Below are 137,306 nucleotides of genomic sequence, written 5' to 3' on the forward strand. Positions count from 1 at the left end.
TGAAATCCCCTTGTAAAACTAGCCTTTTGATTCCACACTGGTCAAATTTTGTGTTTCTAGGTTGGGGAGTGAGAGTTCCAATGCAGTCCTGTATAGTGTTTGCTGGGTCCTTAGTCTGGCATAGTATTTTGCTAAGCCTCTTTCCACTGGAGTCTGGGCCATAGCCTGAGGTCATTGAACAGTTTATGGCCCTTGTTCTGAAAATTGGAGATAACTGCTTCTAACACCTGTGTGGGCCTTGATTCAACAGTTAATATTTGTCTCCCTTAATTTTTTAAGAAACTAGACTTCCAAGCCAGTACTTACTGGGTGAGTCACCATAGTGGTTAAGTGCTATATTGTGCACCAGACAAGTGCCACCAGTGTAGCAAAGTGTCTTTTCCACACTCCTATGAGGTTTCCTGAGTTAACCGTTAGTGGCTTTATTCTGTGTTTATGCACACGAAGAAATGTAAACCTTTGCATTGTATAAATGAGGTGTCACTGTTAGAGTGAAATAATCACTGCAGGCAGTGGAAAATAAATCTGAGAACATCACAATCCTCAGGGACTTACTGGTCCTTCCTTTATCCTTCCTTTCCCTGGAAGGAAATAATAGCATCCAACACTCTCTCTGGGTACAAGGTCCTCTGTATACGTTGTGACAGAAATTGCTGAAGTCCAAAGTCTGTGCTGTTTTTCTACTGAGTGCTGACTTTAAGGATACTTCTCCTAAGAAGTTTGGGTGCAGTTACACGCCCCAGTAACCTAAGTGGCATGGATCTCTTTTCCATTGCCCTGAATTTGTAGAAGGAATTTCAAAGTACCTTCCGTTAATGGGCTGTGAAATCACCGCGTTGGCTCGCAGCTTTTTGGTTCATTCCTTAATGTTGTGCCACATGCTGGCTCTGCTGTGTGATTTGCTCTGATTATCTCCCTGTGCAGAATGGAAGCTTCCCACCATGAAATACTCTACTCCCTCAAAACGGCATAAGGTATTCTTCTTTAACTAGAGCGTGCCTGTCTCACTCGCAGAGAAGAGCTGCGTTATTCATCAAAATGTTCTGCCATTTCTTGGGCATGAGTTGAATCTCAGGGTCAACAACACAGTATAAGAATACAAGCCATGAAGTCAAGAATTTAGAAAAAGGAAGTGTTTTCCCCCTGGCTTTTCCTAGTAAGGAGTTCTGCCTAATGTGCCCTGGGGTGGACCTGTTTCTTGTGTTCATAGTCAATCTGTCCAGCCTCTCCGTTATTCATGTCATGTAGCAGAGCAATTTGCTGGCTGAATGCAAAGGAGTCATGAAGTGAGACCTCTCTTCATGGAAGTATCTTTTTCTCCTATGTTGGCAGACCGTAATTCTGCCTTTCTTCTCTCTGGAACAGTCATTTAATGAGCAGTCCGTGAGTCAATCCTTACAAGATATTCAGACCAAGATGTTCAAATGCAAGTACCTAAACTGTGTGGGAGACACTGGCATAAAAGTTCAGAGACCTTTTCCATAGTGCCAACTATCAATCTCTCACTTCCTTATCTCCAGGGAAAGTCACACCATGAATTTAAATTCATTATTTTGGCCTAGGTACCGTTCTCAGTGAGACACTGGCTGTCAGAAGTGACTTTGTAAATGAGTTTGCAGGAGAATGGAAAATCTGTCATCTAAGAATAGATGAGAGCAGGGAGACATCTTGAAGTGAGAACCAGGAAATTGTCAGTGGAATGGTGGATGGTGAGGCTCGTCCACTACCAGTCAGGGTCCCCCTGTCCTGAGTCCAGCTTTGATTAATGAACTAAGCAAAGAATGGAATTAACAGGCATGAAAAAAATGTAAAATGTCAGTATAGCATTACTTTATCACCTTGGGCCTAAGACAGAGAATACTCTGTGTCTTTGTGAGAATGACATGCAGAAGAGCCTACGAGAAGCTAGTAGAAGAGTGATGGTGGCATCTTAAAAGAATTTAGCTGACAAACTTGGAAGAGTTACAAATGGCACAAACATTTGTCAGAAATTTACACTTTGGCCTAGGTTGGATGGTTTTCCACAGGGATGCTGAAACGGACCCAAGCCTGGAGGCTTCCTTCTTTCTAAGCTCTGATTGCATGACATTTTTAGTGTCCTCTACCAACATGAGAAGGTGTGCAGGCTTCTTAACCAGGTGACTAGCTAGCAGAATTTATTCTTTTCATGAGTAAATAGTTTTCCCTGTCTCATTATTTGAAATGTGTGGACTATGTTACCTGTGGGGTTTTTGTTCAGTTCAGAGTGTCTTTTTAAACCAGCCTGATGGATATGCCTAAGATGGGCAGCTCAAGTAATTCCAGTTTGGCAAACCTGCAAGCAACCAAAAACATGATCTTGCTTATGGAATGATCAAGCTTATGGAAATCTCATGTGTGGGTGCCTCTTAGAAATAGCATCTGAGTAGATTGAGCTGTGGTACGAATGAAGAGATGAACAGCCATACGACCACATCTGGTACCGAACATGCTTGGGGAGTGCTAGGAAGGGAGTAAGGCTGTACGGGTTCTTCCCATTAAACCATCTCTCAGTGATGACTGACAATAGATAATAGGTAACTGCTCCTCTAGTGTGTGCTGTGAAGCTACCATGTGTTAAACGTCTTTTGTCATCTCCAAAGGCGTTCATCTCCCCTGACTTGTAGATAGGTACAAGGTACACCAGAACCCCAGACTGCCCTTGTGTGTTATGTGAAGTTGACATCAAAAAAGACAGGCTTGGCTGCCTTGGTGGGAGAGAATGAGGGGAACTTTACAGATGCGTAGCATCTTCTCTGGCATGGTTTGCGGGAAGCCGTACAGTCTGACAACTGCAACCATGAAGGCAAGAGGTAGTGTGAGGAATAAAAAGTACTGTAGTGAAATGCTGTCAGTCACAGTGCATCAGTACATAGATTGAGAGACTATCCCTAGCCTGAGCAGGGACTGTCAGGAAGCCTGGAGGTTCTCAGGAGGAAAAGAAAAAAAAAAAATTAAGCTGTAGGGGCAATGTCATTTTTTTCATCAACTTCACCCTGAAGTTATCTTTCATCCAGGCATGGTTATTTTCATTAAAAGAAAGTAACTCAGGAAAGGTTTTATCAGCACAGTTGGATCATCTTATGTGATGGTTTGACCAGTCCCCAGAAATCCTGCAATCAGTGTCCAGTTTGGAGGATGTGTGGAGATGTCTCCATGCTTCTTGAATACATCCTGCGCTCCCCTTCTTCATGGGGTCTGGCTTTGCCCTGCACTAATGATCTGGATAGTACATGTTCTTTTCTCACATGAGCCTAAATATTTTAAAAAGACAAAGACCTTTGCTCTGTAAAGGTGGCTTTGCCTGTGTGCCTCTCCCAAACTATTTCTTTCCCATCTCCCCACCTAACCTGACCTGACAAGGAAGAGCAAGGTATCTGTAGGCTCACAGGGAGTGTGGTAGTGGCACATTTCCTACAGGCATGTGGGATAGTGGGTATGTGAAAGCCAGTGAAAAGAGACTGTCTCCAACCTGTGCTGAAAGTCAGCTTAGATGCTGCAGCAGCCGTGGCGGCAGTTGAAACATAGAAAAATACCAGCATTAATGATATTAGTGCAAAGTTGCAGGGAGATGACTGGCCCTGGCCTCAGGTTAAATGGAAGGGTGACTGCCAGGCACTGCAGAGAGTGGAGAGGCTAATGAGTGGCCAGCCCTCACCCGGGGCTAAGCAAACAGAGCAAGAAACAACCAGACAAAGGGGTAAGAGGCAGTGGCAGACCTGCCCTGGATGGAGAGTGCCTAAGGGCAGTGCTGCCTGACTGGAATCACTTACCAAGGCTGTAATTACTGAACAAGGGTGCAAAATCAGCAAAACTTGAGCCTGCAGGGGAGCAAGTGGAGGGGGGAAGAACTGGGGTAGGTTGTTCATATGGCAGGGGGAAGTGGGGGCAAAATAGAGGGCAAAGCAAAGCATGTGGTTGGGGCTGTTCGGGGCCAGGATGGGCATCAGATCAGATGCAGTCAGGAGCAGGACAGCAAATCTGCTGTGACCATACAGGTGGGTTTGCCTTGCTTCTGCAGCCAGGGGGATGGGATGCTGGCCCCAGGGTCACTGAACAACTTCCCTGATGATATCTGCAGTAAGTGTGGCTCAAATTAGCATCTCAGTTCATCTGAATCTCAGAAAAGACCTTCTAAGGAATCTCATTTGTCCACAACCGTCTGCAGAGTCCTCCATACAAAAGGACTGGAGGAAGGAGGAATGTCGTCAAGTGCCCCTTCTTCCCACCTGCTGGGGAGAGATGCCCACAGGCCCTTCCCCAGGCTGCTGCTGGCAGTGTCTTTTTGAATTCAAGGCAGTATGTCTCCTCACAGACCCCACCACAGACTCCACAGCAAACCCAGGCATGTGGCTCAAACTGGGAAATGACCCTTGCCTGGAGGAGCTCCACCATTTCCAGGCAGCAGGGATGCGTGCCACCACACCTGTCAGTGTACCTCAGTGCCACCAGAAGCCATCCTGACTCCAAACCCTACAAGGGGAAGCTGCCTGAAAAATGAGGGAAAACTTTTGCATCAGGAATGACTCAGGGCTTTGGTATATTGCGTTCTCAAATATTTATTTCAGTGTTCTTATAAATGTTTTATTTGAAGAAAAATATTGTAATTGGCCAATATTCCACAGAATCTAAATATTTTGCTCTAAGACAGTACTTCCTTCCCCCACTTGCAGAGATTTAATTCTTTGCTGATTACGCGGTTCAAGCTCTGGGCACAATGAGGGCTTTCCCCCACTCTGCCATCTGTTTACATGTGACTGAGGCCTTAATCCAACCTCTGTCCTAGCAAGAGGACAAGAAAAGACAATTTATCCTTGGTTAATCCTGAAAAATAGCTTTTCATCTGACAGACTTTTCCACTGAGAACGAGGAAGATGGGAAGAGTGCACAGGGGAAGAGTGCACATGGAGCAATTGGGGAGCAAAAGCCAAACCTCCCTATCCCACCTGCGCCGGCTGTGCAGGGAAGGGGGCACTTGCCAGGAACGAGGTGCCCTTGCAAGAGAGACTACGTGATCTCAGAGCTCATGCAACACAAGGAGCACACAAAGTGGTGAGGAGCAGGCGGCATGGACTGTGTGCGATGCCTGGTGCTTGTCTGTGCAAGCTCCCTGAGGCTCTCCAAAGCTGAACAGCATGTGGAGGGGCTTGCCTTCTCTGTGGTTTGGCAAAGGTGTTGCCAGTTTTACAGTGCTGGAAAGGTTTCAGGCACACTGCATGGTTCCTACTGTGGAGAAATGTTCTACCCTACACACAGGGCTCTGCTGTGTGCTGGTTTCATGGTCCAGAGATCCACCAGACAGAGAGGGGTGCAAGCCTGTGCTGAGGATGCTGAGGGCCCCACCTTTGCAGGACTCCCATCAGAGCACGCAAGGGGCTGGCCCTGCTCTCCCCTCTCCTAAGCCGGTGGCAGAGCTGAGGTCAGGCTGCCAGGCTGTGGCTGTTGGAATGAGCATGCACCAGCTCCCAGGCATGCAGACAGGTTGGTTTTAGGAGTGCCAATAACTGATAGGAGCTGGACATCTTTTGAGCAAGTGCTTCCCTGAAACAAGGAGAAAGATGCAGGGACTGGAGGCCAGAAGATTCAAGGATAGGAGCAACAGTGTGCAGCGTGTTGGTGCAACCTCTGCCCAGCACGGAGAAGCACACTCAGCTGAGGGTCCACCACCCCTGCCTGCTGTTGAGCTGTAGCTAATGAGTTTTGGATCAGCTGGAGGTCCCTGCTGCCACTGAGAGGTCTTGTCCTTCATAGGGCCACCAGGCTAGGCATGGTGTGTGGTTGGTAAGGGGACCTTGAGTGATGGTGTCCTTAATCGCATGTGGTAGTTGGTGGGACTAGCTGCTTACTTTTTTTGCTTCCAGCAGGACCCAAAGTATAGGGCAGTATTTGTTCTGTGGTGCCTCCTAAGTGACCAGTCTGAAAGTACCTACTGTATTTACATGAGGTGGGTAGGAAAGTCCATAGCATGAGCATCTTAAGAATTGTGAGGGTTTTTTTATAACATCAGCTGGAGACTTTGATTCATTGTATGGTCTCACTCAATGTTGCTGATATCCTTCATCATTCTGCTACGTTCACTTTACCATGTGTACCTGGGGCCAGGAAACGTCTTAACAGGTACTGAGAGAAGAGAAGGAAGCTTGTAACAACAGCCTGCTGATTTGCAGAATGGCAAAGGCATGTACGTGTGTAAGAATGAAAGGTTAACACTGCGAGTGGATCAGGAGAAGCTTCACTTTGTGACAGCTGCTTTTTGTGTCCTGCATCACAGCTGCTAGAGTGGGGACAGGAATGGGGCACATTTTGGGTGGCTGGCAGAGCAGCTTCCAGACACAGCATGTGGGGCCTCCAAATGTGGGCACAACTTTTGAGAAATGTCAGAGTTTTTGAGAAAGGTTATTGTAAGATTTCTGCATGTGCCATTGTACCAATGAGCAGAGAGAAGAAATTCTGTAGTGGCAGGCGATAGCTGTCGGTCACATATTTCTAGCTGGGTTATACAGTGTGTTTTGCTGTGAAACATGGCTGTTGTTCAAGAGGTGTCAGTGGGGATTTCAAGATAGCAAAACTCCTCAAGAGAAAGCAAACTGTAGCATTTAAAACTATGAACGTAAAATCCCCAGTGGCTTTTACAAGTAGAACTGGAAATATGCCTAGGAAAAGTCCATCAGCCTTGCAGGGTGCTGTGAGGCATCTGTTGCTGGGATGGCTGGTGTTCCTGCAGTGAGGCTTGTAGCTCCTCTGCCCAGTGCCAGAGAAACCCTTCTCACTCCTTTGCTTTGGGTGGAAGATAAATTTAAAAATTATTTCAAAGTCACCTCCAGTAACTTCTTTAAAGGAGGTCTACTGTAGTCTTTGTTGCAGGTAACAGTCTCTCCCCTCACTAAGGCTCTCTACTGGATTTTTGGAAGGTGCTGGTGGCAGAGGCAGGAAGCCAGAGAGACTGCAGAGTAGTACAAACAGGAGGCAGCTGCTCTTCTCTCCCCATGGTATGGTGAAAAAGGGTGGCGAAATGGTACCCTTCTGGGCAGAACCTTTATGCTGAAAGAGAGTGAATAGCCTGTGAGACACAGCAAATATTAGCTCAAGAGCAGGAAGGCCAGTGGGTCTGGCCAGGATGGGGTCCAAGCCCCCGCAGCATGGCCAGGCTCAGGGCTGCTGGATGCACTCTGCAGCCAATGTCCATGTCACTGGCTCAGCCGGAGGGCACACAGCTGGGTGCAGCCACACTTGGTGTAGTGGCAGTGAAGAACTCGGTTGCTCATCTATCTCAGTAGCAGCCCAGGTAACTGAAGCAGGAGCTCAGCAATCACTGAAGCACAGGATCTCCTGTTGGATTGGGGTGCAACGGTCAGCTGTAACTGCGTCACAAGGAGTACAGCGCTGGTTTGTGACCTCCACGTGCACTGGAGCTGCAGATGACCCCAATTTAGGGACAGAAGTTGGGACTTACAAGAATGACCTCCAGAAAAAGAAAGAGTAGGAAAGCAAATCATAGGGAGCCAGGGAGCCAGCAGAGCAACATGGATGCTGGTGGGAGCATTTGCTGTGGGATAAGGACCTGTTCGTACTGGCTTTGCAGTGGATAAATTAATCTTCCATCTCCAAAGTGAATTTGAGACCACATATGAAATGCTGAATGGTGTGCTACCAATCTTTGTGTGTGTGGACAGGTCATTTTAATGCAACATAGCTCAGCCTGCCTGCAGCAGACTAGACATACTGACCAGGATTAAGAGTCCAGTGCAAGACTTGGCAGAGTCAAAGCTGTGCAGGGAAGTCTCCTGACCAGGCAGCTGTTCAGTTCTTTCTTATATAAGCTGTCTAGACCAGACAAGAAGAAACGAAGCCAACCCTGGAGTAAGACTATTGCTCCCTGCACAGATGGTCTCCGACCTACAGCTTTCATATTTGAACTTGTGCAAAGCAAAGTGGGGAACAGAAGGATATTAGTAGTCAAGCCAGCTAAGCATGGGAGAAAAGTCTATGAACAACTATAAAAATAATGGAAAAGAACAGTAACTAGTGAGATTTATTACAACTAGGAAAACATTTGATATTTTGCACACAGAAGGTACAGCGTTGCCAAGAAATGTCTCCTCACAGTGAGCCCACAAGACTCAGTGCAAGAGGACACAGCACTGAGCTGCGGGAGAGAGGAAGGTTGGTCCTGGGGAGGAGCAGCCCCGAAGAGCATGCGCACACTCAGAAATACTTCACCAAGTTTTCTTAATTCCTTGTGACTGTCCCAGTGGAGAATCAAGTGAATACGAGGAGAAAATATGATCAGAAAAGAGCCTGGTCTTGAAATAGTTCACATGGCAAATAAAAGGGTCTGTGGCTGGGACAGGTGCTGAAGCAACCAGAGCTGTCACCAGAGAGCAGCAGAGCAAGGCTCATCCTCTTGGTCTGTAAGGACATGGTAGTCCTGCAGCGTGGGTCAGCCATCACCAGCCAGCAGGCTGAGGGAAGCCTGGAGATGTGACACACAGCCAAGCCTTGCAGTGAGTGGCAGGACATGACCCACTGAGTGCAGCACACCCAATAGCCCTTTTTCAGTGCATGATCTGGCTCATTAGCAAATACCAGGACTGGTCTCTTACAGGTTTTCCATAACATTACAGCTTCCAGATTTCTTGGAGCAATGTGGCACTGGTGTCTGTGATGCTGTTTCCACACTGCCAGGGGCCCACAAGAGAGTGGCCACTGAGTGACAAGGCACAAGGGACCCTGCTTGGGCTTTGCACATGCCTGCAGCCCCTCTGGGGCTGTTCGCAGGAGCAGGTTTGTCCTCAACTCCCCAGTCCTGGAGGAGAAGCTGTGACCCTCGCTGGGGCAGCCTTGCAGCCTGCCTGCAAGAGTGGGTTGTGCAGGACTTCGGGGGTAGCCCTGGGCTTGGTGCTGTGTCTTCCTCCACACAGGCAGTTCTGCTGCTCTGGGACAAGCGGTCTGTTTGCCTTGGCACAAGGCTGCAGAGAGGACTTGGGGAGTCCAGGTGGTTTGGCCACCTCTTCCCAGGACTGTTTGGCCTTGTTTGTGGCACAGTGGTGCCACTTTTGTGTCTCTCCTCTAGTCCCAGTGACCCTGACAACCTTCCCCGAACCCATTCCTGCAAGAAGAGTCATCCTGTTCTCAACACACAGCTTGTGAATGAAGCCAGTCTTCTGGGCAGTCTGAAAAACTGATTCCTTGGCTCCCCCTCAGCATCCCGATGGCCAAAAACCCTAACTGACAGGCAAAGTCCTCAGAGATGCAGGTGGCTGCTGTGAGGTCTTCTGGGAAGCCCCTGGAAGGGCTGGCATGTTTGGGCATGCCTGGAGCCTGGGTTTTAGGGATAAGTTACTAGGAGTGGCATCTTTCCTGAACCCCCATCCTTTTTCCAAACCCTTCCTTTCTTGGCCACAGCAGATCTCAGCATTGTGATTTATGGGCTCTAGAGGTGTCCCAAAAAGGGAAAAAATAACTGTGTTCACTCAGTGTGACAAAGAAATTGGAAAGGCAGCGGGGGAGGGGTGCTGAGGGGGGACGGGTCACCTCTTAGGAATGTCCTGCCTGTGGAAATACTGAAGCAGCCTCCCTCTCTGTCACATACAGCCAGGACCTCATACTAGCTCCCAGAGCTGAGGCTGAGCTGGAGCCTCCCTCTGGTGTGAAAGCACCGAGGTCTTTCTCTCCAGCTCTAAGTGGGGCTTTTGAGATGGCCAGGAGCTATGGACTCCCTGGGCCCTGGTTCCCACAGCCATTCCAGGAGCAAAGCACAGCAGAGTGAGACCCTGTGGGTCACTGCCCCCATGCTTTGGAAGGGTTACAACCCCTCAGAGGAAGGAGGAAAGGCAGAGAAGTGACATTTGGGGGTCTGGGCAGGCTGGAGGGGGAAGCTCTGCAGCCCAGCACCACTGGGTGTGCAGGGTCACAGCTCCACGGCAAGCTCAGATGCCAGCGCTGCAGGGAATGAGGCCACAGAGTGCCTCTGTGAGCACCTAGCAGCAGCAGCTGTGCAGCCAGAACAGGGGCAATGTGCTCGGCCTGGGCAGGCATGTTTCCATGGGCAGATCCATCTGGAAATGCCAACGTACAGCAGGGAAAGGAGGTACCCACTCCTTCTCACAGGCTGGCAGCCCTGTCGGTTCTGGACATGCTGACACCAAAGCCCTGACTGTTCTCAAGCACTCCAGTCCCCTGGGCCCCCTGCCAGGGAGTAGGTTGCAAACTCGGGGACTATGTCCTGAGCAGATGCCACCTCTGCTCCAGCCTCTTGTCTCCAAGCTCCCTCTGCTCCCAGCAGACACGGGTTCCTGCCTGCGGCTGTGTCCTGTGCTGCGGGGTGTTGTGGAGTGCCGTGGTCCATCCCTGGGTTGCTAGGCTTCTGCAGTGCTGGGGACTGATGGTGTTTCCCTCTCCTCTCCTTCCTGGGGGCATAGGAAAGGTAGATTCATGGCCAAGAGGTCCCCAGGGAGGAGCAGGCAGTGTCAGAGGCACTGCAGCAGGAGCAGATCCAGGCTCCCATGGTAGATGTGGTGCTGCAGGACAGACCCTGGCAGAGGGGTCCACACAGTCCTGTTGGGCCCTTTGCTGGCTCTTCTGGCAGGGCAAGGAGCAGGACAGGCTGTGCTTGCTTCACAGAATCCCTGGGGGACTCCCCGCAGGACAAGGGCCAAAGGTGAGCAGAGGGAAAAATCCAGGCAATGGATTCACTGATCTGGGGTTTAACTCCTGCTAGCCAAGGCTGTGGCAGGGCAGGAGTGCAGTGCCTTAGCGCTGCAGCCCCCACAGCAGGATATGAGCTGGACCAGGGTGGGCATGGTGCGGGCAGAGAGGGCGTGCTGGCTGACCCAGTGCGTGCATGTGTAACACAGGATCCTCCCTCTGCAAGAGGCTTCCGCCAAGGAGTGCAGGTGCATGCTCTGTGCACGCTGAGCCCCCAGACACTCGCCAGCAATTGGACCTGTTTGCAGCGTGGTACCAATGCAGAGTCAGGCCCCTGGCACAGCAAGATGTGCAATGTGCACTGATGCTCAGCATGCCCTCACTCTGCAGCACACCGCAGCCACCTGACACACACACCCGGCTTTAGGATGGGGCATCTGCACCTCTGTGGGCAGCATGAGCAGAGAGACCAGAGCCTGGAGACAGATGGACAAACCTGCCCATTCTCTTCCTTGTGTGCAGGTACAGAGACACAACAGAGATCCAGCCCTGGAGTTCCACACTTGGGGCAAATTGCTTCTAGCTCATAGAGAAGCAGTGCACACTTTCTGCATGCTGGTTCCCCTATGTGCCAGCCAGGCATGACAAATGGAGTCCTCAGTGCCTGCAACATCATTGCTCCTCCTTGGACAGTGTGGCACCCCAGAAGTGGGACCCTCATTGTCATGCAGCTCCTTCCCATCCCGGGTGGTGCAACACCCCAGGGCAGGCACGAGGCTGCCCTGTGCCTGTGCCAGCAGCAGGATGTGAGGAATCCATCACATCTGATCCTGCCCTGGCTCCCAGCAGGACATGAGTCACACCTGAGAAATGGGGACATGCACTTAGGCACGAGTGTCCTGTCCTAAGCAAGTGGTACCAGTTCACCAGTTCTTTGCAGGTGGATGGTCCCTTTGGCTGGTCTGGCCACAGCAAAGCTGCTGTGCTTCTACCCTCTCCTACCCCCAGCTGCACTGCTTGTTCCACCGCTTCACAGACACTCTCCCATGCGTTCCCACCAGCCACCCACCTGGCCCTGCCCAGCCTCCATCAAACCACAGGGGGAGAGCTTAAGGGCAGCCCTTCACCCATCCCTTGTCCTGCCACATCTCTGTGGGGTGCACCCACCCCCAGGTCCTGCCACCTCTCCATGGAGGGACAGCCCTATATCCAGCCCCAGGTCCTGCTGCTCTGGCCTGTCTTCATGCCAGTCTCAGCACCAACCCAGTTACGTGGTGCCCAGGCACCTGCTATCTGGGAAGATCTTGGCACATCCTCACACCCAAGGGTGCAATCCCCAGGAGGGAGAGGAGGAGAAGGAGGCACAGAGAGCCCTGCTGCTCCCACAGCCCCAGGGAGTTGGAGGAGCTTCTCCCCTGACCAGGAGCTGGGCACCACCAGGGCCCATGGGGTGCCCTGGGAAGCAGACCTGAGAGCCCCAAAATTCAGCCAGCATGATGTCACTGTTTATAATAGCACAGTGCTCCACGGGAGCTGCCCTGGTGTCGGCACATAGAGGAGTGGCAGTGTCAGGCTACATGTGTGCTTGCCATGGTCAAACAGCAGGGTGCAGTGAAGGCAAGAGCTAGCCTCCTCCTCCTCCTCCTGTTCCCCCTCCTTCCTGAGCACGTCCAGCTGCTTTTGTCAGCTAGGGGTGGGTGCCTGGTCCAAGCATCCCCCTGGTGTGGCAGGTCTCCCCTCCCTGGCTTCCTCAGAGACATGGGACCAGCCAGGTCCAGCCTATTTGTGACCTTGGGAGTGGTCACAAAATGTTGGGTGTGGGGAGAGCGGGAGTGACACAGGTCTGTGTGTGTCAGGTCTTCCCAGGGGAGGAGGGACAAGCTGGAAAAGATCCCACGTGATGCTGAAGCAGGTGGAAGGAGGGAGGAAAGAGGGGTCCTGGGACCCTCCTCGCCCCACTGCCAGGGCTCCAGCAGCCTGTGCAGCCCTGCGCTTGCCGGCGGGTCTGTGCTGCCGGAGCGGCACTGGCAGGACAGCAGGGTAGTGTCTGCCCCTGTACTCTTCTCTGCTGCCATGCCCAGGGGAAAGGCCTTGGGCTCAAAAGAGACTGAATTCTCCTTGCCTGGCACTGCAGCCAGGTCCCTACCCTGGCCTGCATTGTCGCACCCTTGAGTCAGGCAGGTGTCCATGGCCCCTGGGCCAGACCAGTCCCAGACACATGCTGGTGCAATAAAATTCCATCACTGGTAATGTCTAGCATCTACAAAGGGAACCCAGAGGACTCCTGACCCTCTTCCCCTTGCTTCACTTGGCCCCTAGCTGGAGGAGCCCCCAGGGACCAGCCCCCCTGCACCCGCCCAGGTGCTGTTCCCTGGCACAGGTTTGTCCCATCTGCTGGGCAATCTGCCTGCCTGCGGTGGTGCACGACAGCCGCCCTGTGATTTCTGCAAGCAGGTGAGATCACACCCTCACCTGTCTGGTGCCCACGCACTGGGCAGCAGCCTGCAGTCCTCCCTGCTCTGCCCAGAGCCAGGCCTGGAGCTGGAGCCCCTGTGCTGCCGGAGGGGTTTGTAAATCACTCCTTGCTCCACTTTCACAGGAATAAGGAAGTCTGCTTCTCCGAGGCTGTGCTTGGCAGGATACACACACACCTCACCGCCCTGCAGACCCCTGGGAAGATGCTGCATAAAGTGGAGCAGGGCTGTGGGCTCCCTGCTGCTCTGGCCCTTTGTGGTGGGTCTGTGAGGATGTGACTGGGTCATTACCTGGGGTGAATGAAATCAGGAGAGGTGTAGACCTGTAGGACTAGAGGGAGGATAAATACCGCTGCACATGCTGAGAGCTGTGCATCCAAGGCTGCTTTATTAGCATAGCTCAGCGTGCTTCTGCAGCTGGGTGCTCTGTGCAGAAAGCCCAGCATCAACACTGCCAGCCATGCACTAGTATCCAGTGCTGCTGCCCCAGTGCTGCTGCTGGCAGAGGGGCTGGGGAACAAACCAGTTACACCCACACCAGCTCAAAGTTGCCAGCTGGGTCCTCCACACACCCTGAAGGCAGGAGAGCTGCTGCCAGCTGTGCTGCCTGACGGCTCAGAGCTGGGTATGCACCCGCTGCCTGCTCCCCAGGCGCAACCTCAGCCAAGGGGCTGTGTAATGACCAGAGCTGCAGGCGGTGGAGACCCCTGGGTGGCACATGTGGCAGCCCAGCAGCACAGGGCTCATCCAGCAAGTGAAGATCATGTTCGCTTCTGAGGCTGGCAGAGGGATAGGAAGGACCTCTTGGGTGGCACAGTGCTTAGAGGGGCTGGCTTTAGCATAGCTGCTTGGGAAGGGGCCATTGTGCTCCAGGGGAGCCTCATGCTGCTCCAGGCCAGAGAGCAGAGAGCTGCCAGGGAGCTGAAGGGAGCAGGGAGCAGAGGGCTCTGGGATGCCAGCCTGGCTGGACACCCACACTGTCAAATAGTCCCAGAGTGGGACGTCTGAAACAATGACACTCGCAGTATGGAAACTGCTGAACCCTCTACGCACCTCCACCACACCCCATTTTTCTGGCCTGCAGTGCTGGGTCTTCCCCTGTGCCAGAGGAGGCTGTGGTCCTGCTCCATCTCACGCATCTCCCCAGAGAGCTGTAAACTCCCAGGGGAGCAGTGAACTGGATCTCATTGACCTGCTCTGGGGAAGCCCTTTGGTCTCTGGGCCTGCCAGACAGGGCAGGGGCACAGCACCTCTCCCCCTTTCCCAGGAGCTGGAAGCAGCTGGCAACTGCCGGCTCTGCAGAGCCCACAGCATCTCCATGTGATCGCAGGAGCAGGCCAGGCTTGGTCCTCCCCAGGGAGTACTTCTGGCCTTTGCCCAGAAACACGATTGAGCCCCACCAAGTCTGTCATCTGCTGAGCACGGCTGCAGCCTCTCAGTTGGGGAGGTTGGGGTCTCCATGGCATCCTCCCTCCACCGGGGCTTGGCCATCCTTCTGGCACTGCCATCTGGGGTGGGACGGGAGCCTGGAGGAATGAATATATACCTCCCTAAACTCCTATATCCCCCATTGCTCCCACCCATGGCTGGGTGAGGGGATCCACTGTGAGTGGCCCAGGAGTATTTATACCCTGTCCTGGGGCAGCAGAAGTTGGATTGAGAGAGGTACAGGCCAAACCAGAGTCCTGTGGGATGGTGTAGGGCCAGGAAGGGATGAGGACACCACAAACAGCACCTGAGTGTGAGCCAGCACTGGGACCATGTGGGGCAACACACCTCAGGAAGACCTTCTGGGGCAGGGGCTCTGGCGGTGCCCTGGGAATTAATCTTGCGGAGTTGTCAGGAAGTGGCTAAAACGAGCCCCACAGAATGTGCAGGTGTGCCCCCGATGGTGTGACCTCCCCCCAGTCACGGTGGGGAGAGGGCCCCGTGCAGAAGGTGCTGGGCAACTCTCCACCCTGCACCCTGAGAGCCTGTCTGGGCAGGGACAGGCTGCAGGGTCCCTGGATGGAGCCGGCCTGGGCTGCAGCCTCTGCTGCGCCGACCGAGGGCAGGGATCGCCCTCTCCCACCCCCACACCTCTGTGTCAGCGGGAAGGGTTGGGGGCGCAGGGCCGCTCTGCAGGCAGCGCTACACCCACGTTTGGGGGTTTGCTAAAAGCTGTCGCGAAAGGCTTGCGCCGGAACTCCTCCACAGGAAAGCGGCCGGGTACACCGTGACTGCTCGGCGCGGGCAGGCGGGACACCCGGGGCAGCACCCCGGGGCTCCATGTGGGGCGGGAGGGACCCCGGACCCCTGGGACACTACGCGGGGGCTCAGCTATGCTCCACAGGGCCGGGGCCGGGGCAGACAGCGGGACCCGCCCCCCCCGCCCCCCCTCGGCTCCGGCGGCAGGGCGGAGCCAGGCGGGGAGGGGCGGGTCCGGACCGTCCCGCCCGGAGCGAAGAGCCAATGGCGGCGCCGGGCGCGTGCGTGGGCGGGGCCTGCGGGGCGGGGCGGGGCGGTGGGTATTGGCGCGCGGCCGCGGCGGTGCTCGCAGTGCTGGCAGTGCGGGGAGGCGCGGGCGGGCAGGGCCGGAGTGGAGTGGAGTGGAGTGGAGTGGAGTGGAGTGGGGCCGAGCCCAGCGCAGCACAGCACAGCACGGGGCCGCGTCGCGCCGCGCCGCGCTCCGGCTGCCCTTTGTTGTCCCAGCCACCGCCGAGCCCCCGGCCAGCAGCAGCAGCAGCAGCAGCGGCGGCGGGCCCCGGCGGCGGGGCGGGCGGGCAGGCAGGCAGGCAGGATGTCCCAGGAGAACCTCCTCGGCATGGACGAGGGAGCGCTGCGGAAGCTGGTGAGTCCCCGCGGCGGGCAGGGCCCGGGACACGGCGCGCATCTACCCGCAGCCTTTGCTCGCTTGTGGCGGCTCCCGGGGCGACTGGTCGGTGTGTGCCCGGCGGTGACCCGGCTACTTGTGCCCCGCTAAGGGAGGGGAAGTGGTGGCCGAGGCGCGGGCAGCCGGGCTGGCTCCAGGGGCTGAGCGATAGCATGGGCCCGTCTGCGCCTCTGCAGATGGTGGAGCTGCCGCTGCCCCCCAGCTTGGAGGGTGAGTGGGGCAGCTGGCAAGGAGCTGCAGCACTGCTTGGGGGGGTCCCGGGCAGCGGCACCTGGAGGGGCCTGAGCTGGCCTGGGTCAGAGCTCTGGGTATGGGTGAGTTCTAGCACAAGTCCTCGTCCTGCCCCAGTGACTCCAGAGACTCTAGCCCTTTGCTCGCACCTGCGCTCAGGCTGTAATGTCTGTCTGTTGGCTCCATCTCCTTGGCCAGTGGCTCCCACCTGGGATGTTTCCTGCTGCTGGCTCAGTTACCTGCTCACTGCTCTCCCAGTGCCAGCTGCCATCTGGCCTGGGTCTCTGCTCCTGTGCTGCCCAGGGCTGGTGTGGTGCCAGGCACTGCTCCCCAGGCTCTGTGCCTGCATGGCTGGGCATCCCCTCCTACAGCAGCTGGTGGAGCAATGTCTGAGTTGCATCCCTGCTCCATTTGTTCTCCCTGGAGAAAGAGCCGGAGCGGAGCCCTGGCCTTGAGGCTGCCAGGGCCAGGTGGGCTTATGGGGGATGAGTGCCTGTGTGTCCTAAAGGTGGGACTCTGGGTGCTGGGCTCTGAGCTGCTCAGCCAGAGCTGTTGTGCCAGGAAGCCCTACAAAGTGCTGCCCAGCTTTGGGTAGCCCTGCCACCTCCCCTGCAGTTCTGGGGCACTGCACGCTCAGGGCTGGGGATTTGCTCTGTGCCCCAGGGGCTGAGTGCAGGGTGGCCCGGGTCGGCACTGGGGAATAGTTACAGCAGGAAACTGAGTCAGCTGTGAAGGCACGTCTGCAGGAACAGGAAAGAGTCAGGGTGCCATAGCACCAGCGGGAAGTAGGATCTGTGCCGTGTCATAGGCAGGGGTTTGGCACAGGGGCTGCACTGCCCTGCCAGAGCCTCCTGACATGCCATCCTCAGCCTGCTCTGGGTAACAAAGTGCAGACCTACCCGTTGTCCATGGGTTGAGGAGCCCGCCGCCCTCTGTGGGGTGACATCAGGGCCAATGGGGGGCCCTGGAGGTGTGGGGATGTGTGGTCTGGGTTTCTCCCTGTCCTGTCAGTGCTCTGTCTCTGCCATGTCCTGGCTGAGGTCTCTGGGCTGAGCCCTAGGAGTGGTGTGGCAGGGTCTCCAGCCAGCCTGGGGAGGTGGATCTTACCCATGCAACAAGTGCTGCTTCTCCCTGGGGCTTGGTCTTTGACCTGCTGGGGCCTTGCATTCCCAGAGCACCCTGCTTGTGGTTCAGGTCTCCCTGTGTCTGTATGGTGTGCGTTGGGAAACGCCTGCTCCAAGCTGACGTGAGGCAGGGAAGGAATTATTTTTCTTTCTGGTTAGGTTTTGGCTCTGCTCAGCTGGAAGAGGATTAGCCCATATAAGGGAAAACTGCCTGTCCCACTACTTCCTCCCTGCTCCTCTGCTTTCCCCAGCCCTCAGCTCTGGGCTGCTTCTGTTCTTCCTTTCTCCCAGCAAGTGAGACCTTGGCAGCAGCGTGTGATGTCCCTTGGGGTCCTGGACAAAGGAGGCTGGGGGATGTGAGCAGGTCCCTGCAGCCCCCTCACTGGGGCTGTTGCTGTGCTGGCTGGGCTGGGAGCTGTTAGGGAGCCTCTGCCTGCCATCTCCCTCCCACAGGCAGCTACGTGGCTCCCTCCTCTGCTGCCTGCTGGTACCCCAGACCCAGAGAGGCCAGCTGGGATGAACCTGTGGTGTGGCATGAAGGTGACCGAGGGCTTGGAGGAGCCCGGGGAGGGAGCTGCGGGAAACAGGGTGGGTGCTGCTGCAGGGTGGCCCTCAGCTGGGTGCCTGGAAGCAGGGGTTTATTTGAGCACTCAGGGCTGTGCTGAGCTTCAGGCTGTGGTCTGCTGGCCCTGGGCTGGGGAATGCTCCCCTCTCCCAGCCCCTTGAGATCTCAGCCTTGTTAATTAGAGAGGCAGGATGCAAATCCCGTTGCAGGCAGAGGCAGGGCAGGCTTGAGCTAGGAAAGTCATGGCCATGAGGTCCCCTTCTTGCCTCTGGTGGCCTCTGGGAAAGGTTTCTGTGGCCCTGAGGACCATTGCATCCCTGCCATGTCCTAATCACCCAGCTGTCCTTCCTGCTTTCCTCTGCCTCAGAGTCAGACATGTTCTCCGTGGCTCCTTCCAAAGGTGACAGCGAAGCTTGGGGCTGCAGGAGGTGCTTGATGCACCTGGCTCCTGTGGCTGGGCTGCAGCCTCCCAAATGCTCTGTGCTCAGCTGCTCCGGGGAGCTGGATGGATGCAGGGCTAATTATGGCCCTCCTGGAGGAGCTGCCAGCCATGCTGGGTCTCTGAACGCCACTGTACTTGGGCATCATCAAGAAAACAGCCCATGGGTGCCTTGCCAGCACTCTTCACAAAGCCACTTTGTGTGTGTGCAGAGGCAGGCGTTTGCTTGTAACCTTTAATTTGCTGCTGGCTGGGCAGGGCTGGTGGGGCCCTGGCATGTGCTGATCCCTAGGCCTGCCTGTGCAGGCACGCTTGGGCCCCTTTCCCACCCCCTGGCTCCAGCTGTGGTTTCCAGCATGCTCCCCCTTGCCACTGGCTATGGAGCCTCCAAAGCCACTCATTTGCCTCACCCTGGCTCCCTGCTGACGTGGGCTTAGGACAAGGCTCCTTCTCCTGCCCTACTGCTGTTTCTCCGACCAGGAGAAGCCTTCCAGGACCCAGGTGCAGGTCAGGTCCCAGCTGGAGCCTGCTGGGCAGGGCAGACCCTGGAGCTGGTGGGTGGGTGTCACGCAGCACGCAGGTGCTGGGGTGTCCCCTGCTCTGGGGTGCGTGGGTCTGGTGTCCCATTGTGTCATGGCACTTCTGTCCCGCTTCCTGGCACTGCAGCCTCCTGCGACTGCTGCCCCTCCATCATCCTGTCAGGGCTAAGCCATGCACGACCAGCAGCTTATTTTCCCTAAATAACCCAGTGTGTGGCAGAGGAGTATTTTTTCTGTCCTCAAGGCCTTTGCATGGCTGCAGGGAGGGCCATGCTTGCCACGGGGCCTCTGACTCCAGCCTCTCATTTTGGGCTGGATCAGGCTCCATTGCTCCCCCACCCCCTTGCTGCCACCCCATGCGCAGTGCAGCTGGGCTTCTCAGCCTGCCAGGGTGGCCTCTGTCTCTGCTGTATCAGCAGAGGGAAAGGTTCCATCTTGGTGCCTTTGTCCTGGCAGCCAGCGTCCCCACCTGTGGCAACATCCCCAGGGTGCAGGCAGCTGCCTGGGGCAGGCAGGCCTAGCACACGCAGAAAATGGGAGGCCCCTGTGGACAGAGGGGCTGGTTTCCTCCCCGACATCCCCCTGCCCTGGCGGCACAGTGGCTCCTACTCTTCCCAGCTACTTCCCTGCCCTTGTGCCAGTGGAGGTGCCAGCTCCAGATAAGCCCAGGGGGGCTGCAGGCCCCAGCTCTAGCCAAGAGGCCGGTGCTCGCACTGCTGTGGCATGCAATAACCAGCTGCAGCGTGCTGGGAGGGATGGCACTGCTAGCTGGTGTGGTAAGGGCTGCCAGTGTGAGAGGGAGTACCCCAGGTTCAAGCACCTGCCCCTGAGGTTTTGTGCGTTTTTAGTGCTGGCTTGGCCAGGGTAGCTGCACTGGGGATTGGTGGTCTTGGCTGCTGAGCATTCTGCCAGAGTCTTCCCAGCTGGGGAAGGATGCTGCTCCTGGCTGGGCCTTGAGGCTGGCAGGGACTGGAGGACCACAATTTTGACTGCCACTGGGGTGGCACGTGGCAGCTCTGTGCCTGCTGGCTTCACTGGGATGGAAATATCCCCCCCCGGTCCCCAAACCCTGAGCAGGGAGTGTGAAGGGCAATGGCTTTGCTAGGGGGTCTGTGCAGAGGGGTTTCTGTGTGCAGGTGGCGGTTTAGGGTCTTGAGTCCTGCTCAGCCTGGGTCCAGCTGAGGGACCAACCAGGATTCCTGGTGCAGCGGAATCTGAAGAGCCTGGATGGGTGGCCTGGCAGTAGCCCATGGGACTGGAAGGGAGGGGACTGATGCTCTTGTCCTGTTGCGCAGCCGCAGCTGCTCCCAGTGTGCTGGGGCTTGACACGGACAGCAGCTGCTGTGGGTTGTGGGGTTTATTTTTAACAAGCTCCATGGGAAATTGCCTCCTGGGTTCCCAGTGCTGGGTTGGTCCTGATGTCCCACAGCGGGACAGTGGGGCTGTGCCTGCCCTGGCTGGCCTTTCCCTGTGGATCCAGTTGCCTTCTGCTCCCCCTTCAGCATGGGGGGCTGGGGGGGGCTCTGCATGGCTCCCTCGAAGCACTTGGCCCAGTGGCAGAGCTGGGGCTGTGGACCTGATCTGGAAGAGGGGAAGCAGCTCTGGGTGCCAATGCCAGGTCCTGGCACTGAGTGGGCTGAGGAGCAACCATGAGGAGGGGCTGGGGGGGGTGAGTCATGGCCATGCTGCCAACATACAGAGGGTTGGACTTTCATTTAGGACAGATCCTGCTCTGATTTGGCTATGAGAGCTGCCTGCCATCACCTGGTGCTGGGTGAGGGTGAGGGAGGCTGAGGGGTGGACCCCTCCTCAGTGGGGTGCTGGGACCCTCCCAGCCAGCACCTCCTGGGGGCCACGGGGGTGGGAGGGGAACCAGATCCTCTGCTGCCCCCCCCCTGCTGCTGGAGGGGCTGGTGTTGGTGGGAGGGTTTGTCCCTGTGCTGGTGGCATGGGGGAACAGGGCTGCAGAGAACTGACCCTTGGTGACTGCACAGACCACTGATGGGCATTTGTGCCATGTGCCCCTGTATCCTTGCCCCTCACATGCCTGGAGGTCTCGGTGCCATGGTGGCAGCACCTCCTCGCCATGGCTGGTCCCAGCATCCTGCCCCTGTGGAGGCGGTGCCCGCTTGGCCAGGCAGTGCCAGGCAGCCTGCACCCCACCAGACAGTCAGTCCCATTGTATAGCATGTGGGCAGCCCATGGCAGCCTGGCAGAGGGCAGCACAGGGGCTGAGCCAGGGGGCCACAGTGGCCAGAGCCAGTGCTGAGCCCTGCCCTGTCACACCCAGCTGGAGGCAACACTGGACCTGGCCGAGCGGCGCCGCATCCGCTCGGCCATTAGGGAGCTGCAGCGGCAGGAGCTGGAGCGGGATGAGGAGGCGCTGGCATCCAAGCGCTTCCGCCCAGAACGTGGCAGCCACCGGCAGGATGACAAGGAGAACTGGCCACGGTGAGTCCAGTGTGGGGCCAGGGTCCTGCTCACCCCCTGCCTCTGCACCAGGAGTCAGTGGCTTCGATGGCTGGCCCCACTGTGGCTTGGACAGATTTGGGTGGGTGCAAGGGTGGGAGCAGCCTGGTGCCAAGCAGCTTGGCACATGGTGGGGGGCCGTTGCCTGAATTTGTCAGCTGCCTACAAGGGGACTTTGCTCCCGAGCACCCACAGCAGCTCCTGGCTGGCTGCTCTCGCCCCTGTGTAGGTCCCGGTGTCTGGAGGAGGAGCAGCAGACGGCCCTGGCTGCCTTGTCCCGGCAGCTCGAAGCCATCACTGACGTGGAGGAGCTGACAAAACTGGTGAGTGACTGTGTGCTGGGGCTGACTGTGTGCTGGGGCTGACTGTGTGCTGGGGCTGACTGTGTGCCGGGGCTGACTGTGTGCCGGTGTGACCCTGCCTCTCTCCTGGGTCTCTCCCTCTTGCAGCTGCGGGCAGCAGGTGAGTACGAGGAGCGCAAGCTGATCCGAGCTGCCATCCGCAAGTTGCGGGCCGAGGAGATCGAAGGTGAGGCACCGTCCCCGTGTCCCAGGGTGGCTACTCCAGAGAGCCTGGGATGTGGGCAGCTCCTTCCTAAACACTGCCTTTGCTCCCATTTAGCCGCAACGCTGGCTGGGAACACGCAGAGCAGCAAGAAGGACAGCAGCGAGCCCCGTGCTTTGCCTGGGGATGCGAAAAGCAGCCAGAGGGATGATGCTGAAACACCAGCTAGGAGCAGGAAGAGCAGCCAGAGGGGAGATACCAAGCTGCCAGCCCTGGCTGGGAGTAGGGAGAACCATGGCAAGGGCAGCACTGAGCCCCTGGCTGCAGCCACGAGTCAGGAGAGCAGCCAGCAGGATGATGCAGAGCAGCCACCGCTAGCTGGGCCGGAGGACAGTGGCTGTGGGGGGGCTGCAGAGCAGCCCCCTGCCCGGGAGCCTGAAGGCTCAGTGGTGAGTGCACAGGGTGATGCTGGTGGGACAGGACCACCAAAGACCTCACCCTTCCCTTGGGCTCCTGTGCCAGCCTGCCTGGGGTACAAACCCCTGGACATGCCAAGCTTGCCCACCTGAGGGGACCGGGGCAGGTGGAGCTGAGGTCTCTGGAGACATGGGGTACCTGGCTGGGCTGTGCCAGCATGCTCCCAGCAGTGGTGAGCTAAGGCTGGGGGCTCAGGCCTGGGTGCCCCTGGGCTTCTCCCTGAGGATGCAGTCTGGGCATGAGTGCTGCAGGCGAGGGGTCTGCAGGACCCCTCAGTGTGCTTGGTGCACCCCTCCCCACTGTGGCTCTGCAGGGACGGTGCTCTTTGGAGGCGACAGCTGCTTGTCCTGCCTGTGGCAGCTGCCTGCATCAGTCTCCTTGCACAGGCAGAAACCTTAATCCTCCTGTCTTCTTCCCCATACGCTGGTCGTTCCTGCTGGCCCTCGAGGGTCTGGGGCTCACTCTGGAGTGAGGCTGGTGCTCACCAGCTATGGTGGGGTCTGTCTGTCTGGGGAACAGATGGGCTGGTGGGCAGGAAGGAATTGGTGCAAGCCTGGGTTTCCTGCCCAGCAGTGGTGACCCTGCAGGGGACTATGGCTCTCATGGCGGTAGGAGGTCCCTGCAGAGACACCATGTGGAGTTGCCCTTTGAGGTAGAGGGTGGGGAAAGGAGAAGTGGTGCTTATAACCACAGCTGAGTGGGAAGGCTGGGATCCCTGCATCTGCCTCTGTTCAGCCCAGCTTTCCCCTCTACCTGCCCTGAGGCTGTGGCAAGAGGTTGTGGTCCTGTGCCACCTTTCAGCACTCTCTGCCTTCCCCATCTGGATGTGCTGGCACACTGCCCCCTGTCCTGGCCATGGTGGGACATCTCCTGAGCAGCTGGCAGGGCTGTCCCACTCTGTCCAGCTGATTACTCCAAACCTGAGGCCATTTCCCTTAAATGTCAGCTGCAGTGGCACCTGGGTTTGGGTCCTGGTTCCCCTGTGCCCCCTTGGAGTGTGGGCCCCTCTCCACCTCCCCCCACCCTTGAGTCATGTCAGCACCTGGAGCCCACGGTGCTTCTAGAGGCACTGGCACAGCTAGGACTCTGCCCTGGCTGGTGACACCAGGACACGCTGGCCCAGCTTAGGTGTGTGTCAGGTATGCACCTGTCACCTGCGTGTCCTTGCCGCTCCGATGCGAGTGTGTGGTCCTGCACCCAGAGTATCCTATCATTTGCTGAACAGAGCTGCTGGTGCTATGGACAGGGGCAGGGTGATGCAAAACTGGGGGCTCCCTGCCTCATGGAGCCCTAGGGTGCCTGGGCTGCATGGCAAGAGGGGACAGGGGTGCTGGGCAGGGGCTGTCCTTCCACCTCCTGGCATCCATGCTGGACAAGGCTGGTGTACTCATGGCAGAGGCCACAGAGGGACCCAAGAGCCAGCTCCTTGCTCTGTGCCCTGGTACTTACCAGCCCCATGCAGAGGAGTGCCAGGGGTATGCAGGGTTTGGACCCCCCCTTCTGTAGACACAGGGTCCCCTTCCCTGCCTGGTGGAGGCAGCAGGGTGTGGGGACTCTTGTCCACCTGCCAGCCCCCTGTTGCTTGTCCATCCCCGGCAGCGTGCAGGCAGGGACCTGGGTGGCATGGGAAGAGGTCATAGCCTGCGGCATGTCCTTGGATGGGTAGCAGGGATGGGACAGGGTGACCCAGTCAGAGACCGGAGGAGGGCTGGCCCTGCTTTCACCCCCTGCTCTCCCCAGGCCCATGAGCAAGATGACACGGTGGAGCAGGAGCATGTCCCAGCTGGGATGCAGGAGCTATGCAGCCGGCAGGCGGGAGACCCTCAGAAACCCAGTGCCCAGGGTGAGTCCCTGCGAATGCTGGTAGCAAAGCCCTGTCCAGGTGTGTGCCTGGGGCCAGAGCAGCACCAGGGCCAGCTGCAGGCATGGGCGGGCAGATGGAGAGGGCAGTATGGCATCTCTCAAAGGTACAAACAGGGGAGCTGGGCACCTGGTGGGGCTGTGGGAGCAGGCTTCCCCCATGCAGAGCCTCTTTTCTCTCCCATAGCTGTGGTCTCGGGGACCCTCGTGCTCCTGGACCTGCAACCGGCCCCAGAGCCCAGTCCAGAGCCTGAATATGGTGACGAGGAGCCGGAGCGGGAAGAGCCGTGTGCCCTGGGTGGTGCCCAGCCCAAGGGGAAGGAAGGGAGCCCAGGGAGCCCTGCTGCCGCCCAGGAGCCTGGTGGGGGCCAAAGTCACCAGGTGGAGCAGCCCCCTCTGGGCCAGCCTAGTGCTGGCAGCCGAGGCAGCAAGGTACAGAATTGGCGACATGGGCTGGGGCCACTGCTGCTCTCTTTGCCAGGGTATGGTGGTCCCGTGGGTGAAGGCAGTTTGATGGTGTGGGGGTGTGCATGTGGCTCCGCCAGCTTTGCCCCTTTCCCTTCCTGCAGCTTGGTGTCAGGGTGCATGGCCATGTGTTGGGGCCAGCCAGGAGGCATGGAGAACTGCCAGTGGGTAAGTGCAGCCCCGTGGTGAGGGAGCCCTGGGGGTGTGGACCCCCCACTGACCCCTGCCCTGGCAGCACACGCATCCCAGCTGTGCAGGGAAGGGCATCAGCCCTGGGGATGTGACTTAAATCCATGCAGGCTGGGGCAGGAATGTGAGGGCAGGATGTGGCCAGGCCAAGGGCCATCCCCAGCTGATGACCATTTGCTGCCTGGCTGTGTGGTGGCGGTGCCTGCCCCAGCTGGGTGCTGGGGGAGCAGGGTGCCAGGCAGGCTGTTTACCAGTCCCTCAGCTCCAGGCTGGGCAGCAGCAGGGCCATGAAAGGGAATCGTGCCGGCAGCAAACTCCGGCCTTTTGCATTCTTTGTCCCAATAAGGCCAGGAGCCATGTGCTGGCTGGCCCTGACCCGCCCCCCCAGGGCCACGCTTGCTGGCCCAGCTGGGTCCCAAACCTGGGTGCGGGGGAAAGGCACTCACTTGGGCATCAGCAACTCCAGCCCCAGGCCAGAGCACTGCCTATTTGGTGCCTGCCTGCACCCTGGGTGCTCCCTGGGTGGGGCTGAGCCACTGGGCCCCCTTGTCCTCCACTCTAGACGTGATGCTGGGCTGGCCCTGCTATGCCAGGGCCTAGCGAGTGCAGGGGTGATCCCAATCTCCTGGCACAGACCCCAGGTACCACTCACTGCCCTGCCAGGGCACAGGTACCCAGTCTCTGCCTTGCCTTCCTCTGTGGTGTGGTTTGGGGCTGCAGGGCAGAGCCAGTTGCTTCGGGCACAGGGCAGCCTGTGAGTGCTGGTGGATTTTGGCACTATGCTCTGGGGAGTGGGGGGTGACAGGGAGGGAGACCCCAGTGTGCTGTACTTGGGGGGGCGGGTTGGGGGTGGAGCAGGGATGGCAACAGCACCCTGTGCCGTGCTCACCCTCTACTCCCCTTGTCCTGTTCCTTGCATATCTGGCCTGTCCCTTCTCAAGTGGCAGTACCCACCCAGGATGTAGCAGGGGCCCTGGCCAGCCTGAACACTCACCGGTGGGAGCAAGTGCCCTCCTCGCTGCGCCCAGCTGGCCGCATGGGTAAGGTCCCAGTGGTGGCTGCCTCCTCTCTGCTTCCCAGTGGCAGGAGGTCCACGGCGGAATCTGGGCAGGCATGGAGCTCTGGTGGCAGGATGCTGCAGGATGCTCCAGGCTGGCTGCTGGCTGCCCACCTGCTTTCTTGCCCCCCTGCCCAGCATCCATCCCTCCCCACCCATGTGCATGAACAGCCAGGCCTCAGCAGAAGTAGTGGGGCAGAAGCTTTGAAGGGCTGCAGGCAATGCCGGGGCGGGGGGGAGGGGGTGTCGGGCAGGGAGGGAAGGCAGCATGTGTGGCAGGGCATCCAGAGGGATTTTATGTGTGGTGGGCACCCTGGGGGGCAGCATGCATCGTGTGGGCACCCTGAGGGGCAGCATGCAAGGTGGGGCACCCCGGGGTGGGGGACCTGCATGCATGCGTGGCAGGGCATCCCGGGGGGCTGCATGCATCATGCGGGGCCAGGGAGGGAGGTGCAGCATGCATGGCGGGGACACCCGTGGGTCGTTGCAGCCCCGGTGACCCCACTGCGCCTGTCCCCTGCAGAGCCGAGCCCCGCCGGGCCGCCGTCGCGGGCCGCCTCGGTGCGGGAGCGTGCCCAGCGCTTCACCCCGGCGGGCCCGGGCCCGGCCCCCAGCGCGGCAGCGGGCGGCCCGGCGGGGGCGGGAGGCGCGGGGGGGCGGGCCGGGCCCGGCCAATGGCAGCGGGGGCCCCGCACGGCCCCGCCGGGGCCCGCTCAAAACGCGCGGGGCGGTGGCGTAGGAGGCACAGAGCAGCGCCCGGCCCCAGTCCCTGCCGGCTCCAGCCTCAGCCTCGACGGCATGAAGACCTACTTCACCATCGAGATCAAGGATGGGCGTGTGCGGCCCCTCGCGCCCCGTGTCGTGGCGGCCCCCGGCAGCCAACGGGCAGGTGGGCACCGGGCAGGGGCACCCGTTGGGGGGATGGGGAAGATGCAGGCAGGTGGTGTCAGTGGGGAGACTGGGTGGGGAAGATGGACAACATGGACAGAGGGCACCTATTGTGAAGATAGGATGGGGAAGATGGGCAGTGTGGCAGCTCGGTGCCGTAGGGATGATGGGCATGAGTGGGCATCTTTCAGGGAGGTGGGACTGGAAATGGTGGGCACCTGTCAGGGAGGTGGGCACCATGGGGGCCATATGGGTGCCAGCAGGTAGGTAGGTGCTGGCAGGGCCGTAAGCACTGTGGGACAGTGCTCCTGGTGGGGTGATATGTGCAGTCGGGCAGTGGAGCAAATGGGTGCCAGTGGGCTGTTGGGCACTGACAGGGTGGTGGGCACCAGTGAGCAGGTGGAAACCAGCAGGCTGGTGGGCAGCAATGGGCAGGTGGGTAGTGGTAGGCCAGGCAGGCACTGATGGGACACGTCAGCAGCAGCAGTGGCATTTTGCTGCTGGCGGCCCAGAGGCTGAGCGTGGGCTCTGCCAGAAGAGCAGAGGCAATGGGCAGGACTGTGCCTGTCAGCCCTCACCCTTTGGCCGGGATGCTCAGCCTGCTATGGGCATCTCGGGACTGGGAGGCCATCTGGCCCCGCAACCTGTCCCCATCCCCACCGTCCTGCCACATTCGTGCCCCAAGTCCTTCCCCAACCCCCCTGCCCCATCCTTTGCCCCATGTTCATGATCTGACCCCACTGACCTGTTGGTCCATGCTGTTCTGCTCCGTCCCATCCCCATTGCTGTGGGGTGTCTGATCTGATCCAGCCCTGCCTGCTCACAGACGTGGCTGGCTTGGGATGCCTATGGGGCTGTCCCTTGTGCCAGGGTGTCTTGGCTCCAGCTGGAGCACTGCAGAAAGTGCCCTTCCTTGGGGAGGAGGGCCTGGCTTCCCTGTTCCTTGGCTGTTGCCACAGCCCTTCTCCTGTCCCAGAGCTCAGTGCCTACTGCTGAGGCAGGATGCATGTGACAGCCAGGCAGCCTGGTCAGAGCCATTCCCCAGGTATGGGGCTGAGCTTGCTGGGCTGGGGCAAACCCGGTGTGCCTCTCCCTCCCCTTGCAGAGGTGACCCTGGGGCTACGGAGCACCCCCATCCGCATCACCGCTGTCCCCAGCAGTGGCAGCAGCATCTGCAGCATCAGCAGCGTCAACAGCAATGTCACCAAGGTGAGTGCCCATAGGGTCTTGGGTGCAATGGGGCTGTGCCCCACTTGGGCATGGCCTAGGGGTCCTGGGCTTGGGGTGGGGACCAGTGACCAGAGCAGACGGTTTGGTGCTGGCAGCACAGTCCAGAAGCTCTGGCTGTTTTTGTTTTGTTTTTTTTCCCCACAAAGAGACCCTGGGGTCTGCATGTGGACCCACAGCCCCAGCCACATGAGCCCCCTGCACCCTGGACTGTGCCACTGTGTACACAGACACTTGGTGGCGTTGGGGGGAGGTGGGCTGGGAGCCTTTCTTGGGTGTCTCTGTTTTAAACACCTTTTAGGGTGGCAGCACCTCAGGGAAAAACCCATCGTCACCCACTCCTCTGTCTGCCTTCCTGGGAATGGACCTTGGCCATGGCGCTGGGGAGGCTTCCTGGGGGGCGTTCCCTGAGGGTCTCTGACCCAGCCTGGAGCTGTGGGCTGGGGTCCTGCCTCCTCCTGCTTTGCAATCCGAAGCCAACAGTAGAGCAGCAGCCCCAACCTGCTTGGCACAGAAGGGATTCTTGAGTGCCACTGGGGGGGAAAAAAAAAAAAAAAAAGCACTTCTCTGCTCTGTTTTGAGGGGGTGAGCAGGACACAGTCCCCGTGGGCGCTGGGGGCGGTAGGGGTGAGTGCGCACAGGACGCAGCCCCACATGCACAGCCCTCTGAGTGCTTTTATCTGCTCCTGGCCATTTAGGGTAATGTGAGGCGCACGCAGCCTTGGCAGGAGCCATGATGTTAAGTGCGGCGCTGCCTCGCTCATGGTCCTGTGCTTGCCCGGCTGCTTCTGTGAGCACAGTACTGCTGCTGGCCATGGCACCACTGGCTGGCTCACTCCTTGGCTCAGCCCTCACCAGCATGAAGCAGGCAGTGCCCACAGCCTGGCAGGACTGCCCTCAAGTGTTGCCTGCACTAGCCTGTGGGCAGCTTGCTGCCTGCAGAGGCAGCCACTGAGCTTGGGCAGGCTTGGTCCGCGCACCCTGTCAGCTCTCATTAAGGTATTAGCAGCGCTGCCTAGCGGGGTGGGGGGCTCGGGACCCATTGGCTGCCTGGCGGGAGACATGGCCTCCAGGTGTGCTCCCAGCTGGCAGGGAGGAGGAGGAGGAGGAGGCAGCAGCAGTGCTGGCAGCCCTGCCAGGTAGGGCTCGGTCAGAGGGACCAGTGGGGTGTGGGGATCTGGGGACAAGTAGACACTACGGTGTGTCCTCTCACTGGTGGGGTGCCACCTGTGCCCATTGTGCAGGGACCTGCTCCCCCTCGGGCATTTTTCAGGCAGCAATGGGGGACAGGGGCCCCCAAAAATCACAGCTGGTTGCTGAAGCTCTCACACCAGTACCAGCCTGGGACTGAAGATATCGCTGGCCAGGAACAAGAGGGCACTGGGGTGAAAGGGCGTGTGGGCAGTCCCCAGCCATGGAGCACACCCAGCATGTCAATGGTCTAGGGCTGATCCTGCATGGGGGCTCTACCTTACCGCCTCTGCCCCATAGTCCCCCAGCCTGGTGTCGAGGGCACTGGCAGCCACCCAGGGTGGGGGGGCCACTCGGCAGTGCTCCCCCTTGCAGAGCCACCTGGTCCCGGGGCTGGAAATGCTGTCAAGTGTCAGCACCTGCCTTGGCACGCCTGCCTCGGCACCCCTGTGCAGGACCCCCGGCTGCTGCGACAAGAATAGCCCAGCAGACACAGAGCTGTGCTGGGCTGGTCTCCAGCCGGGGGCGGTGCCCCTGGCGCCCCTATAAAGGGCAGAGGACAGCTGAGCGGGGCTTGCCACAGTGCCTGCTTGCACTAGCACTGCTGCTATGCCAGGAGTCAGCCTGGAGGGGCTGGCGCAGGCCGGGGTGGCCGAGCTGGCAGAGCTGCGGAGGGAGCTGGGGGCTTTCCGGGGGGCTGTGGAGGGGCAGCTGGAGCGGGCGCTGCGGCAGGTGCAGCCCCTGGCGCGGGCACTGCAGGTGCTGGAGGAGGAGCACCTGGAGCTGCGGGCAGAGCTGGCGCGCCTAGGCCACCGCCTTGACCTGCTGATGCTGCAGCTGGGGTCGCAGGAGCCCCCCAGGAAGGACCTCAGCACCCTCTTTCTGGAAGCACAGGACCCTTGTGCCCACTTTGAGGGCACCAAGGAGCCCAGCAGCCCCGTGGCCCATCCACCTGCTTTCTCCAGCATGTGCCAGCAATCGGCCCTGCACCTCTCCTGGAGCAACAGCGGCGTGAGTGCGGGCAGCCCTGCCCCACGGCAGCCTGGCGGGGGGGCAGGAGGGTGGCACCCGCTTGCAGGGCTCCTGGCAGCCCTGGGGTTTTTTGGAGTCAAGGTGAAGCCCCTGGCATGAGGTAGGACCATGGCTGCAGTGCACAGGTGATGCAGCGTCACTGGGATCTGCCACCATTCAGGCTTGCTGCTGTGGGGGGCAAACAGCACCTGCCTGCTCTGCATTACTGGCATGCCGGCCAGGTGGGCAGGCTGCAGGCAGCTGACCTGCCCCTGCCCACACACAGCAGTGGCAAGGCACAGGTGGTAGCATGAGCATACACAGCCAGCGTCACCTCCCACTGGTGGCTTTGCCATGGGCCAGGTGCTGGGCTGGGGCAGTGGGACACAGGATGGGGCCAGGTGTGCAGTGGGGCTGTTCCAGCCCCATGCTGGTACTTCCTTTCTACTGCCTCCCTGCCCTATTCTGGGCCTGGCCCACAGCCTGCTGCGCATTGCTGGGGGGTCGTGCTGAAAAGGACTTGGTGTCCTGGCTTTTCTCTGGCAGGGGCCAGGCTGGCCTAGATCCTGAGCAGGGATGCAAGGGAGGCTCTTGATCTCCTACACAAGCTCTTCTCTCCGCTAAGTCCCTTAATTCCCTGGAAATCCCTTGTGCTGCTAAGGGCATGCGCTGGCCTTGCCAGCACCTTGTCCACTGCTGGGCACCAGGCACTGCCCAGCCTGGAGTACCCAGGCAGCCCCTGCCTGCTGGAGGCTCCCAGTAGCCTGTGGTGATGGGGAGTGGGGAACATTTAGGGACATTTTGGCAGCCAGACCGGGAGCAGGTCAGAGACTGCCAGGCCCTCCTGGGGCAGGGTGTGCCACAGCAGGGGCATGTTGCACTCCCCTGCCTGCCTTGGTCACTGTGGATACCTGCGGCGTCCCACTAGCTGTGAGCTCTTACACCACACATGGCATGTCTTCTCCAGGGTCCCCGCTGCCCATGGCACTGGACAAGTGGGGCGATGAGCAGCAGAGGTGTGGAGGTGGCTGAGCTGGTGGGGGCTCAGTCATGGTGCTGTCATTGTAGATGGAGCCGGAAGCGGTGGAGGAGCCCCAGGCACTGAGGCTGGAGCAAGAGCTGCGCAACGGCATGGAGAAGGTCCAAGTGAGGGAGCTGGAGACAAGGAGCAAGCTGAATGTCGAGGAGCTGAACAGGATTGAGGATGAGGATGTTCTGGACAAGATGGTACCTCCTCTGCCACCAGGCTCCTGGGGAAAGGCGAAGGGACCCTGAGCTGGTGGCAGAGGGGTGATGCTGACCTCCACCTCCTGCAGCTGGATCAGACGACGGACTTTGAGGAGCGGCGACTAATCCGAAACGCTATGCGGGAGCTGCGCCAGCGCAAGCGAGGTACTTGAGGACAGTGGCCCCCGCAGGTGCTGGGGCTCTGGCAGTGGCATTGCAGGTGGAGCCGGCAGGGGGCTGGAATGGGGCCATCCGGTGAAGCAGGAGGGCACATTGGGTCTTCTGTTGCACCCCTGGCTGTGCCAGGCTGAGGACATTGTCCTTCCCATGAGCCGGTTCTGGACTGGCAGTAGGTGGCAGGACCCCTGGTGTGGCGGGGACCATGCCCACCACCTCTGTGTCTTGCTGCTGACGCTGTCTCCCACATGCATTTGCAGACCAGCGGGAGAAGGAGAGGGACCAGCGGCTACAGGAGACCAGGAGCCAGGCTACGGCAGGGAGGGCCGGCCATGCCACGGAGACCACCACCACACAGAGCACCCAGTCGGCTGATGGCTCGGCACGCAGCACCGTCACCAAGACTGAGCGTCTCGTCCAGTCTAGTATGGGCTGGGCTGGCAGGGTGCAGGGCTTGCTTGCCCAGCACAGTCGGTGTGCCGGCCCTTCAGGAGGCCGTGCAGAGTCTTTCCTGGTGCTGTGCCATTGCAGCTTCTCGCTGCCACTCTCGACACTTGTCCTGGGTCTGGCTTGACCATGCTGGGAGCAGGATCGTGGTTCAGGGCTGAGTTTTGCTGCATCTCCTCTGGCTTGCCGAGAGCCTTGCTGGGGATCTTTAAGGGATCTGCTCTGGTGACTTCCCACCTGATCCTCCACCCTGTCAGGGTGGCAGAGGACTTGTGTGCACCTTGGGCCTGTCTCCTATCCACTATAGTTCTGCTGTCCCAGTCCCTGGGTGGCTCAAGCCAAGAGTCGCTGCAGGGGGCTGAGGAATGCTCCAGCTCCCTGCTCCTTCACACTGGCCTCTTTGCTCTGCCTGGGAGGCACGTGCCGTCTGTCCCCCTTCTGCCTGTCCTGGCCATGGCTCTGCCACCTGGGACTTCTCCCTGTTGCACTACAGGGCTGCAAGGGTGCTTCGCAGTAGTGGGTGTCTGTGGGTGCCACTGCCCCTGGCCCCAGCTGATCCCCTGTTGCCTTGCTCCCTGCAGGTGATGGCACCAAGACCTCCTGTACCACAACCATGGAGTCGAGTTATGTGAAGAGATCAGACAGTAAGAGCTTTTGCTGCCCTTTCCCTGCAGCATTCTCTGGGCATAACCCCAGGGGCATTTCCACTGCCAAGCTATCCCTGCCTGTGGAGTGGGCAGAGCACCCCACCTGCCTGGCACTGCTTCCCTCAGCTCCTGCCCAAGGCCTCCCTCTTCCTCTCTGCAGATGGCAACAGCACATTCGTTCAAACCAAATCATCCTACAGCTCCTCTTCCAAGAAGATGGGCAGGTGAGAGGTGGTGTCTCCCTGGGGCCAGCCCCAAGCAGTCCCTGTCAGCTGTCTGCTTGCACAAACCCTTTCTGCCCAGTGGTGTTCCTGTGCAGGGATGTCCCCAAAGCCTCCTGGTCCTTGGGGCATGCTCACTTTCTCCAGTGGTCCCCATGGGTCCCTCCGTGGGCATGGAGATGTGTCTGCCAGCCAGGGACCTTAAGCCAGCTCTCTAATGTCCCAGTGACGTGGAGGTCTCTAAAGCTCCAGGGCTGGCAATGGGCTGAGGCCACCACGTGCCCTTCCTTGGGCTGCCCATGGCCCCTTTAGCTTCATCTGTCTCTCTCCCAGCATCTTCGACCGTGAAGACGAGAGTGCCTCCAGGCAGAGCAGCCTGGCCACGCTGGAGCGGCGCCAGGCTGAGAAGAAGAAGGAGTTGATGAAAGCTCAGAGCCTGCCCAAGACATCGGCCTTGCAGGCTCGCAAGGCTATGATGGAGAAGCTGCAGAAGGAGGGCGGGAGGTGAGGTTGGGCCAGGGGCAGGCTGGCTGGGTGGCAAGTGCCATGTGGATAACACCCCACATCTGTGTAGCTCACTGAACCCCACGACGGCACGCACCACTGTGCAGCGCTCCTCCAGCTTCGGCGTGCCCAATGCCAACAGCATCAAGCAGATGTTGCTGGACTGGTGCAGAGCCAAGACCCGGGGCTACGAGGTGAGTGCCACCTCCTCTGTCCGCCCCAGGGCCGGTCGCTCGGCCCCTTGGTAACTCTCCTGCCCTTGCAGCATGTGGACATCCAGAACTTCTCGTCCAGCTGGAGCGATGGCATGGCCTTCTGCGCCTTGGTCCACAACTTCTTCCCTGAGGCGTTTGACTACAGCCAGCTGACTCCCCAGAACCGCCGCCACAACTTTGAGGTGGCCTTCTCCTCTGCAGAGTACGTAGCTCTCGTGCCATCACATGGGCTTGGGGTGGCTTGGGGCAGCTCTCCCACTCACTGCCTGGGGCAGGGAGGGACACAGGCAGGGCCAATGGTGCTGGAGGTGGGTGCCTGTCAGCATCGCTCCCCCCATATTATGCAACAAGGTTTGGACACTGGTGGGGAAAGCAGTGTCTGTGTGGACAGAGCCACGAGAGGCCAGCGCAGCCCAGTCTGGCGTGGCAAGGGTGGGCATGGGGGTCTGTGCTTCTTGGGTGTGGGGCAGAGGACCCAAAGGCAGGGCAGCTGCGCCCCAAGCCCACCCAGCCGTAGGCAGTACATCTCATCCTGGGGTGCCAGCTGTGGGACCGCAGCCCCTGGGGAGCAGGATTTGTCTGTGCCAGGTGCCTCCTTTCACGGTTGTAGGGGCTAAACCACCATCGCAGCTTCTCCAGTCTTTTCCCTTCCCCTTTTGCTTCTGATTTTCCTGGGTGCTGAGAGACGGGAGCGTGTCCAGCAGCCAGCCCCTCTCTCCTTCCTTCTGTCTCTCTCCCACCCACTCCTCCTCCCCTCCAGTACCCTGCCCAAGGGCAGGGCCAGGTGGGTAGGGGTCCCATCCCAGCTGGTGCCCAGGGCGGTGGCGTGAGCTGGGAGCTCCTGTGAGTTCCCTGGGTGCCACAGTGCTGTTCAGTAGAGCGAGAAGGGGGCCGCGTGCCTGGCTCTTGGCGCTCATGTTAATGGACTTTTTGCCTTAATTGGGGAACCGGTGCGTGGACTTGAGAGAGCCATCAATCTCTCCAGCCTGGAAGCCAGGTGGCCTCTCGTCCTTCCTCCTCCTCCAGCTCTTGTGAGCGTCTTCTCCCGAGCTTCCTGCACCAGGGCTGTGCCGTGCAGTTCCAAGCGGAGCTGGGCAGGAGGGCTGGGCTCGCCTCCCTGCATCCTCCTGGCTGGTCTATATAGGGCCTATATAGAGCGCTGCTCCGCTCTGGAACCTGCTCCCCGAGCACCCAGCGTGCCAGAACACCTCACTCCTCCTCCTCTGCCTCCGTCTGTCCTTCCCTCTGGACCTCACGCCTCTCCACGCTGCTCACCCACCCTCCCCCTCCCTTGCTTGTGCCCCTCCAAATCTCACTGAATGGCCTTGACGCAGCGGTGCCCGGAGCCCTCCTGCCCCTGCATCGTGCATCCCCAGAGCATGTGAGAGCAGAGCAGCATCTGCCTGCGGGGGTGGGATGGGAACTGCATTGATCTGTGTCTCTTGTTTTCTCTCTTCCTCCCCTCCCTGACTGGGCTGCGGTCACTGGCTTGCCCCTCTCTCTCCCTGCCCCCAGGAAGCACGCGGACTGTCCGCAGTTGCTGGACGTGGAGGACATGGTCCGGATGCGCGAGCCAGATTGGAAGTGTGTGTACACATACATTCAGGAATTCTATCGCTGCCTGGTCCAGAAGGGGCTGGTAAAAACCAAAAAGTCGTAGCCCATTTTCACCCCCCCGGGAGCGATGGTGAGAACCTTCCCCTCCAAATTCCTGCCCGTGCTCCACTGCCACCACTTGGCTGAGGGGCCAGGGAGCGGCCGCTGTGGCTGGGGAAGAGGCTGGGGGATGCTGGTGGGTGAGGGGCAAGTCCTGGTAGTGTTGGCCCGCAGGGCCAAGCTGTGGTCAGGAGAGGGGTGGAGGCAGCTGGCTGGCCTCTGGCCTTCCAGAATAGCACCCCTGGGGACTTGGGGAGGGGGGAACTCTGTCACCCTGGGGGGCTATTGGCTTTCCAGCCACAGGGATGGTGCTAGCGGGAATGGAGCTGCCGCAGCTCTTCCCTCCCTGCTGGCTGAGCCTGACCCAGGGGATTAGCTGCTGGGGACACCGCTCTGGATGCTCTGTAGCAGCACAAGCCCAAGCAGTGCTTCCTGGGTGTGGGTGAACCCCCCCCCCCGGGATGCCCTAGCATCACTGCTTGCACTTGCTGCCTCCTTCCACCCACCCTGGGGTGCGTGGGGGCTGCTGGCGCTGGCTGGGGGGGAGCTGCAGCTGCTGCAGGGCCAGTCATGGGCAATGGTGCCCTGCCTGCGAGGTGTTGCCTGCTCATATATGGGCAAGAGTGGGGAGTCTGGAAAATGTGAGTCAAGGCTTGGGTCCTGCCTCGTCTTGCAGTGTTTGTGCCTGTCTTCAGGGGCATCCCAGCTCGTGCTGGAGCCGCTGCTCCCCCAGGCTTTGCACAGCACCAGCACACCAAGGCCTAAACAATGGCTTTATAAGGGCAGAGCTGGTCTCCTGCACTGGTGTTGCTTTGCCATCACCCCCTGAGCCAGGGCTGGCAGTAGCAGGGGGCCTCTGGAGCTCAGGCAGGGGCTTTCCCAAGGCCCTGATTGTGCCTCCCCACCTCCCCAGGGTGGCCGAATCACAAGGTGAGGCCAGTGTTGGCCAGGCTGTGGGGTTGGAGCCCATTGCCTCCATGGCTGCATTGACTCCAGCACAGCAGAGGCCCCATGGGAGAGCTAGGGGCTGTGGGGTGCAGGAGCAGGGTCCCAGCAAAGCCCTGGGCTGGGTGGCTCTCCTTGGCCCTGCTGCTCCCCAGGGGGCCTGCACCAGCTGGGTGTCCTTCCTTGGCTGTGATGGTGCCAGCCCAGGGGGTTGGGCTGGGCTGTGCTGGGGGGCTGAGGCATGCAGGGGGGTTACTGCAGCCTGGGGAGAGGGCTTGGGGGTGTTGTGCTGGTGGGTGGCAGCTTGGGGTTCAGATGCTCCTTGTCCACAGAGCTACCCAGTGCACCATGTCATTGGGGCAGAGCCCCTGCTGGAGGGTGGCACTGGCGCCAGAGCAGCTAGGCTGGCCCTGGTATCAGTGGGGTCTGCCAGCTCGTACCAAACGGCCCCCCAGGTGCCAGCGCAGCCCTGCCCTGGGCGCTCATGACTATGTTGGCCGTTACTGGCAGCAGCAGGCTGGGGTGTTCTGGCACTGTCAGTCCCCTGGTGGGTGTTGGCACCTGCTGTACTGCCTGGCAGGGGTGCAGGGACACGGGCAGGGTGGGGTGGTGGCAGCAGTGGCTCCAGCCTAGCCTCCAGCAGAAAGGGGAGAGGACAGAGGTGGCCAGTTCCCCTCTGTGCCCTGCTTGGCTGTTGCAGTGACTACCCCAACTGTGCTAGGCAGCACTAGCCTGGGGAGAGAGATGGCCCAGGCCAGGTGGGTTGTGCGGGCAGAGTGAGGGCAGGGCTGCCACCCCAGTGAAGGGGCAGTGGCAGAGCCCAGAGGCTGTGGGGGTTGGGGGACAGCTATGGCTGCTCTGCTAGGACCACCCCAAGGCTGGCAGCTGCTGGAGCAGCACAGCACTGGGGCCTGGGCTAGGACGTGGTAGGCATGGGCCAGCACTGAGCTCTAAGCTCCTGCACCAGGCTCCAGTTCAGAATGAGAGCAGGAACTGGGCTGGCAGAGCTGACAGGAGGCCGAAGAGCAGGGCCAGGAGTGATGGGCAATATGTGACCAGGAGCCCCCTACCTTTCCCTGGACCAGCCAGTGGCATTTGGGGTAGGGGCACAGCACAGACACCTGTGGGCAGGCAGGTCTCTTCCCTACAATGCCCCAGCATCAGCTGGAGGAGGAGGAGGGTGGGCACAGCCTGAGCAGGGGGTGACTGCCAGCACCAAAAGCTGGAACAGAGAGCAACAGGGCGCCAAGGTGGGGCCGGCAGCTCCTGTTGCAGGCAGCACACTCTTCCCAGTGCCAGGAGCAGCCGGACTGTGGGTACAGAGGGGCAGGCAGGAGCTGAGGGCAGCAGTGCCCAGTGCTGGCAGGCCCTGGGCGGCATGGGTCCTCCATCCCAGCCCCCACAGCAGGGCAGCCCGCCCAGGGCCATGCTGAGGGCTGCATCTCTGCAGGACGCTGGTGGACTGTGTGCCCCTGGTGGAGGTAGAAGACATGATGATCATGGGGAAGAAGCCGGACTCCAAGTGCGTCTTCACCTATGTGCAGTCCCTCTACAACCACCTGCGTCGCCACGAGTTGCGCATGCGACAGAAAGAGTGCTAGAGCCTGCCCTGCCTGCCACCCTGCTGCCCCCTGCCCTCAAGGGCTGCTGGCAGGTATGGGAGCTGCCTGCCCCAGGAAGGTCCAGGGGGGCCACAGGACCAGTGCTGGGGACAGGGGCCTCTGCCACTGGGACAACTCCACACCTCTGCCTTGCTGGAGCTCCCTCTGTCCCCGCTAGCTGCAGGCTGACCCAGTGGGCAGGGCCAGGCAGGCACTGCCAGGGATGCTCCCCAGCTTGGCTCACCTCCTGCACTCCAGCATATTAAGTTATTTATTCTCCAGGAGTTGCTTGTCCTGCGGGCAGCACCCCTGTGTCCCCAAGGAGGCCAGGCATGGCTGCACCCTCTGGCCCAGGGCTGGCGAGTGTTGGCGGCCAAGCAGGGTTGTGCAGGCCAGTCCACGTTGCAGTGCATTCCACAGGCAGCACACCTGCAAGTGGTTCTCCTTGGCCCCCTGCAAGGAAGCCCCTGTGCCCACTGCAGGCCCTGCTTGGTGCCACCTCCCTGGGGATGGCTCCACAGGCCCATGCTGACACCCTGCTTCCCACTGCACATGTGCACCCTGGGGTGCTTCCACGCTGGGGAGCTGCAGCACCCGTGTGCTGGGGAGCGGGTGGGGAGGCAAGGGGTCCTGGGGGAGTGAGGGGCTCAAAGAGTGAGCCGGGATGGCAGCCCCTACTCTCCTGCCCAGCTCAGCTTGGGGCACCATGTGCTCAGTGCAGCTCACCCCTCCATCACCATCTCTACACCCACACTGACACGTGTACCGACACCAGCGAGACAATAAAGGTTTATTCTATAGGGTGATGCCTCCGCTTCCGGTCCTTCTCCCGAGCCACACCACCACTTTGTGCCACCAGTGCAGCGCATGGGGGAGTGCTGTGGCAGCCCTGCCCACTCCTGGGACCCCCTCTGCCTGCAGGCCCACTACTCACCCAGCCTCGGGGGAGATGCAGGGCACATGCTGCTTCTCCCACCCAGGGACGATGCCCAGAGCCCAGGGGTACCATCAGCATCCTACCCTGACCAAGGGATGTTGGTTCACTGTCCCCTGCCACCCCCAGGCCGGGTATGGGGGGAAGACCCCATGCTGCCACCAAGGCTGTGTGGAGCCAGGTCTGCAGATAGTGCAGCTGTGCCCTGCTCCCTTCCCTGACCAAGGACCAGATGTCCCTGCCAGGCCAGCACAGCCATCAGACTTCTGCTCAGCACTGCAGGACCCACTTGTGGGCTTGCACCCACCCCCATGTACCCCATGACAGCAGCTCATCCCAAGCTGTGGTGCCCCATCCATCCATTGCACCAGGGGAAGGGTTTGCACAGGAACAGCATGGTTGGTCTGTGGGACAGTTTGTTGGCCTGGCAGCAGTGACTGTGACCCTGCCATCCCCTCCCACTTCTGTGAGGGGCTCTGGGGCACCCAGCTCCTCCCAGCCTCCAGTACAGAGCAGTGTGGGATGTGCTCCACCAAGCTCTCTCTGGAAAGATGACACAATGCAGCCGATTGTATGCAAGGACTTTACTGGGGGCTCAATACGAGACAACCCTGCTGGTGTGTAAAGCCATACCCGCCACGCACTGGGGGCAGCTCTGTCACCTCTGGGACTCAGCACATCTACCCTCAGCACCTGGGGCTTTCTGCTGAGGGTTTCATCCTGTCCCACGCAGGTAGGATACCGCTGCCCAGTGCCAGGAGTCAGCTAAACCTCAGGGCACCACAAGGGAACACAAAGAACACTGCTCCTCCTGACCAGCAAGGGATGCCAGGCTGCAGGGGAGGGAGGGCAACAACACGTACACAGGACCCCCACGATGTCTGCAATGCCCAGGAAGCCCCCGCTCAAGGCTGAAACTACTCAGGACATCCTCAGGGCAGAGGCTACAAAACACCAAGCAACAGTGGGGGCACCTTCGCCACCCCATGGCACCGCTCCCAGCTGCTGTAATGCTGTCATCCCTGCATGCCGGGGACTGGCTGCAGGGCCCTCTCCTGAGCGCAGCACCCCTCGCTAGAGGTCTGGGTGTTCTCCCTTGTCAAGTTTGGGTGGGGTCTTGCTATCAGCATCGGGAGCTTGGCAGGGCGGCAGGTTGGGCAGAGGCCTGGCAGGGGCAAACTGGAACTCCTCAGGCACAGGGGCATCAGGTGTCTCCTTGCGGTAGAAGCCCAGCTCCTGCACCAGCTGGTTGATCTCCTCCCGGGTCATGTCACTCAGGGGGATTCTCTGCATGCAGACAGGGATTGCAGCCTGGCACCTGTGGGGCACCAATCACCCCAGACCCTGCTGTGGCAGCACGTGCCACACTGCCGACTCACCTCCAGTTCCTCGTATCGGTGGCTGAGGAGCACGAGCTCGGGGTCAGCACCAGGCAGGTGCTTCATCTCCAGGTTATGGCTGGGCAGTGTGTTAAGGAGCAGACAGTACTGGGCAGGCCCATGCAGCCCCTCATCCTATCCCATCCTCTGTCACATCCCATTCCCTCCCATCCTGTCCTCCATCCCATCCCATTCTGTCCTCCTTCCCAATCCATCTCATCCTCCATTGCATCCCATCCCATCCTGTCCCATTCCATCTCATCCTGCATGTCATCCTCCATTGCATCCCATCCTGCCCTGTCCCATCCTGTCCTTCATCCCTCATCCAATCCCATCCTCCATCTCATTTTATCCCTCAGCCCATCCCATCCCTCATCCTGTACCATCCTCCATCCCAACCCTCAGCCCATCCTGTCCTATATCCCATCCCCTCCCATTGTCCATCCTCTCCCATCCTATATCCTGTCTCGCCCTGTCCTCCACTGCATCCTGTCCCATCGTCCATCCCATCCTGCCCAGTCCCGTCCTGTCCTGTCCCGTCCCGCCCCCACCCCGTCCCATCCCATCCTGCCCACATCCCATCCAGTCCTTGTGCCCTGTCCCGTCTCGCCCCGTCCCCCGCTGACCATCCCAGCAGGGGCAGGCACCCGGGGCGCGGCAGCACCGAGCACTGCCCGCCGAGCAGGGCTGCCGCGGCCGGCCGGCGGGTACTAGAGGGGGATGTCCTGAGTGACGAAGGCCTTCACCTGCAGGTAGAGCGGGCGGCCAGGCCTGGCTCAGCGGCGCGGTGGCCCCGGCCCCCGCCCGGCCTCGGCCCCCACCCGGCCTCGGCCCCCACCCGGCGGCACCTACCTCCCTCAGGCGGTTCAGCCGTCACCCGCCGCAGGTCTGCGGGAGGAGACACCCCGTCACCCCCGGCGAACGCCCCCGGTGTCCCCGCACCACGCCGCCCGCCCCGCGCTCACCTCCACCTTGCCCCGGACCAGGTCCCGGAGCTCGGCCCCGCGGAGCCGGGGGGGTCCCGGGCCGCCCCCCGCCGCCAGCGCCGCCACCAGCAGCAACAGCAACAGCGGCAGCGCCCGCAGCATCCCGCCGCCGCCACGTCACGGCCCGCGCGCGCGCGCGGGGTGCCCCGCCCCGGCGGGCACGGGCACGCGCACGGACACGGCGAGCAGCCCCAGCACGAGCACGAGCACACTGCACGCACAGAGCAAACGCGCATGCGCAGCGCGAACTCTCTCTCTCTCTCTCTCCCCCCCCCCCCCGCTCCTTCACCCCCCCCCACCCCCCCCCCCACCCCCGCCCCCGACACACAGACAAGCACGCGTGCTGTGAGCACACAGGCCGTAAATACACCATGCGCACACACGGCTACACATGCACAAAACAGCGTGCACCCCTGCATGCACACACACAAACCACACACACAGCTGCACACAAACACCTGCACACATGCACATCCCCCTGGTCACAGAATGACAGGATCTCAGACTGGTTGAGGTTGGAGGCAGCTCTGGAGTCCATCTGGTCCAAGCCCCTGTTCCAGCAGTGCTACCCAGAGCCAGCTGCCCAGGACCATGTCCAGTCAGGTGTTGAGTATCTCCAATGATAGGGACTGCACAACCTCCCTGGGCAACCTGTGCCAGTGCTCGGTCGCTCTCACAGGAAAAAAGTGTTTCCTGATGTTCCCTGGGCAACCTGTGCCAGTGCTCGGTCGCTCTCACAGGAAAAAAGTGTTTCCTGACGTGCAGAGACCAGTCCATCCTCTTTGTGGCTCTTCCTTGGACTCCCTCCAGTATGTCCATGTCTATCAGACTTGCTCTTGGGAGCCCAGCACTGGACACAGCACTCCAGGGGTGGCCTCAGCGGTGCCTCCTCAACATCCCTTGACCTGCTGACAACACTCCTGATGCAGCCCAGTACACCATTCATCTTCTTTGCCCCAAGGACACACAACTCATAGTCAATATGGTGTCCATGAGGACCCCCAGGGCCTTTTCTGCAGAGCTGCTTTCCAGCCAGGTGGCCCCCAGCATGTCCTGGTGCCTGGGGTTGCTCCTCCCCAGGGGCAGGACTGCACTTACCCTGGTTGAACTTCATAAGGTTCCTGCCAGCTCATTTCTCCAGCCTGTCCAGGTCCCTCTAGATTATCAGCACGACACCCTGGTTTATCAGCCAATCTTCCCAGTTTGGTGCCATCTGCAAACTTGCTGAGGGTGCACTCTGTCCCATCATCCAGGTTGGTAACGAAGATGGATGTTAAACAGGACTGGATCCAGTATTGACCCCTGGGGCACACTGCTAGTTACTGGCCTCCAACTAGACCTTGTGCCACTGACCACCACCCTCTGGATCCAGCTGTTCAGCCAATTTTCAATCCACCTCAACATCTGCTCGTCCAGCCTGTACATCAACAGCTCCTCTAGGAGGATCTGATGGGAGACAGTGTCAAAGGCCTTCCTGAAGTCCAGGTAGTTAACATCCACTGCTTTCCCTTCATCTGCCAAGCCAGTCATTTCATCACAGAAGGTGGGCAAGCAGAACTTCCCCTTGGTGAAGCTGTGCTGACCCCTCCCAATGACTTTCTTGTTGTTCATGTGCCTGGCAATGGTTCCCACGACCAGCTGCTCCATCACCTTTCCAGTGATGGAGATGAGGCTGACAAGCCTCTAGTTCCCTGGGTCCTCCTTCATGTCCTTCCTGAAGACAGGAGTGACATTTGCTCTCCTCCAGTCCTCTCCCAGTTGCTATGATTGATCACAGATTATTGAGAGTGGTCTCTTGATGACAGGAGCCAGCTCCCTCAGCACTTGTGGGTCCATCCCATCAGGGCCCAGGGACCTGGTCCTCTTCCACCAAGATCTTCTTCCACATTGTGCTCCAGCCTTCCCCATGCCCTGTGTCACTAGGTCCCCCGTCTCCTTCAGGCACACACAAGTGTGTGTATGCACCCAAAGTACATCTCCGCATGCTTTCACACCTGCCTGTACAAACAGCTCCACATGACCACACCAGCACTGCTGTACACAGGCATGACACTATGCACAGGTATACATGTAATACGGCTGCACAAGCAGCCCCACAAACAGCTGCACATGCAGCACCTCACACAGCTGCCCCAAGCGTGCATGTGGACCAACAACTACAAACACACCCACAACAGTGCACATACACACGCAGGTGCACAATGACACAACAGTAACGGTCGCACACACAAAAATGCACACATGCTCACATGCACACGGGCGGGCGTGTCCACACAAGGGAAGATGTGCACATGCAAGGGTAGATGTGCACGCGCAGGGGTGGCCCCGCCCACCCCCCGAGGGCTGCCCAGTCCCAGTGCCCGTTGCGGGCGCGCGCTCCGCTCCTCGCGCCAGCGGGTGGTGGTAGGGCAGTGGGGGTACAGAAGAGGAGGCGGGGCACAAGCTGTGACGTAAGCGGGGCGGTGGCAGGTGCGCGCGGGGCGGGGCAGGGTGGGGAGGCGTCGCTCCTGCGCCTTTAAGGCACCGCGCAGGTGACGGGGGGCACTGACATCACGGGGTGCGCTGAGCGCTGGCCGGGAGGGGAGGGGAGCGGAGCGGAGCGGTGGGGCCGGGGCGCGCGCGCGCGCGCTCGCTCGCGTCTCCCGCCGATGGAGCCGGCACGGCGCGGCAGCGCGGACCAGGGCTCGGCCGCCTCCTCGGGCCCCCGCCTTGGCCCCCCGCGAGGCTCCGCGCCCGCCACCTCCCCCGCGCGGCCGATGCCCTTCGGCTCCGGGGGCTCGGCCCGGACCCAGCCCGACGGCGGGGCACCGGCGGCGCCTTTCCTCGGGGACGGTGGCGGCGTCCCGGGTGCCCACAGGAGCTCCCGGCCGGACGCCGCCTGCGACCCCTTTCCCTACGGCTGCCCGCGGCCCGGGGGGGCGCAGCGCGGCGAGACCGACGAGCGGGCCCCGGGCCGTGCTGCCCAGCCCCTCCCGCTGGAGGTCGGCAGGACCCAGCCTGAGGGGGCCGGCGGGTCCCACGCATTCCCGCTGCCGACCCTGCTGCCCCCCAGCCCGGGCGCCCCCCCGGCCCGACCTGCCGTGCCGTCCCCAGTGGCGCCCGGCCCTGCGCCGGGCCGTCCCGCCTTCCCTGAGCTCGGTTCCCTGGAGCATGCTGCCCCCGGGAAGTCGCTGCCCGCCGAACGGAGGGAGATGCTCCCCAAGGCGGAGTCCAGCGACCACATCTCTGCCTGGGCGGGCTCCTCACCCAGGGCCGCCGGCCTACCCAAAGCCGTCTCCAGCGAGTTCATCGCCGGCGGGCGGGTGGGCCTGTCCAAGCCTGCCGCACTCTCCAAACCGGAGCCAGATGAGCTGTCCCTCTTCGGGAGGTCTCTTGGCCTGCCAAGCTCCAGCGGCTCCTGCAATGCGCTCCTCAGCGGCTCGGGAAGGGTCCCAGAGGATGGCTCATTCCGGTGAGCGGGTGTTGCTGCAGGGGGAGAGTAGGGGGGAGCAATGCCACGCTGCAGCTACCCTTGCTGTGAAGCAGTGAGCAAAGCCTCTTCTGGGGGTGGAGTTGCCCCTTTCTTCCTGTTGTGGATGGTGTTCAGCTGGAGGACATTTGGGGTGAGGGGCTATGGAAATGATGTGCTGCTACCCTCCCTTGCTGTTGAATTGAAACGTGCTCCCTGTGACTGAGGCTCATCCTAGTGCTGCCAAAAGAGCCTGTGGGCTGCTGGTGCATGCTGCATAATAGCATTAATGTGTTGTGACTGATGGTGGCTTTGCACTGGTGAAGGACACTGCTGTGAGGCTTACAGCACTGCTGTCACATGCAATGCCCTGGTCTTTGGGGCTGGCCGTGCTCTGGGGTCTGAGATTTGTGTCCTTTTCCCTAGGAGCCTGAGGCATGTGTGATTCCTGGAGAAGGGAGGGGAAGCAGTTTTCTGGGGACACCCTGTCTTGCAGGCTGCCTGCTGTGCCAGCCTGCCTGTGTCAGTTGGTGGTGATGAAGCCAGAACAAAGAGCCCTCATTTTCTAGAATTTCGCCAGGGCTTGGATTACAGGAGTGTTTGCCATGCGCTGAGGTGCAGACCCTGCTGAATTTAGAAGCAAGGACCTGTCTCCCTCAAATGGGAGTTGAGGACCTGGTGTACATGCCCTGGCTAAGCTTCAGCTGTGGCCACTTCTGTTGCAACAGAGAGCTTCCTTGGTGGAGCTGGGGGCTGAATGGGGGGGGACAGGGAACACCTCTGAGCCCCAGAGTTAGCCTGTTCTTCCTTTGTCCTCCCAAGCATCACAGTGGTCACCTGGAATGTGGGCACAGCCATGCCGCCGAATGATGTGACATCCCTGCTGCACCTCAACACGGGCGAGACAAATGATGTGGACATGATTGCCATTGGGTAAGAGGGTGAGGTGCAGGGCCCCAAGTCCCACCATGTCCCTTTTTGGGGGGGATCCCCATAGCCCTGGAGGGTGGGGAATGGAAGAACTGCAGCCTCAGCCTCCCTGGGGCATGGTGAGCAGAGAGGGGTGTGCATTGCAAGTGGTAAAATATCAGAAAAGGTGATGCAGCTGGGCCTCTGTGAGTGCTACTCTTGCCGTGAACCCTGGCAGTCCTGGGGTCAGGTCTGTAGAGGCATCTAACTTGCCTGCCAGAGTCCTCTGGGAGCATTTGCCTCATCTTGGCTTTTGCCTATGGTATGAGAGGCCTTAAGGGCACAAATCTGCCGTTCTCTCACAGCTGGATTGGCTCTGTGCCCCTGGCAATACTTAACTGCTGGCAAGGCAACGCTGTGTTGGTGTGGTAGGGCTTTATTGATGAGGCTGGCAAGGCAAGCTCTGCCAGAGTCTAAAGGAAAACTGGTCCCTTGAGGTTTGCTGTGGTGTGGATTCCTGCGAAGACAAGGGACATGCTGCCTTTGCACAGGGAGCGAGAAGCAGCCTCTGTGTGTGAGGTGGAAGAGCTGGATCTGCCTCCAGGAGGCTTCCAGGGATTCCCACAGTGCTCCTTGCCCCAGGGAGGGCTGAGGCTGCTGGAGCTACGGTGCTGTGTTGGAGCCAGTCTCCTGGTCCCCTCAGCCTTGTGGACCAGCAGGATGGGGCTGTGTGGGGCTGTGGAGGTAGACCCAATCCTGGATGGATGGAGCAGGGGGTGTAGCTGACAGCTGGGACTGTGTCTTGGCTGGGGCAAGGTATCCTGCTGTTCCCCATCTCCAGGGTATCTCTGCCTGGCTACGTCCTTCCTTTGACCCATGTCTTTGTGCCCCAAGAACTCAATATTTTGGGGCAAGACATTTCCTGATTCTGCCGTTCTCTGCGGACATTCTCCCTCCCTCTCTTCACTAATTGCTGAGCTGGGAGGAGCACTATTAACCTTCTGTTTGCTGCTGCTCTGAGTCTGGGGGTTAGGATGCATCTGGACACCCTGCGCTGAAGTACCCGTGAGACTTGGCTTCTCTGTAGAGACCAATGCATCTGAAATGTCCTGTAAACCCCTCTTGTACGTAGAGACAGGCTTTAGACTGCTGCCCAGCCCTGTGCAGCTGAACTGCTCCTGTTCTAAAAAGGTCCCAAGATCTTGTGGGTTCAGGGCCACTTGTGCCTTCTGCTAGCACATGGCCCAGCATTGCTGGAGCAAGGATATGGCTGGTTTGTGTGCTAAACCCAGGGTTCTCCCTTGAACTGCCTTTCTGTCCTGGCCCCACTCTCTAGCACTGTGCTGTGGCACTTCTCTCAAGGAGCTCTTACTAGCTGGGACACAGACACCTTCCTGTTGTGGCTGAGGGACCTGTCCCTTTCCTCCCAGGCTGCAAGAGGTGAACTCCAAGATAAACAAGCGCCTGAAGGATGCCCTCTTCACAGATCAGTGGAGTGAGCTCTTCATGGATGTGCTGAGCCCCTTCCACTTCATCCTGGTAAGAAGTTCCTAAAGGGGCTGGGCAGCTGGTGTTCCCTCTCTGCCTGCCAGGCAGGTAGACCATGGGGAGGGAGAGTTGGACTGCAGGGACAGAGAGGGGAGGTGCCATGGGAGAGCTGGCTGGAGGGACAAACTGCTGGAGGGACAGCCTGCAGCCATCCAAGCAGTATGTGGGGGGTGACTTGAGGGCTAGTGGTGCATCTTGCCAGTGTGCTGTCTAGCCTGTGCCACCCTGCTCCCTTTCCTGTGCCTTAGGTTTCCCCTGTGGTACTTTGGGGACCCTTCTTGTTGCCTGCTGCATTGCACCAGGGTGAGGAGGTGAATGTGGGAACAAGCCTGTGCTTCTGGCGGCAGCCTGCAGGTCCCAGGACAGGTTCAGGTCCCCAGCGCACTGGCCCCAGAGCATACATTGCTAGGCTTAGCTGTCAGTATTCAGGAGGGTGTGCATAGATCTCTGAACTAAGTGTGCTGTTAGTCATCTGCAAGATGGGGGGCATGCAGAGGATAGAGGTGCTGCCCCTATGGCCTAGAGGTGGGGGAAGCCTGCCCTTGTCCCTGTGGGCTCTGCTGTGACTACCATCCTGCCTCAGCCCCTGCTCCCATTCCAGGTCAGCACGGTGCGGATGCAAGGTGTGATCCTACTGGTATTTGCCAAGTACTATCACCTCCCCTTCCTGCAGGACATCCAGACAGACTGCACAAGGACGGGGCTGGGAGGCTACTGGGTGAGTGTGGCCCTGGGGAAGGTGGTGAAGGACTGACTTCCCAAGGAGTCACGGGATCCTCTTGGTGCAGGGCAACAAGGGTGGGGTGAGTGTTCGTCTCTCCATCTTCGGCCACATGGTCTGCTTCCTGAACTGCCACCTGCCAGCGCACCTGGAGAAGGCGGAGCAGCGCAAGGAGGACTTTGCCACCATACTGCATGTGCAGCAGTTTGAGGGGCATGTGGCCAGCGGCATCCTGGACCATGAGTACGTATCCCACTACTTTGCTCCCCAATCTGGACAAGGGCTCTAGTGTCAGCCCCTGTCCTTGACCGCCTCCAAATAGGGTTTGGGGTCTGTCCCCTGAATTCCCAGCACAGCTTGGAGATGGTGTCTTGCCTGCAGAGCTGCAGAATTGTCCTGTGGCCCAGTGGGGACCCAGCATGGTGGGGTAGGTGTTAGGGAGGGGTCCTTGGTCTCCCCTGGGGCACATCCAGGCCTGGTGCAGCTCCTGCCATACTGGCACTGATGGGGTTTGGGACTGGCTCTGTCCCAGTGTCTCGGCTGTGCAGTATGACTCCTCTAAGTTCCTCACAGTGGAAATTTCAACCCTCAGTTTCTTCCCTGGGAAGTCAGACCTGTTTGGTTAATGGTGCTTGGTCCTACCTGAATCCTGGCAGGGCTGTTAGCTGGCCAAGCTGTCAGCTGAGTGCTGACCTGCACTGGTGCTCCTGAGAGTGCCTGTGCTGCAGTCTGAGGCTGCCCACAGGCTGAGTATGTTTTCCCGCTGCTGTGCTGCCTGGCTCCGGTAGCCTTGGCTCTTCTAGTCCATTGCCTTCCCTCCCACCCACAGCCTCGTGTTCTGGTTTGGGGACCTCAATTTCCGCATTGAGAGCCTTGACATCCGCTTTGTGAAGTATGCCATCGACAGCAACATCCTGAGCCAGCTCTGGGAGAAGGACCAGGTAAGAGGAATGGGCATGCTGCTGAGCCTCAGCTGGGCCATGAGTGGCATTTGGCTCTTGCCAAAACTGTCTTTGCAGCTGGGGGACAGGGAAGGTCCCCTTGCTGCCCATGGGGCACAAAGGGCATTGGCTCTGTGGGGAAGGGGCAGCACAGTCCCAGAATGGTCTTTATGGGAGCTAGGCATATGGTTTCTTTATCAGTGTGTTAGGAAGAGCTGAGGGTATTTGGTCTATGACTTGCTGCTTGATTGGCATGGGCAAACCCCAAGAGCTGTGTGGGGCTGGCAGGGATTGACTGTGTGCTGGGGTGGAGAGGTCTTGGGGTCTTGCAGAGGGGTCTGGTGTGCTCCCTGACCTGCTCCCTTTCCCACAGCTGAACATTGCCAAGAGCACCTGGCCTGTCCTCAGTGGCTTTCAGGAGGGACCCCTGAACTTCCCACCCACCTTCAAGTTTGACGTGGGCACCAACAAGTATGACAGCAGGTAGGAGAGCAGAGCTCAAGCATGTGCTGGGCCTGGGAGCAGGTGGCATGGCTGAGGGATGCAGGAGTGGTGGGGCTCAGAGCCAGGGTGGGTGTGGGTGCTGGTGCTGCTGGGGCAGGGGCTGATACTGGGACAGATGTATGGGGGGCATGGGCTGGACCGGGGGTGGCAGGCTGGGACACAACTGTCATGCTGGTGCCAGCACAGGTCTGTCCCTGCAGCTGCACTGAGCTATGTGCCAAGGCAAGCCACATCCCCTGCCTGTATGTGCTGTAGTGCCAGGGGGAGGCAGTTTGGGGTGCAGCCCACTGCCCCCTGCCAGGCAAGAGATGCCCCTCTGTGCCCTGCAGTGCCAAGAAGCGAAAACCTGCCTGGACTGACCGCATCCTCTGGAAGATCAAATCTCCCAGTGTCAGGCTTGGTGTGGGTGGGTGCCAGCCCAGCCAGGGCATTGTGTCGGTGAGCCAGCTCTGCTACTGCAGCCACATGGAGTACACTGTCAGTGACCACAAGCCAGTAGCTGCCATCTTTGCAGTGCAGGTGAGCACTGTCCAGGGCCACTGGGCACACAGGCAGGAGCTATGGGGGTGAGATGCCTAGCTATTGTGTGTAGCATATGATGGGGTGTGTGGGGCTTATTTTGTTTGGCAAGCTCATCTGTCTTGCCACTGTTGCTGGGAGCTGCTGTTGGTGTGAGGGCCCAGCCCTCAACAGCAGGGGCAGCTCTCTTTGGCACGTCCTTGTTCACCATGTATGTGTGTCTGACAGTTTGCTTCCAAGGTAGACAAGCCCCTGGTTGAGATTTATGTGGCTGATGAATGGAGTAGGCCTGAGCAAGCAGTTGTCAGGTACAAGATGGCTGCTGGCTTCCACCGGAGCTCCTGGGACTGGATAGGACTATACCGGGTAGGGGCTTGGAGGCTGCTGGAGCTGCTGAGGGAGTGGGGAGCACTACACAGCACTGTGGGGTCCCTTCTGAGCTACCCCCATCAGCAGACATGGGTGCATGGATGGACCTGTGCTCTGCGCTCTCTCTTCCCCAGGAGACCCTGGTAGTTAACAGCAGCATTTGGCCCTGCTTCAGGAGGCTCAGATCCAGCAGTTCCCTCTTCCTCCTGCTCTGTGGGCCCCACAGGGTCCAAAGCCTGGCACTCCCGGAGGGCTGGGGGCCAGGGCACTGCTGTGTGGGTGCAAGGCAGCTCTTCATGCCATTGTGCAAGGAGAGGGGGCTGAGTGAAAGGAGAGTCAAAGCAGGGCTGATGTTTCCTCAGTCACCTGTGTTCTCCTATGTACATGCACACAGGTGGGCTTTCGGCATCCTAAAGACTATGTGTCCTATGTCTGGGCCAGGAGTGATGATGGAGAGCGCTGCCTAGAGAAACAGCTGTGTGCACAGGTGAGCCGAGGGCCAGCCCTGCTGTCTCACTGGACATGTGTGCCCCATGGTGCAGGGGACAATGGCCCCTTTGTTCCCCTGATGGGGCAGGAGGGCACTTCCTTATTGCTTTGTGCTGAGCCTTGGGCAGGCCCACTGTGCTGTCATCGGGGATCTTTGCTCTCAGCTGGGGCTGGAGGTGGGATGGGTACCCCTGTGCCTAGCCATGGTGCCCATCAGCTGTCTCTGGGCTGCAGGTGATGTTCTCAGAGGAGGCGCTGCCCAAGGGGAAGGGCGAGTACATCCTTGGATACTACAGCAACACCTCCAGCAGCATTGCTGGTGTGACAGAACCCTTCCAGGTCAGCATGGCCAAGAGGCGAGGGTGAGGGGCTGAGGGAGGCAAGGGGGATGTGTGTAGGGGTGCTTGGCTGGAGGAGGCCAGCTGCTGTGGTGCCCCGCAGCCCCCCTGTGAGGGTCAGCCAGCAGTGCTGATGCAGGGGTGCAGATCTCCCTGCCCAGATCGGAGGAGGGCAGCAGCCCTACGGACAGCTCGGGCAGCAGCTCAGAAGAGGAGGATGACAGCACGCTTGTTCTGCTTGCCCCCAAATCCCGTAGCCCCAGCCCAGGCAAGATGAAACGGCACCGGAGCCGAAGCCCCAGCCTGGCCAAGTTCCAGGGCCTCATCCTGCGGCCATCAAGCTGGGACAGGGGTACAAGCCGCAGCCCTTCACCCCAGAGCCGCCGAGGCCTCCCTGGGGACATCCCTACCATTCACCTACCCCAGGAAGAGCTGGGGTGCTGTGGAGCCAAAGCCAAGGAGCCAGGGTGGGCAGCTGACAGCCAGGAGGGCAGCTCCTTTTACCAGACTGTGCAGGAGCAGGGTGGCCCCCTGCGCATCTCTACTGACAACCCTGTGGCCAGGGCAGACCCCAGGAACCTGGGCCTGCTGCCTGCGCTCCGCCTGGAGATGATTGACCAGGCCATGGGCCGGCGGAGGGAAAGTATGGACCAGGGCTACCCCTGCTGGAGGGTGAGCCCCACCAGCCCCCCAGGCTGTAGCACCTCCCCAAAGGAGGGGAGCAGCCCCCAGGAGCTGGACAACCATAGTTGTGCCATGGGCCGCTGATGCAGTGGCCCCCTCTGTGTGGCGTGCTTGCTGTGTGCTTTCCTCTGCCGCTTTCCTGCTGAGACACCCCACTCCCTTATTTATTGCAGTGACTCCTCACCCCTGTTGTGTGCTTGGCAGGTAGGGGCCTCCCTGCAGCCTAAAGCGGGGGGCCTGGTAGGTGGCACAGGGGAGGGCAAGGCTGGTCTAGTGCAGTGAGGGGGAGCCCCTTCTGAAATTCAAAGTGCAAGACCCTTCAGTCCTATGGGAGGAGTGCTGGCCTCACACTTATGGTGGGACAGGGGTCTGGTGGCAGGCACAGAGGAAGGACCATCCCAGAGTACCCCAGTGATTGAAGCTTGTGCCTTCCCTGCTGCTACCACTGTCCCTCAGTCTTGGACGTAGTGTAAGCAACAAAATAAACCATCCTGCCCACCCCAGCTGCACTGTGCTTACTGCGGGGGGTGGGGGGGCGGGCAGGATCAGCCCCTGGTACCACACACCACACTCAGACCACCCTTTATCTTGTGCTGCACACAGGGACTGACCCCTACCCAGGGCAGAGCACAGCCAGGCCTGGCTGCTGCTCCCCAACCTCGCTCGAGGGCTGGGAGCCAGCACAGACCTCAGCCCCTGCTGCCCTCTGCACCCCCTCCCACCCTGCCTGGGGAAGGGGGCCAGGATCACTCCCACCCACCCCCACTGAAGGGGCACAACAGGGAAGGAAGAAGATGGGTTTCCCCTTTCCCAAACCCTCCTATTCCTTTCCCCTTGCTTTGATGGTCAGATGGTAGCCACAGCTCCTTGAGAGGCTTCTCAGTCCCTCTGCCTGCCCCTGTTCCAGCTGTGGCCCTGCCCCCAGCTCCATGCAGCCATGCTCACTGCCAGCCTTTGTTTCAAGGACCAGAAATCAAGCAGCTCCACTCTGGCTGCTGCATAGCACATCATCCTCCCCACACGAGGCAGCGATTCTCAGGCATCATCGGCGCACAGCATGGTGCCAAGCGCCTGGCTTCTGCTCCAAGGTCAGCTGCAGGCATTGCTCATAGAGGGTGCCACCACTGTCCTGTCTTCCAGTCTGGACGCTCAGCCTTGGAGATCACACGTGGAGGACCCCAGCGCCTCAGGGTCTTCTTGAGATGCTGTGCAGGTATGAGCACAGTCTGGGTCGCTGCCGGAGAAGCAAAGCTGTGAGCATCAGTGTAACACTGCAGCACTGACATCCATTGCTTTCCACCCCAGTCCTGCTCATGGCACAGCAGAATCAGGGGATAATGCTTGCAATGCTAGCTTCATGCCAAAGCTGCAAGTACAGCACCCAGCCCTACCAGGGCAACCCTCCTGCCCATGCAGGGTAGGAAGCCTCATGCAGGCCATATTCCCTTGACCCTCTGCACTTATTTATGCTGTGGCCCCTTGCCCAGGCTGCAGTCAGCGGGTGGCTCCAGAACAAAGCAGTCTGTGGCAACGTGGTTGGCCAGGACAGCCACCTCCATGTCACTGAGGTCCTTTGCCCTGCGTAGGAACCACACCAGCCTGTGGACACAGGAGGGCAGCAGTCAGCAGCTGCTGGCCAGGGTGGGCATCCCACTGGGTCCCACCTGTCTGACCCCAAACTATCTGCACACAGTGCCCTGTAATAGTGGGAAAAGCCCTGAGTTTTCCTCCTGGACACAGACCTCCGAGTGCAGTTGCAGTGGAAGAGTGTCTGGGTATCCACGTTGTGCAGCTGGTACTTCACCTCACAGGGTGCGATCTGGTGCTCACACTTATCCAGGTGCTTGTAGCACCTGCATGCCCTGCCCAGGCCTGAGGACAGAGGGGCAATGAGGGGCACCCCCGGCCCACATCCCCAACGGGCTGAGGCCTCGGGACACCCCAGCTGTGGCACATGCTCTGCCCCCAGCACCGACTCACCCTGCTGCCTGCACCCCTCCACGGCAGGCCCTGGGGTGGCTCCGTACTGCTCCGCAGGAGGGCTGGATCCGATGCTGCCATCTTCAGGGCAGGCTGTGCAGACAGGGTGTGCTGAGCCCCCAGCCCCTTGCTGTGCTCCTCCCCATGCTTGCCCTCCTCCAGCAAGGTCCTGTATCAACATGGTCATTGCTGTTGGGTGCCCAGGCTCCAGTCCCCACTGCGCTGCTGGATGCCTGGTTGTGGGCTCAGCCTTATCCCTGGCAGACACAGGGCACAAGGTACCTGGGCCTCATGGCTGCTGGGCTGTCGCAGGTCTCCATGCCTGGCAGAGCACCGGGTTTTGCCCAATTCCCTGTCGGAGCTGCTTGCACCCTGCTCTAGAGGGCTTCCTTCCCTTGCCTGGGGGCTGCACAGCAGGGCTGCTTGTCTTCTCTGCAGGCAGGCTGAAGTGGTACTGACTCTGCTGCACCATCCTGGCCAGGGGTACTACACCATAATGCTTGCACCTGGGGACACCATGTGCCAATGAGGCCCCATGCATCAGCCCTGCCACGGCCATGCTAGGTCCCCCTGCAGCCGGTGAGGCAGCCAGGCAGTACACGCTCGGGGCCGCAGCAGCAGATGCACCCAGCCGTGGGCTGAGGCATAGGGCACCTCCCAGGGCACTCACCTTCCCCACCAGTGCCACCGGACACACTCCTCGCTCTTCTCCAGCACAAAGCACAGCACCTCCAGCAGGCTGAAGAAGGTGACGCCGATGATATTGGAGATGGTGTCGTTGATGGCCAGCAGGCACTGCCGGAACCTGCGGGGCAGAGCGGATCAGTGAGCGGCCCAGCGGCCCCCTAGTGCGTCCCCCTGATACAAAAACTCGCAGATACTATTCTTCAAAGTCCGAACCTCTCCTCAAGAGGAAACGGAGTCTTCAGAAAGTTCCCGAAATAAAACTCAATAGCAACAAAGTTACTATTAAGCAGGCATTCTTTATTACAGCGCTGGGCAGCACTGGGGATCGTTGCACCATGAGTGCTCCAACGATTTGGCAAACTTCCAGAGATTTTATACTATCAAGTTATCCATATTCATATGATTTCTGGGAATTCATCTACATAAACATGAGATTTCTTGGAACTCATTAACATATGCAAATGTCTAATCCGCAGGCGTAGTCATCCTCTTTGGTGGTCTTCAGGGGTCCTCTGGTGGTCTCCAATAGTCTTCTTCACTTGTCCGCTAGTTGAACTTTTGGGCTTCCTTTGTCCATTTATGGTCATTCGAATTAGCTCATCAGTCCTTTGGCCTTGGAAAGCTACGAGACCAGCTCCTTGAGTGCTTATCTCAGCACGGGGGTCCTGAGTCTATGTTATCAGTGTTTTATGCAGGAAGCCTAACAAGCTTGCTCAGGGTCTGTTTTAATCGTGCCAGACAAGGAGTCACATTCAGCAGATAACTAAAACTATCTGAGTCAGGTATTGTCAGAGGTTTAGCCCTTTCATTCCCCCCTTTTCTTTAAACTTTGTATATTCCTTTACAAAGTTTCTAAATTTTCATATTTCATTATCTTAGGCAGAGCCCAAACTCTTATGGCCAGTTTCTTTAGCTTATACCACAAAAGGCAATTGACAATTGTTAGTATTATAACAAACACTAACAATATCAAAAGCAGATGAACTAAAATATTCAAAGTTTTCTCTGCAGAGGGTGAGTATCCTGAAAAGATATCCCACCAGTGATGGGCGGTATCAGATTCAATTTGACTAGACAGTCCAACAAGTTTGTCTTTAGTTATTACCGTTTTAATGACAGATTCTGCTAGTGTAAGTTCTTGAGATTGGTTTAAGATCTCATTTAGTTTTCTCAGAGATAAACTTGCATGGCTTAATTTTAGGCTCTCATAATGCCAAAACATTGCTACTTGTTCTTCTGTATATGCAAAGAACGAATATGCTTGGCCATGCCAAGTTAGATGGGTTATATTCTTAAGGCATCCTATGAATGGGGTGGTCACGTTGTATTCTTCAACTACTGATCGATTGTTAGTCACTAAACACACATATCTAGCATTAACTTCTACAAACATTTCAAACACATTAGGAGACAGGATCGTCCATTTACAATTGTTAACAGAATGTTATTGTTGTAGATTAATTTATCTAGTTTGAAATGGTCTCCCAAATAGAATTTCAAATGGACTCAATTCTTGGTTTGACTCGGAGCCTTAGTAATGCAATAGGGAGGGCTTGGTCCCATCTTAAATTGGTTTCCTGACAAATTTTACTCAATTGTGTCTTTATTAAATGATTCATCTTTTCTACTTGCCCACTCGCTTGCGGACGATAAGCTGTGTGTAATTTCCAATTAATTTCTAAAAATTTACTAACTTGTTGAACTACTTGTGACACAAAGTGTGGTCCCCTATCAGAGGAGATCACTTCTGGCACTCCAAATCTAGGAATAATTTCTTTCAGTAGAATTTTTGTTACTTCTCGGGCTTTATTTGTTCTGCAAGGGAAAGCTTCAGGCCACCCAGAAAAGGTATCAGTTAATACTAATAGATACCTATACCCCCCTTTTCTAGGGAGTTCTGAAAAATCTATTTGCCAATTTTGACCTGGAGCATTCCTTTTATCAATACTTCCAAATTTTACACGATTCTCTACCTTGGGATTATTCTTCAAGCATATTTCACATCTATTAACCACAGTTTTTACAGTTTGAAGCAGATTTCTGGCTACTCTTTGCTTAGTGAGGGAATTACACAAAGCTTCAGTTCCCCAATGAGTTTTGTCATGTTCTGTTTTTACTAATTTCCATAATATTCTAAAGGGAACTATTATTCTGTTATCTTTCAACCTTGCCCACCTTGATGGGCAAATTTCAGCCTTTAAATCAGTAATTAATTTCTGATCCTTTTCATCATATTCAACTACCTCAGGTAGTGGCAAAGATTTTTCAGGAATTAGACTTAATATCTCACCTTGTTCGGCAGCTTGCCTTGCCTTATGATCAGCCAATTTATTTCCCACTTCCCTGTCAGTGTTACCTCTCTGATGTCCTTTGCAGTGCATAATCGCTACAGCTGACGGAAGCCGTACAGCATCTAAAAGTCGCAAAATTATATCAGCGTGTTTTATGACTTTTCCTTGAGCAGTTAAAAGTCCTCGCTCCTTCCAAATTGCCCCATGGGCATGAACTACACCAAAGGCATATTTTGAATCTGTCCAGATATTCACTCGCAATCCTTCAGCAAGCTCTAACGCCCTTACTAGAGCAACTATTTCAGCTCGTTGTGCAGATGTGCCCTTAGGGAGTGACTTCGCTTCCACCACTTGGTCTGTGGTGGTCACAGCATATCCTGCCATTCGAACTCCATTCTTTACAAAACTGCTCCCATCGGTATACCAGGTGTGGTCAGCTTCTTCTAGCGGCTCCTCCTTCAAGTCAGGCCTACTCGCATACACAGTCTCAATGGTTTCTATGCAATCATGCGCGACAGCCTCCATTTCCTGTTTATTGGTTAAAAAGGAAGCAGGATTGATAACAGTAGATGTGACAATTTCTACATCATCTTGTTCTATCAAAACTGCTTGATATTTCAAGAATCTTGATGGCGAGAGCCAGTGTCCCCCCTTTTGTTCTAAAACGGAGGTTACAGTGTGGGAAGTGTGCACAATCATCTTCTGCCCCAAGGTAAATTTTCGGGCTTCCTGGATGACGGCAGCCACTGCCCGAAGACATCCTGGCCATCCTTTGCTTACTTCATCCAATTGTTTGGAGAAGTACGCTACAGCTCGTTTATAAGGACCCATCTTCTGGGCCAGAATTCCCAAAGCCACTCCTTGCCTTTCATAAGAGAACAGCCAGAAGGGCTTCATTACGTCGGGCAGGCCCAAAGCTGGAGCTCTCATTAATTCCAATTTTAGTTCTTTGAATGCCCTCTTGGCCTCATCAGTCCATATTAATTGTATCTGGCTGTTTTTCAGCAGTTCATATAGAGGTTTAACCAAAAGTCCATAGTTATATATCCATAATCTGCACCAACCTGTCATTCCCAGAAATGTTCGAAGTTCTTTTACCGTAGTCAGTTCTGGAGTCCTGCAAATGGCTTCTTTTCGGTCATTCCCGAGCTGTCTCTGTCCCTTAGAAATCATGAATCCCAGGTATATTACTTCCTTCTTCAGGATCTGGGCTTTCTGTAATGAGACTCGATAACTCCTTAGTCCAAGAAAATTTAACAAACTCACAGTCCATTCTTTCATCCACATGCTGTAAAAGGATACCATTTCTTGGAGGTCTTTCCCAGGCCTCTAATTGCTTTTCAAAGATCATGGGGCTATTTTTAAATCCTTGAGGTAACACTGTCCAGGTTAGTTGGGTTTTTCGTCCTGAATCAGGGTTTTCCCATTCAAAGGCAAATAAATTGCGGCTTTCAGAGGCCAAGGTGAGGCAAAAGAATGCATCTTTCAGATCTAGTACTGTGAAACATTCATAGGTTTCTTTTAAACTAGTTAATAAAGTGTATGGGTTTGCCACTACTGGGTGTAAATCTTCAACTATCTTATTTATTGCCCGCAGGCCTTGTATCAATTAATATGTTTTGCCATCATGCTTTTTGATAGGCAAAATAGAAGTGTTATACTCTGAAGAGCATTCAATCAATAATCCGAATCTTATAAATTCTTCTATAACGCTTTTCACTCCTTGCCTGTCTTCCAATTTCAAGGGATATTGTTTTACTTTAATAGGTCGTGCTCCCTCTCTGAGTTTAACAACAATTAATTCTGCATTTTTAGCCTTTCCCGGTATTCCCGAGGCCCATACTCCTGGGTATACCTGGTCTTTTATTTCTTGTATAATTTCTTCTGGTATTTTAAAAACAATTTCTCCATTGTTAAATTTTGTTTCAGCTAATAAGTCTCTTCCCAAAAGTGGTCTAGGAGCTTCAGGCAGGTAGAGAAATTTGTGAATCTCTACACTCTTCCCAATTCTGAATTTTAAGGGTTTCAAAAAGAAAGCCTTCTCGACCTGTCCAGTTGCTCCCACAATATTAACATTTTGCCTACTTACGGGCAATAAATTTTGATTTAATACTGAAAACATGGCACCTGTATCTACTAGAAATTCTACAGGTTTTTCCTCTTTCCCCAGCTGTACTCTTACCAAAGGCTCTGCTAGGGAAGATTCCCCTGGTCCCCGTCAATTTTCTTCCATGTTGGCAACTTTCACCAATTTGCCCAATCTTGGGCAATCCTTTTTCCAACGCCCCATTTGTTTACAATAAGCACACTGGTTTCTTTAAGAGGGGCTGATTTTCTTTGGGTGGGGCACTTACACCCCTTCTCATGGCTCCTCCTCCCTTAGTATTGTTTCCTGAGGAGTTCCAAGAGGGTGGTGTCTGACCCCCTGTGGTGCGCAAGGCAGCCACTGTAGCATTAGCAATTGTTTTACCCATTATTCTCTCTTTCTGACTATCTCTGTTCCGATACACTTGCCAAGCAATCTCCAACAATTTCTCTAAATCTCTCGCGTCCGTTCTTTGCACCTTCTGTAACTTTCTCCTAATATCATAAGCAATCCATTCTCTGTACCAAAACCAGAGCCTGTACTTCACTAAACACCACATCCAACATTGCATCCACATCCTCCCAATCAGGGTCCTGAGTTTTCACCAATCGATTCAAATCCTTTAGCAACCTTTTTGGGATCATCTCGATAATTAATTCACCAGCAGTCCAAGTCTGCTAAAGTAAAAGCCACTTTAATTCTAACAAGTCCTCCCACTGCCTGCCTTAGTGGAGCCTGTATAATAGGTCCCACTTTACTCCGAGTTCTGGCAGTGATGGGAGAAAATCTGATATTAGTTTCTTCCCTGACTCGTGCCTCCGATTCTTCACCCCCGACAGCACCAGCATCTCCCTCCCAATCACCTTCTCTCTCTAGCGGAGGCAAATAATCCTCCAGCCTTTCATTCTGTGGGCCAACTTCTAAACACCTCTGTCCAATGCTACACGCCGAGCAATACCTCTTTAATTCTTTCCCCTGCCTATTTTTCTCTCCTTCTATCGCCAGAACCATAGGGTCCTGGGGCGCTAGACTAATTCCACATTCTTTCTGCCATTCAGGGTGATTTCGCAAAGTGAAAAACATATCTGCATAAACCACTTCATCCCATTTTCTCTCTCGTCTTAGAAATAAGATAAGTTGCAACAAAGTATTATACTCTAAAGTTCCGTTAAAAGGCCATTTTCGCTATCATCCAACTTATATAAAGGCCACCACTGATTACAATATTTTATCAAGGTTTTACGATTCACATTCCCTCCAGATGGCCCCCCAATATCTTTCCAGTGAGCTAAAATGCAGCCCAAAGGGCTCTTTTTCAGAACTCCGCCTTGTTGGTTCACCATTCTAAAGTTTATAAAACACAAGGACAAGGACAGAGACTGGGACACAAACAACACACACAACTAACAATTACTATCACAGATACAATAACAAATGTCGACATAGGATGATCAGAGATTTTCAAATATGTGCGCACCAAACTTAGAACTACATGACCCATGCGTATATAAACCGAAATCAAATACAAATGCACAAACAGACGACGGTACTAACCAGATGATCAATACAACCATGCAACATAGTAATCAGGTGATTAATACAAATCGTATATGCAATTGTATGCCAGAAAAACAAACACACGCGTATGTAAACCAAAATCAAATACAAATGCACAAACAGACGACCATACCAATCAAATGGTCAATACAACCATGCAACGTAGTAACCAAGTGATCAATACAAATCGTATATGCAATTGTATGCCAGAAAAAGACACACGCGTATGTAAAGCAAAATCAAATACAAATGCACAAACAGATGACCGTACTAATCAAACGGTCAATACAACCATGCAACGTAGTAACCAGGTGACTAATACAAATCATATATGCAATTGTATGCCACCCTGCGGGGTTCTCACGAACCGCGACTTACAAGTAGCTCCAAATGACCGGTCAAAACAGAAAAACAAAACAAAAAAAGAATGCCTTATTCTTACCAGAGGTCCTTGTCTGCCCCTGCACGGATCCGCCGAATCAGGGAGTCCCTCCAGAGAATTCTCTGGGGCCGGCCAAGGGAGTCTCCGACTCAGGGGTCCTACAGCCGGACAGAGATGGTCCCTTCGTGGTCGCCAAAACTGATACAAAAACTCACAGATACTATTCTTCAAAGTCCGAACCTCTCCTCAAGAGGAAACGGAGTCTTCAGAAAGTTCCCGAAATAAAACTCAATAGCAACAAAGTTACTATTAAGCAGGCATTCTTTATTACAGCGCTGGGCAGCACTGGGGATCGTTGCACCATGAGTGCTCCAACGATTTGGCAAACTTCCAGAGATTTTATACTATCAAGTTATCCATATTCATATGATTTCTGGGAATTCATCTACATAAACATGAGATTTCTTGGAACTCATTAACATATGCAAATGTCTAATCCGCAGGCGTAGTCATCCTCTTTGGTGGTCTTCAGGGGTCCTCTGGTGGTCTCCAATAGTCTTCTTCACTTGTCCGCTAGTTGAACTTTTGGGCTTCCTTTGTCCATTTATGGTCATTCGAATTAGCTCATCAGTCCTTTGGCCTTGGAAAGCTACGAGACCAGCTCCTTGAGTGCTTATCTCAGCACGGGGGTCCTGAGTCTATGTTATCAGTGTTTTATGCAGGAAGCCTAACAAGCTTGCTCAGGGTCTGTTTTAATCGTGCCAGACAAGGAGTCACATTCAGCAGATAACTAAAACTATCTGAGTCAGGTATTGTCAGAGGTTTAGCCCTTTCACCCCCACCCAGCCCGGTCCCCCGGCGCACCTGGCGTCACAGTTGCAGTGGGAGACGGTATGCAGGCGGTAGTTGCGGATGCCGTAGTTGAACTGCAGTGCCGTGATCTGCGCCGAGCACTGGTCATGCTCCCGGCAGCACAGGCCGGAGCCGCGGAAGAGACCTGCGGGCAGCGCCGGTGAGCACGGCCTCGCTGGGAGGATGGCGTGTGCCCGCCCCCGCACCCAGCTTGCTGACATTCTCCGCCGAGTCACCGGCTCCGCACCACAGCGTGCCCGGCAGCGTCCAGCCCCGCCGGCTGCGGCAGCGCCCTCCCGGCGGCGCGGGGTTGGCCCAGGCGGCGCGGCGCCGCCAGGGCGCGGCCAGGTCCCGCCGCACCGCGGCACTGGGAGGGGCGGGCGCGGAAGGCGCGGGCCAGGCCGGGGACGCCACTCAGGAAGGCCACATAGCGCGCGCCGCCCGCGCCCGGCGCCTGCACACGGCACCGCCGGGCCAGGCGCGCGCGCGCACACCACCACGCAGGCCAGCACCGCACGTGCCCACATCCCGCGGCGCTGCGCGCCCACCACCCCGCGCCCGGCTTTAAGCCCGCGCCCGGCGGAGGACCCAGCGCTGATTGGGCTGCGCCGCGCCAGCTCCCCCTCCCCCCGCCCCCCCCCCTCCCCCCCGTCCGGGGGAAGGCGAGTGGGGGCGGTGGGATGCAGCCGGTGCCCCCCGCCCGGGCGCCCCCCTGCTGTGCACCCCTCGCCCCAGCAACTCTGCCCGTGCAACCCCCCCGCCCGTGTACCTCCCCTGCCCGGGCACCCCCCGTCCCGTGCACCCCGCGTCCCTGGCACCCCCTATCCCGGGCACCCCTTCCCTGTTCACCTACCATGCACCCTCTGCCCATGCACTGCCTCCCTCGGCACCCCCTGCCTAGGCACCCCCTGCCAGGAGCAGCTCTGTGGGGCAGCCCCAGCCCTGTGCTGGTGCAGAACCCCCAAGAGGGCACAGGGGTACGTGCGTGTGTCTGGGTAGGGGTGAGTATGTAGGTGTGTGCAGGTGTCTGCACACCCGCCTTGTGCATGTGTGTACCCCTCTGTGCGTGTGTGCATGTGCATGCCCAACTATGTGCATGCATCTGCACAGCGTGTAGGCATATGCGGGCACATGGATGCTCTGTATGGTACAGGTCATGGAGCCATCATCCTGTCCAGCCCCTGCTGAAGCTGCCTTATGGTCCAGAACTGTGTTTGGTCAGGTGTTGACTATCTCCAAGGATGGAGACTCTACAGCCTCCCTGGGCACCCTGTGCTGGTGTTTGACATTCACAGTACAAAGGTGTTTCCTGATGTTCAAAGGGAACCTCCTGTGTTCCAGTTTGTGCCCATTGGACCTTGTCCTGTCACTGGGCACCACTGGGAGGAGCCAGGCTCTGTCCTCTTTGCATCCTCCCTGCAGGTATTTCTATACGTTAATAGGACCCCCCTAAACTTCCTCTGCTCCAGGCTGACCAGACCCAGCTCTTGCAGCCTCTCCTCAAAGAACAGATGCTCCTGTCCCTTCAGCACTATCTTGGCCCTTTGCTAGACTAACCCCAGCAAGTCCATGCCTTGCCCAGGTGAGGCCAGACTGGACAGGACACAGCAACACAGCCCCACTGGTGTTCCCCTCCCCTGCTCTGCTGGCAGCACTCTGCCAGGTGCAGCTGGGGCCACTGGTGGCCTCTGCTGTGAGGGCACATCCCTGGCTCCTGCTCAGCCAGTGCCCAGCAGGATCCCAAAGTCTGTCCCTGCAGGGCTGCTTTGCAGCTGGTGGCCTAGCCTGTGCTGGTACATTTCCCACCTGGGAACCAGGATGTCTCTCCCCTGGAAATAATACTCCAGGAGCATGGCTGGGCTGTGGGGCAATGCTCACCCCCCCACCCCACATTAGGGCACCAGTGCCCCCAGGGAACATTGCTCAGGGTGGCCAGTGGGTCTGGGAAGCCTCATCCCACTGCATCGCTGCTGCATCCCAGAGGGATGCTGGCCCTGCCCCAGAGAACTGGCCCACCTTGGCCAAGATTCATGTCTCTCCACCAAGGGGCAGCCAGGAAGGGGCTGGAAAGGGAAGGAAGGAAGGAAGCAGAAAGAGCCACCATGATTCCTCTAGTGCAGCTTGTGCTTCCAGAGACAGCCTGGGGTTTATTTACTTGCCCAGGATAATGCTCTGCCCTGCTGGGGTTCTGCATGCCAGGGGGTCAGCGGGACAGTTTGCGGAGCCCCATATGCCCGGGAGTGCTGCATGGCAGCCAGGGGCTGGCAGACAGGGTTCTGCAGTGGAGCCTTATCTCACATTATCAGGATTTCCCTAAGAGCGTGGACAGAGGCCAATGCCACAGACAGTGCAGGGTCCACTCTGCAGCTGTGATATGGCTGCCATGCACCACCCATGACACCACCTGAGGTGTCGCAAAGGTCTCCCAGCTGCTGAGTCATCTGGCAGGGCCACCTCTAGGCTCACATGGCCCCTGTCCCATGGAAAGACATTTCCACCCTGGAGGCTGTGTTCACTAAGTGGGATGCGGTCTGGTGTGCCTGCACTGGGGAAGGGCTCTGCTAGGGGATACCCTGGCCCTGGGGGAACCAGCCTTCAGCCACCCCACTGGGAACCACAGAACCCTCCTGTTGCAGGCTCTGCCACACTGCACTGTGCTCCTGTCCCCGGCAACCCCAGTGCACCTGGGGCTGCCCCATGCCAGGGCTGTGCTTGCAGCCCCACAGGGGCCCCATGGGGAGAGGCACACGCTGGCAGCATGGTGCAGCCTTGGCTGCTAAGTGTGTGAGCATGTCAGGGACACAGGACCCAGTTTCGGTTTGTCTGGGTGATAACAGGGTATAAAGAGGGATGCCCAGTGCTCCGGCCTTCACCCCCAAGCAGCCGGTGGGGGGGGAAATAGCTGGCCCCACACCACAGAGCACGCCGCTGTCTAACCAGGCGACTCCTGCCCTGCTGCCGCCGGCTGCTGGGGTGAGGCTGGGGTCTAGCCAGCCAGGATGCCCTGGGCTCCCCTGCCTGGATGAGGGGCGCCGCCCAGCCCTGCACTGTGCTGATGTGGCTCAAGGTCGCAGGCAAGGCTGGCGCAGGGCTGAGAGGCCAAGGGTTTGCTCTGCCTGTGCTGCTGCAGTGCTCAGGGCACTATGGAGACTGCAGCGGGGGAGCACTGGGCTCTGGCAAGAGATGCCAGCAGCTGCAGTCCTGTACATTGAGGGTGGCCAGTGTGTCCTGGGCTGGGTTGGCAGGAGTGCAGGGATGGGCTGGTGAAGCAATTCACCCTGCCTACTCTGCACGTCACATCCCATTCAAGGGCTCCCCAATACAAGAAAGTCATCACATACTGGAGTGAGGCTGGTGGAGGCTACTGAGCTGGTCAGGGCTGGAGGTGGGCTTCCTTGGCCTGGAGGAGGGGAGAAGGAGAACCTTATCTGCCCTGATCTTCAGGTCACAGCAGGGCTCATTCCTTCTCCCTTTGCACCCTCAGGCCAGCACGGGCATCAGGGTGATGCCTCATATGGGGATGTCCTGCAGGGATGGACTGGATGTCCAGTCTGGGCGTGTGACTGCTGGACCTGGGGGCCTTGTCCATGTCCCAGAGTTGACACATCCCCAGCTACCCCCATGTCCAGCCTTGCCCTTTGCTACAGCCAGCTGGCAGTGCTGGCTCCCTGTGGGTGTGCAGGCATGCAAGTGTGTGTACCATGCTGTGCTGCTGGCTGCGTCCTGCTTGTGTCCCCATGGGAGATGCACCAGTGGATGGGGAGCATGGCTCTCCCCTCTCCGGAGAAGGGGCTGTTACCCTGCCCGGGGCAGAGCCAGAGGAGCCTGAGCTTTTCACAGTACAAGCAGGGAGGGGAGCTGGCTCTGCAGAGCCCCAGGCGACCCCAGCTGGGTCCTGCATGTAAACACTGAGCGGCTCAAGGACTGCCATGGGACACTGCCCTTTGTGTGGAGCATCCACAGTGGTTTTGCATAAGGAATTGCTGCAGTACTGGATACAAGCCTTTCTGCTTTCCACTGCTCTAAGCTCGAACTTACAACTTTGTGGAGAAAAAAAGAAGAAAGGATGAACACATGTCCATCCTGTTCAATAGGGTATCCAGGGCATCCATGGCTCTGGACACAGAAGGCAGAGCAGAAGAAAAACCTTCTTTATGTGAGCAAATCTCTTGCAAAGGTTGGAAGCCAAAACAACAGCTGGAGCAAGTGAAGGGATGATGCAGTTATTTCACACCTGAGCTGAGGTTATATATTCAACCAGCTTGCAGACCCAGGGGAGACTCTTGAGGGCTATTGTGGACTCTGCCATGCACCCATAAGTTCTTCCATCCCCTCCCAGGACATGGTGAGTTGGCACTCCCTGGCCGGTAGCTGACACAGCCTCTGCCTAGGTGCCACCACATCTATCACCCGCCCCTGCCTAGGAGAGCCTGGGTCAAGCCGTGGCTGCATGTCACATCTTTGTCCCACCTGGGTCCCCTCCTTTGGCACCAAGACCCCACACTGGGGCCACTCTGTCATGCTTCTGTGGGCACCCTCAGCACACAGCAGCCAGGAGTGCCCCCAGCGCCTCTGCCCCAGTCCACTATATTGGGGTGACTGGACTGGCAGGAGCAGAGCTCAGTTTTTCCATCAGTCAGTGGCACTGGGATGTGGTGGGAGTCAGGCTCTTCTGCTGTTTTGTGGCATCTGTCTGCTCCCTGGCTGCCACCTGGGACCAGAGGCCAGCTCACAGGAGTCCTTCCCTGCCCTGGGTCCCCAGCCAGCAGTGCAGCCTCCTCAAGGTCAAGGAGCATCTTGAAGGTCCTGGGCAGCCTGGTCAAAGTGACCCTGCCTGAGCTGGGGACTAGATGATCTCCACTCTCAGCAAGGCAGTGTGCCGGGCTTCTGGAGTGGCTTCCAGCAATAACCAACCATGATCTCTGTTAAACAGCCATGCCTATGAGAAAATACAGAAAGTCCCAAGATGTAAGAAAAATGAAGATGAAAATGACCCCAAAACCTCCCAAGATACACAGGTTCCTTGTAAGAGATCAGATCCTGATGCTAGGAGGAAATTCCCACCATTTCCTGCTTTCTCTTAGCCCCTAGGCAATTCTCAGTGCCATTGTGTACTTGGGAGGTGCCTGATTTTACTGCCCTGGTGAACATCTTCCTTTAAATTATGGGAACTACCTAGAAGGAAGCAGCTCTGTAAGGAGGAGCTGGTACCTGGCCAATACATATCACTGCACTTCCAGGTGAAGGTCGGGTAAGTGATGAGTCAGCAGGACCTGGGTTGGTCAACAGCATGAGGAGCAGCAGCTCAGAAGCAGGGACCCACTTGTCAGCAGCATGTGTCGAGGTTTGGCAGAAATCATGTGGGCTGGCAAGCTGGAGAGCAGAAAAGGTCATTGGGTTGGGGCATTTCTGGAAAGCAGTCTCCTTCCTTTTGGTGTCCAAGGTAAACCATGCACTGGTATTTTCATCTCTTTGGAAATGAGATGAAGGGACCAAAGCAGCTTGGCAAGAGAAAAGAATTCCCACATGCTTCAGGTTTGCTTAACATTGTGTATGTTGGATCTGACTGTGAACTTCCACAATTGATGGGGATGTTTGTGTGCCTACAGCAGAAAGTGTTTTATTGTGCTAGGTGAATCATTAAACTGCAGAATAAGGCTACAGGTCACAGCATGTATGTCTGCATTACTCCCAGTGTGGGCAGAGTCAGGGCCAGCTATGCAGCCAGCTCCACCTGGAGCTCAGCAGCCCCATGGGGTCCTTCTGCTGCCAGGGCTGCAGCCTGTCTGCCCTGGACCACAGCCATCCATGTCATGTCAACATCATCATATGGCTCAGCAAAGGGTTAGCAAGTGCAGAACAAGCCTAAAATCTTGAGATTTCCTCCTTGAACCCCACACATCTCCCAATAAAGCCAGTTTCCCCAGTTTTGGTAAAGGAAGTAGCCAAATTCAGTTGGCCTTGGGCCCCAGGGGATTTCTCCTTCCTGCTAGAGCTGAGTCTGGTGCAGCAAGACCCTGGGCTTCTCCTGGCTCAGTCCAATGAAATGGTTGTTGCGGTTCCCATTTGTAGGTCCAGCTTAGAAACAAGGCAGGTATACAGGGGCACTCTATTTCTACAGAGGCCAAGCCTGAGGAACAGCCACACCACAGAGCTTCCAGAGAAGAAGCTGCAGATGTTTACCAGTAGCAGGATGAGGCCAGCTGTGTCCAAGGGTGTTAAAGGGTGTCAGTAGTGACAGAGCAGGGCAGTAACACAGAGCAGCAATTCATGCAGTGAGCCCCAGGGCCTGGAGACAAGGCAACGTTGCCAACACAAGGGATGGCGTGAAGGGGACCAGGACTTGGGAGCTTCCTCGTCCCAGGCCAAAGATGGTGTTCTGTGCCTGTGCTGCCACCAGGGATGGTGAGTCTGCAGTAGCACCAAAGGTTTGTGAGCAGCAGAGGGACCCCATGGATGGGGAGTGAACCTGACCTAGAAAACCACTGAGTTAATGCTCTTCCAGAAATCTCCTATTGGAGTACCCCTGAAGAAAGGACAACTGCTGTCCAGAAGGTGTCTTGTTTTTATTTTGGATACTCACAGCACCTCCAATGTTGCTTTAATTCATCCTGGTGTTCATATCAGTCAACTTGGAGGGCCAGGGCAGCTTCACAAGTTCTCAAGCCTTGGGACTGCCTTTACCACTGTGGCCACACCACATGCACAGCACTCTGTAACCTGCCACCCTCTGGGGCCAACAATCACCTCTTCTGCACTCTGTGCCAGAGGTTCTCTGGCCAGGCAGGGACAAGGTCTGATATTCATCAATCTCTTTTGGATTTACACCATGGTCAAAGTGGAGCTGGCTATTTTTCTTGGAAAGCACAAATAAAAACCCAGGAGGAGCCCCATGAGCATTGCAGCACACTTCCATCCTGTAGAGATGTAAGTCAGGGTCATGTACTGGTGTGGTCTTCCTAATTTCTATCACACTAACACCACCCTGATTACTAAAAGATGGAGAAGTTGTGAGAAGGCATAGTTTGTATTTCACGCGTGTTTCAATCAGTGACGATGCACTACCTGTGAGAGGCCAAGTCCTCAGCTGAGGGTGGTGACTGAGAGCAGAAGCGACAACTCTAGCAGAGACCAACGCTCCACTTTTATTGCATGCAAGGCTGGGCAGCAAATGGCAGCTCTTTCCTGATGGCACAGCCTTTCCAAGTAGGCCATGTATTGCACAGGGCAGAAGACCTCCAGGTGACCTAATGCGTGGAGGTCCTTGATGTTACCCAGCCAACCTGGCACAGGGAAGAGAGGAGAAGGGATGGAGGGCACAGCTGGACTCCTGGTCTTGCAACAGCAAGGAATTGCTGGCCGGAAATGGCCTGGAGGAGCCCTGGGAAGGGTCCATGCTCAATGCTGCAGAGGAAGGCAAAAACCCCTGGGGACCTGTGCTGATCTGCCCAGGGGAAAAAACTCCTTCCTGACCCCAGAACTGTTGATTGGCTGTTCACTGAGGAGGGTCTGGGGAGCTCCTGCGGGGAAGCATGTCTGGGATCAGCAGCCAGGTACCTTTCCCACCCTGTTTGGTGCAGATGCGTGGGACATCAGTCCTGGGACAGCCGTTGCTGACTCCTCTTTCCCGGGAAAGACAGGTCGTTATCGCCATGTCTCTGTCTCTGTCCTGCGCCCATCAGGGTTTCTTTGTCCTGCCAGCTGCTGCCCAGCAAGGAGGTTTTGGCTGAGCTTGGCAGGGATGTCCCAGGCCCCACCTAAGGAGACGTCCTGCTTGGTCAGCATCTTGACCGGTTTGCCTTGGCAGGGGCTCCAGCGCTGTGCTGAGCTGAGCCGAACCAAGCTTAGCTGAGCTGATCCGAGCCCAGCCTTGCCCAGCCGGCCAGGGCACAGCAGCATGGACGGGCAGGGCGGGCAGCGCTGTCTGCGGGCACGGTGCAGCTCCTCCAGCCACAGGTGATGGTGGGCAGGACCCCATTCCTTGGCACTGCGCACCGGGCGCTGCAGCTCCTCATCCTGCTGCACTCCGGCGGGGGAGCTCAGGCTCGGAGACCTCCTGCCCATGGCAGGGGTAGGTGGGCAGATGGAGAGGGACACTGCCAGGGGTCTAGGGAGCAACCCAGGGGTCCCTGCGTCTCTGGCAGCGATTGCCCTGATGACAAGGACACCGATGCAAAGGGACTGAGCTGGTTCTCGTGATGCCGATGCTCGCCAGAGGCATAAAGTGCCCGCTTAGGACTAAGCCTGCGCCAGCCCTTGGCTGCCCCTTTGCTACTCCAGACTAAATGCACCCAGCTCCCCCCGCCTCTCCTCAAGCACCCTATACTCCCAGCCCCTGGTCATCTTGGTGACCTCCACTTGATTTGTTTCTCTGTGTCAGTGACTTTTTTTTTTATGTATTTATCTGGGAGCCCCAAACTGGACACGCTCCTGCCGATGGGGTCTCACCACGGCGCAGCAGTTTTTGTCAGGCTCCACGTTAACTTTGTCTCCCAACTCTGCTTACACTCTACTGGTTTTTTGGATAATAAAATGCAAATTGTTACTCCAGAAGCTTCAGACCTTCTCATTCCCTGTAGATCGACATGAACACCATCAGTTTTTTTGTTTGTTTTTTTTCCCCCACAAGAACGCTGTTTGGGATCTATAGACATTTCCTGACAGGCAGGAGGAGTCCAGATGCTCCCTAGAAGCACCAAAGCGGTGCAAGCGCTTGTCTGAGCCAGGTTGCCCAGGCTCGGCTGCCATCAGAAGCCAGTGAGCACCGAGTGCCTCATGGTTCAACAAGGAGGAGCTCCTCCTTTTAACGGAAGGCATGTCCTTCACAGAGCACAGGGACATTCTGACAGTCCTGCCCCAATTAGGCAGATCAGTGTCTGCTTTCATTTGTGGATTTCATTTAGTTAATTAGAAGCCTCTTTCACACCAAAATCTGTTTTTGTGGTTGGCCCAAGAGAACTAATTGGGACATTGTTTTTCCTACAAGAGTCACTGTTAGACTTTCATGGGATAAGAAGTGGCTTTTTTTCTGATCATCGCTCAGCTGATCATCAGAGCTTTTCAGTTGTGTCTGTTTTAGAAGTACAACGTGGCTACCAGAAAGGCTCAAGACAGCTATCTAAGAGGGTGTTTCCTCTCAAAAACCCCAGATGAGACTAGCGCTCCTGGTGTTGCACTTCTGTGGCCCTCCAGGAATCACATGCTCTGTGTGTAGCAGGGAAATGAAAGAATCTCTGGGAATCTTTGCATGAAAGGTGCCTAAACCAAGCAAAGGCAAAGCTGACATCACCGCAGTTTGGGAGAGGAAGGGATGAGCTACCAGGGCCACTGTCAAGGGACTGTCATTAGGCACCAGAGTTAATGTTGACTTGAGAGGCCTGGTGTCATGACCCTAACTGGACTGTCCAGAGAGGATCGTGGAGGTTCTGTGATTCCCTTGGGCTAAATTAAGGTGAAACAACACCAAATGATCAGTTAAACGCTTTATTGACAGTAAACACCAGCCTGAACTTGGAAAGCACCACGATAGGCAGGGAATAAGGGGGACCCTCCCATTGAGTCATGAGGTTCAGAATAGACCCCCTTGCTTTCTAAACTCCTTTCCAGAGAGGAGTCTAGGTGCGGCTAGGTCTAATCTTTGTCTCAGACTTGGTCAAAGGTTTATGTGAATAAGGAGGCAACCCGAACCAGGAAAGCACCACTCTAAGCAATGTGGATTCTAATCCAAATACTTATAAAAGGAAAGGAAAAGGGAAAAAGAGGAGAGAGAGGGATATCATCACCTTTGGATCCTGTGATGTTGACGATAAACGCAGCAGTCCTCCGGTGGTGGGCACACTGCTCTCAGAGCACAGGGCCTCCGGCTGTGCCGGCAGCGGGTGGGGGAGGCCGGTCCAGAGCAGGGGTGGCAGCAGCACAGGGTCCTCCAGTGGTAGGGGTGCACCACGTGGCTCCTTGAAGTTGTGTCTTTTATAGGCCAGTCCCCGCCTCTAGTCTCACCCGCCTTGAGGCTTGTTCCAGAATGTTCTCCATTTTCTGCGCAGGCGCCACTGGGGGGGGGGGGGGGGGGGGGGGGATGGTCACGAGGGGTCTTTCGGGTGGTCGTGAGCCCCTTCCTCAAATGAACTCTGCATAACCTTTGGCCATCAGAGGGCGGAACTGCGAATTCTCCGACACCCCTGCCGGCTTTGGCTCCATGCCAATCAGCTTCTCACCTGTGGTGCTACATGCAGACCCCAATTTATCACTGCGGAGACCTTAACTTCTCTCTTTGCAGACCTTAACTTGCCTCACCCCAACGTTTGAGATGTTAATTCTTTCAGTCCCTGACACCTGGGCAGAGCCCAAGACCCCTTTGAAAGCAGTTGCAAGACCTGCTGCAAGGTCAAGGCCAACTCCTCTGATGCTTTGGGCTCACACCAGAACCCAAAGCACTCCAAGCCTCAAAATGCAGCTGCCTCTGAAGTGCAGCAGCAGCAGCTGCCAGTGCAGAGCAGCACGTGGCCGTGGCGAGCTGGAGCAGAGGGAGGTGGCCGCCCCAGAGCAGAGGTGCAGCAGGGAGCTCCGTGAGGCAGAAAGGGAAGAAAAGGAGCTGTTGTAGAGGCCGAGGATCGACCCCCAGCCTCCCTGGCGGCAGGCCAGACATCTCCTGGAGCCTCCCCACACCTCTGATGCCACCTCTGCAGCACAGCCCCGGCCACTTCCAGCACCCACCACCAGCACATCCTGCCCCTCTGCCCCCTCCCACGCCTGCACCAGGGCTGGAAAGGGGTTGCCATGCTGGGGCACACGGGGCACTTTGTGCCGTGTCCCACCATGTCACGCCATGCCGTGTCCCTCTGCAGCTAGGGCCAGTCCCCAGCATCCCCAAGGACTTGCCCAGAGTCTTGCTGTGCGAGCGATGCAGCGATGTGCTGCTGAGCGAGCATCGCCACGGTCCTGAAACAGGGTCCCCCTTGACCAGAAAGCTCACCAACAAGCTGTCTCGTCCCTGCCTGAGGTGTGCTGGTCGGGGTCCCCTCCACAGGCATCCTCATGGAGGCATCTCTGGCTGGACCAGGAGACCCCCCCAGCATCCCCACGGGCCAGCTTTCATCAGAGACACCGCAGAGGCCATTCCCTGTCCCCGCTGGTCAGAGTTTGGCCATGTGCCGGTGCACACAGCAGGAGTCGGTTGTGCTCCAGCTCCCCCGATCAGCTCAAGGTTTTCCCCGAAAACAGCGGCAGGGCTGTGCCCAGTGGAAGCACGCGGGTACGCAGGGGTGCAAACCCACCCCCGGGCAGCACAGTCCTGCCCGCCAGCCCCTCGTCACCGCCAGCACCCCGAGGAGAGCCCGGCCTCGCCTGCAGCCGCTCTGACACCGCCGCCTGGACCCCCCGCACCAGGCGGGCACCGGCCCCTCGCCCAGCGGCGGGGCGGGGCGCGGCCCTCCGCGCCGCTGGGGGGCGCGGCCCTCTGCCGGCGCCGCTCGTGCCGCTCGGCTCGGCTCGGCTCGGCTGGGCTCCGCTCTGGCCGCAGCCCCGGCCCGGCACCGCCTGGGGTAAGGGCGGGAGGCGGGGCCGGTGGTCGTGGCGGGGGCTCCTCCCCTTCAGTGGAGCCGTGGGCTGCCCGGTGGTCGCCAGCGCCGGGACTGCCCGGGGGCCTCGCAGGCCGGCGGCGGGGCTGAGGAGGAGGCGGCGGCCGCGGCGACATCTCCCCTGTCGGCAGGCCGGGCCGCTGGGCCGGCGTCCGCGGCGGGTCCCGGCCTTCCCCCAGCAGGCCCGGCCAGTGTCGGCCCCTCCCTCCCGCCCCCGGGGCTGCGGGAGCAGCAGGGGACTGCCTCCCGCTGGTGGCTGTCCGGCGGAGGCCGGGGGGCAGCGGGGAGACGTGCGGGTGTGGAGAGAACGGTATTTCTGCTGGCTGTACCCGCAGGGGCTGCAGGGACCCGCAGCAGCCGGGGGTGTCCCTCACAGCCTGGGGTCGGTCAGGGGCTGCGACACCGTCCTGCCCGGTCTTTCTTGCCAGCCCTCGGGGTAAGAGGCCCGTAAAGCTTCAGGGACGTTGGTAGTGACATTTCCAGAGCAGTGCAGCTGAAGGCGGGGTAGCCATCAGCGCAAAAGCCTGTCCTCTAATCCTGCTCAAAAATACCCTGCTTTATTGGAACGGACACTTGAATCAGCGATTTTCTGACTTGTAGGAGACCGTGGTAGGAAATCTGTTCTCTCTGCAAATGCCCTCTAGAAGGAACATTGCATGTAATCTTTTGTTCTCGTATGACAGAATGAGATCTGGTGAAGGGTTTTAGTACTTTACCTTTGTCTCTCCTGCTTCCCTAGGCTGGCATTCAGGGAGAAAGAAAGATGTCGTTGAAACCATTTGCCTATCCGTTGCCTGAAACAAGGTTTCTTCATGCAGGCAGGCTTGTGTACAAATTTAAAATCTGGTATGGCAACTTCAACAGGTAAGCATGTTAAAGCTGCAAGGTCAACCTGCAGTTTGATGACTGCGTGTAGCAGTAGTTAATATGAGACCCTAAATTCAGGTCTTGGGGGCTCCTCGTTTCCTGCCTTCTTTCACTGACCGTGAAGGTGGTCACTTAGTGGCTACTGCACTTGCACAGGCTGAACGTTGGCCTGAGAGAGTAATTTGTGCTGTAAAAAGCGCTCCCGTTTCACTGGTGTGTGTGGGTTTTGTGCTTCAGTGGAAAAAGCAGCTGGTTTAGCTGATGGTATTTTGAAATTTTCTAAGTGTCTAACTGAGATGCTCTAGAGCCTTTGTAGTGGTTTAACCCTAGCTGGCAACTAAGCCCCACGTGGCCGCTCACTCACTGCCCCACAGTGAGGTGCGGGAGAGAATCGGAAGGGTGAAAGTAAGAAAACTCATGGGTTGAGATAAAGGCAGTTTTAATAAATAAAGCAAAAGCCGTGTGGGCAAGCAAAGCGAAATAAAGAATTCATTCACTACTTCCCATTGGCAGGCAGGTGTTCAGCCATCTCCAGGAAAGCAGGGCTCCATCACGCCTAATGGTTACTTGGGAAGACAAACGCCATAATGCCGAGCATCCCCCCTTCCTTCCTCCCCTGGTTTTATTGCTGAGCATGACGTCATATGGTATGGGATATGCCTTTGGTCAGTTGGGGTCAGCCGTCCTGGCTTTGTGCCCTCCTAACTTCTTGTGCATCCCCAGCCTACTTGCTGGTGGGGCGGTGTGAGGAGCAGGAAAGGCCTTGATGTCGTGTAAGCACCGTTCAGCAGTAACTAAAACAGCTCTGTGTTATCAAGACTGTTTCCAGTACACCTCCAAAATACAGCTCCACAGTAGCTACTGTGGAGAAGATTAACTCTATCCCAGTCAGAACCAGCATCGCCTGGGAGCTCTGTACTCAAAGTGTGTACTTATCTCTTGGGCTCTCTGCCACTAGCAATGTGCCTTTTGCTGGCCTTGCAATCTGGTGCTCAGGCACGGATGTAGAAAGTCTTTGGAAATTCTCACTGGCTGCTGGCAGTAGATGTTTGTCGTGTGCTCAGGATTTTTTCTCTCAAGGTTCCCTTTCCACTGCCACTCCTCTTTCAAATGTGTTTGTGACAAACCTGTCTTGTTCTGAAACAAGTGTGCCTCTCCTGCAGGCAGAGGGGCTGAGCAGGAGTTTTAGGATAACTGCTTCTCTCAGTTTCTAGAAGGGAGCGTATTTTAGTCTGTGGTACTGCTGGCATGGAAGGAAGACAGCCTTTGTGTGTGGGGGGGACAATGAACCGGAGTGTTGTGGGAGGTAGCAGTTGTGTGGTAAGCCTCAAATAGGAAGTTCTGGTTAGTAGCCAGCAAAGTAGCTAAAGCACAGGTTGCTGAGTAATCTGGTCAAGTGGGGAAGATACCAGACAAGTAAAGAGGATAATCTTTTGAGGTGAAAAGATGACTTTCCCTGAGGGTATTGCCCTGGTCAGACACACAGAGGTGATGGGCAAGTGCTTTTGCGAGTGGGCAAAACCTTGGCCAGCTCAGTCAAGGAGCTCTGGAGCTTTTAGTTTGAGAGGGGACTCAGGATCCTGGAGGCTGTGATCTATAATAATCACAGAAGTTTGAGCTACTCTGGAAAAGGAGCTGGAGCTGCTCAGGTTTAAGGGTAGTATTCCAAACCAGATGCTTATATGCATCCTGCTGAAGGAGGAGTGTTCTGTAGTGCTCAAACTTGGTCTGAAACTTTATGATTTGTTGCTGTCTCAGCCTCTGATAAATAATTAATAATGATCGTATTCATAAATATTAGTAAACCCCTCCCCAAGCAGTGACTCAGTATAATCTGGCTCCCTGTGTACGTCCTTCAAGGCTGTGATCATCAACAGACAGCAGTTCAAGGTTGATGCCCTCACAGGCTTTTAGAATGTCTTGCAAACTGTTGGGGTTAAATCTCTTTTCAGATGGTGGCAATCATGCAGAAACTAGGACTGAGATCCTTTTGAGTCAGCAAGTATCCCTGCATCAGAGAAACAGAACAGCATTGTGCCCTCCTGAAAACCCTGTTTTCATGCCAGTGAGGTTGCAGCAGAGCTAAAATGCCATAGGCAATGACTCAAGCATCTGCCTGTAGAGTGTGAGTGAATTTCCTTTTGCAGTCAGATGTGAACAGACATTGCCAGAGCCTGGGTTTACTCTGAAGTGACTGTTGTTAGCTGCAGAAGAATGGTTAAGAATGTGCTATGAACATCATGCCAATTAGGCTGTCTCTGGACCTGAAGCTCCATTAAATCTCATGCCGCAGTTGTCTTCTTTTTCCTTTGTAGGCTGTCTCTTTGAAATTCTGTTGTATGACTTTATTTTGGGATGAACTGAAACACGATTGTTTCTTTAGTTTTGCTTATTAGTATTTTGCTGGAATAGTGTCAGATCCAGGAGGATTAACCTTCCTCCTTGTTTTGTTCTGTGTTGATTTTGGAGAGGAAGATGTCTTGTGGTGTCCTATAGATCCTTGAAATGTTGCTCTTGTCCATGAGTAAGCTCTTTCCCCCAGCGTAATCCCTTTGGAAGGCACTGCCAGTAGTGTGCGTATGTTTCTGAACAGCCTGCAGGTGTTTGATCTCCTGATAGCACTACATTTGTTTGAGTTTGGCAGTCTGTCATTGCCCCTGCACGTCTCACAGTTTGTGTGCATTGCAACATCAGTTCTTGTAATTCATTGTTATACTTGAGGGAAGAGGACACGAGACTTTTGCAGCAGCTTTTTTGTTTCATGGTAACTTCTAGAACTGGTAGTGAGCTCATCAAGTTGGTCTTCACATCAACATGGTCAACCATAGCAAAAGCAACTCCTTTTACAGCGAAACTCATGAAACTCTTCTCCATCATGTCATCATTGTGGTGAATAGGGGGTATTTACTCAATGCATGTGGATTCACTCCCAATTCATAAGAGAGAGTAAAGGAGTAAGTCCAAAGTGCATATGTAGCCTCATGCCCCAAGCAGTGCTATCAGTCAGCCTGTAGAGCTGGGAAGGCAACCTCCTTTTCCCCACAGTAAGGTGGTGACCGATCTGAGGACAGGTTCCCAAAGAACACTGAAAAAGTTGCAAGAGCTGATCCCAGCTGATCACAGAGCTGATTATCTACACATGTGTGCAGGCTTTTGCTAGTGAGGTGATCTTCATTGAAGGTCTTCTGAATCCCCAGGGAAAACCAGGTAAGAATGAAAGTTCTTCCCGTCTTCAACGATTCAGATGTCTGTTTTTGCATCTCTACACTCCAGGCTTAAAAGAAAGCCTCCTCCCCAAGCCCTGCCCCCCCAACCCAGCCAGTGAGTCCCTCGCAGTCAGGTAGCAGGTCTGACATCCTTGTCATGAGACCTTGGATGGTGCCTTGCTTTATTCCATTCTTTCCACCCTCCTTTCCTCATCACCATGGGAACGTCCCTTCCTGAATTGAACTGTTGTTTCCCTGCTGATTCATGAAGACTTCATGACCAGCACATGAGTCTTGGGTGGGTGATACCTGTCCTTCTGCTATGGCGCACTGTGTAATTCCTTTCATTAACTTGTTCTGTATCGAGCAAGGAGAGAGCCTTTCTGAAGAGGAAGGAAAGTTCTCATCTCTGACCAAGTTCTGGCTGGGGACCTGGAATGTGTAGGTTATGAGAATGGCTGCCTACCAAACCATATAGCAGAGACTACTTGCATGCTGTAATTCCTTACGCTCCACTGTATTTACTTATTTCCAAGTAACAGTTATGTGATTTGTTTACTTTTTAATGCGTGTGGATTTTCTTTAAGACCTTCTCTCTCCCTGTGCATTTTATTGTTGGCCGGTTCCTAGGAGCAAGCAACTTTTGAGAATCTGGCTTACAACAGGTGTAGTTAATATTTGGGAGCACAGTTTGATGCAGGCAGTACACAACTCCGAGTATCACAGGGCATAGGCTCCAATGCTGTGAAGGCGTATTACCTTGCAGGTTTGCACCGTAGAGGGGATTAAGAGACGTGTCCTGTCAGTTCCTTCTTTTAGTCCCTCGAGTAGAATGGCATCATGATAGGCTGGAAGACAGAGGTGCTGGTTTGAGGGCACCTTGTCAAAAAAACAATCCTGAAGGTTACTGAGGATTGGCTGAAAAGATCTGATCTCTCATCCGTTTTATCCTCAGACACACAAAATACAAACGGGCAGAAAATTCACAAGAAACAGTCTGTGTGGAATAATGGATGTTTTTTAAGAACAGTAAGTTAGGAATTCATCTGCCTGCTGAGTATTTTCTCTGTACAATGGGAATGATGTTTTGTTGTTGTTTAAATTCTTACAACGAATGTAGCTCCGTTGCTTTTTGATTGGGGTGGGACTAACTCTCTCTGTTTGTTTCACAGCGCTCCTGATCTCGACAACACTGAAAGTGCTGTCAAGGAGTTAGAGGTAGGAGATGGAGCAGGTCCACGGGACCTTAGCTGAATGTTAAGCTGAGCAAATCTTTTGTTCATTATGGGACTGAGGACGTTTTGTCAAATGCAACATTGCAAGTGGGAGTAATGGTGAACTTCTCTGGAGAGTACGAGGGTGAAAAAAATGATGTAAATGAAAACTGTCATCAACAGGCAGCATTAGCGTAGAAGAGTAATGCTTTTATTTGAACTATTTCAAAGAAGCTACAGACCGTTAAAATTGGACAAATGAAAACTCCTCTTTGTCGAGGTGGTTGCACCCTGTTCCTTTCTGATTCCTGTTCAGATTCATTCTGCAGTGGCACTTTCCCATGGTTTCGCTCTCAGCCCCAGACCTGACCAGTGCTTCTAAGTTCTCAGGCTGGACTAGCTGTCAAACCCTGCTGTTTTTTCAGTAGCTGTGGCAGTACTGGTGAGCTAGCTTGACAGGAGCTAATCTAATGCTAAATTGCACACGCTTTCCTCGTAGCCGTGGGGCTAGTGGAACCAGTGGACGTTCTTTTAGTGATGCCGTTACTTTGTGACCAAGCTTGGTTGCAACTGATGAGTTCTGTTGTTGTTGTCTTCTTCCTGAGGTGGAAGAAAGCCCCTGCCATTCCTGAGGAAATGAGACAAATGTACTGCCTGCTTAAAAATGCTCCTTTTACTTAATTTTAAAAAAACCTTCAGAGTACAGTAATAGCATTATAAATATTGTTGAAGAAAATGTGCTGATTTTAATTGATAATGGAAAATTACCATTTAATTTTTTTTTTCTTTTTCACTTTTGAAAATATTGAAAGGTATTACTAGAAAAAGTTTCCTCTTTGTAAAGCAGGAGTTTGTTGGGGCTGAATTACAGTTCCTTTGTAACTGAATCGGGTCAATATCCATGGAAAGAGGAATATGTTTCTTTTTGAAACAGGTCAATACTACATGTGTTTTGCTGGAAAAAAGGAGACTTCTTAAATTTAAAAGCACACCTCCACTCTCCGTAGTAATGCTTCTGTGTTAATTCAAGATTCAGATATTCATTCACTTCAATTTCTATGAGTGTGTTAGTGCAGCGCACTCTAAGGTGATGGGAGGGAGTGGGGTGAAGAAGGGGAGGGGGAAAAGCAAAAAAAAAAAAGAGAACCTCCTCTTCTATGATTCATGCAAACTGTAAAGTAATTTTAATTTTTTCCCAAGCCTTGAAACTGTACTTCCCAGTGGAATTGTGGCTATATTGTTAATATTCTTCCTTCAATTCTTGTTTTGGCCTCTCCAGGAAGCGATTCGAGTAATCCTTGGAAATCTTGATGATTTACATCCATTTTCTACAGACCACTTCACTATCTTTCCATGTATCCTTTCTTTCCTACTCGTAAAAGAAAAGATTCAGTGACTTGTACGTGTTGGGCATTGCTTGATTTGACATTCGTGTCTAGTAGCGTTCAGATCTTTAGCTGGAGTATGACTACTTTGAGCTTTGCAGTTTTGTATTAGCTGAAGATCCTTCTCAGCTGTTGCCTTCACCAGAGAGAGAACGGATGTGAAAAGAGTGTTTTGCCGTGTTTTCAGACAAACACCCCTGCATTCCAAATCTGATTTAGCCAGAGAAAATGAATGTGTATATATAAAGTTACAGGAAGCCCACCTAATGCGATTGCAAGCAAAGCTAGTGCATTGTTTCAAAAGGTTAAGAAAATGTAAAATGCTCCTTACAGGCTCAGCAATGCTGGCCCATTAGCCCGTTAGTTAGACCGCAGTAGTTTTTTTCTAAGGTACATTAGGATTAAATATTGTAGTTGCTCTAGTGTAAAGGGATAAAAAGAAGTTCCTCTCCGGAGGCTCTTGTTGAAGAGAAAAGTAAGCCAGTTGAATGAGAAGCCTTTTCCATCCCAAGGTGTGTCAGTTTGTGAATCAGATGAGGCCCTTTAGCATCACCTCCTGCGGTTCTGGGTGCCCAAGAGTAATGACCACCCACGTGTTTCCGCCTCCAAGGCATTCCCTTCCAGTCTTGGAAGACTGCATTGTTGCCACACCTCGTAATAGCAGGCAAGGATGAGGTCATCCTCTTTCTCTGTCAGAAGCTGGTATGTACGATAGCAACTTATTCCTGTTACTGCCAGGAAGACACAGTAGCCAAGAGCATTGTCAGACAGGAAACACCTAAACAAATGAAGCCTCGTTGTTGGTTTGCTTCACTAAAGCTCAGTCAGTTTTGCCTGCATGCTTGAGGAGTGTTTGATTCATGAGCTTGTATTTGTACAACTTGGAAGTCCATCCACATGCTCAGCCAGCCCTGGGTCCTGATGAGAACTGCAAGCTCAGAGGCCTGGTGTGATGAGTTGTCCTGTAATCTGTGTGTCTGGTGTCTGGCTCCTCGCTGTAGCATAACTCTTAGTTACTCACCAGCTGTGGGAGTCCTTGAAGCCAAACTCAAATGAGCAATTTCATCCCTTAAAGGAACTGATTGTGTCAGTGCTTCATCTAGGCGAATCTCGGGCTCCATCTCCAGTCCTCAGGATGTTAGTTTCTGCTAGCAAATGCACTAAAAGTATTTGTTTTACCTGTTTCTTCCTGAGCTCAGAGGCGTGTAAGAAGACTGCTATCTATGTCATCTGTTCTTGCACGCATGAGCTCCTAGGTGTCAGAACTGCACCCACAGGAAGGAACGTCTGTAACTGTGGCAGTTCTCATATCAATTTTTCCTCCCATTTTGAACTGTGAAGTAAATGTAGTGATGCTACTCCTATGGATCCTAGTCCTTTTCAATTTCTAAAAAAAATTATAAAAGAATTACTTTTTAGTTGGGAAAGCTGATGAGGTTTTATTCATTGGGTTGGGAGAGCCTGGCATGTTGTTTCTTGCAGGAGAATGTCAGGACTGAAGCCAAATACAGTGAAGGAAACACACCACTGTTAATACAAGTGACTGATGGGAGAGTATCACCTGGATGCGTGTTTCTTGTAATGTGTTACTAGTGGTTTTTTGCAGAGTTCATACCGACAGATTGTATTTGCTCCCTTATACACTTGTGCAGTGTGGTATGGCTTTTGAAACTTTACAAGAAGACATTGTCAGGACTCCTGCTTCTTTGAAATGTTAGTGCTCTGTTCTTAAGTCTTATTGTGATTCTCAGATTTGAGTAAATGGGAGCGAGTGTCGAAGATGAGATTCAAACATGAGAATGTCCATCTTGTGCCTTACCCCTACATTTGCACTATGTATCTAGAACTCAACTCATTTCAGCAAAACTTATCCTGTGGTAAGTCACTATGGACTATGGTTATGTTTGGATAGTTTCTGGAAACATCTATGATCTATGTCTTGCTTTTCCCTTTCTACCGTGTCTTTGAATTAGAGGGAGCAAAACTGCGTGCAGTATGGCTGTACCATGGATTTGAAATAGAGCAGAACAGTGTGTTCTTTTTTTTTCCTGTATTGCTTTTCTAACATTTCCTGAATTTCTCTTGCCTTTTCAACCACTGCTGACTCTTCAGCTAGTATTTTTATGAAGCAATGCCTAGTGGCTCCCAAACTTCGTTCTTCAATGTCAGTAGCTAGGCTGGAGTCAGCATTGGCTGTATATGGAGCACATATTTTTCATCCTTGTGCTTGACTACATTTGTTGACATTGAACTTTACACTCTTTGTTTCTATTTTCCTAAAGAAGGAATGCATTTATTTTTCTAAATAATTATAGTAATAATGGTAATAATGTCTTTTGTGTAATTAGCAAATGTTGTCACCTCACTAGTGTCTCATTTTCCAGGTTTTCTGTGAATTGCCTGAACAGCCTCAGGCCCCAGCTGAGACCTCTGTGGGACTCTGCAGTTAACCTCCTCTGTTGTGAACACTGAGTGTTTATTCTTACTATTTCCTGTTCTGATTATTGGTCCCTGGGAAAAGCTGCTGGTTTTTCTTTCTTATGACTGCTTAGTAGATACTCTGGTCTGCTTTATAAAACGGACAAGTAGTCATTTCTTAGTGTTGCCCATTTGCTTGCGTGTAGCATCCCCTATCAAATATACCATGTTTGGATGCAAAAACTTCTAAACGTGGAGAACTCACTCCCTTCCCTGTATGCCTTGCTCCAGTATTTAATTGCCCTCCCTGGAGAGTTGTACAACGTTTCTGTTCTAAAATTATGCACAGCATAACGTGCTGTTACTTGCAGGCACTGAAAAGTGTCTGTTGGCAGGGATTTTTCTTCAGGAAAACATGTATGGATCCCACACATCAGAGGTTAGCTGGCCAATATTCTCTGGAGGCTATCCTCCAGATGTTGTTGCATCTTCCATCTGGTGCCCAAAACACAGAGTGATGCCAACAGTTCTTCAGTTCCTTCTTCTCTTCTGAAGACTCCTTTGACTTCTTCAAGAAAAGCAATTGTCCCCATCCCATCGACATGTGGTATTCATAGCCAGGAATTCTAGTTCTGAAAGAACTGTATTTGTGTTTTTTCAATTTCAACGTATCATATGCAAGTCCAGCATGGTTTCTAAGTAGTTTATCTGGTTCTCAGAAAGTGAGGTGCAATGCAAAAACATACTTCTAAGTTGGTTGAAGAAAGTCCGGTCACCAAATATTCACCACATTTGATAATACCTCTGTTACAGGTAAAGAAGTAAACAAGGGCAGCGATGAGCTTGTAAGTTTTGTGTGTGTTTTTGGCTTGCTTTTTTTTTTTTAAAAGTTATATTCTAAATAGTCTGGAGAAGCAGAGTGTATATACAGGCAATGCTATAGTTATCCTATTTCTAGGTGTCTGTCAGACAACGTAAGGTGGCACTGAATTCTCACCTAGAACCATCCAAGTTGAGAGAAATCTTCCTGTCAGTTCCATCGGACTTTAAGTCCTGCCTCAGGACCTGAGAGCCCTGCTGGCTTCAGTTAAATGTGTTTTCTACCGGTCTGAGCTGAGCTGTCCAACGGTTTCTTCACTGTGAGAGTCTGTATGAGGTCAATATTGCTGAATAGTTAAGTAGTTGCCTAGGTGCTGTATGTGTCATAAACAACAAAGTTAAGTTTCTTTGGAAAATTTTTTGTTTAATGAGAGCTCAGGGTAGGTTTGTTTTCAATGCGGGTAATTGTCTGAAGATGGGAGTGAATTAGTGAAGATGTCCTGTCCAAATTCCCCAGAAGGAAATCCCACTCTCTCTGCTAGCATTACATTCCTGCTAATTACATTCCTGGGCCCTCCTCTAAAAATGGAGCACATAGGATGCCCTGGAAAGCAGTGTTTCTTATTTAAAACTGTTGAGCATAATTCTCTGGATGGCCCCTCAGTGTTTATCTTCTGTTTGAATAAGGGAGCTAATCTTTTATTTCTGAACCATTTTTTGGTTCCATTGTATAAACACAAACAATTTTGCAAAATATGAATGTATATTAACTCTGAATTTTGTTCTAAAATAGAAAAGTCAACATCAAATTTTGTCAATACCAAGTTTGCAATGTTTTGAAGGTCAAGAGAAGAAATGAAGTGTCAGAAAGTACTGCAGTGGAAGAAACGGTGAAGAGGAGAAGAGTGGAAGTTGGAGCAGAGACCTCATGCCTGCGGTTGGGTATGGACAGGTCAGTTGACTACAAAATAGTCTTCCAGGGCACATAGCAATATTTTTAATGTCTCTTCTGCCTTCTTCATATTTCATTCCTGTGTAATCCTTTGCCCCATCTGTCTTTTTCCTTCTCTTCCATAGGTGACAGAACCTAAGCAGCATTGTCCATATGTGGAGAAAAGTTGTCATATACTTTCAGGTTCCCATGCCATTAACTAGAGGTCTTCCTGCTTATCTCCTTTTTTCTAATGTTATCTGTAGAATCACAGCGGGATGAGAACTCAGCAGCTAGGCAAAGCAGTCCACTGGCTTGCACACCTGAGCCAGGGATGGCAAGGGAAGAACTGGGAACAGTTTTCTAGCTGTATCCCAGCCTGTTTGTCTGAGCTGGCTGATGAATGCTGCCTCTCAGCTTGGGGCTGAGATCTATATCTGTGGATTTCACAGAATCATTGAGGTTTTTGGGACCTTTGATATCATCAAGTCCAACCCGTCCTGCTCAAGCAGGGTCACCCAGAGCAGGTTGCCCAGGATGTGTCCCCTCAGGTTTTGGGTGGACTCCAAGGGTGTGGATGCCACAACTTCTGCGGGCAACCGGTTGCAGTGCTTGACCACAGTTGCAGTCAAAAAGCTTTTTCAAGGCTTCTGTAATTTTTTCCCTGATTACTCTGTTAGACCGAAGAGCTCCTTCAGTCTGAGCATTCCCCTGCAGGAAGGAGTTTGCCTACTGTAATCAGACCACTTGTGATCTTTTTTTCTATTTGGACAAACTCTTTTTGCTCATAAGTCCTCATGGAGAATTTGGATTTGGGTTTTCTTGGGGTGCTGTTGAGTGTTGAGCTATCAGAATCTCCAGGTGTCGCTCCCCGGTGCTACTGATCAGCTCAAAGAGCACTATTTTGTGTGTGAAGCCAGGGTTGTTCTTCCCCATGTGCATCACTTTGTACCTCTCTGTACAGAGTTTCCTCTGTCATTTTATTGCTCCATGACCGAGTCTTGTAAGATCTTTCTATGGTTCTTTGCTGCCTGCCCTTCTCTTTGTGTCAGTAACCTTGTAGGATTTGCAGACTTTCTCAACTCGCTGCTTGTCCCCTGTTCTATGTCACGTAACACTTTTTCCCTCTTTAACTGCTTGTTGGTTTTACTAGAAAAGCAGAAAGCCTAATACTGGAATGAGTGCATACTTTCATTTTTCAAATGAGACTTTGAAACATGAGTACAAATACAGATTAAGGGCATCTCTCTTGTTGGCTAAAGGTACTAAAATCCTGATTTCTAATGAAATACTTGGAGTAGCCATTTACAAGATTGCTTCCTTTTTGTGACTTTTTGTAAACTCAGTTCTTACTTATCTGACTTATTTTTAGAACTGGAGCCAAGTGCGTTCACCATATGAATAAAGCAAAGCATGGATTTGAAACGGTAAGCTCTAGAATATTCAGAAAGAGACAACAGCATCTGTTTAGTCCTAGATTCTTAAAGTGGCAAGCATAAAAATGCTTTCAGGTAATTTTTTTTTCCCCTTTTCACCTGCATCGGGACATTTTTGATTCCTGCCTATCAAACTTAGCCAAGGGGTGAGTTTTACAGGGAGCCGACACCAGCTTTTCTGACTGTCAAGCTGTGAACTCTAGGGGTGAGCTTAGCCTCTCAGAGATGAACCTGAAGGATGCCCTGCCTTGTCTGCAAGACTCCGGTCCTCTTTTACTTCAGATGCCCCTTTGTGCAGAACTCCATGAAGGGCCAACAGTGGGTGCTGACACGCTTCAGTGTGAGTACTTGCTGCTCCCCACCAGTGTCCTGTCTCTGTGCAGATCGCCTTGCAGGCATCTCCCTCTTCTTGAAACAGTGTCATGCCTTTTCTCACTATGGCATCAGAAGGCAGATTTACGACAGGATTGTTCCAGAGGGATTGGCAGTTGCTTTCTAAACCGACTGTTCTCCAAAGACCTCGTCAGGAGGGGAAGGTTCTTTCTCTTTTAGCCCACAGGCTAAAAGGCTGCTCTGACAGAGCTGCCATTAGGCACACCCTTTAGGTAACAGGGTCTTCCCCAATACCCCTGTTCTTCTGGCAGTTGCCCATCCTCCCAAATGTCCCAGTGCATTTCATCCATTTCCGGATAGTGATACCCATTCTAAATTTAGTTCAAATCCCTGCCATGCTATCGCCTTCCTGGCCTTTTTCCCTCTCCAACTCTTAGGATAGGGTCTTTTCCAAGGAGGCAAACTCATTCCTCTTGGGATTGTCCATAAAGTTGCCTGGTAGTATAAAAGGAACAGCTTCTTCTCCCACTGTTCCCTGGGAGCTGAACAGTTGCATCAAATACCTGGATTTCTGTGTGTTTCTGCATGATGACATGCTGCCCTCATTTCAGGAAGCTTTTGGACCTCTCCACAACTGGCTGAGCCTTTACACAAGCGTCATCTGTGGGCTTGCTTGAAATCTGGGATGGCCAGGCCATACTGCCTGCGTGCTCCTGTAGAACTGGTTTCAAAGGGCCAGTCCCAGTGGAATTGCTCTGCAGGGATTCACTGCATATACAGTAGCCTGCAATTTCAGGTGCTGCTAGTTGCATGGTTACCTTCAGCCTGCACAGATAAACTCCTGTTTTGAAACAGCCCTCACCTTGTTGTAAGCCCAAAACTTTATTTCAGAAGAGGGGTTTTTGACAGGTTTGTTGGATTTCAAGATAGGAAGGAGGCTGCCTGGTAACTCCTCAGAAGCATTCAGTACAGAAGAAATTCTCTAGAACAAGCAGGCTTATTTGTCTCTAAAGCCTGTATCACTTTTTTTTCCCTTCAGCTTACCTTTGCAGGATTAGTGACAGGTCTCTACACATGCCCTTTCTGGCTTCTTTCCTCAGGTGCTCCAAACACTCTGTTGGTGGGTCATCCTCTGAAAGATGCTTTTTTTTATTCCCCACTTGGCTACAATCATTGTCCCCAGAATGCCTCTGCTCCTAGTACGGTGGCTGAATTTCCCTAACATTGGAGTCCTTGAAAGCTGGAGCTCCAGGTTAGCGTGTTGGACCCTGAGAAATAATGTGGTAGGTGGCAGACATCACCATAACCTCATATTGTGCTAACTAATGTGGGAGGACATGTCCTGAGCTCTTTCCAGATAAATTGGAACTATGATGAATGAATCCTCAACTCAGCAAATACCAGTTTAGGTGAGAAGAACCTTCTTCAGAACAGATGCTTGTGCCACCATGACTCGTACCTGAAATTTACACTAGTCGGGGCGCTGTTACACTGAGAGGGATGTCCACGCACAAACTGTTGCCTTTATGAATACCAGACCAGGTGTTGTGAGTACCACATGAAATCATGGGTGGATGACCTCTCCCTTCTGTGCATTTTTAGGAGATCAGAACCAGGTGTTTCTGTGACGTGCTTTCCATTTGGTTTGTTTTCCATTTGGTTTCTTTTGGTATTCCGGATGAGAAGAAAGATGAGGTTTAGGAAAGACTGTATCAGTAGCTCCCGTACTTTCTCAGGATTCTTCTCATCATTCGTCCAGAGCTCTTGTTCAGTTTACCAGCAGTGTGTGACTGTGGATCTAAATCCACCTGGTGTTTTTATAATGCATCTCAAAATGGGAAGGGTCTCGTTAAACACGAAGGAAATCTGTCTACTTAGTAGACGTAGGATTGACTTTACAACATTGGCACTCAGTTCAGAAGGAGGAGCATGGAAATGCTGCAGTCACATGGCTGTTAAATAGATTGCATTTTCAGGTCTTGTCCAAATGTCTTCCAGGCCTGCAGTTTTGACAGTAGGCTGTCTGGTCAGGATGATCGGAGTTGAGCCTGCACATCTTTCCACTTAGCAGGTGCACCAGTAGAAGTCAGAGAAAGAAAGAGAAAGAAAGAGAACTGAGAGATGCTCAGCCTGTCACTGCAGATAGTTTTCCTAATTTAGTTAATCCTCTGAGACTAAACTGCAAAGATCTCAGGCCATCTAAAGTTTGGGATTTTGCGGGAACCTGAGCTTAGCACAAGAGAAACACCATCGGGCAGTGGATCTATTCTTCGATTGTCTTCTCTCTCTGACAGAGTTATTTTCCTCTCTCTTAAAGAAGCTTACATGCTGATTTTGTTGTTTGTGGTCCTTTGTATTGCTGATAGCCTTCCCAGTGGATATTCCTGGCTCACCTCTTGCTTCTGCCACTTTTCACTTTTGTCCCTTCCCTGTTACTCTGTTTCCTATGACTATGTCTTAGCGGGGCTAATGTCTAGGGGCCTGTATTGTCCAGTGGCTGTTATTTCCCACAGCACCTCTGTTCAAGTTTTTTTTAAATCTCTGGCTATGCCATAGCTGCTGTTATTCTTTCACTGTCTGCTATATTAAAGTGTACTCAATGAATTACAGCTTTGTTAGGCCTGTGAATGTCCTGAGGAGGGAGGGGTAGAAATGTATTGGTGAAGAAAGTCCTCATAGTAGCAGGAAAAAAAAAAATCACAGAACAAGAGAGTAGACCTTGCTTTTTAGTCCTTAAAGCAAGCAAACAAACAAAAATGTCCTGTACAGTAGAATTTTACATTGTGTAACAGTTCTCGGGTTCCTTTTCCTTTCAGAATGCCGCCAAAGAAAATGAGTGTGAGTTTAGTCCAGCATCCCTTATCGTGGGCTGTCACCAAGTGAGTTTCCGTAAGTAAGGAATTCCTGGATTGTTTCATTCAGGTTGGTCATTAAATCAAAAGCTGCAAGGGTTACATTGGTATTAGTTTTCCTTTAAAAATTGTGTTTGGTATTTTCCAGCATGGAGATTAGGAGTTACAACCACCGTGAATCGGTAGGTCACCAATGATTTTGGCTGAGACTCTCTTCCCACGTAACCAGTTCCCACCCATAGAGCTAGGCTACGTAGCTCTTTCAGAGCTGGTCTGTGAGATGGAAGCCTACCTCCAAATCAGTCCGCATTGTGATTGCTTTGAAACCTCCCAGGCCTCACGTCAGTCAGAGTCTGGACCCACATCTCAGTTTCAGGGTCTGCTGTTGGATACGCGGGGAGTGTGGACAGAGTGAGCCTTTTATTCTTGAACCCTTTTATTCTTGCTGCTGTTTCTTACAGGGGGACCTGTGGAATCTAACCTTGAACAAAGAACAGCAGCAGGTCAGGCTGAGGGTGCAGTGCAGCTACTGCAGCAAATGGACCAAACGGTAAACAAAGGAAACGTGGAGTCAGAAGGAAGAGGTCTTTCAGAGTTCTGGAGAAGGTACTAATACTGCAGCTATGAGCAGATGCAGTCATGGCTATGTTTGAGCCTGTGTCAGAGACAGTGCCTGATTCTGACAGTTCAGGTGACTCAACATCTTGAAGAATGGGTATGTCATTTCAGTAGTTAAACCAAAGTCTCCCAAGGCAAAGAAACATTCAGGGGTGTCCTTTTGTCTTGTGGTAAGTTGCAACATTCCCAATAAATGTTCCTCTCCTGAGCTGTCTTTGGGGAAAAAAACTCCTCACGGGAGGGTTACTGACGTCAGTCATAGCCCTCATACAATGCGGCTTTTATCAGTTGAGGAGTGCCATCTCCAGCCCGATTTCTAAAGGACTTAAACACTCCCCCTTCTAACAGGGCATTCCCGGGACAGACATTCAGTCCCGTGAAGGTAAGTATGACCTTTATTTGGCCTCTTAGCAACTGTGACCTTTGCAACTTTGACACCCAAAGACACTATTTTAAACTGAAATTAAAGTAAGCATGCAAACAGGTGCTGGGCATCGCTGACTTAAATGAGTGCTCTAAAGCTGTCAAAGCTGTGTCCCACAAAAGTAGTCTGTTCACTGCACAGCACAAGTTGAACATTGGCAGTAACTGTTTGTTTGATAGGTGAATTAGTTTTGGAAGAAATAAAACTCCTTGTTAATCATAACGTATGCCAGTCCCTTTAACTATTGAGACTAGACCATTACGGCACAAGTTATCCTTCATGTTTCCTCTGTTTTTTCAGTCTTCCTCTGTATTATTTTGTGCTGGTGTTGTCTCTTTCTGGTGGACAGAAATTACCATGTTATTACAATTCTCAGAGAAGGATTTTAAGTATAATGTGCTCTTTCCATTGTTGTTGTTTCCCCAGCATAATCTTTTTGCCACTAGAGCATCTTTTTGGTGGAAAGAACTGACCTGGAAGTACTAACAGTTGTGGAAAGGTAAACTTGTAGCATGAATGTCAAGTTGTATTGTTTCTTTTGTAAATCAGCTTTTCACATTGCTTGTCTCAGCTATTAAATGCTTTAAATGAAATTCTACTTTGTTTACATTTTGAAATTAACGTACTGAAGATGTTGGGTGAGAATGTCTTTTCACAACCTACAGTTTTTGGAAAAAGAGCAACAAGCTTTAAGATTTTGATCCTTGAGTGTCATAAATTGGGAATTATACATTTAAAAATCATTATATGAGATTCTAATAAAACAAGCATCAACTTGGAACTGCATGCTATTTTAATCAGTCTTACCCTGGCAGAAAACACTCTTCCCTCCAAGGAGAAGTAGAGGTTTCTAGTATTAGATGGACTCCTGTGCTATGCTTCACAACATTAACACAGTCAAAATTGGCGAAAATGTTTTGGGTTAGATTTTACCCCTATACTACAACTTGTGTAATTAGTTATGCCCTTGATATGTAGTGGGGTGAGGCTGGGAGTTAAGATTTCAGACATGCCTAGGGCATGCTCAGGCAGCTTTTTGCCATCACGCTAGTGCATTTACAATAAACCATCATTCTTCAGCCATGTCCCGAGCTGATACACTGTAAGCGCGTACATGCACAATGCTAGTCTAACACGTAACGCTGGGTGGTTTTTATTTTACTGGTAGCAACATGTGGCCGTTTAACTGCGTCTTGGGGGCAACTTATCTGGCAGAATGAGATGATGCTCTAAATGAGTCAGATAATGCAACATATGGTCCGTCTGAGTTGTTTCCACCCTGGTTCACAGATGATCCACCCTGCATACCAATGTAGTCGTTCCTGGACTCCCATCAGCAGTGAAACAATGCTTTCCCTTCAAGAAGAAATGGAGTTGAGAAACTAGTTCCATTTATCCTGTTCTCTTTAGTCCTGTCCCACAAACACTGGTAAAGGCTGAGTGCACCAGGATTCAATCACTTCTACTGGGGGACCATACAATGAGATGGACTGTGGTGAGGACCAGGAAATGGATAAAGAGTTGACCAGATGGATAACAAGCCATAAATAAGGGAAGAAATCTATGAGTTGATCTTCTTTAGCACCAGTTATGCTAAGAAGACGATGTCTCACTTTCCTGATCTTACACGCAGCTGCATAAAAAAGGGCTTTTATCCTGCTAGAGCTGGGACTGTTTGGCCTGGAGAAGAGAAGGCTCAGGGGCATTTTATCAGTGTGTGCAAATACCTGAAGGGAGAGTGCAGAGCGGACGGAGCCTGGCTCATTTCACTGATGCCCAGTGGCAGGACCAGAGGCAGTGGGTTCAAACTGGAACAGAGGAGGTTCTCTCTGCACATAAGGATACACTTTTTCCCTGTGAGGGTGACCGTGCCCTGGCACAGGTTGCCCAGGAAGGTTTTAGAGTCTCCCACCTTGGAGATTTTCAAACATGGTCTGGATGTGGTCCTGGGCAGCTGGCTGTAGGTGGTCCTGCTTGAGCAGGGGGTTGGACCTGATGACTTCTGGAGGTCCCTTCCAACTTCAGCCATGGTGTGATTCTTTGAATATTTCCTGAGGGAGTTTCCTTCCCTTGTTAAACTGTCTGTATCTCGATCCATGAGTTTTTTCTCGCTTTTGCCCTTCTGATTCTTGCCCCCATCCTGCTGAGGCGGGGAGTGAGCAGCTGGGTGGGGGCTCACCTGCCAGCCGGGGTCAACCCACCACCCCCCGCAAAGGGGCTGCAGCCTGCAGAGGAGCCAGGCGGGAGCACAGGCAAAGCATGAGACACTGCTGTGCACAGGCCCTGACCCCTGCACCCCTCGTTGCCTGGCTGACAGGACCAAGTGTGACCTGCAGCAGTAACAAGCGGGAGGAGAGGAGTCTGGGGTGAAGCTGAGCCTGGGAAAGGGAGGAAAGAGATTAAATTGGTCTGCTTCAAATGAGCATGATTCATGTCTACCTTTGCTGGGGAATCTGACACCATCCCACATGAAGGAGCACTGTCGTCCCTGAGGCCAAGCATCTTCTGGGCAGCCTGGTACTGGTTATTTTTCTGCTCAGGCACCAAGGACTAATCTGTACCTTGGGAGATCTTCCTTCTCACCAACCCCTACCAGAGCAGAACACAACGCAGCCTGGTAACGTCCCGTGAGGGCTTCAAATCTGTCCAGTGCCTTTCCTATAAACTCACCTGCAGGTAGGGTCAGGAGGAATTAGCACCTGGGGTTACCAAAAGCCATGCCAGGTATTAAAAAAAAAAAAAAAAAAAAATTCAGTGTTTTCATCTGACTGTAAACTGTACCCGTAAAGCAGACTGACACAGATGGACATGCGATCAGGAGACACAGGAGGATGGAAAGAGATGATTATAGACCGGACTTGCTGACAAGAATCAGTAGAGGAAATCTGGCCAAGAATTAGACAGGCAAATGTAAGGTAGGACAGATATCAGAAAGAGAAAAAATGCTTGATGGATTGTTAGCAGAAAGACACCCAGGCAGCTGGCCCTATGATGGTGTCAGTGGTGAGGTTGGTGGAAGAGGAATACTTTGCTGGCTGAAGCGACAGCATGCACACAAGGGCATTTTGGTTTCTCAATCTGGAAAATGCCATTACAGAATTACAGGCAATATTTGCAAGATGCCCATCCATTTTGGAAAATCATTTTAGGCAATAAAGAAAATGGTTTAATTAAATCTAAACAATTTTTTTTAATTTATTTTAACTGGGATAGGCATTCTTTTAACTTCAAGAAAGCGTCTTGTTCTTTAAACAAGTGGCCACCTTCTAAAAGGGAGGGGAAAGGTACTTTAAAAAGAACAAGCAGAAACAAGCAAGCCGGGCTATTTCTTGGGGGCAACTCTTCCCACTCTTCCCTTTGGTATCCCATAAACGCTGGAAAAAGCCAGACACTTCCAGAGGTAGCTGGGCTCACGGCACTGATGCCATATTGTTGGCACTGGTGATTATGGACCTTGATGCTTCTGGCAGCTGAAGTCAGTGTGATCAGGCTGAAGAGCTCGCCAGCGAGAGAAGTCTGAACTGGAAAAGGCTTCTCTGTTTTTCCTCTTCATGCAGGACATTTTTGTGCTATTACTGACCCCTCAAAAGGGGGGATCTCATCTGCCCTGATGCTGCTTGTTCTGCTTCTGGCTTTGCCGGTCATTTGTGTGTATTCAGTGGGGTGTCCTGCCTCTCTGCAGTCCTTTGTGCTTATTTTGTTCTTTATCTTGCAACTTCTGACACTCGAATGCCTCCTGTGTGCAAATCTACCTGCCCCTGCAGTGGCCCAATTGCTCACACACTTGTGTAAAATGCTTATATAGAGTATATAGTGCATGTAGCATATAGTCTATAGTCTATGCAGTACCTGACAACACCCTCAGAGAGAGCATGTCCAGGCAGACAGCCTTTCTCCTTGCAGGAGAAGGCCAGGTGCTGTGCAGGGTAGGTGTCTCATCTTGCTCTTACCAGCAAGAGGAGTGGGAGAGCTCCAGCCCTGAGCAGGTACCTCTTGCCATAGGCAGAGGCTGACCATGAGTTGCCTGCTCAGATGCAGGACGGTGGGGTGGGTCCGTCTGAGAGGATGCTTAAACTTCCTCTGCACGTGAACCCGAGGAGGGAAATGTGATAAGGAACTGCGGCGGGGGGGGGGGGGGGGGAGTGGTAACAGACGGAAAGCCCTAAAAATGAGAAAAGAAATAAATGCCTGAGAAACCTGGGGAATAAGTAGTACATTGTTCGGGGAGAAGAGAAAAACAAGGGAAGACCCTTTGCTTCCCACCTCTCCCCTGTCAGCAGCAGTGGCGGTGTGTGTGGGCTGTCTCCCTGCACAGCCATGTGGCTCTCCCTCGGCGTGGCTTGCAGCTCCTCTCTGCAGACATTACTGTGACCCTGGATGGGTGTCTGCTGCTGTGGGGATGAACAGTAATCTCAGCAGGACTGCTGCAGCAGGCTCTGACCTGGGAACAGTGATGGAAGTGTGGGGTCAGGCTGGCTGCAGGCTGACAGATCCCATTTTCTGGCTGAGAGGTTTTATCCACCCGAAGGTGTTCTTCCACCCTGCAGTTCTCCCCGGCTTTACCATTGGCACCCTTGTGACCTCTCTGACACTATGGCTGGAATGCTGTTTGAGATTTTGAGGCAGCAGTCTAATGGGGCTTTGGGAAACTGAAGAGAATTGAAAGAGTTGTTATATGAGGTCCTTCTTGTGCTCCCTGCCGAGAGGCACCTTTATTGCTGGCAGTAAAAAGGGGTTTTAACTAGCGTGCACTTCTGCTGCCTTCTCTCCGGTACCTGTGCACAAACTAGAAGAGAAGAAAATGTGAGCAGATCCATTTCGGTAACAGTACTGAGAAACAGGAGGCAACCTGAGGTACCCTTGAGAAGTGCAAAACTAGGGACTATAACAGCAACTTACCGCCTGAAAAGGGGAAAAAGAGTTTGGAAAAAGAGAAAGACAGTCTGAGAAAGGATGGATCAGTAACTGCCATTGGCTGTTCTCACTGCAAGAACGGGAAAAGAGTCTGGAAAATAAAAATTGGTCTGAGAGAACAGAAAATATCATCACCTGTCCCGGGTGAAACACAGAAATTGCCAGCATCTATTGGCTGCTCGAAGCGGTGGTATCCTATGGCCTCTTAGGTCTTTATGGTATAAAGATGACTCAGTTTTCACGCACAGCGGAGTAAGATGTGAAACTCTGTCCCTTTCTTGGCCCCCCCCCTCTGGGGCCACTGCTGGGGGCAGTTCGGCTTGTCCCCCCTGCCTCTGCGATGGTTGGGTCCCCTTCTGGGATCCGTCTCATACACTGGCTACCTTATGGAGACGTATATGTAACCTATCCTGAGTATATCTGCTGTTCTATTGTTGATACATTTACTTTATTAGAGATAAATTTGGATTAACCTGTAATACTCTATAGATACTTGATGCTCCTGTTATCGATTGCTGCCGTTGTTGATTGTTGCTGTTATTGATTGTTGATAATTATTTGCACCAGCTTGAGATAGAGAGATACAGATATACACAGTTGCTTTTGTAATCACAGGCATATGTGCTAGTGGGGATTTTGTGGCATTGGTGGCAATCTGTAATGCAGCAGAGGGGTTCAGAAGAGGAACCCCGCGTGTCTCAGGGGAGGCAAGGGACCCCCGGTCACTGTGTCGACCCCCCCAGCCGGCCTGGGAGCCCTTTGGGTCTGGCCCCCAGCCGAGGAGGACAGCAGGAGGGCGCTGGGTTTCTTCTGCCTGGGGAAGGGGTGGCCGAGGGGGATGCGATGCCGTCCCCCAGCGCCCGGAGGGGGTGCGACTCCCTCCTCCGGGGCAGCTCCGCAGGGCTTTGTGCCTGACGCCGCTGTCACCCACTGTGAGGGCAGCGCAGTCACAGTGCCCCGCGGCAGACAAAAGGGGGTCCTCCCGTGCCGCCCCGCCAGGCTGCCCCGCGAAAGGGGGGTCGCTGGCAGGACAGAGCCGGCCGCCAGCCCAGCCCTGGGGCTCTCCCGATGCCCTGCCAGGGCACCAGCGCACCCTGCCAGGACAACGGGGACGCCAGGGACACCGAGCGGCTGCCACAGGACGGCCGGGGCACCAGGGCCGGGATCTCGGTGCACCGCAGGAGGGGAGCGCTCCGCAGCTGCGTCCCCATTCGGGTCGGACCCCTCTGCCCTCCCCTCCTCTGCCTCCCCCTCCCCTCGCCTCTGCCCTCACCGCCCCGCTTGGGGCGAGCCGAGCCGAACCGGGCCGACGCAAGCCGTGCTGATCGCGCCTAATCGAGCTGAGCCGAGCCCGGCCGAGCCGAGCCGAGCCGCACTCCGCTGCACCCCCGTGCCAGCCCCGGCGCCACATGTCGCCGACTCCCCCCGCATCTTCCCCCTCCCCTCCCCACCACTGCCCTGGGGCTGCTACCCGGGATGTCAGGTCGCCAAAGCAGAAGTCCAAAAGACTCCGGGACATGTCTGGGAGGAGCCTAGGGCAGAAGCCGTAGGACAGAGGTTCCCCCTAAGAAGAAAAGACATTTCAGGAGGCTTCCTTGGAGGAGTCAGGGGCTGCTGCCCGGGATCTCAGGTCGCTAAAGCCGACATCAAAAGAGTCTCCGAGATGTATGGGAGGAGTCTCGGGTGGATCCCGTAGGAGAGAGCTTATTTTAAATGAGCAGAAACATTTCGGGAAGCTTCCTTGGAGGAGTCCGGGGCTGCTGTCCGGGTGTAGCTGAAAGGAGCTGCCCCGGAGCCGGCCCGGCCCGCCGCGGAGCCGCAGGTCTCGGCGTACAGGGGCTCTCCTGCGGCCGGGAAACGCCAGGGCAGCGGACAGACCCGCTGGCAGCCAGCAGCTCTCGCGAGAGACGCCGACAAGACCTGGGCGTTGCCAGGGCAACGGCGGGAGGTTTAAACGCGCTGTTAAGGGAAAGGAGTGGTCAGTCGCCGAGGGGAGCCGCTCCGGAGGCAGCTCAATCCGCAGCGCAGCGGCAGGTCTCGGCGCACAGGGCCGCGGCCACCCCCGCACCTGTCAAAAGCAGGCTGGGGAGCGCTAGCGACCAGGAGCGCCGCGACAAGAGCGGGCAAACAGAGCGTGGCGCGGCGGTTGGCGCGGCAGTTCGTGTGGGAGGGCGTTGTCACCCTACCAGCACAAGAGGTGAGTTCAGTTGGCGGCCATCACCCTCTCAGAAGGAACTTAGCTATGGTATCCACCCGGTAGAAAGCCACGTCCTCTGCACTTGCCTGAGTGGATGTGGCAACCCAGACAGAGCTCCCACGAAAACATGCAGCCATCCAGACCTTACGCTGCAGGGTGTGCCAGAGCCTTTCACTGGTAATGGATGGCAGCAGTGAGAACAGCTGTGTGAGGTGTGACCAGGTGGACAATCTGCTCAGCCTTGCCCATGACAAGCTGTGGGATGGCATGCCAAAGCTAGAGGGACAGGGTGCTACTGAGGGGCCTCAGCCTGTTGCTCTGAGACCTGCACCCTGCTACCAGCCCTGGCCCCACATCTTGCTGATTCTCACCACATCTTCCCCTCCCCACCACTCCCCTGGGTCTACTACCTGGGATGTCAGGTTGCCAAAGCAGAGATCTAAAGACTCTGGGAGATGAGTGAGAGGAGTCTCGGGCAGATCCAGGAGGAGAGCGCTTTCTTGAAAGGAGAAAAAGCATCTTGGGCAGCTTCCTTGGAGGAGTCTGGGGCTGCTACCTGGGCTCTCGGGTCCCAAAAGAAGAGGTCAAAAGACTCTGGGACATTGTTGCAAATGCAGGTTTGTGAATCCTGCTGATTATGTTAATTCCTTGTGAATGAGTGACTTTACACAGTTTGATTTAGTAGCAAGTTAGAATTTGAAATGCATGAATTAAATCTGGGATAATGCTGTCAGGTTGTTTCTGAATTACAGCTTTTGGAATGCCTCATGTCAGTGCTTGATTATACAGTTCTCTCCACCTCTGACTCCTAGGTTGACGATTAATAGGTTTTGGTTCTTGGGAACTGTTTTGGGGTGTTTGTTTCATTTGTCTAATGTTATGACCAGGATTTTCAGTTTCAACAGATGGATCACCCCATCCCATTTCTTGCCCATGATTTATGATGTCATGCATCAGTGTTGCCCAGGTGGGGAGATCTCTGCGCACTAGGACCCCTTCCTGTTCATTGGCAGCCTCCCTTATGTCTAATAGGGCATTGAACTCTGTGTCCCCCCTAATTTCATCTTGTTTTGGATTGAGGTAGGATTTGAGCATAGCAGGAGCTCCCTTTATTAATGGCTTTAGACAGGGATTTGGGAGCTTGCATGAGTGTCATCTCAACCTTTTCTGCCAATTTCTGGTTTTCCTCCTTTTCTTTCTGTAACTCTTTCTGTAGTGGTTCAGTTTGCAGGGACAGTACTAACTCAGCTGCCTTCTATCTCATCCTTTAGGTCTTGCTCCCTTTTATTAAACTCTTGTCTTTGCAGGCAGCTTCTAGGCAGGTGCCTAGCATTTTGCAAATTATTCCCTTTACCATTTTTAATATTTTCCCTGGCTACCTTTAGCTGTTTTTCCATGGCTTCCCGGTCATGCCAATTATCATGAGCCCGTTCTTCTGAGAATTTGTGACTCAGACTTGGTTGATGCGTTTTTAAGTAATCAGTGATACTACTTGCCATCCTGCCAACTATGCCAAATTGTCATGAATGCAGGTTTGTGAATCCTGCTGATTATGTTAATTCCTTGTGAATGAGTGACTTTACACAGTTTGATTTAGTAACAATTTAGAATTTACTTATGACAAATTGCAGGATTTGATTGTGATGCTTTAATAGCACTCAATCATCAGTGATTAACAAAGTGATTAGACAAAATCAATCAAAACAGTGACTTAGTTACAGATTCGAAGATGGCAAGGTTCACTTTTACTTAATCTTAGTCTCAGACTTGGTCAAAGGTTTCTATTCACTTTATAGTCAAATCGTACATCTATAAACTAAAATTGATTTACACATACACACACAGACATGAATACATATATATAAGGTACACCTGTTAAAAATTCCACTTGAGTTCAGTGAAATATTCACCTCGAATGCCTTGGCATTTCTCAATGGGTGAGGATTGAGTCTCAGGGAGTGAAGGGTTTCAGCCCAGGCTCCACAGTCGGTCTCCGACAATGGATCTCATTTTAGCAAACCTTAAGAGTTTGCCAGCTCTAAAAGGCGTCCCATTCAGAGGGAGGTGCTGGTGCAGCCCGCTGCAGTCCAGGAGAGCTCAAAAGGCCTCACTTAAGACTGCTGTTTATAGGATCTTGAGACGATTGGCTTTAGTCATCCACCCGAGCCACCATCGGAGTTGGTAATTACTGGAATTCCAGTAATCATGATACTGCCTTTTTTTCCAAGGCTGCCAGGTAACTGGTTGTTCTCACTCCCCACCTTTGTTTCAAGGCTGCCAGGCAACTGGTTGTTCTCACTCCCCACTTCAACCATATAGGTGTTTCTGGTACAATTAAGGGGCTCCTAACTGATGACTTGCTACACAATGGTTGTGGTCTGGCAGGAATAAAGCAGTTGAAGAGAGAAAATGTGGAGGTGGCATGCACCACCACAGATATACCTGAGAGGACGAGTGGGCGGATCACGGAAAAGGGAGTTTCTGTTAAAGGAGGAAAAACATTTTGGGTAACTTCCTTGGAGGAGTCTGGAACTGCTACCAGGGATTGGAGGTCCAGAAAGCTTGGGGCTTAAGACTGCTTTCTTAAGAAACCTGAGGGCAAGGGACTCAGGGAGATGCCTGGGAGGCATCTCATGTGGATCTCTTACAGGAGAGTTACGCACAAAGGAGAAAAAAATGTTTTGCGTAGCTTCCTTGGAGGAGCCTGGGGCTGCTACCTGGAACTTTAGGTCCGAAAAGGAGAGGTGAAAAGAGTTCAGGAAATGCCTGGGAGGAGTCTTGGGTGGGTTCTGGGACAGGGAGTTTCCTTTAGAGGCAGACCCCCTAATTTTGTATTTTTGTAGCTTCCTTCAAAGAGTCCGGAAGGAGGATCGTACTGGAGGGTGTTTATTTTAAAGGAGTAAATACATTTTGTGTAGTTTCATTGGAGGAGTCTGGGTCCGCTACCTGGGATTTTAGGAACTGACAGCAGAGGTCAAAACACTGTGGGAGATGCCTGGGAGTAGTCTTGGGTGGATCCTGGAGGAGAGAGTTAACTTCAAAACAGAAAAAGAAACCTTTTGGGTAGGCTCCCTGGAGGAGTGTGGGGCTGCTATCTGGGATCTCAGCTTACAAAAGCACAGGTGAAAACACTCTGGGAGATGCGTGGGAGGAGTCTCATGTGGATGATGTAGAGGAGAGTTTCCACCAAAACAGAAAAAAAACCCATTTTGAGTAGCTGCCTTGCAGGAGTCTGGGGCTGCTACAAGGGATCTCAGGTCCAGAAAGCAGAGGTGAAAAGATTTGAGGAGATGCCTGGGAGGAGTCCTGGGTAGATCTCAGAAGGAAGCTTAATTTAAGGGAGGTTTTCTTTTTGGGTAGCTTCCTTGGAGGAGTCTGGGGCTGCTACCTGGGATCTCAGCTTTTGGAAGCAGGGGACGAAATAACCAATGAAATGCATGGGAAAAGTCCTGGGGAGAACCTGGAGGACAAACCTTAGTGTAAACGAGAAAAATCTTTTTGGGTAGCTTCCTTGGAGGGGTCTGGGTCTGCTACCTGGCATATAAGGACCTGAAAGCAGAGGTCAAAACAGTGTGGAAGGTGCCTTGGAGTAGTCTTGGCTGGATTCCAGAGAATCTAGTTTGCATTAAGGAAGAATCAAAAATTTTGTGTAGCTTCCTTGGAGGAGTCTGGGGAGTCTAGCTTGGATCATTCACTGTTAGAAAGCAGAGGTCAAAAAACTCGAGGAGATGCGTGGGAGGAGTCCTGGGTAGATGGTAGAAAGGACGCTATTTTAAAGGGAGCTTTTCTTTTTGGGTAGCTTCCTTGGAGGAGTGTGGGGCTGCTAAGTGGGATATTAGGACACGCGAGCAGAGGTCAAAGCCCTCCAAGAGATGCCTGGGACGAGTCTTGGGTGGATCCCTTAGGAGAGATTTTCCTGCAAAGGAGAAAAGACCATTTTGGGTAGCTTCCTTGGAGGAGTGTGGGGCTGCTACCTGGGATGTTAGGACCCGCGAGCAGAAGTCAAAGCCCTCCAGGAGCTGCCTGGGAGGAGTCTTGGGTAGATCCGGAAGGAACCATTTTGCATTAAGGGAGGAAACAACCTTTTGGGTAGCTTCCTCGGAGGAATCTGGGGTTGCTACCTGGGATTTTAGGACCTGAAAGCGGAGCTCCGAAGAGATTTTCCTGCAAAGCAGGAAAGACCATTTTGGGTAGCTTCCTTGGAGGAGTCTGGGGCTGCTACCTGGGATCTTCGGATGCAAAAGAAGAGGTCAAAGCCCTCCAGGAGCTGCCTGGGAGGAGTCTTGGGTGGATCCTGGTGGAATGATTTTGCATTAAGGGAGGAAAGAACATTTTGGGTAGCTTCCTCGGAGGAATCTGGGGTTGCTACCTGGGATTTTCGGACCTGAAAGCAGAGCTCCGAAGAGTGCAGCAGAGACCTGAGAGGAGTCCTGGGTGGATCCCTTAGGAGAGATTTTCCTGCAAAGGAGAAAAGACCATTTTGGGTAGCTTCCTTGGAGGAGTGTGGGGCTGCTGCCAGGGATATTAGGACCCGCGAGCAGAGGTTAAAGCCCTCCAGGAGCTGCCTGGGAGGAGTCTTGGGTGGATCCGGAAGGAGCCATTTTGCATTAAGGGAGGAAACAACCTTTTGGGTAGCTTCCTCGGAGGAATCTGGGGTTGCTACCTGGGATTTTAGGACCTGAAAGCGGAGCTCCGAAGAGATTTTCCTGCAAAGCAGGAAAGACCATTTTGGGTAGCTTCCTTGGAGGAGTCTGGGGCTGCTACCTGGGACGTTAGGATGCAAAAGAAGAGGTCAAAGCCCTCCAGGAGCTGCCTGGGAGTAGTCTTGGGTGGATCCTGGAGGAGCCATTTTGCATTAAGGGAGGAAACAACCTTTTGGGTAGCTTCCTCGGAGGAATCTGGGGATGCTACCTGGGATTCTAGGTCCTGAAAGCGGAGCTCCGAAGAGTGCAGCAGAGACCTGAGAGGAGTCCTGGGTGGATCCCTTAGGAGAGATTTACCTGCAAAGGAGAAAAGACCATTTTAGGTAGCTTCCTTGGAGGAGTCTGGGGTTGCTACCTGGGATTTTCGGATGTGAAAGAAGAGGTCAAAGCCCTCCTGGAGCTGCCTGGGAGGAGTGTTGGGTGGATCCCGGTGGAACGATTTTGCATTAAGGGAGGAAACAACCTTTTGGGTAGCTTCCTGGGAGGAATCTGGGGTTGCTACCTGGGATTCTAGGACCTGAAAGCAGAGCTCCGAAGAGTGCAGCAGAGACCTGAGAGGAGTCCTGGGTGGATCCCTTAGGATAGATTTTCCTGCAAAGCAGGAAAGACCATTTTGGGTAGCTTCCTCGGAGGAATCTGGGGCTGCTACCTGGGACGTTAGGATGCGAAAGAAGAGGTCAAAGCCCTCCAGGAGCTGCCTGGGAGGAGTCTTGGGTGGATGCTGGAGGAGCCATTTTGCATTAAGGGAGGAAACAACCTTTTGGGTAGCTTCCTCGGAGGAATCTGGGGTTGCTACCTGGGATTCTAGGACCTGAAAGCAGAGCTCCGAAGAGTGCAGCAGAGACCTGAGAGGAGTCCTGGGTGGATCCCTTAGGAGAGATTTTCCTGCAAAGGAGAAAAGACCATTTTGGGTAGCTTCCTTGGAGGAATCTGGGGCTACCACCTGGGGTTTTAGGACCTGAAAGCAGAGCTCCGAAGAGTGCAGCAGAGACCTGAGAGGAGTCCTGGGTGGATCCCTTAGGAGAGATTTTCCTGCAAAGCAGGAAAGACCATTTTGTGTAGCTTCCTCGGAGGAATCTGGGGCTGCTACCTGGGACGTTAGGATGCGAAAGAAGAGGTCAAAGCCCTCCTGGAGCTGCCTGGGAGGAGTCTTGGGTGGATGCTGGAGGAGCCATTTTGCATTAAGGGAGGAAACAACCTTTTGGGTAGCTTCCTCGGAGGAATCTGGGGTTGCTACCTGGGATTCTAGGACCTGAAAGCAGAGCTCCGAAGAGTGCAGCAGAGACCTGAGAGGAGTCCTGGGTGGATCCCTTAGGAGAGATTTTCCTGCAAAGGAGAAAAGACCATTTTGGGTAGCTTCCTTGGAGGAGTGTGGGGCTGCTACCTGGGATATTAGGACCCGCGAGCAGAGGTCAAAGCCCTCCAGGAGCTGCCTGGGAGGAGTCTTGGGTGGATGCTGGAGGAGCCATTTTGCATTAAGGGAGGAAACAACCTTTTGGGTAGCTTCCTTGGAGGAATCTGGGGTTGCTACCTGGGATTCTAGGTCCTGAAAGCAGAGCTCCGAAGAGTGCAGCAGAGACCTGAGAGGAGTCCTGGGTGGATCCCTTAGGAGAGATTTTCCTGCAAAGGAGAAAAGACCATTTTGGGTAGCTTCCTTGGAGGAATCTGGGGCTACCACCTGGGGTTTTAGGACCTGAAAGCAGAGCTCCGACGAATGCAGCAGAGACCTGAGAGGAGTCCTGGGTGGATCCCTTAGGAGAGATTTTCCTGCAAAGCAGGAAAGACCATTTTGTGTAGCTTCCTCGGAGGAATCTGGGGCTGCTACCTGGGACGTTAGGATGCGAAAGAAGAGGTCAAAGCCCTCCAGGAGCTGCCTGGGAGGAGTCTTGGGTGGATGCTGGAGGAGCCATTTTGCATTAAGGGAGGAAACAACCTTTTGGGTAGCTTCCTCGGAGGAATCTGGGGTTGCTACCTGGGATTCTAGGACCTGAAAGCAGAGCTCCGAAGAGTGCAGCAGAGACCTGAGAGGAGTCCTGGGTGGATCCCTTAGGAGAGATTTTCCTGCAAAGGAGAAAAGACCATTTTGGGTAGCTTCCTTGGAGGAATCTGGGGCTACCACCTGGGGTTTTAGGACCTGAAAGCAGAGCTCCGAAGAGTGCAGCAGAGACCTGAGAGGAGTCCTGGGTGGATCCCTTAGGATAGATTTTCCTGCAAAGCAGGAAAGACCATTTTGGGTAGCTTCCTCGGAGGAATCTGGGGCTGCTACCTGGGACGTTAGGATGCGAAAGAAGAGGTCAAAGCCCTCCTGGAGCTGCCTGGGAGGAGTCTTGGGTGGATGCTGGAGGAGCCATTTTGCATTAAGGGAGGAAACAACCTTTTGGGTAGCTTCCTGGGAGGAATCTGGGGTTGCTACCTGGGATTCTAGGTCCTGAAAGCAGAGCTCCGAAGAGTGCAGCAGAGACCTGAGAGGAGTCCTGGGTGGATCCCTTAGGAGAGATTTTCCTGCAAAGGAGAAAAGACCATTTTGGGTAGCTTCCTTGGAGGAGTGTGTGGCTGCTGCCAGGGATATTAGGACCCGCGAGCAGAGGTCAAAGCCCTCCAGGAGCTGCCTGGGAGGAGTCTTGGGTGGATGCTGGAGGAGCCATTTTGCATTAAGGGAGGAAACAACCTTTTGGGTAGCTTCCTGGGAGGAATCTGGGGTTGCTACCTGGGATTCTAGGACCTGAAAGCGGAGTTCCGAAGAGTGCAGCAGAGACCTGAGAGGAGTCCTGGGTGGATCCCTTAGGAGAGATTTTCCTGCAAAGGAGAAAAGACCATTTTGGGTAGCTTCCTTGGAGGAGTGTGGGGCTGCTGCCAGGGATATTAGGACCCGCGAGCAGAGGTCGAAGCCCTCCAGGAGCTGCCTGGGAGGAGTCTTGGGTGGATCTGGAAGGAGCCATTTTGCATTAAGGGAGGAAACAACCTTTTGGGTAGCTTCCTTGGAGGAGTGTGGGGCTGCTGCCAGGGATATTAGGACCCGCGAGCAGAGGTCGAAGCCCTCCAGGAGCTGCCTGGGAGGAGTCTTGGGTGGATCCGGAAGGAGCCATTTTGCATTAAGGGAGGAAACAACCTTTTGGGTAGCTTCCTCGGAGGAATCTGGGGTTGCTACCTGGGATTCTAGGACCTGAAAGCAGAGCTCCGAAGAGTGCAGCAGAGACCTGAGAGGAGTCCTGGGTGGATCCCTTAGGAGAGATTTTCCTGCAAAGGAGAAAAGACCATTTTGGGTAGCTTCCTTGGAGGAGTCTGGGGCTGCTACCTGGGATCTTAGTATGCGAAAGAAGAGGTCAAAGCCCTCCAGGAGCTGCCTGGGAGGAGTCTTGGGTGGATGCTGGAGGAGCCATTTTGCATTAAGGGAGGAAACCACCTTTTGGGTAGCTTCCTCGGAGGAATCTGGGGTTGCTACCTGGGATTGTAGGACCTGAAAGCAGAGCTCCGAAGAGTGCAGCAGAGACCTGAGAGGAGTCCTGGGTGGATCCCTTAGGAGAGATTTTCCTGCAAAGCAGGAAAGACCATTTTGGGTAGCTTCCTTGGAGGAGTGTGGGGCTGCTACCTGGGATCTTCGGATGCGAAAGAAGAGGTCAAAGCCCTCCAGGAGCTGCCTGGGAGGAGTCTTGCGTGGATGCTGGAGGAGCCATTTTGCATTAAGGGAGGAAACCACCTTTTGGGTAGCTTCCTCGGAGGAATCTGGGGTTGCTACCTGGGATTTTAGGACCTGAAAGCGGAGCTCCGAAGAGATTTTCCTGCAAAGCAGGAAAGACCATTTTGGGTAGCTTCCTTGGAGGAGTCTGGGGCTGCTACCTGGGATCTTCGGATGCGAAAGAAGAGGTCAAAGCCCTCCAGGAGCTGCCTGGGAGGAGTCTTGTGTGGATCCCGGTGGAACGATTTTGCATTAAGGGAGGAAACAACCTTTTGGGTAGCTTCCTCGGAGGCATCTGGGGTTGCTACCTGGGATTCTAGGACCTGAAAGCAGAGCTCTGAAGAGTGCAGCAGAGACCTGAGAGGAGTCCTGGGTGGATCCCTTAGGAGAGATTTTCCTGCAAAGCAGGAAAGACCATTTTGTGTAGCTTCCTCGGAGGAATCTGGGGCTGCTACCTGGGACGTTAGGATGCGAAAGAAGAGGTCAAAGCCCTCCTGGAGCTGCCTGGGAGGAGTCTTGGGTGGATCCCGGTGGAATGATTTTGCATTAAGGGAGGAAACAACCTTTTGGGTAGCTTCCTGGGAGGAATCTGGGGTTGCTACCTGGGATTCTAGGTCCTGAAAGCAGAGCTCCGAAGAGTGCAGCAGAGACCTGAGAGGAGTCCTGGGTGGATCCCTCAGGAGAGATTTTCCTGCAAAGGAGAAAAGACCATTTTGGGTAGCTTCCTTGGAGGAGTGTGGGGCTGCTACCTGGGATATTAGGACCCGCGAGCAGAGGTCAAAGCCCTCCAGGAGCTGCCTGGGAGGAGTCTTGGGTGGATGCTGGAGGAGCCATTTTGCATTAAGGGAGGAAACAACCTTTTGGGTAGCTTCCTGGGAGGAATCTGGGGTTGCTACCTGGGATTTTAGGACCTGAAAGCGGAGCTCCGAAGAGATTTTCCTGCAAAGCAGGAAAGACCATTTTGGGTAGCTTCCTCGGAGGAGTCTGGGGCTGCTACCTGGGATGTTCGGATGCGAAAGAAGAGGTCAAAGCCCTCCAGGAGCTGCCTGGGAGGACTCTTGGGTGGATGCTGGAGGAGCCATTTTGCATTAAGGGAGGAAACAACCTTTTGGGTAGCTTCCTCGGAGGAATCTGGGGTTGCTACCTGGGATTCTAGGACCTGAAAGCAGAGCTCCGAAGAGTGCAGCAGAGACCTGAGAGGAGTCCTGGGTGGATTCCTTAGGAGAGATTTTCCTGCAAAAGAGAAAAGACCATTTTGGGTAGCTTCCTTGGAGGAATCTGGGGCTACCACCTGGGGTTTTAGGACCTGAAAGCAGAGATCCGAAGAGTGCAGCAGAGACCTGAGAGGAGTCCTGGGTGGATCCCTTAGGAGAGATTTTCCTGCAAAGGAGAAAAGACCATTTTAGGTAGCTTCCTTGGAGGAATGTGGGGTTGCTACCTGGGATTTTCGGATGCGAAAGAAGAGGTCAAAGCCCTCCTGGAGCTGCCTGGGAGGAGTCTTGGGTGGATGCTGGAGGAGCCATTTTGCAATAAGGGAGGAAACAACCTTTTGGGTAGCTTCCTCGGAGGCATCTGGGGTTGCTACCTGGGATTCTAGGACCTGAAAGCGGAGCTCCGAAGAGTGCAGCAGAGACCTGAGAGGAGTCCTGGGTGGATCCCTTAGGAGAGATTTTCCTGCAAAGGAGAAAAGACCATTTTGGGTAGCTTCCTTGGAGGAGTGTGGGGCTGCTGCCACGGATATTAGGACCCGCGAGCAGAGGTCAAAGCCCTCCAGGAGCTGCCTGGGAGGAGTCTTGGGTGGATCCGGAAGGAGCCATTTTGCATTAAGGGAGGAAACAACCTTTTGGGTAGCTTCCTTGGAGGAGTGTGGGGCTGCTGCCAGGGATATTAGGACCCGCGAGCAGAGGTCGAAGCCCTCCAGGAGCTGCCTGGGAGGAGTCTTGGGTGGATCCGGAAGGAGACATTTTGCATTAAGGGAGGAAACAACCTTTTGGGTAGCTTCCTCGGAGGAATCTGGGGTTGCTACCTGGGATTCTAGGTCCTGAAAGCAGAGCTCCGAAGAGTGCAGCAGAGACCTGAGAGGACTCCTGGGTGGATCCCTTAGGAGAGATTTTCCTGCAAAGGAGAAAAGACCATTTTGGGTAGCTTCCTTGGAGGAGTCTGGGGCTGCTACCTGGGATCTTCGGATGCGAAAGAAGAGGTCAAAGCCCTCCAGGAGCTGCCTGGGAGGAGTCTTGGGTGGATGCTGGAGGAGCCATTTTGCATTAAGGGAGGAAACAACTTTTTGGGTAGCTTCCTCGGAGGAATCTGGGGTTGCTACCTGGGATTTTAGGACCTGAAAGCGGAGCTCCGAAGAGATTTTCCTGCAAAGCAGGAAAGACCATTTTGGGTAGCTTCCTTGGAGGAGTCTGGGGCTGCTACCTGGGATCTTCGGATGCGAAAGAAGAGGTCAAAGCCCTCCAGGAGCTGCCTGGGAGGAGTCTTGTGTGGATCCCGGTGGAACGATTTTGCATTAAGGGAGGAAACAACCTTTTGGGTAGCTTCCTCGGAGGCATCTGGGGTTGCTACCTGGGATTCTAGGACCTGAAAGCGGAGCTCCGAAGAGTGCAGCAGAGACCTGAGAGGAGTCCTGGGTGGATCCCTTAGGAGAGATTTTCCTGCAAAGCAGGAAAGACCATTTTGGGTAGCTTCCTTGAAGGAATCTGGGGCTGCTACCTGGGACGTTAGGATGCGAAAGAAGAGGTCAAAGCCCTCCAGGAGCTGCCTGGGAGGAGTCTTGGGTGGATGCTGGAGGAGCCATTTTGCATTAAGGGAGGAAACAACCTTTTGGGTAGCTTCCTCGGAGGAATCTGGGGTTGCTACCTGGGATTCTAGGTCCTGAAAGCAGAGCTCCGAAGAGTGCAGCAGAGACCTGAGAGGAGTCCTGGGTGGATCCCTTAGGAGAGATTTTCCTGCAAAGGAGAAAAGACCATTTTGGGTAGCTTCCTTGGAGGAGTGTGTGGCTGCTGCCAGGGATATTAGGACCCGCGAGCAGAGGTCAAAGCCCTCCAGGAGCTGCCTGGGAGGAGTCTTGGGTGGATGCTGGAGGAGCCATTTTGCATTAAGGGAGGAAACAACCTTTTGGGTAGCTTCCTCGGAGGAATCTGGGGTTGCTACCTGGGATTTTAGGACCTGAAAGCAGAGCTCCGAAGAGATTTTCCTGCAAAGCAGGAAAGAGCATTTTGGGTAGCTTCCTTGGAGGAGTCTGGGGCTACTACCTGGGATCTTCGGATGCGAAAGAAGAGGTCAAAGCCCTCCAGGAGCTGCCGGGGAGGAGTCGTGGGTGGATGCTGGAGGAGCCATTTTGCATTAAGGGAGGAAACAACCTTTTGGGTAGCTTCCTCGGAGGAATCTGGGGTTGCTACCTGGGATTCTAGGACCTGAAAGCAGAGCTCCGAAGAGTGCAGCAGAGATCTGAGAGGACTCCTGGGTGGATCCCTTAGGAGAGATTTTCCTGCAAAGGAGAAAAGATCATTTTGGGTAGCTTCCTTGGAGGAATCTGGGGCTACCACCTGGGGTTTTAGGACCTGAAAGCAGAGCTCCGAAGAGTGCAGCAGAGACCTGAGAGGAGTCCTGGGTGGATCCCTTAGGAGAGATTTTCCTGCAAAGCAGGAAAGACCATTTTGGGTAGCTTCCTCGGAGGAATCTGGGGCTGCTACCTGGGACGTTAGGATGCGAAAGAAGAGGTCAAAGCCCTCCTGGAGCTGCCTGGGAGGAGTCTTGGGTGGATGCTGGAGGAGCCATTTTGCATTAAGGGAGGAAACAACCTTTTGGGTAGCTTCCTCGGAGGAATCTGGGGTTGCTACCTGGGATTCTAGGACCTGAAAGAAGAGCTCCGAAGAGTGCAGCAGAGACCTGAGAGGAGTCCTGGGTGGATCCCTTAGGAGAGATTTTCCTGCAAAGGAGAAAAGACCATTTTGGGTAGCTTCCTTGGAAGAATCTGGGGCTACCACCTGGGGTTTTAGGACCTGAAAGCAGAGCTCCGAAGAGTGCAGCAGAGACCTGAGAGGAGTCCTGGGTGGATCCCTTAGGAGAGATTTTCCTGCAAAGCAGGAAAGACCATTTTGGGTAGCTTCCTCGGAGGAATCTGGGGCTGCTACCTGGGACGTTAGGATGCGAAAGAAGAGGTCAAAGCCCTCCTGGAGCTGCCTGGGAGGAGTCTTGGGTGGATGCTGGAGGAGCCATTTTGCATTAAGGGAGGAAACAACCTTTTGGGTAGCTTCCTCGGAGGAATCTGGGGTTGCTACCTGGGACTCTAGGACCTGAAAGCAGAGCTCCGAAGAGTGCAGCAGAGACCTGAGAGGAGTCCTGGGTGGATCCCTTAGGAGAGATTTTCCTGCAAAGCAGGAAAGACCATTTTGGGTAGCTTCCTTGGAGGAGTCTGGGGCTGCTACCTGGGACCTTAGGATGCAAAAGAAGAGGTCAAAGCCCTCCAGGAGCTGCCTGGGAGGAGTCTTGTGTGGATGCTGGAGGAGCCATTTTGCATTAAGGGAGGAAACAACCTTTTGGGTAGCTTCCTCGGAGGAATCTGGGGTTGCTACCTGGGATTGTAGGACCTGAAAGCAGAGCTCCGAAGAGATTTTCCTGCAAAGCAGGAAAGACCATTTTGGGTAGCTTCCTTGGAGGAGTGTGGGGCTGCTGCCAGGGATATTAGGACCCGCGAGCAGAGGTCAAAGCCCTCCAGGAGCTGCCTGGGAGGAGTCTTGGGTGGATGCTGGAGGAGCCATTTTGCATTAAGGGAGGAAACAACCTTTTGGGTAGCTTCCTCGGAGGAATCTGGGGTTGCTACCTGGGATTTTAGGACCTGAAAGCGGAGCTCCGAAGAGATTTTCCTGCAAAGCAGGAAAGACCATTTTGGGTAGCTTCCTTGGAGGAGTCTGGGGCTGCTACCTGGGACCTTAGGATGCAAAAGAAGAGGTCAAAGCCCTCCAGGAGCTGCCTGGGAGGAGTCTTGGGTGGATGCTGGAGGAGCCATTTTGCAATAAGGGAGGAAACAACCTTTTGGGTAGCTTCCTCGGAGGAATCTGGGGTTGCTACCTGGGATTCTAGGACCTGAAAGCAGAGCTCCGAAGAGTGCAGCAGAGATCTGAGAGGAGTCCTGGGTGGATCCCTTAGGAGAGATTTTCCTGCAAAGGAGAAAAGACCATTTTGGGTAGCTTCCTTGGAGGAGTGTGGGGCTGCTACCTGGGATCTTAGTATGCGAAAGAAGAGGTCAAAGCCCTCCAGGAGCTGCCTGGGAGGAGTCTTGGGTGGATGCTGGAGGAGCCATTTTGCATTAAGGGAGGAAACAACCTTTTGGGTAGCTTCCTCGGAGGAATCTGGGGTTGCTACCTGGGATTTTAGGACCTGAAAGCGGAGCTCCGAAGAGATTTTCCTGCAAAGCAGGAAAGACCATTTTGGGTAGCTTCCTTGGAGGAGTCTGGGGCTGCTACCTGGGATCTTCAGATGCAAAAGAAGAGGTCAAAGCCCTCCAGGAGCTGCCTGGGAGGAGTCTTGTGTGGATCCCGGTGGAACGATTTTGCATTAAGGGAGGAAACAACCTTTTGGGTAGCTTCCTCGGAGGAATCTGGGGTTGCTACCTGGGATTCTAGGTCCTGAAAGCAGAGCTCCGAAGAGTGCAGCAGAGACCTGAGAGAAGTCCTGGGTGGATGCCTTAGGAGAGATTTTCCTGCAAAGCAGGAAAGACCATTTTGTGTAGCTTCCTTGGAGGAATCTGGGGCTGCTACCTGGGACGTTAGGATGCGAAAGAAGAGGTCAAAGCCCTCCTGGAGCTGCCTGGGAGGAGTCTTGGGTGGATGCTGGAGGAGCCATTTTGCATTAAGGGAGGAAACAACCTTTTGGGTAGCTTCCTCGGAGGAATCTGGGGTTGCTACCTGGGATTTTAGGACCTGAAAGTGGAGCTCCGAAGAGATTTTCCTGCAAAGCAGGAAAGACCATTTTGGGTAGCTTCCTTGGAGGAGTCTGGGGCTGCTACCTGGGACGTTAGGATGCGAAAGAAGAGGTCAAAGCCCTCCTGGAGCTGCCTGGGAGGAGTCTTGGGTGGATGCTGGAGGAGCCATTTTGCAATAAGGGAGGGAACAACGTTTTGGGTAGCTTCCTCGGAGGAATCTGGGGTTGCTACCTGGGATTCTAGGACCTGAAAGCGGAGCTATAAAGAGATTTTCCTGCAAAGCAGGAAAGACCATTTTGGGTAGCTTCCTTGGAGGAGTCTGGGGCTGCTACCTGGGACCTTAGGATGCAGAAGAAGAGGTCAAAGCCCTCCAGGAGCTGCCTGGGAGGAGTCTTGTGTGGATCCCGGTGGAACGATTTTGCATTAAGGGAGGAAACAACCTTTTGGGTAGCTTCCTCGGAGGAATCTGGGGTTGCTACCTGGGATTCTAGGACCTGAAAGCAGAGCTCCGAAGAGTGCAGCAGAGACCTGAGAGGAGTCCTGGGTGGATCCCTTAGGAGAGATTTTCCTGCAAAGGAGAAAAGACCATTTTGGGTAGCTTCCTTGGAGGAGTGTGGGGCTGCTGCCAGGGATATTAGGACCCGCAAGCAGAGGTCAAAGCCCTCCAGGAGCTGCCTGGGAGGAGTCTTGGGTGGATGCTGGAGGAGCCATTTTGCATTAAGGGAGGAAACAACCTTTTGGGTAGCTTCCTCGGAGGAATCTGGGGTTGCTACCTGGCATTTTAGGACCTGAAAGCGGAGCTCCGAAGAGATTTTCCTGCAAAGCAGGAAAGACCATTTTGGGTAGCTTCCTTGGAGGAGTCTGGGGCTGCTACCTGGGATCTTCGGATGCGAAAGAAGAGGTCAAAGCCCTCCAGGAGCTGCCTGGGAGGAGTCTTGGGTGGATCCCGGTGGAATGATTTTGCATTAAGGGAGGAAACAACCTTTTGGGTAGCTTCCTCGGAGGAATCTGGGGTTGCTACCTGGGATTGTAGGACCTGAAAGCAGAGCTCCGAAGAGTGCAGCAGAGACCTGAGAGAAGTCCTGGGTGGATCCCTTAGGAGAGATTTTCCTGCAAAGCAGGAAAGACCATTTTGGGTAGCTTCCTTGGAGGAGTGTGTGGCTGCTACCTGGGATCTTTGGATGCGAAAGAAGAGGTCAAAGCCCTCCAGGAGCTGCCTGGGAGGAGTCTTGGGTGGATGCTGGAGGAGCCATTTTGCATTAAGGGAGGAAACAACCTTTTGGGTAGCTTCCTCGGAGGAATCTGGGGTTGCTTCCTGGGATTTTAGTACCTGAAAGCGGAGCTCCGAAGAGATTTTCCTGCAAAGCAGGAAAGACCATTTTGGGTAGCTTCCTTGGAGGAGTGTGGGGCTGCTGCCAGGGATATTAGGACCCGCGAGCAGAGGTCAAAGCCCTCCAGGAGCTGCCTGGGAGGAGTCTTGGGTGGATCCGGAAGGAGCCATTTTGCATTAAGGGAGGAAACAACCTTTTGGGTAGCTTCCTTGGAGGAGTGTGGGGCTGCTGCCAGGGATATTAGGACCCGCGAGCAGAGGTCGAAGCCCTCCAGGAGCTGCCTGGGAGGAGTCTTGGGTGGATCCGGAAGGAGACATTTTGCATTAAGGGAGGAAACAACCTTTTGGGTAGCTTCCTCGGAGGAATCTGGGGTTGCTACCTGGGATTCTAGGTCCTGAAAGCAGAGCTCCGAAGAGTGCAGCAGAGACCTGAGAGGAGTCCTGGGTGGATCCCTTAGGAGAGATTTTCCTGCAAAGGAGAAAAGACCATTTTGGGTAGCTTCCTTGGAGGAGTCTGGGGCTGCTACCTGGGATCTTAGTATGCGAAAGAAGAGGTCAAAGCCCTCCAGGAGCTGCCTGGGAGGAGTCTTGGGTGGATGCTGGAGGAGCCATTTTGCATTAAGGGAGGAAACCACCTTTTGGGTAGCTTCCTCGGAGGAATCTGGGGTTGCTACCTGGGATTTTAGGACCTGAAAGCGGAGCTCCAAAGAGATTTTCCTGCAAAGCAGGAAAGAGCATTTTGGGTAGCTTCCTTGGAGGAGTCTGGGGCTACTACCTGGGATCTTCGGATGCGAAAGAAGAGGTCAAAGCCCTCCAGGAGCTGCCTGGGAGGAGTCTTGGGTGGATCCCGGTGGAACGATTTTGCATTAAGGGAGGAAACAACCTTTTGGGTAGCTTCCTCGGAGGCATCTGGGGTTGCTACCTGGGATTCTAGGTCCTGAAAGCAGAGCTCCGAAGAGTGCAGCAGAGACCTGAGAGGAGTCCTGGGTGGATCCCTTAGGAGAGATTTTCCTGCAAAGCAGGAAAGACCATTTTGGGTAGCTTCCTTGAAGGAATCTGGGGCTGCTACCTGGGACGTTAGGATGCGAAAGAAGAGGTCAAAGCCCTCCTGGAGCTGCCTGGGAGGAGTCTTGGGTGGATGCTGGAGGAGCCATTTTGCATTAAGGGAGGAAACAACATTTTGGGTAGCTTCCTGGGAGGAATCTGGGGTTGCTACCTGGGATTCTAGGTCCTGAAAGCAGAGCTCCGAAGAGTGCAGCAGAGACCTGAGAGGAGTCCTGGGTGGATCCCTTAGGAGAGATTTTCCTGCAAAGGAGAAAAGACCATTTTGGGTAGCTTCCTTGGAGGAGTGTGTGGCTGCTGCCAGGGATATTAGGACCCGCGAGCAGAGGTCAAAGCCCTCCAGGAGCTGCCTGGGAGGAGTCTTGGGTGGATGCTGGAGGAGCCATTTTGCATTAAGGGAGGAAACAACCTTTTGGGTAGCTTCCTCGGAGGAATCTGGGGTTGCTACCTGGGATTTTAGGACCTGAAAGCAGAGCTCCGAAGAGATTTTCCTGCAAAGCAGGAAAGAGCATTTTGGGTAGCTTCCTTGGAGGAGTCTGGGGCTACTACCTGGGATCTTCGGATGCGAAAGAAGAGGTCAAAGCCCTCCAGGAGCTGCCGGGGAGGAGTCGTGGGTGGATGCTGGAGGAGCCATTTTGCATTAAGGGAGGAAACAACCTTTTGGGTAGCTTCCTCGGAGGAATCTGGGGTTGCTACCTGGGATTCTAGGACCTGAAAGCAGAGCTCCGAAGAGTGCAGCAGAGATCTGAGAGGACTCCTGGGTGGATCCCTTAGGAGAGATTTTCCTGCAAAGGAGAAAAGATCATTTTGGGTAGCTTCCTTGGAGGAATCTGGGGCTACCACCTGGGGTTTTAGGACCTGAAAGCAGAGCTCCGAAGAGTGCAGCAGAGACCTGAGAGGAGTCCTGGGTGGATCCCTTAGGAGAGATTTTCCTGCAAAGCAGGAAAGACCATTTTGGGTAGCTTCCTCGGAGGAATCTGGGGCTGCTACCTGGGACGTTAGGATGCGAAAGAAGAGGTCAAAGCCCTCCTGGAGCTGCCTGGGAGGAGTCTTGGGTGGATGCTGGAGGAGCCATTTTGCATTAAGGGAGGAAACAACCTTTTGGGTAGCTTCCTCGGAGGAATCTGGGGTTGCTACCTGGGACTCTAGGACCTGAAAGCAGAGCTCCGAAGAGTGCAGCAGAGACCTGAGAGGAGTCCTGGGTGGATCCCTTAGGAGAGATTTTCCTGCAAAGCAGGAAAGACCATTTTGGGTAGCTTCCTTGGAGGAGTCTGGGGCTGCTACCTGGGACCTTAGGATGCAAAAGAAGAGGTCAAAGCCCTCCAGGAGCTGCCTGGGAGGAGTCTTGGGTGGATGCTGGAGGAGCCATTTTGCATTAAGGGAGGAAACAACCTTTTGGGTAGCTTCCTCGGAGGAATCTGGGGTTGCTACCTGGGATTGTAGGACCTGAAAGCAGAGCTCCGAAGAGATTTTCCTGCAAAGCAGGAAAGACCATTTTGGGTAGCTTCCTTGGAGGAGTGTGGGGCTGCTGCCAGGGATATTAGGACCCGCGAGCAGAGGTCAAAGCCCTCCAGGAGCTGCCTGGGAGGAGTCTTGGGTGGATGCTGGAGGAGCCATTTTGCATTAAGGGAGGAAACAACCTTTTGGGTAGCTTCCTCGGAGGAATCTGGGGTTGCTACCTGGGATTTTAGGACCTGAAAGCGGAGCTCCGAAGAGATTTTCCTGCAAAGCAGGAAAGACCATTTTGGGTAGCTTCCTTGGAGGAGTCTGGGGCTGCTACCTGGCACCTTAGGATGCGAAAGAAGAGGTCAAAGCCCTCCAGGAGCTGCCTGGGAGGAGTCTTGGGTGGATGCTGGAGGAGCCATTTTGCAATAAGGGAGGAAACAACCTTTTGGGTAGCTTCCTCGGAGGAATCTGGGGTTGCTACCTGGGATTCTAGGACCTGAAAGCAGAGCTCCGAAGAGTGCAGCAGAGATCTGAGAGGAGTCCTGGGTGGATCCCTTAGGAGAGATTTTCCTGCAAAGGAGAAAAGACCATTTTGGGTAGCTTCCTTGGAGGAGTGTGGGGCTGCTACCTGGGATCTTAGTATGCGAAAGAAGAGGTCAAAGCCCTCCAGGAGCTGCCTGGGAGGAGTCTTGGGTGGATGCTGGAGGAGCCATTTTGCATTAAGGGAGGAAACAACCTTTTGGGTAGCTTCCTCGGAGGAATCTGGGGTTGCTACCTGGGATTTTAGGACCTGAAAGCGGAGCTCCGAAGAGATTTTCCTGCAAAGCAGGAAAGACCATTTTGGGTAGCTTTCTTGGAGGAGTCTGGGGCTGCTACCTGGGATCTTCAGATGCAAAAGAAGAGGTCAAAGCCCTCCAGGAGCTGCCTGGGAGGAGTCTTGTGTGGATCCCGGTGGAACGATTTTGCATTAAGGGAGGAAACAACCTTTTGGGTAGCTTCCTCGGAGGCATCTGGGGTTGCTACCTGGGATTCTAGGTCCTGAAAGCAGAGCTCCGAAGAGTGCAGCAGAGACCTGAGAGAAGTCCTGGGTGGATGCCTTAGGAGAGATTTTCCTGCAAAGCAGGAAAGACCATTTTTTGTAGCTTCCTTGGAGGAATCTGGGGCTGCTACCTGGGACGTTAGGATGCGAAAGAAGAGGTCAAAGCCCTCCTGGAGCTGCCTGGGAGGAGTCTTGGGTGGATGCTGGAGGAGCCATTTTGCAATAAGGGAGGGAACAACGTTTTGGGTAGCTTCCTCGGAGGAATCTGGGGTTGCTACCTGGGATTTTTGGACCTGAAAGCGGAGCTATAAAGAGATTTTCCTGCAAAGCAGGAAAGACCATTTTGGGTAGCTTCCTTGGAGGAGTCTGGGGCTGCTACCTGGGACCTTAGGATGCAGAAGAAGAGGTCAAAGCCCTCCAGGAGCTGCCTGGGAGGAGTCTTGTGTGGATCCCGGTGGAACGATTTTGCATTAAGGGAGGAAACAACCTTTTGGGTAGCTTCCTCGGAGGAATCTGGGGTTGCTACCTGGGATTTTAGGACCTGAAAGCGGAGCTCCAAAGAGATTTTCCTGCAAAGCAGGAAAGACCATTTTGGGTAGCTTCCTTGGAGGAGTCTGGGGCTGCTACCTGGGATCTTCGGATGCGAAAGAAGAGGTCAAAGCCCTCCAGGAGCTGCCTGGGAGGAGTCTTGGGTGGATCCCGGTGGAACGATTTTGCATTAAGGGAGGAAACAACCTTTTGGGTAGCTTCCTCGGAGGCATCTGGGGTTGCTACCTGGGATTCTAGGTCCTGAAAGCAGAGCTCCGAAGAGTGCAGCAGAGACCTGAGAGGAGTCCTGGGTGGATCCCTTAGGAGAGATTTTCCTGCAAAGCAGGAAAGACCATTTTGGGTAGCTTCCTTGAAGGAATCTGGGGCTGCTACCTGGGACGTTAGGATGCGAAAGAAGAGGTCAAAGCCCTCCAGGAGCTGCCTGGGAGGAGTCTTGGGTGGATGCTGGAGGAGCCATTTTGCATTAAGGGAGGAAACAACATTTTGGGTAGCTTCCTGGGAGGAATCTGGGGTTGCTACCTGGGATTCTAGGTCCTGAAAGCAGAGCTCCGAAGAGTGCAGCAGAGACCTGAGAGGAGTCCTGGGTGGATCCCTTAGGAGAGATTTTCCTGCAAAGGAGAAAAGACCATTTTGGGTAGCTTCCTTGGAGGAGTGTGTGGCTGCTGCCAGGGATATTAGGACCCGCGAGCAGAGGTCAAAGCCCTCCAGGAGCTGCCTGGGAGGAGTCTTGGGTGGATGCTGGAGGAGCCATTTTGCATTAAGGGAGGAAACAACCTTTTGGGTAGCTTCCTCGGAGGAATCTGGGGTTGCTACCTGGGATTTTAGGACCTGAAAGCAGAGCTCCGAAGAGATTTTCCTGCAAAGCAGGAAAGAGCATTTTGGGTAGCTTCCTTGGAGGAGTCTGGGGCTACTACCTGGGATCTTCGGATGCGAAAGAAGAGGTCAAAGCCCTCCAGGAGCTGCCGGGGAGGAGTCGTGGGTGGATGCTGGAGGAGCCATTTTGCATTAAGGGAGGAAACAACCTTTTGGGTAGCTTCCTCGGAGGAATCTGGGGTTGCTACCTGGGATTCTAGGACCTGAAAGCAGAGCTCCGAAGAGTGCAGCAGAGATCTGAGAGGACTCCTGGGTGGATCCCTTAGGAGAGATTTTCCTGCAAAGGAGAAAAGATCATTTTGGGTAGCTTCCTTGGAGGAATCTGGGGCTACCACCTGGGGTTTTAGGACCTGAAAGCAGAGCTCCGAAGAGTGCAGCAGAGACCTGAGAGGAGTCCTGGGTGGATCCCTTAGGAGAGATTTTCCTGCAAAGCAGGAAAGACCATTTTGGGTAGCTTCCTCGGAGGAATCTGGGGCTGCTACCTGGGACGTTAGGATGCGAAAGAAGAGGTCAAAGCCCTCCTGGAGCTGCCTGGGAGGAGTCTTGGGTGGATGCTGGAGGAGCCATTTTGCATTAAGGGAGGAAACAACCTTTTGGGTAGCTTCCTCGGAGGAATCTGGGGTTGCTACCTGGGATTCTAGGACCTGAAAGAAGAGCTCCGAAGAGTGCAGCAGAGACCTGAGAGGAGTCCTGGGTGGATCCCTTAGGAGAGATTTTCCTGCAAAGGAGAAAAGACCATTTTGGGTAGCTTCCTTGGAAGAATCTGGGGCTACCACCTGGGGTTTTAGGACCTGAAAGCAGAGCTCCGAAGAGTGCAGCAGAGACCTGAGAGGAGTCCTGGGTGGATCCCTTAGGAGAGATTTTCCTGCAAAGCAGGAAAGACCATTTTGGGTAGCTTCCTCGGAGGAATCTGGGGCTGCTACCTGGGACGTTAGGATGCGAAAGAAGAGGTCAAAGCCCTCCTGGAGCTGCCTGGGAGGAGTCTTGGGTGGATGCTGGAGGAGCCATTTTGCATTAAGGGAGGAAACAACCTTTTGGGTAGCTTCCTCGGAGGAATCTGGGGTTGCTACCTGGGATTTTAGGACCTGAAAGCGGAGCTCCGAAGAGATTTTCCTGCAAAGCAGGAAAGACCATTTTGGGTAGCTTCCTTGGAGGAGTCTGGGGCTGCTACCTGGGACCTTAGGATGCAAAAGAAGAGGTCAAAGCCCTCCAGGAGCTGCCTGGGAGGAGTCTTGGGTGGATGCTGGAGGAGCCATTTTGCAATAAGGGAGGAAACAACCTTTTGGGTAGCTTCCTCGGAGGAATCTGGGGTTGCTACCTGGGATTCTAGGACCTGAAAGCAGAGCTCCGAAGAGTGCAGCAGAGATCTGAGAGGAGTCCTGGGTGGATCCCTTAGGAGAGATTTTCCTGCAAAGGAGAAAAGACCATTTTGGGTAGCTTCCTTGGAGGAGTGTGGGGCTGCTACCTGGGATCTTAGTATGCGAAAGAAGAGGTCAAAGCCCTCCAGGAGCTGCCTGGGAGGAGTCTTGGGTGGATGCTGGAGGAGCCATTTTGCATTAAGGGAGGAAACAACCTTTTGGGTAGCTTCCTCGGAGGAATCTGGGGTTGCTACCTGGGATTTTAGGACCTGAAAGCGGAGCTCCGAAGAGATTTTCCTGCAAAGCAGGAAAGACCATTTTGGGTAGCTTCCTTGGAGGAGTCTGGGGCTGCTACCTGGGATCTTCAGATGCAAAAGAAGAGGTCAAAGCCCTCCAGGAGCTGCCTGGGAGGAGTCTTGTGTGGATCCCGGTGGAACGATTTTGCATTAAGGGAGGAAACAACCTTTTGGGTAGCTTCCTCGGAGGAATCTGGGGTTGCTACCTGGGATTCTAGGTCCTGAAAGCAGAGCTCCGAAGAGTGCAGCAGAGACCTGAGAGAAGTCCTGGGTGGATGCCTTAGGAGAGATTTTCCTGCAAAGCAGGAAAGACCATTTTGTGTAGCTTCCTTGGAGGAATCTGGGGCTGCTACCTGGGACGTTAGGATGCGAAAGAAGAGGTCAAAGCCCTCCTGGAGCTGCCTGGGAGGAGTCTTGGGTGGATGCTGGAGGAGCCATTTTGCATTAAGGGAGGAAACAACCTTTTGGGTAGCTTCCTCGGAGGAATCTGGGGTTGCTACCTGGGATTTTAGGACCTGAAAGTGGAGCTCCGAAGAGATTTTCCTGCAAAGCAGGAAAGACCATTTTGGGTAGCTTCCTTGGAGGAGTCTGGGGCTGCTACCTGGGACGTTAGGATGCGAAAGAAGAGGTCAAAGCCCTCCTGGAGCTGCCTGGGAGGACTCTTGGGTGGATGCTGGAGGAGCCATTTTGCAATAAGGGAGGGAACAACGTTTTGGGTAGCTTCCTCGGAGGAATCTGGGGTTGCTACCTGGGATTTTTGGACCTGAAAGCGGAGCTATAAAGAGATTTTCCTGCAAAGCAGGAAAGACCATTTTGGGTAGCTTCCTTGGAGGAGTCTGGGGCTGCTACCTGGGACCTTAGGATGCAGAAGAAGAGGTCAAAGCCCTCCAGGAGCTGCCTGGGAGGAGTCTTGTGTGGATCCCGGTGGAACGATTTTGCATTAAGGGAGGAAACAACCTTTTGGGTAGCTTCCTCGGAGGAATCTGGGGTTGCTACCTGGGATTCTAGGACCTGAAAGCAGAGCTCCGAAGAGTGCAGCAGAGACCTGAGAGGAGTCCTGGGTGGATCCCTTAGGAGAGATTTTCCTGCAAAGGAGAAAAGACCATTTTGGGTAGCTTCCTTGGAGGAGTGTGGGGCTGGTGCCAGGGATATTAGGACCCGCGAGCAGAGGTCAAAGCCCTCCAGGAGCTGCCTGGGAGGAGTCTTGGGTGGATGCTGGAGGAGCCATTTTGCATTAAGGGAGGAAACAACCTTTTGGGTAGCTTCCTCGGAGGAATCTGGGGTTGCTACCTGGGATTTTAGGACCTGAAAGCGGAGCTCCGAAGAGATTTTCCTGCAAAGCAGGAAAGACCATTTTGGGTAGCTTCCTTGGAGGAGTCTGGGGCTGCTACCTGGGATCTTCGGATGCGAAAGAAGAGGTCAAAGCCCTCCAGGAGCTGCCTGGGAGGAGTCTTGGGTGGATCCCGGTGGAATGATTTTGCATTAAGGGAGGAAACAACCTTTTGGGTAGCTTCCTCGGAGGAATCTGGGGTTGCTACCTGGGATTGTAGGACCTGAAAGCAGAGCTCCGAAGAGTGCAGCAGAGACCTGAGAGAAGTCCTGGGTGGATCCCTTAGGAGAGATTTTCCTGTAAAGCAGGAAAGACCATTTTGGGTAGCTTCCTTGGAGGAGTGTGTGGCTGCTACCTGGGATCTTTGGATGCGAAAGAAGAGGTCAAAGCCCTCCAGGAGCTGCCTGGGAGGAGTCTTGGGTGGATGCTGGAGGAGCCATTTTGCATTAAGGGAGGAAACAACCTTTTGGGTAGCTTCCTCGGAGGAATCTGGGGTTGCTTCCTGGGATTTTAGTACCTGAAAGCGGAGCTCCGAAGAGATTTTCCTGCAAAGCAGGAAAGACCATTTTGGGTAGCTTCCTTGGAGGAGTGTGGGGCTGCTGCCAGGGATATTAGGACCCGCGAGCAGAGGTCAAAGCCCTCCAGGAGCTGCCTGGGAGGAGTCTTGGGTGGATCCGGAAGGAGCCATTTTGCATTAAGGGAGGAAACAACCTTTTGGGTAGCTTCCTTGGAGGAGTGTGGGGCTGCTGCCAGGGATATTAGGACCCGCGAGCAGAGGTCGAAGCCCTCCAGGAGCTGCCTGGGAGGAGTCTTGGGTGGATCCGGAAGGAGACATTTTGCATTAAGGGAGGAAACAACCTTTTGGGTAGCTTCCTCGGAGGAATCTGGGGTTGCTACCTGGGATTCTAGGTCCTGAAAGCAGAGCTCCGAAGAGTGCAGCAGAGACCTGAGAGGAGTCCTGGGTGGATCCCTTAGGAGAGATTTTCCTGCAAAGGAGAAAAGACCATTTTGGGTAGCTTCCTTGGAGGAGTGTGTGGCTGCTGCCAGGGATATTAGGACCCGCGAGCAGAGGTCAAAGCCCTCCAGGAGCTGCCTGGGAGGAGTCTTGGGTGGATGCTGGAGGAGCCATTTTGCATTAAGGGAGGAAACAACCTTTTGGGTAGCTTCCTCGGAGGAATCTGGGGTTGCTACCTGGGATTTTAGGACCTGAAAGCAGAGCTCCGAAGAGATTTTCCTGCAAAGCAGGAAAGAGCATTTTGGGTAGCTTCCTTGGAGGAGTCTGGGGCTACTACCTGGGATCTTCGGATGCGAAAGAAGAGGTCAAAGCCCTCCAGGAGCTGCCGGGGAGGAGTCGTGGGTGGATGCTGGAGGAGCCATTTTGCATTAAGGGAGGAAACAACCTTTTGGGTAGCTTCCTCGGAGGAATCTGGGGTTGCTACCTGGGATTTTAGGACCTGAAAGCGGAGCTCCGAAGAGATTTTCCTGCAAAGCAGGAAAGACCATTTTGGGTAGCTTCCTTGGAGGAGTCTGGGGCTGCTACCTGGGATCTTCAGATGCAAAAGAAGAGGTCAAAGCCCTCCAGGAGCTGCCTGGGAGGAGTCTTGTGTGGATCCCGGTGGAACGATTTTGCATTAAGGGAGGAAACAACCTTTTGGGTAGCTTCCTCGGAGGAATCTGGGGTTGCTACCTGGGATTCTAGGTCCTGAAAGCAGAGCTCCGAAGAGTGCAGCAGAGACCTGAGAGAAGTCCTGGGTGGATGCCTTAGGAGAGATTTTCCTGCAAAGCAGGAAAGACCATTTTGTGTAGCTTCCTTGGAGGAATCTGGGGCTGCTACCTGGGACGTTAGGATGCGAAAGAAGAGGTCAAAGCCCTCCTGGAGCTGCCTGGGAGGAGTCTTGGGTGGATGCTGGAGGAGCCATTTTGCATTAAGGGAGGAAACAACCTTTTGGGTAGCTTCCTCGGAGGAATCTGGGGTTGCTACCTGGGATTTTAGGACCTGAAAGTGGAGCTCCGAAGAGATTTTCCTGCAAAGCAGGAAAGACCATTTTGGGTAGCTTCCTTGGAGGAGTCTGGGGCTGCTACCTGGGACGTTAGGATGCGAAAGAAGAGGTCAAAGCCCTCCTGGAGCTGCCTGGGAGGAGTCTTGGGTGGATGCTGGAGGAGCCATTTTGCAATAAGGGAGGGAACAACGTTTTGGGTAGCTTCCTGGGAGGAATCTGGGGTTGCTACCTGGGATTCTAGGACCTGAAAGCGGAGCTATAAAGAGATTTTCCTGCAAAGCAGGAAAGACCATTTTGGGTAGCTTCCTTGGAGGAGTCTGGGGCTGCTACCTGGGACCTTAGGATGCAGAAGAAGAGGTCAAAGCCCTCCAGGAGCTGCCTGGGAGGAGTCTTGTGTGGATCCCGGTGGAACGATTTTGCATTAAGGGAGGAAACAACCTTTTGGGTAGCTTCCTCGGAGGAATCTGGGGTTGCTACCTGGGATTCTAGGACCTGAAAGCAGAGCTCCGAAGAGTGCAGCAGAGACCTGAGAGGAGTCCTGGGTGGATCCCTTAGGAGAGATTTTCCTGCAAAGGAGAAAAGACCATTTTGGGTAGCTTCCTTGGAGGAGTGTGGGGCTGCTGCCAGGGATATTAGGACCCGCGAGCAGAGGTCAAAGCCCTCCAGGAGCTGCCTGGGAGGAGTCTTGGGTGGATGCTGGAGGAGCCATTTTGCATTAAGGGAGGAAACAACCTTTTGGGTAGCTTCCTCGGAGGAATCTGGGGTTGCTACCTGGCATTTTAGGACCTGAAAGCGGAGCTCCGAAGAGATTTTCCTGCAAAGCAGGAAAGACCATTTTGGGTAGCTTCCTTGGAGGAGTCTGGGGCTGCTACCTGGGATCTTCGGATGCGAAAGAAGAGGTCAAAGCCCTCCAGGAGCTGCCTGGGAGGAGTCTTGGGTGGATCCCGGTGGAATGATTTTGCATTAAGGGAGGAAACAACCTTTTGGGTAGCTTCCTCGGAGGAATCTGGGGTTGCTACCTGGGATTGTAGGACCTGAAAGCAGAGCTCCGAAGAGTGCAGCAGAGACCTGAGAGAAGTCCTGGGTGGATCCCTTAGGAGAGATTTTCCTGCAAAGCAGGAAAGACCATTTTGGGTAGCTTCCTTGGAGGAGTGTGTGGCTGCTACCTGGGATCTTTGGATGCGAAAGAAGAGGTCAAAGCCCTCCAGGAGCTGCCTGGGAGGAGTCTTGGGTGGATGCTGGAGGAGCCATTTTGCATTAAGGGAGGAAACAACCTTTTGGGTAGCTTCCTCGGAGGAATCTGGGGTTGCTTCCTGGGATTTTAGTACCTGAAAGCGGAGCTCCGAAGAGATTTTCCTGCAAAGCAGGAAAGACCATTTTGGGTAGCTTCCTTGGAGGAGTGTGGGGCTGCTGCCAGGGATATTAGGACCCGCGAGCAGAGGTCAAAGCCCTCCAGGAGCTGCCTGGGAGGAGTCTTGGGTGGATCCGGAAGGAGCCATTTTGCATTAAGGGAGGAAACAACCTTTTGGGTAGCTTCCTTGGAGGAGTGTGGGGCTGCTGCCAGGGATATTAGGACCCGCGAGCAGAGGTCGAAGCCCTCCAGGAGCTGCCTGGGAGGAGTCTTGGGTGGATCCGGAAGGAGACATTTTGCATTAAGGGAGGAAACAACCTTTTGGGTAGCTTCCTCGGAGGAATCTGGGGTTGCTACCTGGGATTCTAGGTCCTGAAAGCAGAGCTCCGAAGAGTGCAGCAGAGACCTGAGAGGAGTCCTGGGTGGATCCCTTAGGAGAGATTTTCCTGCAAAGGAGAAAAGACCATTTTGGGTAGCTTCCTTGGAGGAGTCTGGGGCTGCTACCTGGGATCTTAGTATGCGAAAGAAGAGGTCAAAGCCCTCCAGGAGCTGCCTGGGAGGAGTCTTGGGTGGATGCTGGAGGAGCCATTTTGCATTAAGGGAGGAAACAACCTTTTGGGTAGCTTCCTCGGAGGAATCTGGGGTTGCTACCTGGGATTTTAGGACCTGAAAGCGGAGCTCCAAAGAGATTTTCCTGCAAAGCAGGAAAGAGCATTTTGGGTAGCTTCCTTGGAGGAGTCTGGGGCTACTACCTGGGATCTTCGGATGCGAAAGAAGAGGTCAAAGCCCTCCAGGAGCTGCCTGGGAGGAGTCTTGGGTGGATCCCGGTGGAACGATTTTGCATTAAGGGAGGAAACAACCTTTTGGGTAGCTTCCTCGGAGGCATCTGGGGTTGCTACCTGGGATTCTAGGTCCTGAAAGCAGAGCTCCGAAGAGTGCAGCAGAGACCTGAGAGGAGTCCTGGGTGGATCCCTTAGGAGAGATTTTCCTGCAAAGCAGGAAAGACCATTTTGGGTAGCTTCCTCGGAGGAATCTGGGGCTGCTACCTGGGACGTTAGGATGCGAAAGAAGAGGTCAAAGCCCTCCTGGAGCTGCCTGGGAGGAGTCTTGGGTGGATGCTGGAGGAGCCATTTTGCATTAAGGGAGGAAACAACATTTTGGGTAGCTTCCTGGGAGGAATCTGGGGTTGCTACCTGGGATTCTAGGTCCTGAAAGCAGAGCTCCGAAGAGTGCAGCAGAGACCTGAGAGGAGTCCTGGGTGGATCCCTTAGGAGAGATTTTCCTGCAAAGGAGAAAAGACCATTTTGGGTAGCTTCCTTGGAGGAGTGTGTGGCTGCTGCCAGGGATATTAGGACCCGCGAGCAGAGGTCAAAGCCCTCCAGGAGCTGCCTGGGAGGAGTCTTGGGTGGATGCTGGAGGAGCCATTTTGCATTAAGGGAGGAAACAACCTTTTGGGTAGCTTCCTCGGAGGAATCTGGGGTTGCTACCTGGGATTTTAGGACCTGAAAGCAGAGCTCCGAAGAGATTTTCCTGCAAAGCAGGAAAGAGCATTTTGGGTAGCTTCCTTGGAGGAGTCTGGGGCTACTACCTGGGATCTTCGGATGCGAAAGAAGAGGTCAAAGCCCTCCAGGAGCTGCCGGGGAGGAGTCGTGGGTGGATGCTGGAGGAGCCATTTTGCATTAAGGGAGGAAACAACCTTTTGGGTAGCTTCCTCGGAGGAATCTGGGGTTGCTACCTGGGATTCTAGGACCTGAAAGCAGAGCTCCGAAGAGTGCAGCAGAGATCTGAGAGGAGTCCTGGGTGGATCCCTTAGGAGAGATTTTCCTGCAAAGGAGAAAAGATCATTTTGGGTAGCTTCCTTGGAGGAATCTGGGGCTACCACCTGGGGTTTTAGGACCTGAAAGCAGAGCTCCGAAGAGTGCAGCAGAGACCTGAGAGGAGTCCTGGGTGGATCCCTTAGGAGAGATTTTCCTGCAAAGCAGGAAAGACCATTTTGGGTAGCTTCCTCGGAGGAATCTGGGGCTGCTACCTGGGACGTTAGGATGCGAAAGAAGAGGTCAAAGCCCTCCTGGAGCTGCCTGGGAGGAGTCTTGGGTGGATGCTGGAGGAGCCATTTTGCATTAAGGGAGGAAACAACCTTTTGGGTAGCTTCCTCGGAGGAATCTGGGGTTGCTACCTGGGACTCTAGGACCTGAAAGCAGAGCTCCGAAGAGTGCAGCAGAGACCTGAGAGGAGTCCTGGGTGGATCCCTTAGGAGAGATTTTCCTGCAAAGCAGGAAAGACCATTTTGGGTAGCTTCCTTGGAGGAGTCTGGGGCTGCTACCTGGGACCTTAGGATGCAAAAGAAGAGGTCAAAGCCCTCCAGGAGCTGCCTGGGAGGAGTCTTGGGTGGATGCTGGAGGAGCCATTTTGCATTAAGGGAGGAAACAACCTTTTGGGTAGCTTCCTCGGAGGAATCTGGGGTTGCTACCTGGGATTGTAGGACCTGAAAGCAGAGCTCCGAAGAGATTTTCCTGCAAAGCAGGAAAGACCATTTTGGGTAGCTTCCTTGGAGGAGTGTGGGGCTGCTGCCAGGGATATTAGGACCCGCGAGCAGAGGTCAAAGCCCTCCAGGAGCTGCCTGGGAGGAGTCTTGGGTGGATGCTGGAGGAGCCATTTTGCATTAAGGGAGGAAACAACCTTTTGGGTAGCTTCCTCGGAGGAATCTGGGGTTGCTACCTGGGATTTTAGGACCTGAAAGCGGAGCTCCGAAGAGATTTTCCTGCAAAGCAGGAAAGACCATTTTGGGTAGCTTCCTTGGAGGAGTCTGGGGCTGCTACCTGGGACCTTAGGATGCAAAAGAAGAGGTCAAAGCCCTCCAGGAGCTGCCTGGGAGGAGTCTTGGGTGGATGCTGGAGGAGCCATTTTGCAATAAGGGAGGAAACAACCTTTTGGGTAGCTTCCTCGGAGGAATCTGGGGTTGCTACCTGGGATTCTAGGACCTGAAAGCAGAGCTCCGAAGAGTGCAGCAGAGACCTGAGAGGAGTCCTGGGTGGATCCCTTAGGAGAGATTTTCCTGCAAAGGAGAAAAGACCATTTTGGGTAGCTTCCTTGGAGGAGTGTGGGGCTGCTACCTGGGATCTTAGTATGCGAAAGAAGAGGTCAAAGCCCTCCAGGAGCTGCCTGGGAGGAGTCTTGGGTGGATGCTGGAGGAGCCATTTTGCATTAAGGGAGGAAACAACCTTTTGGGTAGCTTCCTCGGAGGAATCTGGGGTTGCTACCTGGGATTTTAGGACCTGAAAGCGGAGCTCCGAAGAGATTTTCCTGCAAAGCAGGAAAGACCATTTTGGGTAGCTTTCTTGGAGGAGTCTGGGGCTGCTACCTGGGATCTTCAGATGCAAAAGAAGAGGTCAAAGCCCTCCAGGAGCTGCCTGGGAGGAGTCTTGTGTGGATCCCGGTGGAACGATTTTGCATTAAGGGAGGAAACAACCTTTTGGGTAGCTTCCTCGGAGGAATCTGGGGTTGCTACCTGGGATTCTAGGTCCTGAAAGCAGAGCTCCGAAGAGTGCAGCAGAGACCTGAGAGAAGTCCTGGGTGGATGCCTTAGGAGAGATTTTCCTGCAAAGCAGGAAAGACCATTTTGTGTAGCTTCCTTGGAGGAATCTGGGGCTGCTACCTGGGACGTTAGGATGCGAAAGAAGAGGTCAAAGCCCTCCTGGAGCTGCCTGGGAGGAGTCTTGGGTGGATGCTGGAGGAGCCATTTTGCAATAAGGGAGGGAACAACGTTTTGGGTAGCTTCCTCGGAGGAATCTGGGGTTGCTACCTGGGATTTTTGGACCTGAAAGCGGAGCTATAAAGAGATTTTCCTGCAAAGCAGGAAAGACCATTTTGGGTAGCTTCCTTGGAGGAGTCTGGGGCTGCTACCTGGGACCTTAGGATGCAGAAGAAGAGGTCAAAGCCCTCCAGGAGCTGCCTGGGAGGAGTCTTGTGTGGATCCCGGTGGAACGATTTTGCATTAAGGGAGGAAACAACCTTTTGGGTAGCTTCCTCGGAGGAATCTGGGGTTGCTACCTGGGATTCTAGGACCTGAAAGCAGAGCTCCGAAGAGTGCAGCAGAGACCTGAGAGGAGTCCTGGGTGGATCCCTTAGGAGAGATTTTCCTGCAAAGGAGAAAAGACCATTTTGGGTAGCTTCCTTGGAGGAGTCTGGGGCTGCTACCTGGGATCTTCGGATGCGAAAGAAGAGGTCAAAGCCCTCCAGGAGCTGCCTGGGAGGAGTCTTGGGTGGATGCTGGAGGAGCCATTTTGCATTAAGGGAGGAAACCACCTTTTGGGTAGCTTCCTCGGAGGAATCTGGGGTTGCTACCTGGGATTTTAGGACCTGAAAGCGGAGCTCCAAAGAGATTTTCCTGCAAAGCAGGAAAGACCATTTTGGGTAGCTTCCTTGGAGGAGTCTGGGGCTGCTACCTGGGATCTTCGGATGCGAAAGAAGAGGTCAAAGCCCTCCAGGAGCTGCCTGGGAGGAGTCTTGGGTGGATCCCGGTGGAACGATTTTGCATTAAGGGAGGAAACAACCTTTTGGGTAGCTTCCTCGGAGGCATCTGGGGTTGCTACCTGGGATTCTAGGTCCTGAAAGCAGAGCTCCGAAGAGTGCAGCAGAGACCTGAGAGGAGTCCTGGGTGGATCCCTTAGGAGAGATTTTCCTGCAAAGCAGGAAAGACCATTTTGGGTAGCTTCCTTGAAGGAATCTGGGGCTGCTACCTGGGACGTTAGGATGCGAAAGAAGAGGTCAAAGCCCTCCAGGAGCTGCCTGGGAGGAGTCTTGGGTGGATGCTGGAGGAGCCATTTTGCATTAAGGGAGGAAACAACATTTTGGGTAGCTTCCTGGGAGGAATCTGGGGTTGCTACCTGGGATTCTAGGTCCTGAAAGCAGAGCTCCGAAGAGTGCAGCAGAGACCTGAGAGGAGTCCTGGGTGGATCCCTTAGGAGAGATTTTCCTGCAAAGGAGAAAAGACCATTTTGGGTAGCTTCCTTGGAGGAGTGTGTGGCTGCTGCCAGGGATATTAGGACCCGCGAGCAGAGGTCAAAGCCCTCCAGGAGCTGCCTGGGAGGAGTCTTGGGTGGATGCTGGAGGAGCCATTTTGCATTAAGGGAGGAAACAACCTTTTGGGTAGCTTCCTCGGAGGAATCTGGGGTTGCTACCTGGGATTTTAGGACCTGAAAGCAGAGCTCCGAAGAGATTTTCCTGCAAAGCAGGAAAGAGCATTTTGGGTAGCTTCCTTGGAGGAGTCTGGGGCTACTACCTGGGATCTTCGGATGCGAAAGAAGAGGTCAAAGCCCTCCAGGAGCTGCCGGGGAGGAGTCGTGGGTGGATGCTGGAGGAGCCATTTTGCATTAAGGGAGGAAACAACCTTTTGGGTAGCTTCCTCGGAGGAATCTGGGGTTGCTACCTGGGATTCTAGGACCTGAAAGCAGAGCTCCGAAGAGTGCAGCAGAGATCTGAGAGGACTCCTGGGTGGATCCCTTAGGAGAGATTTTCCTGCAAAGGAGAAAAGATCATTTTGGGTAGCTTCCTTGGAGGAATCTGGGGCTACCACCTGGGGTTTTAGGACCTGAAAGCAGAGCTCCGAAGAGTGCAGCAGAGACCTGAGAGGAGTCCTGGGTGGATCCCTTAGGAGAGATTTTCCTGCAAAGCAGGAAAGACCATTTTGGGTAGCTTCCTCGGAGGAATCTGGGGCTGCTACCTGGGACGTTAGGATGCGAAAGAAGAGGTCAAAGCCCTCCTGGAGCTGCCTGGGAGGAGTCTTGGGTGGATGCTGGAGGAGCCATTTTGCATTAAGGGAGGAAACAACCTTTTGGGTAGCTTCCTCGGAGGAATCTGGGGTTGCTACCTGGGATTCTAGGACCTGAAAGAAGAGCTCCGAAGAGTGCAGCAGAGACCTGAGAGGAGTCCTGGGTGGATCCCTTAGGAGAGATTTTCCTGCAAAGGAGAAAAGACCATTTTGGGTAGCTTCCTTGGAGGAATCTGGGGCTACCACCTGGGGTTTTAGGACCTGAAAGCAGAGCTCCGAAGAGTGCAGCAGAGACCTGAGAGGAGTCCTGGGTGGATCCCTTAGGAGAGATTTTCCTGCAAAGCAGGAAAGACCATTTTGGGTAGCTTCCTCGGAGGAATCTGGGGCTGCTACCTGGGACGTTAGGATGCGAAAGAAGAGGTCAAAGCCCTCCTGGAGCTGCCTGGGAGGAGTCTTGGGTGGATGCTGGAGGAGCCATTTTGCATTAAGGGAGGAAACAACCTTTTGGGTAGCTTCCTCGGAGGAATCTGGGGTTGCTACCTGGGACTCTAGGACCTGAAAGCAGAGCTCCGAAGAGTGCAGCAGAGACCTGAGAGGAGTCCTGGGTGGATCCCTTAGGAGAGATTTTCCTGCAAAGCAGGAAAGACCATTTTGGGTAGCTTCCTTGGAGGAGTCTGGGGCTGCTACCTGGGACCTTAGGATGCAAAAGAAGAGGTCAAAGCCCTCCAGGAGCTGCCTGGGAGGAGTCTTGGGTGGATGCTGGAGGAGCCATTTTGCATTAAGGGAGGAAACAACCTTTTGGGTAGCTTCCTCGGAGGAATCTGGGGTTGCTACCTGGGATTGTAGGACCTGAAAGCAGAGCTCCGAAGAGATTTTCCTGCAAAGCAGGAAAGACCATTTTGGGTAGCTTCCTTGGAGGAGTGTGGGGCTGCTGCCAGGGATATTAGGACCCGCGAGCAGAGGTCAAAGCCCTCCAGGAGCTGCCTGGGAGGAGTCTTGGGTGGATGCTGGAGGAGCCATTTTGCATTAAGGGAGGAAACAACCTTTTGGGTAGCTTCCTCGGAGGAATCTGGGGTTGCTACCTGGGATTTTAGGACCTGAAAGCGGAGCTCCGAAGAGATTTTCCTGCAAAGCAGGAAAGACCATTTTGGGTAGCTTCCTTGGAGGAGTCTGGGGCTGCTACCTGGGACCTTAGGATGCAAAAGAAGAGGTCAAAGCCCTCCAGGAGCTGCCTGGGAGGAGTCTTGGGTGGATGCTGGAGGAGCCATTTTGCAATAAGGGAGGAAACAACCTTTTGGGTAGCTTCCTCGGAGGAATCTGGGGTTGCTACCTGGGATTCTAGGACCTGAAAGCAGAGCTCCGAAGAGTGCAGCAGAGATCTGAGAGGAGTCCTGGGTGGATCCCTTAGGAGAGATTTTCCTGCAAAGGAGAAAAGACCATTTTGGGTAGCTTCCTTGGAGGAGTGTGGGGCTGCTACCTGGGATCTTAGTATGCGAAAGAAGAGGTCAAAGCCCTCCAGGAGCTGCCTGGGAGGAGTCTTGGGTGGATGCTGGAGGAGCCATTTTGCATTAAGGGAGGAAACAACCTTTTGGGTAGCTTCCTCGGAGGAATCTGGGGTTGCTACCTGGGATTTTAGGACCTGAAAGCGGAGCTCCGAAGAGATTTTCCTGCAAAGCAGGAAAGACCATTTTGGGTAGCTTCCTTGGAGGAGTCTGGGGCTGCTACCTGGGATCTTCAGATGCAAAAGAAGAGGTCAAAGCCCTCCAGGAGCTGCCTGGGAGGAGTCTTGTGTGGATCCCGGTGGAACGATTTTGCATTAAGGGAGGAAACAACCTTTTGGGTAGCTTCCTCGGAGGAATCTGGGGTTGCTACCTGGGATTCTAGGTCCTGAAAGCAGAGCTCCGAAGAGTGCAGCAGAGACCTGAGAGAAGTCCTGGGTGGATGCCTTAGGAGAGATTTTCCTGCAAAGCAGGAAAGACCATTTTGTGTAGCTTCCTTGGAGGAATCTGGGGCTGCTACCTGGGACGTTAGGATGCGAAAGAAGAGGTCAAAGCCCTCCTGGAGCTGCCTGGGAGGAGTCTTGGGTGGATGCTGGAGGAGCCATTTTGCATTAAGGGAGGAAACAACCTTTTGGGTAGCTTCCTCGGAGGAATCTGGGGTTGCTACCTGGGATTTTAGGACCTGAAAGTGGAGCTCCGAAGAGATTTTCCTGCAAAGCAGGAAAGACCATTTTGGGTAGCTTCCTTGGAGGAGTCTGGGGCTGCTACCTGGCACGTTAGGATGCGAAAGAAGAGGTCAAAGCCCTCCTGGAGCTGCCTGGGAGGAGTCTTGGGTGGATGCTGGAGGAGCCATTTTGCAATAAGGGAGGGAACAACGTTTTGGGTAGCTTCCTCGGAGGAATCTGGGGTTGCTACCTGGGATTTTTGGACCTGAAAGCGGAGCTATAAAGAGATTTTCCTGCAAAGCAGGAAAGACCATTTTGGGTAGCTTCCTTGGAGGAGTCTGGGGCTGCTACCTGGGACCTTAGGATGCAGAAGAAGAGGTCAAAGCCCTCCAGGAGCTGCCTGGGAGGAGTCTTGTGTGGATCCCGGTGGAACGATTTTGCATTAAGGGAGGAAACAACCTTTTGGGTAGCTTCCTCGGAGGAATCTGGGGTTGCTACCTGGGATTCTAGGACCTGAAAGCAGAGCTCCGAAGAGTGCAGCAGAGACCTGAGAGGAGTCCTGGGTGGATCCCTTAGGAGAGATTTTCCTGCAAAGGAGAAAAGACCATTTTGGGTAGCTTCCTTGGAGGAGTGTGGGGCTGGTGCCAGGGATATTAGGACCCGCGAGCAGAGGTCAAAGCCCTCCAGGAGCTGCCTGGGAGGAGTCTTGGGTGGATGCTGGAGGAGCCATTTTGCATTAAGGGAGGAAACAACCTTTTGGGTAGCTTCCTCGGAGGAATCTGGGGTTGCTACCTGGGATTTTAGGACCTGAAAGCGGAGCTCCGAAGAGATTTTCCTGCAAAGCAGGAAAGACCATTTTGGGTAGCTTCCTTGGAGGAGTCTGGGGCTGCTACCTGGGATCTTCGGATGCGAAAGAAGAGGTCAAAGCCCTCCAGGAGCTGCCTGGGAGGAGTCTTGGGTGGATCCCGGTGGAATGATTTTGCATTAAGGGAGGAAACAACCTTTTGGGTAGCTTCCTCGGAGGAATCTGGGGTTGCTACCTGGGATTGTAGGACCTGAAAGCAGAGCTCCGAAGAGTGCAGCAGAGACCTGAGAGAAGTCCTGGGTGGATCCCTTAGGAGAGATTTTCCTGTAAAGCAGGAAAGACCATTTTGGGTAGCTTCCTTGGAGGAGTGTGTGGCTGCTACCTGGGATCTTTGGATGCGAAAGAAGAGGTCAAAGCCCTCCAGGAGCTGCCTGGGAGGAGTCTTGGGTGGATGCTGGAGGAGCCATTTTGCATTAAGGGAGGAAACAACCTTTTGGGTAGCTTCCTCGGAGGAATCTGGGGTTGCTTCCTGGGATTTTAGTACCTGAAAGCGGAGCTCCGAAGAGATTTTCCTGCAAAGCAGGAAAGACCATTTTGGGTAGCTTCCTTGGAGGAGTGTGGGGCTGCTGCCAGGGATATTAGGACCCGCGAGCAGAGGTCAAAGCCCTCCAGGAGCTGCCTGGGAGGAGTCTTGGGTGGATCCGGAAGGAGCCATTTTGCATTAAGGGAGGAAACAACCTTTTGGGTAGCTTCCTTGGAGGAGTGTGGGGCTGCTGCCAGGGATATTAGGACCCGCGAGCAGAGGTCGAAGCCCTCCAGGAGCTGCCTGGGAGGAGTCTTGGGTGGATCCGGAAGGAGACATTTTGCATTAAGGGAGGAAACAACCTTTTGGGTAGCTTCCTCGGAGGAATCTGGGGTTGCTACCTGGGATTCTAGGTCCTGAAAGCAGAGCTCCGAAGAGTGCAGCAGAGACCTGAGAGGAGTCCTGGGTGGATCCCTTAGGAGAGATTTTCCTGCAAAGGAGAAAAGACCATTTTGGGTAGCTTCCTTGGAGGAGTCTGGGGCTGCTACCTGGGATCTTCGGATGCGAAAGAAGAGGTGAAAGCCCTCCAGGAGCTGCCTGGGAGGAGTCTTGGGTGGATGCTGGAGGAGCCATTTTGCATTAAGGGAGGAAACCACCTTTTGGGTAGCTTCCTCGGAGGAATCTGGGGTTGCTACCTGGGATTTTAGGACCTGAAAGCGGAGCTCCAAAGAGATTTTCCTGCAAAGCAGGAAAGAGCATTTTGGGTAGCTTCCTTGGAGGAGTCTGGGGCTGCTACCTGGGATCTTCGGATGCGAAAGAAGAGGTCAAAGCCCTCCAGGAGCTGCCTGGGAGGAGTCTTGGGTGGATCCCGGTGGAACGATTTTGCATTAAGGGAGGAAACAACCTTTTGGGTAGCTTCCTCGGAGGCATCTGGGGTTGCTACCTGGGATTCTAGGTCCTGAAAGCAGAGCTCCGAAGAGTGCAGCAGAGACCTGAGAGGAGTCCTGGGTGGATCCCTTAGGAGAGATTTTCCTGCAAAGCAGGAAAGACCATTTTGGGTAGCTTCCTTGAAGGAATCTGGGGCTGCTACCTGGGACGTTAGGATGCGAAAGAAGAGGTCAAAGCCCTCCAGGAGCTGCCTGGGAGGAGTCTTGGGTGGATGCTGGAGGAGCCATTTTGCATTAAGGGAGGAAACAACCTTTTGGGTAGCTTCCTGGGAGGAATCTGGGGTTGCTACCTGGGATTCTAGGTCCTGAAAGCAGAGCTCCGAAGAGTGCAGCAGAGACCTGAGAGAAGTCCTGGGTGGATGCCTTAGGAGAGATTTTCCTGCAAAGCAGGAAAGACCATTTTGTGTAGCTTCCTTGGAGGAATCTGGGGCTGCTACCTGGGACGTTAGGATGCGAAAGAAGAGGTCAAAGCCCTCCTGGAGCTGCCTGGGAGGAGTCTTGGGTGGATGCTGGAGGAGCCATTTTGCATTAAGGGAGGAAACAACCTTTTGGGTAGCTTCCTCGGAGGAATCTGGGGTTGCTACCTGGGATTTTAGGACCTGAAAGTGGAGCTCCGAAGAGATTTTCCTGCAAAGCAGGAAAGACCATTTTGGGTAGCTTCCTTGGAGGAGTCTGGGGCTGCTACCTGGGACGTTAGGATGCGAAAGAAGAGGTCAAAGCCCTCCTGGAGCTGCCTGGGAGGAGTCTTGGGTGGATGCTGGAGGAGCCATTTTGCAATAAGGGAGGGAACAACGTTTTGGGTAGCTTCCTCGGAGGAATCTGGGGTTGCTACCTGGGATTCTAGGACCTGAAAGCGGAGCTATAAAGAGATTTTCCTGCAAAGCAGGAAAGACCATTTTGGGTAGCTTCCTTGGAGGAGTCTGGGGCTGCTACCTGGGACCTTAGGATGCAGAAGAAGAGGTCAAAGCCCTCCAGGAGCTGCCTGGAGGAGTCTTGTGTGGATCCCGGTGGAACGATTTTGCATTAAGGGAGGAAACAACCTTTTGGGTAGCTTCCTCGAGGAATCTGGGGTTGCTACCTGGGATTCTAGGACCTGAAAGCAGAGCTCCGAAGAGTGCAGCAGAGACCTGAGAGGAGTCCTGGGTGGATCCCTTAGGAGAGATTTTCCTGCAAAGGAGAAAAGACCATTTTGGGTAGCTTCCTTGGAGGAGTGTGGGGCTGCTGCCAGGGATATTAGGACCCGCGAGCAGAGGTCAAAGCCCTCCAGGAGCTGCCTGGGAGGAGTCTTGGGTGGATGCTGGAGGAGCCATTTTGCATTAAGGGAGGAAACAACCTTTTGGGTAGCTTCCTCGGAGAATCTGGGGTTGCTACCTGGCATTTTAGGGACCTGAAAGCGGAGCTCCGAAGAGATTTTCCTGCAAAGCAGGAAAGACCATTTTGGGTAGCTTCCTTGGAGGAGTCTGGGGCTGCTACCTGGGATCTTCGGATGCGAAAGAAGAGGTCAAAGCCCTCCAGGAGCTGCCTGGGAGGAGTCTTGGGTGGATCCCGGTGGAATGATTTTGCATTAAGGGAGGAAACAACCTTTTGGGTAGAGCTTCCTCGGAGGAATCTGGGGTTGCTACCTGGGATTGTAGGACCTGAAAGCAGAGCTCCGAAGAGTGCAGCAGAGACCTGAGAGAAGTCCTGGGTGGATCCCTTAGGAGAGATTTTCCTGCAAAGCAGGAAAGACCATTTTGGGTAGCTTCCTTGGAGGAGTGTGTGGCTGCTACCTGGGATCTTTGGATGCGAAAGAAGAGGTCAAAGCCCTCCAGGAGCTGCCTGGGAGGAGTCTTGGGTGGATGCTGGAGGAGCCATTTTGCATTAAGGGAGGAAACAACCTTTTGGGTAGCTTCCTCGGAGGAATCTGGGGTTGCTTCCTGGGATTTTAGTACCTGAAAGCGGAGCTCCGAAGAGATTTTCCTGCAAAGCAGGAAAGACCATTTTGGGTAGCTTCCTTGGAGGAGTGTGGGGCTGCTGCCAGGGATATTAGGACCCGCGAGCAGAGGTCAAAGCCCTCCAGGAGCTGCCTGGGAGGAGTCTTGGGTGGATGCTGGAGGAGCCATTTTGCATTAAGGGAGGAAACAACCTTTTGGGTAGCTTCCTTGGAGGAGTGTGGGGCTGCTGCCAGGGATATTAGGACCCGCGAGCAGAGGTCGAAGCCCTCCAGGAGCTGCCTGGGAGGAGTCTTGGGTGGATCCGGAAGGAGACATTTTGCATTAAGGGAGGAAACAACCTTTTGGGTAGCTTCCTCGGAGGAATCTGGGGTTGCTACCTGGGATTCTAGGTCCTGAAAGCAGAGCTCCGAAGAGTGCAGCAGAGACCTGAGAGGAGTCCTGGGTGGATCCCTTAGGAGAGATTTTCCTGCAAAGGAGAAAAGACCATTTTGGGTAGCTTCCTTGGAGGAGTCTGGGGCTGCTACCTGGGATCTTAGTATGCGAAAGAAGAGGTCAAAGCCCTCCAGGAGCTGCCTGGGAGGAGTCTTGGGTGGATGCTGGAGGAGCCATTTTGCATTAAGGGAGGAAACCACCTTTTGGGTAGCTTCCTCGGAGGAATCTGGGGTTGCTACCTGGGATTTTAGGACCTGAAAGCGGAGCTCCAAAGAGATTTTCCTGCAAAGCAGGAAAGAGCATTTTGGGTAGCTTCCTTGGAGGAGTCTGGGGCTACTACCTGGGATCTTCGGATGCGAAAGAAGAGGTCAAAGCCCTCCAGGAGCTGCCTGGGAGGAGTCTTGGGTGGATCCCGGTGGAACGATTTTGCATTAAGGGAGGAAACAACCTTTTGGGTAGCTTCCTCGGAGGCATCTGGGGTTGCTACCTGGGATTCTAGGTCCTGAAAGCAGAGCTCCGAAGAGTGCAGCAGAGACCTGAGAGGAGTCCTGGGTGGATCCCTTAGGAGAGATTTTCCTGCAAAGCAGGAAAGACCATTTTGGGTAGCTTCCTCGGAGGAATCTGGGGCTGCTACCTGGGACGTTAGGATGCGAAAGAAGAGGTCAAAGCCCTCCTGGAGCTGCCTGGGAGGAGTCTTGGGTGGATGCTGGAGGAGCCATTTTGCATTAAGGGAGGAAACAACATTTTGGGTAGCTTCCTGGGAGGAATCTGGGGTTGCTACCTGGGATTCTAGGTCCTGAAAGCAGAGCTCCGAAGAGTGCAGCAGAGACCTGAGAGGAGTCCTGGGTGGATCCCTTAGGAGAGATTTTCCTGCAAAGGAGAAAAGACCATTTTGGGTAGCTTCCTTGGAGGAGTGTGTGGCTGCTGCCAGGGATATTAGGACCCGCGAGCAGAGGTCAAAGCCCTCCAGGAGCTGCCTGGGAGGAGTCTTGGGTGGATGCTGGAGGAGCCATTTTGCATTAAGGGAGGAAACAACCTTTTGGGTAGCTTCCTCGGAGGAATCTGGGGTTGCTACCTGGGATTTTAGGACCTGAAAGCAGAGCTCCGA

General features: G+C 54.3%; 5 protein-coding genes across 5 annotated transcripts; 3 read left to right on the forward strand and 2 right to left on the reverse strand.

The window, feature by feature from the left end:
• The first annotated feature begins 15,906 nt into the window (after window positions 1-15,906).
• SMTN (smoothelin) lies at window positions 15,907-37,887 on the forward strand. The gene is made up of 21 exons (XM_075718487.1): window positions 15,907-15,969; window positions 21,200-21,360; window positions 21,608-21,701; window positions 21,828-21,906; window positions 22,000-22,331; window positions 24,100-24,202; window positions 24,407-24,651; window positions 24,789-24,852; window positions 25,815-25,913; window positions 26,454-26,819; window positions 27,924-28,027; window positions 30,131-30,247; window positions 31,316-31,474; window positions 31,564-31,639; window positions 31,912-32,076; window positions 32,680-32,742; window positions 32,906-32,969; window positions 33,300-33,470; window positions 33,541-33,664; window positions 33,736-33,887; window positions 37,737-37,887. Exons 1-21 carry the CDS (start codon window positions 15,919-15,921, stop codon window positions 37,885-37,887), a joined length of 2,940 nt encoding a protein of 979 aa, XP_075574602.1. The 5' UTR covers window positions 15,907-15,918.
• Window positions 37,888-39,862: 1,975 nt separating this feature from the next.
• On the reverse strand, window positions 39,863-41,288 carry SELENOM (selenoprotein M). Its single transcript, XM_075719107.1, has 5 exons — window positions 41,166-41,288; window positions 41,053-41,088; window positions 40,912-40,946; window positions 40,201-40,279; window positions 39,863-40,108 (listed from the first exon to the last, which is right to left on the reverse strand). Exons 1-5 carry the CDS (start codon window positions 41,286-41,288, stop codon window positions 39,896-39,898), a joined length of 486 nt encoding a protein of 161 aa, XP_075575222.1. The 3' UTR covers window positions 39,863-39,895.
• Window positions 41,289-43,834: 2,546 nt separating this feature from the next.
• INPP5J (inositol polyphosphate-5-phosphatase J) lies at window positions 43,835-51,740 on the forward strand. Its single transcript, XM_075718622.1, has 12 exons — window positions 43,835-44,637; window positions 45,457-45,567; window positions 46,974-47,082; window positions 47,693-47,809; window positions 47,880-48,055; window positions 48,642-48,753; window positions 49,127-49,236; window positions 49,587-49,776; window positions 50,005-50,142; window positions 50,540-50,632; window positions 50,869-50,973; window positions 51,120-51,740. Exons 1-12 carry the CDS (start codon window positions 43,835-43,837, stop codon window positions 51,738-51,740), a joined length of 2,685 nt encoding a protein of 894 aa, XP_075574737.1.
• A 958-nt stretch (window positions 51,741-52,698) lies between these two features.
• PLA2G3 (phospholipase A2 group III) lies at window positions 52,699-62,018 on the reverse strand. Its single transcript, XM_075718927.1, is given in 11 exon segments — window positions 52,699-52,789; window positions 52,791-52,882; window positions 53,108-53,255; window positions 53,399-53,528; window positions 53,637-54,142; window positions 54,307-54,441; window positions 61,504-61,636; window positions 61,698-61,873; window positions 61,875-61,941; window positions 61,944-61,979; window positions 61,982-62,018. Coding segments are annotated over 11 exon segments (1,551 nt in total).
• Window positions 62,019-73,830: 11,812 nt separating this feature from the next.
• Window positions 73,831-90,042, forward strand: MAJIN (membrane anchored junction protein). Its single transcript, XM_075719285.1, has 10 exons — window positions 73,831-73,931; window positions 78,313-78,358; window positions 79,634-79,709; window positions 81,491-81,616; window positions 82,971-83,002; window positions 83,819-83,928; window positions 85,280-85,334; window positions 88,493-88,565; window positions 88,990-89,134; window positions 89,997-90,042. The coding sequence occupies exons 1-10, from the start codon at window positions 73,831-73,833 to the stop codon at window positions 90,040-90,042; spliced, it is 810 nt and encodes a 269-aa protein (XP_075575400.1).
• Window positions 90,043-137,306: the final 47,264 nt, after the last annotated feature.

The sequence above is a fragment of the Pelecanus crispus genome, chromosome 11 (assembly GCF_030463565.1).
Source record: "Pelecanus crispus isolate bPelCri1 chromosome 11, bPelCri1.pri, whole genome shotgun sequence".
Lineage (NCBI taxonomy): Eukaryota > Metazoa > Chordata > Aves > Pelecaniformes > Pelecanidae > Pelecanus > Pelecanus crispus.

Excerpts from the sequence above, each read along its gene's own strand:
- SMTN (XM_075718487.1), top strand. The coding sequence starts at position 15,919 with ATGTCCCAGGAGAACCTCCTCGGCATGGACGAGGGAGCGCTGCGGAAG. Across the intron at positions 25,914-26,453 it reads GCGCCCAGCTGGCCGCATGG|AGCCGAGCCCCGCCGGGCCG; the intron begins GTAAGGTCCCAG and ends TGTCCCCTGCAG. Across the intron at positions 32,077-32,679 it reads TGAGCGTCTCGTCCAGTCTA|GTGATGGCACCAAGACCTCC; the intron begins GTATGGGCTGGG and ends TGCTCCCTGCAG.
- INPP5J (XM_075718622.1), top strand. The coding sequence starts at position 43,835 with ATGGAGCCGGCACGGCGCGGCAGCGCGGACCAGGGCTCGGCCGCCTCC. Across the intron at positions 45,568-46,973 it reads GTGGACATGATTGCCATTGG|GCTGCAAGAGGTGAACTCCA; the intron begins GTAAGAGGGTGA and ends CTTTCCTCCCAG. Across the intron at positions 47,083-47,692 it reads GCCCCTTCCACTTCATCCTG|GTCAGCACGGTGCGGATGCA; the intron begins GTAAGAAGTTCC and ends CTCCCATTCCAG.
- MAJIN (XM_075719285.1), top strand. The coding sequence starts at position 73,831 with ATGTCGTTGAAACCATTTGCCTATCCGTTGCCTGAAACAAGGTTTCTT. Across the intron at positions 79,710-81,490 it reads CCACTTCACTATCTTTCCAT|ATTTGAGTAAATGGGAGCGA; the intron begins GTATCCTTTCTT and ends TGTGATTCTCAG. Across the intron at positions 81,617-82,970 it reads TCAGCAAAACTTATCCTGTG|GTAAAGAAGTAAACAAGGGC; the intron begins GTAAGTCACTAT and ends CCTCTGTTACAG.